At 37.8% G+C, this 144,179-nt stretch overlaps 1 protein-coding gene across 1 annotated transcript; it reads left to right on the plus strand.

Annotated features, from left to right (window-relative positions):
- The first annotated feature begins 23,160 nt into the window (after nucleotides 1-23,160).
- Nucleotides 23,161-103,843, plus strand: WDR44 (WD repeat domain 44). The gene is made up of 20 exons (XM_007178371.3): nucleotides 23,161-23,641; nucleotides 46,723-46,756; nucleotides 51,860-51,934; nucleotides 56,038-56,677; nucleotides 57,169-57,299; nucleotides 58,921-59,016; nucleotides 60,296-60,432; nucleotides 61,546-61,629; nucleotides 67,658-67,764; nucleotides 68,521-68,672; nucleotides 71,447-71,585; nucleotides 72,872-72,936; nucleotides 83,557-83,670; nucleotides 91,677-91,799; nucleotides 94,381-94,572; nucleotides 94,779-94,880; nucleotides 95,097-95,212; nucleotides 96,095-96,222; nucleotides 100,268-100,402; nucleotides 103,613-103,843. Exons 1-20 carry the CDS (start codon nucleotides 23,565-23,567, stop codon nucleotides 103,705-103,707), a joined length of 2,742 nt encoding a protein of 913 aa, XP_007178433.2. The 5' UTR covers nucleotides 23,161-23,564; the 3' UTR covers nucleotides 103,708-103,843.
- The last annotated feature ends 40,336 nt before the right edge of the window (nucleotides 103,844-144,179 follow it).

Raw genomic sequence — 144,179 nt, forward strand, 5'->3', positions numbered from 1 at the left:
TGGCTTCTCTTGTTGCAGAGCTCGGGCTCTAGGCGCGTGGGCTTCAGTAGTTGTGGCACGCAGGCTCTAGAGCACAGGCTCAGTAGTTGTGGCACACGGGCTTAGTTGCTCCGCGGCATGTGGGATCTTCCCGGACCAGGGCTCGAACCCGTGTCCCCTGCATTGGCAGGCGGATCCTTAACCACTGTGCCACCAGGGAAGTCCTAGAATCTCATCTTGTCCTACTCTCTCCTCAATCAAACCGGCCTCCTTTCTGTTCCTCAAACATGCCAAGCTTCTCCTGCCTTCGGGTCATTATATCTGCTGTTCTCCTTGCCTAGAATATTCATCTCCCAGCATTTCATATGGCTTGCCTCCTCCTTGTCATTCATACCTTACCTTAGATGTCTCCTCTGCAGAGAGCAAACTTCCCTGACCTACCAATCCAAATAAAAGCCACTCATTCTCTATCATATGACTTTATTTAATATTCTGCACAGCACTTCTCACTACCTCACGTTGTTTTGTTAGTCCGTTTTCACCAACAAAACTACTAGAATCCATGATCCAAGAGAGAAAGGACTTTGTCAATCCTGTTTGCACTGTTTCCTTAGTGCCTAGACTAGTGCCTGGCACTTAATACAGGCTCTCAATAAAATTTTGCTGAATGAAGGAATCACCATTACCAATACTGCCAGTGTTGTTGCCAATACCAAAGCTGTTAACCCTTTGTGCTCTTACTATCCTACTGAGTTTTAGAGGACACCATTATTTTAGCTTTTACTCTTTTGCAGCTCCTTAGACCTAGTCTCAAGTATGGCAATCCAGGTATGACCACAGGTATGACTCCCTGGGGGCTGAACCCAGGGGCAACTTGATTGATAGAAACATGCTGCACCCAGAACCACTCTTCCCCTGCTGCATTGGTCAGTATTCTTGACTCAACCCTGTGTATCTCTAGGCTCTCATCCTCTGGAGCTGCAGTTCTTGATTTTGGCTGCACAAAGAATTACCTGAGGAAGTTTGATGCCTGGCCAGGTCCCACCCTCAGAGGTTCTGATTAATTGGTCTGAGATGCATCAAGGGCATTGGGATTTTTTTTTAAGCTCCCCAGGTGATTCTGATGTGATAACTGCTGCTTTGGAATAAATTCTTTCATAGGGGCCTCCTTGATTCCTCGTATAAATTAGATTCCTGGTAGGTCAATTTCAAATCCTCTTGAATCTCCCAGAATTAAGACGAATGACAACTTTAGGCTCAATCTGACACCCCTGAGGCCCTTGCTGCATGGATGTGCTGCCACATACTGATATTGAAATAGTAATACAATAATATTTTGACCAAATCAGGGTTCTGAAGATACATTTCATGATCACATTAACTGAGTTGAGGCACTTTTGAGAAATGTAGTATGTGCTTGTTGTCACTAGAGGGCTGTCAGGTAAGGTAAGCAAAAGAACAAAAGAGGAAGAAACAAAATTGTCAAACTTCAGAGAATCCATTTACTCCCACAGTTCCTATCATTTTGATGAGTACAAAGCTAAGCTTTCTATCACTTGCCCTGATCACTTTTCAAATGTCCAGTCCTGTATATTCAAGTGGATCCTAGCGATTTCTTCCTGATTGTCCACCACCTCACATTTAACTAAACACTGAAATCAAACACATGCCTCCCCAAACTGACTTTTCTTTCTGACTTCTGTTTCTGTGCATGACGTTTTTATTTTCCCAGGCACCTAACAAGAAACTCCACAGTCCCATGCTTCCTTTTCCCATATGTCCCCTCCCTCCAGGCTCTACACTGATTTGCCTCCTAAATATTTCTCACATCCATTTCTTCCACTTTATCCCTATTGCCATGGCCTTAGTCCAGACCCGTAGGACTTCTCACTTGGATTTTTGTAATAACCTCCGAACGGGTATCTCTGACCCAGTTTGGGATTGTCTACTCCTTCCTTAACACTGCCACCAGAATGAGCTTTCAAAACCAAAAAGCTGACCGTGATCATGGCAGTCCCCTGCTTAAAACCCTTCAGTGGCTCTATACATAATAAAGTACAAATATCTCTTTAGGGCTCTTTAAGATCTGGCTCCTGCCTACTTCTCCAAACATATGTTTCACAGCCCCTTCTCTTGCATGCTAAGATCTGATGTCTACAAATTTGCAGTTCCCCCATCTGTGCCTTTGCAAGTGTTATTTCCTCTGTCTACAATGCCCTTCCTCCTCTTTTTAACCTTTTTAAGCTACTCATCTCTCAAAATTCAGCTATGGAGTTTCCTTCTTTTTCCAGGCAAAGGTAGCCATTCTGGTGCTGCCTTGGCATCAGGATTTTTCAAAGCTCTCCAGGTGATTCTGATGTGTACCAAGGTTGAGAACCACTGCTGCCATATATCTCTAAAACTACAATGTATTTCAACTAGTTTTAGGCATATCTGTCCTCCTTTCGAAACTCTAAGGTCTTTGAGGGAACAAACTATGTCTTATTCAATTTTACAGTCCTAGTACCTGGGGAGAAGAAATGAATGAACGAGTGAATAAACCCTCCCAATGATATAAAAAATACAAGTTTCCACTAATATTTTTGTCATATCATAACCACATGTTAAGTCTCTTCTGTAAAAATATGATGGAGCATTACCTTAGAGGAACATAAGGATTGTCTTGCTGATTTAGACTAAATATTGTCACCAATAGTGTAAAAGAACATGATTGTCCTCATTGACAACTACCTTAACCTGCTCAAAGATACACCTATAATAATTTTAGCTTCCTGAAATAATTTATTATAAAACCATTTAGAAGTTGTTTATAATTTTAGCTAGTCCTATTTTGTGGGGATAAATTTACTATTGGCATGCAGCAGCATTCCAGGGCCTGGTAGGAGACACAGAGTACAATGAAGCCACCTAAAATTTTCTTTTTTAGATAGAACTCGATCCTATGCCCAAGGACAATTTATCCCCACAGCAGCTTCCCGAGATGTCTCCATTACACCATCACATTCTTATCAACAGCTGCTTAGCTAAAAAGTCCTGCCCAGCCCAAAAGACTTGAAGATATTTCTAGGATTAGAAGAGAGATAGTTGAGAGACCATGGAAATAGAGGACAGCTGCTGTTGTCATTCCACAACAAAGAAGACACCAGACAACTTGGGCCTTCGTCCTAGGTAGGAGTGCCTAACCACAGTTTGGAGGTTTCCGGCCCATGAGGAAATATGAAGGCCTAACCTGAGTTAGGTCTGGGACATGCATTCTTCTAACCTGCACCCTGCTTTGGCAGGGGTGTCCTGTCAAAGACTCTCTCAACTCCTTTCACGTCATTTATCTAGACACACACAGGGTATTTATTTATTTATTTATTTATTTATTTTTAAATTCTTTTTTTTTTTTTTAATTATTTATTTATTTATTTATGGCTGTATTGGGTCTTCGTTTCTGTGCGAGGGCTTTCTCTAGTTGCGGCAAGTGGGGGCCACTCTTCATCGCGGTGCGCGGGCCTCTCATTATCACGGCCTCTCATTGCAGAGCACAGACTGCAGACACGCAGGCTCAGTAATTGTGGCTCACGGGCCCAGCCGCTCCACGGCATGTGGGATCTTCCCAGACCAGGGCTCGAACCCGTGTCCCCTGCATTGGCAGGCAGATTCTCAACCACTGCGCCACCAGGGAAGCCCCACACAGGGTATTTAAGGGCCGGAACCATTACTCTTATCCAGAAGAACAGGGACCTGAACAGGCCATGGAGTGGCAGCAAGAAAGTACCTTGGTACATAGGTAGTCAGATCAAGAAAACCAGGGTTCGAAATTAGTTGGAGCACGTATTAACAAACTCTCATTTAGGAGCATAGTCTAAAGCTACAGGCAGTCAGGAGGCTGGTTGTCGCCTCAGCTCTAGTCTAAGGAGGACTGTTCAACGATAAAAATGGCAAACATTCTTCCTATTTTCAGGACTTAAAGGGTGAGCATCTTGTTCTTTAACTGAAAGCTCGATTAGCATTGCAGATGGGATGCAATGGACCTGGACACCCTCTAGCTGGGCTCCTCGTTTTTTCGCTACTGACCAGCTCCCTTGGTCTATTCCAGACACGAGTAAACTTAAAGCGCTGAGGGGAAAATTTGGAGAAAAGCTATTTACATTTGTGGTAATGGCAAAGTATTGCTCAACTTCGCAAAGGTTGAAACACTAAGTAGGTCCTTGCAGTATTCACTGCTAATATTCCCTAAAATACAGAGGAGTGGCAACAGTCACTAGACCCCGACCTTGAAGTCTATTTTTTCTAATTAGTTTTCCCTACTTTCACCTTCCAGACCCAGATTACAATAGAAGCTTTAATTTCCTTTTTGGTCTTTAGAGGGATAAAGTCCTTTGTTATCTGGCCTTCAACAGACATGGGTTTTGGCTTCAGCTTGAAACGGCATTAACTTCCTGACCACCTCTCATCACCCACTTGGTTAGTTTCCCTCTGGCGGCTCCCAGGATGTCCTGTTTCTATCTCTTCCTCCCTGCTTGCAACAGAGGCCCTGCTCCCACGCTGTTCCTGGTCCCTGCCCCCAGGATTATAGCATCCTGAGTGGTCTGCCATTTGTCCCTATTGCCTCTCTCCAGACTCTCCCTGGCTGCTGCACTTTCCGGCTTCCGTCATATATTACATACCCAGTGCTCTTGAGCTTCTTTCCGCCCCTGACTCTGGTCATCCCACGTTTTCTGTCTCTTCTCTTTTTTTCCAAAAAAACACTTTCGGATTTTGGATTTCTTTTTCACAAGTTTACCCCTAGGAATCACCCACCCACTATGTAGGGCTCCATTTCCTTACCTCCCTGTAGTTCAATCTTTCCCCCATTCAGGCTTGAACAATACACATCTTCAAAAGTACCCCCCAACACACACACACACTAATTGCCATTAAACATTTACATATACTTAAGATTCTTACATTTACATTTTAATAGTCCCACTTTTAGACCTCCCCTCCCCAATTTCACAGTCACTTTGAAGAAGGAAGGCATTTTTTTCTATAGATGTCTCTGAGTATTTATGGCTGGAATCCTCAATCTGATGGCCAAATGGCAGCATGAAAATATAATGTGAAACTCCCTCAAGTAAACCTTGCTTAAAGTGTTATATAAGGACCACCTGCATCACAGTCACTTGGGGGAAGCTTCTCAAAATGCTAATTTTAGGGGCTTCCCAGAAATAAGAATTCAATAGGTCTAGTGTGAAGTTCTAGAATCTGTATTTTAACCGGCTCCCTAGAAGAGTGTATAGTTTGAAAATCACTGCAGTAAGACATGCTGCTTACATAGCTTTCCTAACTTTAGGTGTTAGGATCTTGACTGTGGTCATCAGATTATACATCCAAAACAGTATGTGGAGAGTTCTTTAACTTGGGACTTTATGAAGACAGCAAAAATATCTGTTGAGAATAACTGAACCTGAACTGAACACTAATAACAAGAACCATATACCAACTCATATACACACACACACACACACACACACACACACACACACACTGCTTGTTTACCTACTGCATATATTTAGATAAAACCAACTATAAGGGTCTAAGGTGGGTTAGACCCACCATATCCTCCATATCCTCCTTTCTAAGGAAGTGATCTGTGTACATTTTCCTTCCAGGATCTGAGGATCACTATCTGTCTGCCAAGTTGTTATTATCCCGTGCTGACTGAGCTGGGAGATCCAATTCCTGCTTCAGAGTGTTTATTAGGAATCCCATGCACTTGCTCTAAGTATCGAGAATTAAATGATTTCTATGTTAAGCTTTACATCCTTCCAATATGTTCTGCAAACAGCTGACTACCTATTGTACTAGTTAATTGGAATTGTTCCAAAAGAGAGCCAGCGGGGAGGGAAGAGAATATATGAAAATCAACTGAGGAGCTTTTTCAAGTGACATGTGCCCTCTGTCCAGGATGCCTGAGATTTTGGTAAGATTCATGCTTGTGGATGGGGTAGGAAATTCAGGTTGAGAATTACGCTCGGACCAGCATTCTGCATCTATGTTCTCTGGAACAGTTGGAGTCTCCTATTTTTTTTAAATCAGCATTTTTCAAGGTGAGACAATGGGAAGTGCATTTTAAATACATTTTGCTGGGAAAAGCAACTCGTGGTTTTGAACCTAAGTTGAAAACAAATTCTCCTGTTTCTCTCACTACACAAGTCCATAACACAACTCTTCCTCTATAACACCATAAACATCCTCCACAACCATCCCAACCCTTACTCCTGGGGCAGCATCAGCTCAGGGTATTACAACCTAATCACTTCTTGCCTTCTATCCATTGATCTACAGAATGACTTTTAGATTTACAATGGGCATCCCCAGAGATTGAAAGTATCTACAGTCTTTCCCAGGGCTGGTATGAGATACGGCTTAGATTTTGAGTTTCCCACATATGGTATATGACTAGAGGGAAAGTGTTTCTGTCACTAGCTTCATTGACCTTCATCCCTCAAACAAAATGATGGACATCGAATAGCTGTCCACTAACCAATGTATATCCAAAGGAGGAAGACTTAGATTCCACACAAAAAAATCACTGACCCCTTCTTAGACAAAAAGGTTATGGCTCCTCAGTAAGAAAGTAGCTCAGTTTCAAATAAATTGAATCTCCACATGTCCTAGGCAGACCAGATATCTTTATGCTATTGTGGAAAGAAAGGATTCTCACCTTCTACCCAACCAGTGCTTAATTTACTTTCTGCAATTCTCTAGGCCAGAAAGTGTCTGCTTCAGGACCTGCTGCTGGTAGAAGTAGTTATATCACACTACCTGATCCAGGACCTCAAACATCCTTAGTTTTTCAAAGACATGATAAATCTGGTAAAACATATCCACCACAACAACTATGCAATGGCCTAATCAATATAAACCTAAAGGCAGAGCTTCTGTATAATCAGTTTCACTTTTTGCCAAAAAGACTGCCGCCATAATAACTGTACACATCTTAATCCACCTAGCCAAACATCTTTCTGTGGAATAGAAGTGAATTGAGGGACATTCACAGAAAGACAGACAAGATGAAAAGGCAGAAGGCTATGTACCAGATGAAGGAACAAGATAAAACCCCAGAAAAACAACTAAATGAACTGGAGATAGGCAACTTTCCAGAAAAAGAATTCAGAATAATGATAGTGAAGATGATCCAGGACCTCGGAAAAAGAATGGAGGCAAAGAACAAGAAGAAGCAAGAAATGTTTAACAAAGACCTAGAAGAATTAAAGAACAAACAAACAGAGATGAACAATACAATAACTGAAATTAAAAAATTCACTGGAAGGAATCAATAGCAGAATAACTGAGGCAGAAGAACGGATAAGTGACCTGGAAGACACAAAGGTGGAATTCACTGCTGAGGAACAGAATAAACAAAAAAGAATGTAAACGAATGAAGACAGCCTAAGAGACCTCTGGGACAACATTAAATGCAACAACATTCTCATTATAGGGATCCCAGAAGGAGAAGAGAGAGAGAAAGGAAGAGAAACTATTTGAAGAGATTATAGTCGAAAACATCCCTAACATGGGAAAGGAAATAGCCACCCAAGTCCAGGAAGCGCAGAGAGTCCCATACAGGATAAAGCCAAGGAGAAACACACCAAGACACATCGTAATCAAATTGGCAAAAATTAAAGACAAAGAAAAATTATTGAAAGCAGCAAGGGGAAAACGACAAATAACATACAAGGGAACTCTCATAAGGTTAACAGCTGATTTCTCAGCAGAAACTCTACAAGCCAGAAGTGGGTGGCATGACATATTTAAAGTGATGAAAGGGAAGAACCTACAACCAAGATTACTCTACCCGGCAAGGATCTCATTCAGATTCGATGGAGAAATCAAAAGCTTTATAGACAAGCAAAAGCTAACACAATTCAGCACCACCAAACCAGCTCTACAACAAATGCTAAAGGAACTTCTCTAACTGGGAAACTCAAGAGAAGAAAAAGACCTACAAAAACAAACCCACAATTAAGAAAATGGTAATAAGAACATACATATCGATAATCACCTTAAACGTGAATGGATTAAATGCTCCAACCAAAAGACACAGGCTCGCTGAATGCATACAGAAACAAGACCCATATATATGCTGTCTACAAGAGACCCACTTCAGACCTAGGGACACATACAGACTGACAGTGAGGGGATGGAAAAAGATATTCCATGCAAATGGAAATCAAAAGAAAGCTGGAGTAGCAATTCTCATATCAGACGAAATAGACTTTAAAACAAATACTATTACAAGAGAAAAAGAAGGACATTACATAATGATCAAGGGATCAATCCAAGAAGAAGATATAACAATTATAAATATATATGCACCCAACATAGGAGTACCTCAATATATAAGCCAACTACTAACAGCTATAAAAGAGGAAATCAACAGTAACACAATAATAGTGGGGGACTGTAACACCTCACTTACAACAATGGACAGATCATCAAAACAGAAAATTAATAAGGAAACACAATTTTTAAATGAACAACAGACCAGATAGATTTAATTGATATTTATAGGACATTCCATCCAAAAACAGGATATTACACTTTCTTCTCAAGTGCGCATGGAACATTCTCCAGGATATATCACATCTTGGGTCACAAATCAAGCCTCAGTAAATTTAAGAAAATTGAAATCAAATCAAGCATCTTTTCTGACCACAACGCTATGAGATTAGAAATCAATTACAGGCAAAAAAAACGTAAAAACACAAACACATTGAGGCTAAACAACACGTTACTAAATAACCAAGAGATAACTGAAGAAATCAAAGAGAAAATCAAAAAATACCTAGAGACAAATTACAATGAAAACACGACGACCCAAAACCTATGGGATGCAGCAAAAGCAGTTCTAAGAGGGAAGTTTATAGCTATACAAGCCTACCTAAAGAAACAAGAAATATCTCAAATAAACAATCTAACCTTACACCTAAACGAACTAGAGAAAGAAGAACAGACAAAACCCAAAGTTAGTAGAAGGAAAGAAATCATAAAGATCAGAGCAGAAATAAATGAAACAGAAACAAAGAAAACAATAGCAAAGATCAATAAAACTAAAAGCTGGTTCTTTGAGAAGATAAACAAAATTGATAAACCATTAGCCAGACTCATCAAGAAAAAGAGGGAGAGGACTCAAATCAATAAAATTAGAAATGAAAAAGGAGAAGTTACAACAGACACCGCAGAAATAAAAAGCATCCTAAGAGACTACTACAAGCAACTCTATGCCAATAAAATGGACAACCTGGAAGAAATGGACAAATTCTTAGAAAAGTATAACCTTCCCAGACTGAACCAGGAAGAAGTAGAAAACATGAACAGACCAATCACAAGCACTGAAATTGAGACTGTGATTAAAAATCTGCCAACAAACAAAAGTCCAGGACCAGATGGCTTCACAGGTGAATTCTATCAAACATAAAGAGACGAGCTAACACCCATCCTTCTCAAACTCTTCCACAAAGTTGCAGAGGAAGGAACACTCCCAAACTCCTTCTATGAGTCCAACATCACCCTGATACCAAAACCAGACAAAGATACTACAAAAAAAGAAAATTACAGACCAATATCACTGATGAATATAGATGCAAAAATCCTCAACAAACTACTAGCAAACAGAATACAACAACACATTAAAAGGATCATACACCATGATCAAGAGGGATTTATCCCAGGATGCAAGGATTCTTCAATATACGCAAATCAATCAATGTGATACACCATATTAACAAATTGAAGAAGAAAAACCATATGATCATCTCAAAAGATGCAGAAAAAGCTTTTGACAAAATTCAACACCCAATTATGATAAAAACTCTCCAGAAAGTGGGCATAGAGGGAACCTACCTCAACATAATAAAGGCCATATATGACAAACCCACAGCAAACATCATTTTCAGTGGTGAAAAACTGAAAGCATTTCCTCTAAGATCAGGAACAAGAAAAGGATGTCCACTCTCGCCACTATTATTCCACATAGTTTTGGAAGTCCTAGCTACGGCAATCAGAGAAGAAAAAGAAATAAAAGGAATACAAATTGGAAAAGAAAAAGTAAAACTGTCACTGTTTGCAGATGACATGATACTATACATAGAGGATCCTAAAGATGCCATCAGAAAACTACTAGAGCTAATCAATGAATCTGGTAAAGTTGCAGGATACAAAATTAATGCACAGAAATCTCTTGCATTCCTATACACTAATGATAAAACATCTGAAAGAGAAATTAAGGAAACACTCCCATTTACCATTGCAACAAAAAGAATAAAATACCTAGGAATAAACCTACGTAAGGAGACAAAAGACCTATATGCAGAAAACTATGAGACACTGATGAAAGAAATTAAAGATGATACAAATGGATGGAGAGATATACCATGTTGTTGGATTGGAAGAATCAATATTGTAAAAATGACTATACTACCCAAAGCAATCTACAGATTCAATGCAATCCCTATCACATTACCAATGGCATTTTTTACAAAACTAGAACAAAAAACACAAAAGACCCCAAATAGCCAAAGCAATCTTGAGAGAGAAAACGGAGCTGGAGGAGTCAGGCTCCCTGACTTCAGACTACACTACAAAGTTACAGTAATCAAGACAGTATGGTACTGGAACAAAAACAGAAATATAGATCAATGGAACAGGATACACAGCCCAGAGATAAACCCTCGCATATATGGTCACCTTATCTTTGATAAAGGAGGCAAGAATATACAATGGAGAAAAGACAGCTTCTTCAATAAGTGGTACTGGGAAAACTGGACACCTACATGTAAAAGAATGAAATTAGAACACTCCCTAACACCATACACAAAAATAAACTCAAAATGGATTAAAGACCTAAGTGTAAGGCCAGACACTATAAAATTCTTAGAGGAAAACATAAGCAGAACACTCTATGACATAAATCACAGCAAGATCCTTTTTGACCCACCTCCTAGAGTAATGGAAATAAATACAAAAATAAACAAATGGGACCTAATGAAACTTAAAAGCTCTTGCACAGCAAAGGAAACCATAAACAAGATGAAAAGACAACCCTCAGAATGGGAGAAAATATTTGCAAACGAATCAACAGGCAAAGGATTAATCTCCAAAATATACAAACAGCTCATGCAGCTCAATATTAAAGAAACAAACAACCCAATCCAAAAATGGGCAGAAGACCTAAATAGACATTTCTCTAAAGAAGACATACAGATGCCCAAGAAGCACATGAAAAGCTGCTCACCATCACTAATTATTAGAGAAATGCAAATCAAAACTACAATGAGGTATCACCTCACACCAGTTAGAATGGGCATCATCAGAAAATCTACAAACAACAAATGCTGGAGAGGGTGTGGAGAAAAGGGAACCCTCTTGCACTGTTGGTGCGAATGTAAATTGATACAGCCACTATGGAGAAAAGTATGCAGGTTCCTTAAAAAACTAAAAATAGAATTACCATACGACCCAGCAATCCCACTACTGGGCATATACCCAGAGAAAACCATAATTCAAAAAGACACATGCACTCCAATGTCATTGCAGCACTATTTACAATAGCCAGGTTATGGAAGCACCCTAAATGCCCATCGACAGACGAATGGATAAAGAAGGTGTGGTAGGGCTTCCCTGGTGGCGCAGTGGTTGAGAATCTGCCTGCTAATGCAGGAGACACGGGTTCGAGCCCTGGTCTGGGAAGATCCCACATGCCACGGAGCAGCTGGGCCCGTGAGCCACAGCTGCTGAGCCTGCGCGTCTGGAGCCTGTGCCCCGCAACGGGAGGGGCCGCGATGGAGAAAGGCCCGCGCACCACGATGAAGAGCGGTCCCCGCACCGCGATGAAGAGTGGCCCCCACTTGCCGCAACTAGAGAAAGCCCTCGCACGAACTGAAGACCCAGCACAGCCAAAAATAAATAAATAAATAAATAAATAAAAAGAAGGTGTGGTACATATATACAATGGAATATTACTCAGCCATAAAAAGGAACAAAATTGGGTCATTTGTTGAGACGTGGATGGATCTAGAGACTGTCATACATAGTGAAGTAAGTCAGAAAGAGAAAAACAAATATCACATATTAACACATATATGTGGAACGTAGAAAAATGGTACAGATGAACTGGTTTGCAGGACAGAAATTGAGACACAGATGTAGAGAACAAACGTATGGACACCAAGGGGGGAATGAGGCGGGGGGGGGGTGGGATGAATCGGGAGACTGGGATTGACATGTATACACTAATATGTATAAAATGGAAAACTAGTAAGAACCTGCTGTATAAAAAAATAAATAAAATTCAAAAATTCAAAAAAAATTAAAAGAAATAAAAAGTAGATTAAAATTTTTAGAAAAAAGAATTGAATTGAGGAAATATGGCAGAAGAGATAGCCAAAGAAATACCTCCAGTTTAGTACATCTTAAAATGATAGGTAGATAGATAGATATGATAGATAGGTATGATAGATAGAATATATCCTTTTAAATGCAGGGCTGATAGTTGAGATAGTGGGAAAATAAGAGCCAGTAAGGACATGTCAGCAGTAATCCAGAATAAAGAGGAAGCTCTGGAGGTGGCAACTACCTTTGGATAGCTACTGGTTCCCAATAACCCTAGAGTTAAAAAAACCTAGTAGTTTAAATGGGGTAGTCGAATGCAAGGGACAAAAAAGACAAATCCTGGGGCCCAGGCAAGGTTAGAAGTTAGATCAGGCACACACCATCCCTTTCTTTCTCTGCTTCAAGTCAGACCCCCAAAGGGTGATGCTCTTCATGGATGAATGGGGGCAAAACTACCACCCAGAGGCAGATAGTAGAGATAGGTGCTTGTCCTGGTTTTGGCTCTGGGTAGGAGACAGAGAGAGAGAGAGAGAGAGAGAGAGAGAGAGAGAGAGAAATTTCCTTTAGACATCATAACCCCAGGCAGGTCTGGGTCCAGAAATCACATTACCTCTATGGCCAAAACACCTCATACCAGAAATTTAGCTTAAAATAGTTCTGGATTGGCAGTATTCCCAGGTGGCTAGTAGGAGCAAGTGTAACTCTCCTCTAGAAGTATTCACTTTAAACCCAGGTTTCAATCTCCAAAGAGAAAGTTCCAATGAATGTGTGCTCACAAATAAATACCAAAATACACACGAGGGAAAATATGAAAGACAGGTGAAGACATATGGAGGATATAATGAGAAGGATCAACATGCATCTAGTGGAAGTTCTAGAAGGAAATATTAAGGAGAATAAGAGAGAATGGCTATGAATTTTCCACAGTTAGCGAAATACAAATCCTCAGATTCAGGCCACATTTAGCGAGCTTGCTCACTTTGTCTACTAAACTTATTAGGCGAATATCAACCTTTCATTTGCCCACATGAGAATCCTGGATTGACCACAATCAGGGTGTCCATTCATGTCACCTTCAAAAGGAGCAAAGGGCAATGAGCACAGTTGCTTGAATAAGCCTTATGGTTTTTTCAGAATACTAGAAATGCGATTCTGTATAATCAACACAGACATTTCCTTCAGAGTCTGAAGTGGTATCTGGTAGGTGAGCTCTATTAATTCTAACTCCTAGCTTGACCATTCTGCAATCTCCAAAAGGAAAAACAGAGAGAAAAGTATGCATTTTGATGCAGTATACTGGGAAAAGTGTGCATTTAAGGGCCAGGTACACCTAAGTTCAAATTCTGACCCTGCTACTGTGCTTCAGGTCCCTACGTATAAAAATTTTTTAATAAACACAGTGGGGGAAGGTTTGAGAACTGAATGACTGAGATAACATGTAAAAAGCCAGCCAGATCACTGGTACAGCAAGTGATTACTCCCTTTTCATCCCCCCATCCCTCTTCTTAGGTCATGACTTTCAGACTTTTGTCCAAGACTGAGGTCAGATCCCTGATTAGTTTTTAAACAAATTGTCTACTTTTGACAAAATGGCCATTTTAGGTATAAAACTTTGTTAAAATTTTGAAAAACTAAAACTATGTCTACTGTTTCTCAACTTCAAGATGTATATGGTCAAGCTGGGTCTAAAGATTGAAGAGATACTGACCAACGAGAATGGCCAGCCAGTGTGACCCAGATGGATAGGATGACTGAAGTAGGAGAAGATATTTGGCATGACAAGCTAGATTTCAAGTCCATAACTTGCACTAGCCAGGAAACATTGGAAGACTGTGGTCAAGGCAGGCTGGAGAAGGCTGGTGACCAGAAGTTTAGGCTTCAAAGATGAGGAACATAGGCAAAAGCCATAAATGAAAAGCTAGGCATTTAGTTATTCAGGGACTGGGCAATGACTACTGGGAGCCCAATTTCCAGATGATCTGGATTACATGTGTCAGATTCCAGGCACAGAGTACTGAAGCTACAAGTCAGAGCTCAAATTAAGAGTTTAGGTAACAGGGATGAAAAGCCCAGCCCAGAAGGACTAAGTTATACCACTGTTAACCCACTACTAGTACAATGCCTAGCATATAGCAAGCCCTCTGTTGAATGAATGAAAGAAAGAATGAATGATCAAGCAACCACCGAGAAGCCATATAATAGTACTGGAAGGTCAGTAGTAAGATTAACATTGAAACTAAGTCTAAATTCTAAAGGCAGGCAGGTTCACTCAATGGTTAAAGACCTCAGAAGCAAGGGAACCAGAGAGTTCCTAACATCACACAGGTAGCAGGATTGCTGCAGTTCTGGAGAATATTTTGCAAACGGGGTTGAATTTTGGGTGTACTGTGTGTGAGTGTATGTGAAGCAAGATACTTCTTTCATATTTTAAATGCACGTTAGGTAATTTTTTCTGATCTCACTGTTTTTTCTTCTGTTATATTACACCTTAATGTTCACTCCCAGTGTTACATTTATTCCCAAGTGCACTCAAGGACTTCAGAAAGCAAACAGCACCTGCTGATGTATTACACTTGTTTTGCCATGACCTACCTAGATTCATGTTTCTTAACTAGCAGAGGGAAGATAAGGATATGTACCTCTGGAGTAGTTTTCTATTGTTTCATAACAAATTACCAATTTGTTAGTGGCCTAAAAAAGTGGCCTAAAAAAATACAAATTTGTTAGCTCACAGTTCTGTAAATCAGAAGGCTGGGTCGTGTGGCTGAGCTCTCTGCTCAGGGTCTAACAAGGCTGAAATCAAGATGTCAGCTAGGCTGCTTTCTCGTATGGAGCTTGGGATCCTCTTCCCACCCCATTCAGGTTGTCGGCAGAACTCAGATCCCTGCAGCCAGAAGACTGAGGTCCCCCTTTCCTTACAATCAGCAGGGAGCTACTCTTGATTCCTAGAGGCCACATTCCACACCTCTTGGCCGCCAAAGGCAGTATACAGCATAGATGTTTGCTTTCTTCTTTTTAGATGTTTGCTTTCTTTTTTTTTTAGATGTTTGCTTTCTTCTTTTTAGATGTTTGCTTTCTTTTTTTTTTAGATGTTTGCTTTCTTCCAAGCCTGCCAGAGTGTATTTCTCTGACTTCCTTTTCCCACCAGTCAGAGAAAATTCTGCTTTTAAAGGGCTCATGTGATTAGGTCAGATCCACAGGTATAATCTCCCTATCTTAAAGTCAACTGATTTGGGACTTTAATTACATCTGTAAAATTCCTTCATAGCAGCACCTGGATTAGCATTGAATTGAATAACTGGGAGAAGATGCGTGTATAGAAGAAGCTAGGAAATCTTAAGGGTCTATCTTAAAATTCTGCTTACCATAAACGCCAATGTTGAGATGTTCCTATTTAGATAAATACCATAAAAAGTGGGAAAAACAGAAATATCAACCAATTGCTTTAATTTTTTTGTTGTAATATTATTATTTCAGACACTTCACTCATTAATATGGCTCATTTGCTATAAGTTAGTCAAACTAGAGGAAACTCTGGGAAGATAACAAAAATTAAATAAAATAAAATAAGTGTGACCTTGGGCTTAAATCTTGACCACTAAATGCTAGCTGTGAAACTCTGGGTAAGTTACTTAACTCTTCTAAACTTCAGTTTCCCTACCTATAAAATGGGGATAATAGTAGTATATTCCTCATATAGTGCATGATGGATTAAGTGAAATAATATGTGCAAAGTACTTAATACAGTATCTAGCACTAATTTAATGATAGCAATTATTATTTTATCATTGAATGACATAAGACACGTAAAACTGTCTCAGAAAGCATAAAGAATGATTCTGATGTAACATATTATCACTAGGTACACATAGAGGGCACACCATTAGACAGGTATCCTGTACATAAGGTGAATATGTTCAGTATGTACACATATTATCACATACTTATTTAATGTACCACTTTAATTGTGCAGTTGAAATTCCCACTTATCTTTGTCTCTGAACACATTCAGCATAAACAAATCAGCATACAGTTGACCCTTGAACAACACGGATTTGAACTGTGCAGGTCCACTTATATGTGGATCTTTTTCAATACATACGTACTACAGTACTACATGAACCGAGGTTGGCTGAATCCAAAGATGCGTAACCACAGATACGGAGGGCCAACTGTAAAGTTGTAAGTGGATTTTTTGACCTCTAACCCCCACATTGTTCAAGGGTCAACTGTATGCTCCCAAGATGAAGAACATAAAGAGGACTGATAATCATCTTTAAATAGATTAAAGGTTTTGTATGGATTTAGTAGCCAGAATTATAACCAGTGGAAGGAAAATACAGAAATGCAGATTTGGGCTAAATACAATGAAGAGATTCGTTAACATTTATCAAAAAATGGATTGGGTAAATAGTAAGTTCCATGTCCCTGAGTGACCACTTATCGGGGAAATTTGTAAAAAGAATTCATGCATTAGATATGAGGCTTACACCAGTGACCTTTAAAGTCCCTTCCAATTGTAACTGCGCGCACACATGCATTAGCCTGATTGATATTTCTATATGTTTGCCACTAGATTGTTTCACCAATTAAAAAATACATATGTATATGTGTATATATATGTATGTATGTATATATTCCTTTTCTCCCCTGAAAGAAAAATAAAAGATCTCTTCCTCAGATTTTGACCTGGAGTGAAATTTTGAAGCATAAATTTCATATGTCTTAGTTTTTCTCTCTTTAGATCAGGCCATATATACTGCTTATTGTTTTGAAAAACAAAATTATTCTTAGTCCATATTATTTACAAGTGAACCTCTAATATTATACTTTGCTTCCAGAAGCTCCACATCAGTGCATCATTTCACAGTTGCTTTGGAAATTACCATTACCATTCTCTTTGTGTGTCAGGCCTGCAGTGCAGAAAATATGACTTCTTACCAGTAGACTAATTACATTCCAGGATTTTCTTTGTGGGTATTTTTTCCTAGTTCATTTTCTCAGTGGCCCTTATTAAATAGTTCCAGAAGCTAAGTGTGACACCTGTAATAGGCCCAGGACTCACAGTCATGCACTATATTGGGAATGAATCTCAGATCTTCATTTTGTGTGTAAGTCTACCTTGTATATGATTGCTTATATATTTTCTTTTAACATTTTTCCCTTGTTTACAAAGTAATATATATTCACCGTAGAAAACTGAGTCATTATATAAAGGTACAAATAACCAAAACTTTCATTATTATTTTAATCAGCAACCAAAGACAATCACCATCAAGCATTTATGAATATTCTTCCAGAATTCCCTATGCTTATATACACATATAGATACACAGATAAATAATCTTATATAAATGGGATTATTCCTCATGCAGTTATTTCATAACATCTGTTTTCATTTAATGCATCATGAGCTCCTGTCATGTCAATGAATATAGAGACTTACCCCTTAACAGCTGGTGGTTAGCACATTGTTCCTGTCTGCTAGTAACCCTTTCTTGAAAAAAACATCCATTGCATACTCCATGTGGTCCTAGTGAGGAAGATGATCACAGTAGTCTCTCCCCACATGGTGTGTGGCAGGGAATCAGTTGACCCAGAGAGGTTTCTTAAGACCAATCAACATAGACCCTGAGATTTAATATATCAACACCAAGAGAAAGTTTTACTTCCTTTGGGATTGAGAATTATTAAGACATTATAAACTGAAGTTGCTTGCAGCCATCTTTGCTGAGTACAAAAAGGAAGCTGTCTGTGATAGGAAAATTGAAGCCAAAGCACAAAAAGAAGCAGAGATAAGCAAAGAAGAGAGGCAGACAGAAAGAGAAAGTTTTGATATATCTTAGACCCTGGATCCAGCCAAGCCTAAAGCTACTTCATCTGGACTATAGTCTGTGCTGTTATAAGACAACATATGGGGACTTCCCTGGTGGCACAGTGGTTAAGAATCCGTCTGCCAATGCGGGGGACACGGGTTCGAGCCCTGGTCAGGAAGCTCCCACACGCCACGGAGCAACTAAGCCCGTGCGCCACAACTACTAAGCCCGCATGCCACAACTACTGAAGCCCGCATGCCTAGAGCCCGTGCTCCGCAACAAGAAAAGCCACGGCAATGAGAAGCCTGCGCACCGCAACAAAGAGTAGCCCCGCCCGCTGCAACTAGAGAAAGCCCGCGTGCAGCAACGAAGATCCAATGCAGCCAAAAATCAATTAATTAATTAATTAATTAATTTTTTAAAAAGACAGCATATGCTTTTCCACAAAATTATTGCACTATGCAAAGTTGTTCAATAAAAACCACAGGGCTTATGGGGGAAATGGGGCTATGAGTGCAACATTCAAAAACTTTGTCAGTGACACATACACAAAAAGATACAAACATAATGAAAATGGTAGCAGTTTTACACGTTAAATGGTTAAGAAATACATAAATACTACAATAAATATGGTGCTTTATTTTGAAAAAGAACTAAAGTTTGCTTGTGGAAATGGGTTATCAGAAGGGTTGCAACTTGTGAATTATTGTGAAGTGCTGGAAGGAGGGTTATCTGAAATCAGATGGAAAGCTGTAACACTCGATGTGGATGGGTATGACTCAAAACACACAATGAAGTGAGGTAACTGGTAGACGTTTGAGGTCTGTGTGCGTGTATTTTGTGTATTCCTACGCAACTTGATTCATCTGGGTGTAGTTTTCTGTTTTCACCTGTTTCTGGCTGACAAAATTGCACATAAGCAAATGCAAAATTCACCTTCTGCTTAAATTGTCTCTAATATATTAGTCACAAAGGAATAGACAAGTGTTAGAGCAGTCTGTACTTGACTATGTTAGCGAATAAATTCCCTTTTTTTGTTTAAGATAATTCCAGTTAGCTTTCTTCCAGGGTCCTGAATAGTAATACATGGCTACAAAATATTCCATTGCACAATACTAACACATTTTAAGTGTCAGGCTGGCTTTTCTGTGTCTCTTGACACATTTCTAGACTACCATTCTCTACTTTCAGTTCTTGTGTGCTCAGAGATTGAAAATTCATTTTAATATGGACATAAACCATCATTAAGAAGGTGGAGGAGACCTGAAAAAGATATAAAAATTCCAAAGCCAAATAGATTTTTTGAACTTGTACTATTATAATCTGTAACACAACTGACTTTTCAAACAGATAATTGAAAGTTGATGATTACAGAATTTAGTCTTGGCCCTGACAAACTGTGGCCAGTTTCAGAATGATCTTTTTCATGGATTCTGATACTTCAAAATCCAAAAAAACTCTCACAGAGATTACAACATTAAATCTTTTCATGTCAATATTGTATCTCAAATCACCTAACCCTGTACATAAAAAGTTTTCCCCTGAGTTATCATGTTAGCTCTTGTTTATAACAAAAGCCTACATGCATTACAGTTTTGTTACTGATGTTTTGAGTGATTATCCTTGGGGTTGGAGCAAAATTGGCTCCAAGGATACCGCCATTTTGTATTATTCTTGACAAGAGGAGACAGCGAGCATCCCACAGACAAGCTGTTCTATACACTGGCTGTGACCCCAGCCTTTGAAACTCCTAAGTAGAGTTTATGCTGTGCAGATAAGGAGGTATAAAAAGTTTCCTTAAACCCACCTTAGCCTTAGACCTGTGCCGTTTTTATAGTCATTGGAAATGAGCCAGGTGGGAAAATGTTTTATTCTCATTTTTATCTATACGTATAATTTTGTGCCGTTATACAATTCTGTTGTGAAACTAATTCAAACAACCATTTAATTTGAGTGTAATTTCAGTTCTCAGTTACCCTAGAAAATAGTATCCTCTGGATCAGGGGTTGGCAAAATTTTTCTGCAAAGAGCCTGAGGGTAGATATTTTAGGCTTTGAGGGCCATAGAGTCTCTGTCCCCACTACTCAACTCTGCTCTGAAAGCAAACATATACAATATCTAAACAAATAGGGCTGGTTGTGTTCCAATAAAACTTTATTTACAAAAACAGACAGCAGGACAGATTTGTCCAGTGTACCAGTACCATAATTTGCCAACCCCTGCTTTGGACCAATAGCTTTCTTTCTTTTTTTTTTTTTTTTTTTTTTGACGGAGCCTTGCAGCAGTCTCTTGAGACTCAAGGAAGGCCAAGCAGGCAGGAACCTGAACTATCCCTGCTTCAACTAAAATAGTTTTTATTTTTATGATATGTGGACTTTTGCATGAAATTAGGTTTGATTAAAGGGTTCCATTTCTAATAAGGAGAAAGGCTGCAAAACCACTGCCTTGGACTAAGCCTAAAACCTGCTGCTTTAAAACTCAAGAACAGATGTTTCAGGCAAAACAAACACATCTTCTGACGTCTTTAAAAATGATCATAGGTGGTACACATGTGTTTTGATGTTCCCAGAAATTCACTTTCTCATAAAATTGATAAAAGCATTTACATAGATAATTTTAACAGCTCTAAAAATGTTATCAGCTTAATCTTTCCTATTTCATTTTAACTTTTTCCTAAGTATAATGTTTAAGGTACCTTAAAAGGTCCAAGAGAGGTGGTATGGTATAGTGAAAAAAAGCACCAAATTAGGACTCTGTGTTTTCCTCCATTGCTAGATTGTGAGCTTCTGGAAGAGAGGAACTAAGTTGTCTTTTTCATCTTTGAATTATCCTCAGCACCTAGAATAATACATGACACCAAACTTTAATTTTTAAGGCAAATGTAAATTCACTATCACAAAACTAGGAAGAAAATAAATTCAGGTAGTTTATTTACTTGTATCTCTCCATAATCTATAAGGAAAATAGCATATCTCTCCTAGTGAGCAACAAAATAAAGTTAGTACTTTGAGATATATTTTTATACCTAGGAAATTAACATGTTTAAAACACATAAAAGCTAGGGACTTCCCTGGTGGTCCAGTGGCTAAGACTCTGTGCTCCCAATGTAGGGGGCCTGGGTTCGATCCCTGGTCAGGGAACTAGATCCCGCATGCCGCAACGAAGAGTTCACATGCCACAACTAAAAGATCCCCCGTGCCACAACTAAGACCCGATGCAGCCAAATAAATAATTTTTTTTTAATAAATGTATTTATTTTATTTATTTATTTTTATTTTTGGCTGCGTTGTGTCTTCGTTGCTGTGCCTGGGCTTTCTCTAGTTGTGGCGAGCGGGGGCTACTCTTGGTTGCCGTGTGCGGGCTTCTCATTGCGGTGGCTTCTCTTGTTGCGGAGCACGGGCTTCAGTAGCTGTGGCTCGCAAGCTCTAGAGCGCAGGCTCAGTAGTTGTGGCGCACGGGCTTAGCTGCTCCGTGGCATGTGGGATCTTCCCGGACCAGGTCTCAAACCCGTGTCCCCTGCGTTGGCAGGCAGATTCTTAACCACTGCGCCACCAGGGAAGCCCTAAATAAATATTTTTAAACAAAAAACAAAGCTAATAATTATTGGACAGTGCCAAAAGTCATGTCCTCACAAGGATCCACAAATCCCTTATGTGCAATTCTTAAATCCCAAAAGCTCTGGAAACCAAACATTTTTGTTTTGTACTTTTAGTAACTTATTGACAGTCAAATTACTCTAACCTAAACTTACTTGACAGTAGTAGCTGATCTGAACCGAAGGAGGCTATTTACTAGTATTTATTTACCACGTATGAATAATCATATGGTTTACTGCAAAAAATATTACCCTATTTCATTATGCAGCGTTTTCCCTGAACTTCTAGGGTGTTAAAGAATACACAATATATGGCATTTGGCTTTACACAACTCCAGATCTTTTCCTGGTTGCTTTCCGGAGGAATCTAGAGCCCCATTCCAGCCTGAGGCCATGCCCCTGGTCCCACTTGTCTTTTCTGCGACCATCTTGAGCAACAATTGAGGCTGCAAACGGATCAGAGCGCCTTCCTGTCATGGCAGTGGGAAAAGTAAATGTGCTTCCCAATCACACAGAAAGTCAGTATTATCACTTTGATGGTCCATGATGCGTTAAGAAAGAACATCTTGGTCTTTTAAAAAGCACCTTTCTATTTTCATCACTGGACATTGGGCAGTCGAGGATCAGAATTAAGTTACTAGCTCTTAGCCTTGCAACGGAATCTGCTCAATATATATTTACCATTTGACTGACACACATCTTGGCCAGTATGTAAGAATTTCTCTCGCATTAAGTGTGGGCAAAAATGCATATTTGTAGGGAGAAAGTAACCGGAGGCCCTCAGTGGCTCAGCTCCAGCAACAAATCCATCATTACTCCACGCAACTGGCACGCTCCCCACGTATCTCTCTTGGACCCCACCCTCTGGCCGGCAGGGTCGTATCTAGGGATCTCAATTAGAGAGCTTGTAGTAAATAGGACGGGTTATGCCCGTAACGCTAGAGGAGGTGGACCTGCCTACTCCCTAGGGTGGGATATTCCGCGCTTGGATAAATTAAAACGACGTAAATTCAAACCACAATGCAAACTTTTCCCGACAGCATTTCCTTGTGAGAAAAAAAGCAGACCCCAAATCACCCCTCTATAAATGCCTCTTTGGAACTGCAGAGTTAGTGGGTAGGACACTCTGCCGGACCCCACCTACGTCGGGTGCGCTCTCACAAGGCCGGGTCACCTCGCCGCTCCTGCGCGGGTTCTAGACTCCTCCCCTCAGGACGCTCAACCCCACCCTTCCCCGCTACTTCCGGCCCTCTCCGAACGCCCTCAACGCGCTTGCGCAGTTTTGATAGGCTTCTCGAGTACAAGAAATCTGAGCGCTGCTTCCCAGGAACCGCCCCCGCCTCCTCTTCGCCCCGCCCACGCCTTACTGGTACCTCCTGAAATCTCGCGAGGGTTGGTGAGCGTCCGTATTTTGCGGGCAACTAGCTTTCCCAGCTGCTGTAATTGCAGCTGCGGGAGAAATTGGAGCTGCTGTCGTCGGCGCGCCCCCCCCTCCCCCACTGAGGAGAGCCACCGCCTCTTCTCTCGCTCTCCTCATACACCTATCGCCGGGAGCGGCGGCAGCAACAGTCCCTGAACCCACCGGCGCCTCCTCAGGCGGCCGCACTGCTGGTCATTCCCTCAGTCCGGCAGCTGCCGGCGGCCCCCTGCCACTGTCCGGCTCCTCACTTCAGATTGTCTGCTCCCTCCTCATCCTCCCCCGGGACCCACCTCCCCACGGCCTCGCCGGGGTGGAGGACGACGAGGAGGAGACGAGAGTCACCCTCCCTCCAGGCGGCGCCGGCTCCCTCACCCGCGGGTGTGTCCTATAAATGGCGTCGGAAAGCGACACCGAGGAATTCTTTGATGCCCCTGAAGATGTGCACCTAGGGGGCGGCTACCCTGTAGGGTAAGTAACCGGAGCCATGGCCCACAAGCCGGGCGTCCCTGTCCCCCGGCTTCCCCTGTGCCTTCCCCCGTGCCTTCCCCCCTACACCCCTCCCAGGGCCCGCTGTATCCGCCACCGCTGCTCCTCTCCGCCTCCCTCGGGCACTTAAGAGAGAGTCGGGGGAGGGCGATCGGCCACTTCGGGCAAACCCTCCTCTTTTCCCTGGTGAACGGCCCCAGGGGTTCCTTTCTCGTCTTGTCCAGCTTTCTGCGAGGTGGGACGGTTTACGAACCTGAGAGCCGGAGATTTGTATTTGTGGGGTTCAGAGCTTACTTTTGAAACATCCGTTTTAGCCTTGGGGGCCATAGTTTAAAGGAGCAGCAACAGGAGAAATTGCAGTGCCCAGGTTTTTTTTCTTTTGCCGCTAACTTACCTATTCGTTTCAGAGGTGGCTGTACCTCTCCCTATTTGCCTTCTTCTTTGCACAGAAAGAAAAGGAGCGGAGCGCGGGGTGGGGGGGAAGATTGGGTGTTTACTTAGGAAAGTCCTCTAGCTGATGTACTCTAGATCCACAGTGTTTTATTAAAATAGCACCTTGCCGTGAGGCAAAGGAAATCGAAGACAAGGTCCTTTGCCGTTAGGGAGAATGCGGTCTTAAAAGGGTAGCCGGACATAAATGTGCACAACCGACTACAGAGATACAAACAAGTGCTGAGTAATCTGTGGTTAGAAGGAGAGCCACAGCTTTGTGCTTTTTATCTAATTCTGCAAGATGTTTTAGTGGTGATTAATACGGGAGATTCTGAGTAGGAAGTAGGGTAGTTGGAATGCTTCGCTTGCCTGGGACTTCTACTTACCCACTCCTCCACTTTTCAAAGTTGGGATATGTTTAAAGCGATTTCACCGAACTCTTCTACTGGGCTTGTGTGGAACTAGAGGCAGTGAAATACATTTTCATGCTATAAGAACTTGAAAATCGGTAAAATTTGTATGTTAATGTAAGTCACTAATATGGTTCCAGGAGTCAGCTGCCTTCAGTTTGCAAGCTTACCCGTGGAAGAAATATCTTAATACAAATAATGTTATCTGTATATTCTAGAAGTCGTTCTAAAACCTAATATGTATTATATATAATATATACCCCAAAAGTTACAGCAACAAAATCAGAGAGAAATTTCTACATTGGTAGATCGCTGATGAGTGTTTCCACCAACCTTCAAATCACTGTTATGGGATTTGGGGGCTGCAATGGCCAGTCTTGAAATGGCATTGAATCTCCTTCAAGTTCAGTATATGAAACAAGTTCATAGCTAGATGTTAGAGGATAGAAAATTCACTTGGATTTCCAAGTACATTGGAGCCCCCTGAAATTAAATTTTGTCTTTGTGGTATTCCCTTTAAAGTAATGAACTGTCAATTCAGGTTAAATAAGAGACCTAATCCTTTTGTTGTTGTTGTTGTTGTGTGTGTGTGTGTGTGTGTGTGTGTGTGTGTGTGTGTGTGGAGGGAGAAGGGAAATAACCGTCGACATATATGATTTAATCAATTTAGAGCTATGTGAATATGGTTCCTTTTCAATGAATATAACAAATTTAACTTTGAAGGACAGCTACATCAGGACCTGTGTAAACTGCCTAGTAGTCCAGTACCTGGCACAGAGAAAGAACTGCAGTGTTCATTCCCTTCTCCTTCCTTTCTTGGAATTAGCAAATTTAACTTCATACAGTGCTTACTTTGGGAGGAAGTATGCAGAACTTGGGGTTATTTAACGTATCCAAACCGAATGAGTCATTTTGATAGAATTGATAGAGTCACTTCTTCCCTCGTGGGATAATATAGTTTCTCAAGCACTTTGATCCTTTGATATGCTAGGTAAAAAGTAAAAACATCTCTTGGGACCCAGCCTTCTGATTTTAACTCTAACCTGCCCATATATTGAGAGTGTTGAGCTCTGTGGATAAAACTACTGTTAGTCTGTGAATTTTACAGCTCCATCCTGCGTTAGTGAGGGGATTTGGAAGAGAATTAGACTCATCTGGAGAATTGCATCTGAAAAGAACTAGCAGTACTGGGAGGACTGCACAAGGTTGGCATCATTAGCATTTCCTCTGTCCTTTGTGACAGTTTTTGTCATTTTGCATAAGGTACTGTGAGACTTGGCTGGGTAACTAACAACCTAGAAATGCAGTGAGAAATCTTGATTTGTGGAAACACGTGGTATCACTAGATATCTGGTCATTAGAAATATCCTCTCTCCCTTGAGATATACTTGGAGTAGCGCACACCATACAAACTCTAAGAGGTTAACAGACTGAGTTTGGGCACTTTAAGAAATGTTCCTTGCATTGCGCGTTCTAGAGTACACAGACCATTTCACCAAATTGTAGTAAACTGAGTAGACTGTTGAGAGTTATCTCATGTTTTGTTAATCAGCAGAATCCAGATAAACAATCCATTTCCTAAAACTGATTTATTTCTTCTTTTCTCCCGCCAGTGGTGTGTTCAGCTTTGTTATTCTACTCTTTGAAAGCAAATTTAATAAGTTAAAAATAAGCCCAGTTGTTTATAGAAAGGCTTGATTCGAATGCACCCTACTATAACACAGTGGCAGATCATCTCCACTTGTACAGCTTTGCAGTGTACATCAATTATAATGCTTTATTTTGATTGGTGTTTTAAGTCAGGTTTCCTTATTCTTAACTCCGTTTTAATGAGGAACCTTAGGCTCAGAGAGATTAATGAATTGGCCTAGGAGACACAGCTTATAAGTGACAGCTGGGATTTGAAACCAGTTCTTCGGACTCCTACTCCAGTATTTTTTCTAGTACATCATAGCTGCCCCATACTGAGTGTGTGCTGTGTGTGTGTGCTGTGTGTGTGTGTGTTTATACAGGGTAACCCCCTCCTCCAAGAGATGCTGGAGTAAAATGCTTTAGGACCGACTTGCTAAATTGAACTGATGCATATATTTAAAACTAGCAGCACAAACTTTTCAGTTCTCTTGGCTAGAAATTCCCACTTTCTCTTTCAAGAATGTGTATCTTGTTTTGTCAGATAGGAATGTTATAAGATCATAGCATGTTACAGTTGGAAGGGACGTCTAGTTAAACTCCTTCATGTAAAATGTTGTGAAAGCCAAAACCTGGAAAAAGGCAAGTGACTTGTCCAAAATGCCACAGCAAACTAATGGCAAAGTTAGGACTATAATCCGATCAGTTTCACAGTCTAGAGTTCTTTTCTGCTATAGTGCTGTCTTTTGATAAAGCAGGAAAGGGAGGAGGAAGTTTGGTATAGTAGAAAAAAGCCCTGGACTATGAGTCATTTCATTTCCTCATCTTTAATTCGAGGAGAGTTTAACAGACTGGATGGTATTTGGTACATGATTCAAGACCTGTAGATTTGAAATTAAATATTTACTGGGTAAATTATATATGAAATGAATGTTCCTGCTAATTTGTGTGGATTATACATACACATACTAAAGGCTGGCACTGAGAACATGTTATAAAATTAAATGTGACATTTTGAGCATTCTTTATTTTTGTGTTGGCAACCAAAATATTTGTAAAGCCTTGGAAGGAAGGATAGAATGGTAACATTTTTAGAGTAGGAAGGGACAGGAGATTATTTAGCCCAGCCCTTCCATTTAACTGAAAGAGAAACCTAGGCTCAGACAGGGGAAGTGACACATCGCTGATTAGTGGCAAACTCAGAACTAGAACCCAGGTCTCCTGATTCTTCATTTATACCGTGATGCCTTGTCTGCAGAAGGAGGGAAAGTGTTGCCAGGTATCCCTGCTGTAGGTTTCTGGCACTTACCCTGTTAGCGGGACTCCTAAGATGGTCAACTGCTATCTACCATGATTCTGTTTCTTTCATGCCTTGCTGTCAGAGAACATGGACTGTTCTAGGATCCTAACTTTTGTCCACTAATTTTCTCCAGGTCAGGATGAAAAACGGTGACAGAATAGCTAATCTAAGAACAGGGATGGTTATTTGTTTTGCTTTGTTAGTGTCAGTCACAGTATATTATTTATTTATTTATTTTAACATCTTTATTGGAGTATAATTGCTTTACAATGGTGTGTTAGTTTCTGCTGTATAACAAAGTGAATCAGCTATACATATACGTATATCCCCATATCTCTTCCCTCTTGCGTCTCCCTCCCTCCCACCCTCCCTATCCCACCCCTCTAGGTGATCACAAAGCACCGAGCTGATCTCCCTGGAGTCACAGTATATTATTTTAGATTGGAGTAATGACAAAATCTTGATTTTTAAGTTATGAGAACTGAGATCATACTGCCCCAAAGAATTGTTTGGTCTGAAAAATAAAAACTTGCATAGCTGCCTTTGTTGAAAACTCAGCTTCTCACTTAGGCATCAGAAACATTTCTCTCTGAATTGAAAATTGATACAAGTTTCAATTAAAAAGGTATTTGTGTGCTATGGGTTACTTAAGGAAAGAGTCCTTAAAAATGGCTGTTCATGGGTTGGCATTTAAGCATAAATTGTATTTAATCATGGATTATATTTGATTGCTATTGGCTTTGTGGATGATAGAAATATATTTACATATGCTGTTTTATCACACCCATGTAGCATCATGTAGAAGTGGGGGAAAAACCTTCTGCATATTAATTAGTAAATTCAAGCTCTAAATTTAGTGGCCTCAAACTGTCAGTTTGGTGACCCACTGAGGTGGGACAGTCCAAACCAGTACTGCAATTTGGGGGCTCAATTTGAATCTGTACAAACTCCTGTAAACTGAAAACTTTATTCTGTTCTTATGATAACCTACTTCATAAAATAGGGTAGATAAAATTTGATCTTTAAAAATGTTAAAAACCTAGATAGTTTTAGGATGTTGACCATTCAGTGGTGATCCTACAGAACAAAAAATAACTTCTAATTGTTGATATTTGAGACTTGTGTAACCTTTACATTACATGACAATCCATGTGTTCTCTTTGGTTCATTGTTTTGATTTTGACAAAGTCAGGTGAATTTGCCGGGCAAGCACCTTGAAGAGGCTGTTTGTTTCTTCCTCACACTCTGCCTGCAATTCTGGTAATTACTTCCTGGGGTATGGAGGAAAGGAGTGGTGGTGGTGGTGGTGGAGGAGGTGATGGAGATGGAGTAGGTGGTGAAGGTAGCCCCAGCAGCCAAGATAGAGAGACCAGGTTCTAAGGCTGCTTCTGGGGCATGGGTAACTGAGACCAGACAAATCATACTATTTAGCATTGTTTTAGGTACATGCCTACACAGTGAGTTAAACAACCCTTTCTGTAAGAGGTTAATAGTCTGTAAGAATTACCTCAAACAAAATTTAAAGTAATAAAAATTGTAGGTATTTAACCTGAATTGATAATTAACCTACATTTGTTTTCTACCCAGAGCTAAGCTAATTTCTACAAACTTTCACAAGGTTTATTCCGCCCTAGCGGTCAGATATTATTCTGCTAACAAGCTAAACCTTTAATTGGGTGCTTTCCTTACTCTTCGGAGCAGAACCTTATCTATTCTCTTATTTCAAACTGAGCAGTCTTTGTGTTAGTCTGTCATCTCGTGATTCAAGATTGTGGAAAAAGCACATAAGACATAATGTGGGCCTCATACCTGATGGCAACCCCAATGTTTTTCCCCAGTCAGTATACAAATTTATCTTGGTTACTATAGCAACCAACCTATCAGTTATTCTTCTAGCTCTTTTGCCTTCTCAGATACTAGGATTACCATATAATCAGGTTCTGCTCAAGCTCTTCAGGTCTTAGCATTTTATTACCAGCCGCAGCTGTCTGGCAGTTTACAGCTTGGCATTCCATTAGTGTCAGTCGGTTTTAAGTCCACAAAACCTTTTTGTCTCCAAACATTTTAAGCATACAGAATTTAACAGGAACACGTTTAGGCAACATTTTTCTCATACTAATTTTCTCAGTTCCATTGTTAGTCATTGTCTTGAAGATTGAATGCATTACATCACTGGCATCCAGTGGCCATCCATTTGTCATATCAGCTAGAATAAACTTCAAGATCAAGAGTGACCATTTAAGAAATATATGCAAATGTGAAGTGACTTAAAAGTACCTTGATTCATCAGCAACTACCAAATAAATAATCTGGCCTCTAACAAAAATGATTTCTGTAGGTTGTAGAAAGAATGTTTGGACCTTTCATTCTAATTTGAGAAAACAGTTTAGAAATTTAATAGGAAAGGTTATCTTTCTTTTGCAGCCTTTGAATAAACGGGAAAAGAAAGGTACAGACTGCATAGTTGTATGGGTCTTTATTATGTCCTATTTTTTTCTCTCTTAAAAACCTCAGAATTCAAACAACTAAAATAGTTTTAATTTATAAATATGTTTGTTTTGCTAAAAATAAGGGTGTTGAAGAAATATTTAGGATATATAAACTGGTAGTTAGTGTTAATGTTTGTTTTTGGTGCTCGTGCTTGTTAATATTGTATGGTATAGTAATAACTTCTAAATATGCATAATTAATCTCTCAGTTTAACTGAGGTGGTTAATCTTTTAGTGATCTAGCCAATATTGGTATCCGTTCTGTACACAACTATAACATAAGTAATTGTTACAGCTACTGCTTTGGGCAGCACAGATCTAGAATGTTCTATCACCACAGGACATTCTCTTGGGGAGTGCTGCTGATGCCTCCTGGTGGGGGCGGCTGGAGAGATGCGTGTTGGGCTATGTTGGCTATCCTAGTCTAAAAGGCAGGCAAGAAGATATTGGAACCGCTCTCTGCATTTTATGCCATGTTTCCCCAGGAACTCAGTCTGTTTTGTTTTACCAAACCTCGAGCTGGAGCACATGGTTCGGGCAAGGATAGTTCTTACATATTTGTAAATTGATTTATAGAAGTCTTAAAAGACATAAAAAATGAAACCACGTTTGGTTAAGCATTTAAAAAATAATAAATATCAAAGTAGAATTCTCTTAAGATATTGTGTGTACTTTTCAAAAAGTGTTTGTCTTTCTGAATTAGAATATTATGTAGTAAGCTTGTAAGTTTGTGAAATGATTAAATTAAAATTTCCTGGCTTGAATTTTTATTTAAATCATATTCGAATGGTTTCATTTTAATGTTAGTTTATCCTATTCAGAACTCTGGTTACCAAATTCTGATGATGCCCCAAGGAGAACTTTATTTTCATTGCATAAATAGGCTTAAGAGCAGAAAAGGTTTTACTTTATCCACAGGATCCTAATCCTTAAAATTTTTAAAAAGAAGGGGGAGGGGAGGATAAAATGTTTTTCAAAAAGGGCCAAGGATGAAGCATAAAAGTTTTGGAAACTACTGACAGAAAACTTTAACAATGTTTTCCAGTAGGCAGCCTGTACAGAGCAAGCCATACTTGTTTAAAACCTACTTGACCACTCACTACTAATTGTGATAGACTATTCCAGTACAGACTCATTGAACCATGGGCATTCTTATGAACCACAGGTCAAGCTCTCTAGAGGACCAATAAATAGAATATAGAGCTGTATTCAAACCCACTTTCTCAGAAGCAGGCATCCTGGTTACTAAGTAGGCTCAAGAGAAGAGGTAGGAGTGTTCTTTCTGGCATTGCTCTCGAACTGGAAAGACTAGCCATGGATGAACTTAATATCCATAGTCCTCTTTTAAATTTGTTCCTGCAAGTCTTTATTTAAATTGGGAGACTGAGGAAATTATCTTTCTAGTTATTAGCAGTACTATTAACAATTTGTGTGGTTTTTAAAAAAATCATTATTTTAAAATATACCTATCTACCCAAATGGCAGGTGGTTTGAAGGTTTCCTTCCGACCCCAATTCCACCCCATTCACCCCCAGCTTTCTCCTTCCTAGCTTACCTCAAGGACATTAGTACAGAGATTCCCCAGCATAATAACTTGCTGTTCCTTACAACTGAGAAGAAACAGTGATGGATGAAATATAATGAATGGGTGGGTCTTTGGGAAGGAATAAAGGAAAGATTGGTTAAATTGGATATCAAGGATGCATTGGTAAGTGGGAGGTTAAATTGGATATAGCGGATGCATTGGTAAGTGGGATTGGTTAGTGTCACAGGTGGGGTAGGTCACTGGATTAGCAGAAGATAGGTGAGCGGAATGAATAGGTAGTTTGATAAAACTAGTACCTTTGTGAGTGAAAGTGAGTGGGTTTGTCAATATTTTGCAATTGGTATTTTATCTTTATTGGATTGGCTTTAGAGATTAAGGCTAATGACTGAGATCAGTCTTTTTTCCTTTAAGTGAACTTTACTATGCCTATTTTTATCCCAGGTCATAGCTCCTGGTTGTTGACTTTTAACCTTTGCCTTACTTCCCAGCGTAGAGAGGAGATGTCTGCAGTTGATGTGTAGCAGCTACAAAAGGTTTAGGTGGCGATAGGATGCTCTGTGGTGTTCCACTTCTCTTCACAATTTCTTCTACTTTTGAACTTCCTGGTTCTCTCAAATCTTCACTCCCTTCCCCCATCCCTATACAGTTCCTGTAAGATTGAAGGGAAGAAATGGAGGGGGCTGAGGCAAGGACAGTGGTTTGGATTTATGGGACCTTTATAACTTGGGGACATCCTGTACTCAGTAAATATTAACAGTGAAGCCTTGGGAGGTGTTGCCAGTTATCCTGCAATCTTATCAATTCCTTGTTACCAACTTTCTTTTTTCCAGGAATGAATGTATTCCCAATAAGAAAGAAATATTATAGTACTGCATGTTGTTAAACATGCAAAGAATGGTAATGCCATACTCTCAATTAATGTTGGGCATTCATTTTCAAAGTACTTTTATTTACATTATCTCTTCTGATTTATCCTGCAAGTCTGTAAGATAGGACAATTTTTGTGAGCTGCGTAAGGCAGTTATTATGCTAATTTTGCAAATAAAAAAACAGCTCAGCATAAATGGGGGTCAGCCAGCAAAAGTGGAATTTCACTAATTTGTGGTAATTAGGTGATGGTTTTGAATGGAGATGTAAAACGTTAGGTTCCTCCCACTTTACTTTTCTAAACTATAAACATTTTTCGATGTTATATTTTAAATGTGAATTATTAGAATGATGAGGCTGACTCTCCTGCCATTTGGGTATGTATAATTCACTGTTGAAAACAACAAAAAGCAGTATTTTTTATGCTTTTCTTTTTAAGCTTTGACAGAATTGATTATGGTACGGTAGCTAGGTCAGAAAATGACCTTGCTACTGAAAGAGCTGGAATCCCAGACACTGCTAACTGCATTTCAAAGGGTATGTTCTTTGTTCCTAAGGGAAAACCCCTCAAGATGTGAGACACTGCTGATTTGGGCTTCTGTGCCTCATCAAAAAGTCTTGAGCACAGATTTTTTTTTTCTGTAATTGTTTTGTGGATTGTTGTCAGTTGTTTAGTTACGCCACATTTTTTTTCCTTTTTTTTTTTTTGCTGTATAACTCTGATTCATATTTTTGGCTACAAGCCACTAATTGGAAACACAATGTTTCTTTATTTTTTTTCCCTTCCGCTTCAAAGGTATTTTCTAGCAGTCACAATGAATGCATGTGGTAGTTTTTAATATTTTCCAGCTAATCAGACCTCTTTTGGCTATCAAATTAATGGGAAAAATACATTCCTAGTAGCTAATTAGAAAAATTACATTCTCAGTAATTACTATTTAAGATGTAAATAAGGATGAATAATCTCTTTAATAATAAACTTGGGCTACAGATTGTTTTATGTAGGTAAGCATTCTGGGTAATTTAAGATTTTTCTAGAATATTTATGAAGTTTTTAATACATGTTAAAGAATGCAGAAGTAGAAATTCAGATACATAAAGCATAGAAGTAGAATTTATAACCTAAAGTGCTTAATTACTGAAATATGTCCAATTTTCTATTATTCATGATATTGAGGGAGAACATGAATAATTAAATGTTACCAGTTACACCAAAACCTCAGTTCAGTCATTAGTTTACAACTTCCTTTCCCATCAAACCTTTTATCAGAGATAACAGTAATTTTTTTTCTGTAATTTAAAAAACCAAATAAATGGTTTAGTTTGAATTTTTGTTCCTCTGCCCATCTTTGGTGATAAGTAGTGAACTCAAAAGGAGAAAAGCAAAGAATCTCAAAGTCTGAATATCAGTTCATTGATAATAGAATTGATTTATTTAAATTTTTTAAAAGGGGGAGTTGTGACAGGTTCTTCCTTGGTGGCGCAGTGGTTAAGAACCTACCTGCCTACGCATGGGACACGGGTTCAATCCCTGGTCGGGAAAGATCCCACATGCCGTGGAGCAGCTAAGCCCGTGCACCACAACTACTGAGCCTGCACTCTAGAGCCCCTGAGTCACAACTACTGAAGCCGGCGCAGGCGTCACAACTACTGAAGCCAGCGCAGGCGCCACAACTACTGAGCCCACACGCTGCGACTGCTGAATCCTGCACGCTCTAGGGCCCGTGTGCTGCAGCTACTGAAGCCCGCGTGCCTAGAGCCCGTGCTCCACATCAAGAGAAGCCACCGCAATGAGAAGCCCGCGCACCACAACGAAGAGTAGCCCCCGCTCGCCACAACTAGAGAGAGTCCACAGGCAGCAACAAAGATCCAACGCAGCCAAAAATAAATAAATAAAATTAAAAAAAAAAAAAAAAGATTAGTACACCATTGGATGTTTTAGGTAACTTACAAAATCATATTAGCACATTAACTTGATAAAGCTTCTGTAAAGTGGCCTGTAGCCCAGCATCTTGTTTACTTTTTAAAAAGTAAGTTACAAAGTGATTTAGCATAATTGCATTAGTATTGACTTTTCCAGACAGTCATAAATTTAGTTATCTGTTTCTGTTGCGATTTTACTAGAAATTATTTTAAATCATTAATAGATGTGACTTTCATCTAACCCACTTTGACAAATTGAGACATTTTGATATAGCTGCCCTACCCTGGAGTTATTGCTTGAATGTGGGTATTTATTGAATGGTTGTAAACGTGCAGGGTAGAATGTTTTTAGTTTAGAATTCTTGAGTAGGCCCAGGGAGCTGATATATTTTTCTGTTTATTTTGTCAATAAATAGATTATCAAGCTATTCTTTCAGGAATATGGCGTAAAACTACATGAATTACATAAATCAGCTTTGAAAAATCAGCTTGTCATTTTAGACAAGATAAAGCTGCTTAAGTTCTACTTTAAATTTGTAATTTCTATATGACTAGAATTATATTTCATTATAAAGTTTCCTTTGATTTCATTATAGATCACTTAAACATGTTGCCACAAAACCTATATTCAGAAAACATAGAACCATTGTGCCAAATTTTCTCTCCATCTATTTCTATTAATATCAATGGTAAAATAGTCATTAGGTATTTTAGACATATTCTGCTTCTTGGCTTTCATAGTATTTAAAACCTAAAATGGTCTTTCAAAGGATAATAAAAGTAGTAATTCACATGTTGAGGATTCAGTTAATTCCCTATTAGATAACTGTCATAACTATATTCTCCATTTTTTGTTAATCTTGTTAATAAACCAGTATTGCCATGTATCAAGGGAAACCCCCTTCTATGGGGGGTTTTATGCTTAGCATGTAATCTAGTAAAACTTGCCATAACAATGTAACTAATTAATAAATACATTCATTAATGATGTATACGCATCAGTATATACATTTTAATTCCAATGAACAATGCTGCATACCAAATTTTTAAAAATTATGCACTTGGAGCAAGATTTAAAAAATAAAACGGTATCTTATTCTCTAAATTTGAACTGTTCTTAATTTTTCTTCAACCTGAGGTTTGGTTCTGTTTTTGATTTTTGCTTTGTTTTTGTTGTTTTCCTGCCTGGCCTAAGTGGGGGAAGAAATCTTCATGTCAGTGTTTTGTGAGCACGAGAACCTTTCTGATTACTAGTTTAGACTTAGCAGTTTTGTGTTGGTCTTAGTTTGCCATCAGATCTTCCTATTTCAGTTTGCTGGGCTTTAGAAATCAACACTCTTTAATTACCTGCTTATTTTAATGACTAGCTAAGGCCTTATCTGCGCTCGCCTCCTGTTCACCTCAAGGACCTTAGAATCCCAAACCTTTGTACAGGCAAGCTGTTCTTTGCTCTGCTTGATTCAGTTCGTTGATGTACTGCTTAAGCTTATCTTACTTTTATAGTTTCCTGATGGCAAAGGCAAAAAGAGGTGGATAAAAACAAAATCAAGCTATAGGACAATTCTCTGTTAAGCCCTTGGTAGTCACCTTCTATAAGAAAGATGATTGCCAAGCCACCAGCTTTATTCCAGCTGACTCACTCTATACTTCCTCCTTCCATGTCATTACTCTTTTTTACCTCCTTAGGAGCCTGTCAGGAATTTTGCAACCTGACAAGAGGCTTCTTCAGAGCCAACCACCTTTTTTTCCTCAGAACCTAAAATAAAAAGTGAGTCCTCTTACTGACAAAAAAAGAAGACCTTGTTAGTCCATTTTTCTGTGTATTGCCCAATTGTTTTGGTATATTCTTTTCACCCAGTATAATGAGTAGTCTGGAAATGGAAATGTTAAATGTGAGATCACTGTTATATTTTGTGTAGTGGGTCTTTGAGTTCCTAGTTGTTTAGTTGACTATGAAGCAGGTGGCAAATGTAGGTTTAGTCTGCACATTCCTTCCGCCCTGTTCTCAGAAGGCTTACAGGTTGTGTTTGTTTGTTTGTTTGTTTTTCAGATAACCCTCAGGTAAGAGGTAAGAGAAACACCAAACCCAAAGGACAGAAGGATCTGTCTATAGCTAAAGGGTGAGAAACTAGAGGTAGGATGGCTTATGGGCTCTGACTCTTTGAAACTACAGAAATTCAGTGTTCTTTTTTAAAGTAGACTTAAGCACTGATTACCCTAAAGCCATAGTGCATGAGTGATGAAGATGGAAAAGGTGATTCAATGATTGCCTGGAGAGAAACCACTCGCTGAAGCTCTGAAAAACCAAGTTAGACTATTATAGTAGTCAGCCGTGTTTATACCTGATTTCAAAATGTGGGTTTTGCAGTAAGACAGGCAAGGGAATGCAACTGGCTTCTATTTGGGGAATCTAATCTGTACGGGTTCTTAATACACACTTGTATTGACTGCCATTCAAATTGAGCAGCCATTAGTGCTTCAGGTTGTGGGAGGATGTTGAGACAATTGAAAAGCAAGTTCTACCTCATATTGTAGAAAGCTCATCAGTTTTTTGATTGAAAAAGAAATAACATATCTGAAATATTTCTGATATCCCTTTTATAAAGTGAAGTGTCCTAAAATGACTTTGTAAATACAGTAACCGAATCCATTTTTAATGACAACATAATTTTAATTGATATTTATCCAGAAAGTTGGCTATTGATCTTTATTTGACCTATATAGGTTAACTTCATTTTTAACATGAAGACAAATGATATAAATATCTTTATAAATAATGGTTATAAGTCAGTTTACATATCTAGAGATTTATCAGTTTGTTACAGTAGCCATCTTGGTTTTGTTTTTTTGAGGGGTTCAATCTAAGCCAAAATAATGAAGCTGTTAATAGACCTTACTACTCTGTTTCACTGAGTGTTTTTGAAAAATGTACATAATAGCATATATACAGTATTTGCATTTGGGCATATCCACTGAATGCATTGTCTGGAAAAGCTTTGACTAAATTCACACATGTGCAATTTTTTTCCCCAGTCGGTGAATGCTGTTGAATACTTAGATTAATATTTATACAATGACATTGGCCATACAATTCCTCCCACTTTGTCCCTTTATCACACACGAACAGATCATAGAATTAGTTGTCCACCTAATTATTTTAGGGGTAGGGTAGAGTTGCCAGATAAAATACAGGACTCCCAGTTAAATCCCAATTTCAGATAAACATACTAAAAATAGATTGTTGTTTATCTGAAATTGGAATTTAACTGAGCAGCCTATATTTATCATTGCTAAATCTGGCAACCCTAGGTGGGGGAGAAGCAAAGGACTAGTAGATATGGGCACAGTTGTGAGACTTAAATACAACTGAGTATGCAGTGACAAGGGTCGCCTTTACACTGACGGGAATACCGAGATTTTTGAGTGTAATGTTAATTTTAAGAGTCCAACTCTTTTTTTCTTTGTAAGTGCATTCCTGAAAACAAAGCTCAGAAATAACAAAACTTAACAATATATTGTTTAGAGATACATGGCATTTTAAAAATAAAGTAAGGGAACAATAAGTCAAATCTGGGCTAGTGGTTCCCTCTAAGGCAAAGGCAGCAGAATAGGGCAGACAGTAGCTGCCCTGGTCTTGATGCTGTTCTCATTCTCAGGTGACCTAGTGAGTCACAGTTCATTTTATTCGTTGTGCTTCATAATTACATGTCTATGCTACATTATACTCTTGCACATATCAAATATAGAATAACAGTTTAAAAGTTAAATTAAAACATAGGCTTCAGTAAGAATATTAGCCTATATGCAAAGTTTCACTGCTTGGACTTTCCAAAATAAATCCAAAATCCAAAAGGTAAAGAGGCATTCATTTCTCTCCTCTCTGGGTTAGCCATCCTTAGTTCTTTATATCATTCTACTCAGTTTCTGGAACATTCACTAAATTGGTTTCTGTCTTTTGGATATGTTCTGTTTTTTCAGTGTTTCTTTTAAAATGTGATATCCCAATGATACACGATATTCTAAAGCGTGCGCTTATCTATCAGTGGGAAGTAGCGTAGAATTTACCACTCCCCTTGCCCTGGACATAATAGTTCTGTTAATTCAGCCTAAGATCACAGTAGCTCTTTCAGTAGTCATATCACAGCCTTTACTCTGTCTGAGCAATCAACAAAAATACCTAAATGTTTTCACATGATTTGTTGTTAAGTCATATCTCCCCAATCATGCATTTTACATTTATCCCTATTACATTACATTCTGTTAAGATTTGGCCCATCCTTCTAACGTGTTGAAATATTTTTGGAGACTGTCAGCCAGTATATTCCCTATCCCTCCAACTTTGTGCCAACTGTAAATTTGGTAGATATACCATCAGTTTCCTCATTCAAGACATTCGAATGTCAAGTGGGACAGAACACCAAGTAGGATAGAGTACAATAAAAATTATTTAATATTTCCTTATGGTTTTTCATTGATCCGTTAATCACACCTTGAGTAATGTTCAGCCAGTTACAAACCCACCTAAGTGTATTCTAGCCTACATCTCTTTGTTGTCTAAAAGGATATCATGAGAGAATTATAAAATTTAGTGCTTAAATCCAGATTTTTTGTGTGTGTACAGTATTCCCTTTATATTCTAGGCCAGTAACCCTATCAAAAAAGGAAATTAGGTTAATCTTGCATGTTTGGCTTTTTGTGAGTGCTTACTGACTCTTAAATGAGTATCTTTTCCCCACGCCTAGGGCCCTTAAACCATTTCACAATGTGTTTAAGAATTTTGCTTGACATTGACATCAAGTGAATCTGTTTATAGTTTGTAGCATCTACCTACTTTCCAGTGTTGACTACCAGAGTTTTCCTTAACATCCTCTTCCATCTCTCTGATTCTTCAGAGGTTTTAGAGATTGAACTCTATAAATTCTCAGAGTATGCTGGGATATAATTTGGGACAGGAGAACTGAAATCATTTACAGTAGCTAGGTACTTTTATCTCCTTGAATGCTCTGGGATTCAATTTCCTCATTCTATAATTTGTTTTTCCCTTTCTGGTAATCTTAATCAGTAATCAGTAATCTTAATTGGAAAAAAAAAGAATTGATGCAGGCTTTTACTTTATATTATTCATCCACATATAGGCAGACTGCAGTTTCTTTTTGTTGTTCTGAATATAAATTAAAATAATGAAAAACTCTGTCTCTGGTATTTTTTTAAATCCTCACACATTTTTAGCACCTGTCTTTCTGATACTGTTCTTATAGGTTTTTATACTTTTCCTTGGACGTGTGCCCATTCCATCCCTCCAATCTCTTCTGCATGTTCTCCTTTAAAATACTTCTTTTGACATGTCACCGTGGAGATGCAATCAACAAAATTCAGACAATGAGAAATTCTAAGGGATGAACAACCTAGTATCTTTGTTTAAGACTTTTTTTTAAGAGCAGTTTTAGGTTCACAGCAAAATTGAGAGGAAGGTACAGAGATTTCCCATATACCCCTTCCCCACACACATGTATAGCCTCCCACATTATCAACGTCCCCCACCAGAGTGATACATTTGTTACAATTGATGAACCTACATTGACACATCCATAATCACCCAAAGTCCATAGTTTACCTTAGGGTTCACTTTTGGTGTTGTAGAGTCTATGGTTTTGGACAACTGCCTCATGGCATGTATCCATCATTATAGTATCATACACAATAGTTTCACTGCCCTAAAAAATCCTCTTCAGAATGAACAGCCTAGTTCCTCAATACATGAACTGCAAGAAATAAAAAAAATGAAAGGAAACCTACTGATTGAAAGAGACATATCAACTGATTATAGCACATGGACCTTATTTGGATATTGATTGAAATGGACCAACTGTAAAAAAAAAAAAAATTGAGACAATCTGGGAAATATGAATGTTGACTGTGTATAATAGGGAATTGTTAAATTTGATAATAGTGTTGTGGTTATGTTTTAGATATGTACTGAAATTTTTATGGGTAAAAATGAAATAGTTCCTGAGATTCGCTTCAAAATAATCTGGCAGGGGAGTGGAGGGAGGGATGCTGATATTGATCACTATTGACCATGGTCAACATGTTGTGCATGTGGGTTCATAATATTATTCTCCCAATTTTGTACATGTTTGAAATAGCCATAATTAAAAGTTGGAAAAACTCCCCCAAAATATTTTTTATGGTCACATACATTGTTACTAGCAGATTCAGAACTAAAACTCAGGTCTCCTGATTCCAGCTCATGTTCTTTTACTATGTAGCTAAACTTACAGCCCTTCTACTTCGAGATTGGTGTCGTGGTGCCCTTTCAGTCTTTGGGACCCCCTCCCCAGGCCTTCCCTGGGGAATTTGTGGTGGCATTCCTAGATAAGTAAGGCTTTAATAAATGGCCAGTTTCATTTGACCGGCTACCTACCCATGTGAAACCAGGAAAGAATATTAGACTTATTAGGGTAAATTGACAGGCTGCATGTGTTGTTAGAATCAGCAAAGAGACTTGGGTCCTAGGCCTAATTATTAGGCCCTTGATCTTCGCATAAGCTCTAGGCGATCAGGGCCCATGTCTGCTTTGTTCACTACTTTACACCCAGTGCCTAGCACTGTGCTGGTATGAGGTAAGCAGTAGGTAAATGTTGAATGAATGGATTAATTTAACCTTCTTTGGCCTTATTTTCCTCACATGTAAAATGAGATAGTTGGTCTAAATGATTCTTACTTCCTTCAAACACGAAAAATATATATATTCTTCCCTTCCTACTGATTTTTTAAAAATCCTTTTAGGACTTTGTAAAGAATTAGCTGTAAATTTCTTTTTAACACTAGGTAACATCATTAGGTAGTATGCTCACTTCTAACACCTGTGACAGAAAACCCACAGTTATGTTGAATCAAAATCTCTTAAAAATAGCCTACTGCTATGCATCTTCTGTTGGATTGATTTTATTTCTATTAAGTAAATGAATACTGTTCTCAATATTACTAAATTAGAGAGTCAGGTTTAGCAAGTTCCAAAATCAAGCTAAGAGGGTTATTAATAAAATGTTGCATCGCTTGCATATTTTTACCTTTCACTGAAATTGTATTGAATGCAGTATTATTATGTCAGAGTTTATAAAGGATTTGACATTTTGCTTCCTACGGAAACTTAGTGAGCAACTTTTGGATAAGTTGTAATAATTGTCATCAGATCCAAATCCCAGTGATTAGCACCTACCTTTGGAAGTAATGACCTTATTATTCTAATGAAATTTTACCTTAGGTGTCTGAAAGTTATCACTGGGTCAGGTCAGAGTTTATAAAAGAAAAAATAATTCCTATACTGCCCTGCAAAGTGACCAGAGCAATGTTTTGATGCCATGTAACATTTTAAAAATAATGAATGTTGTGTAGATACTAAAGCACATTGGTACTGAACACAAATACCCTAGATGCAAAAGGAAAACTACTATAATTAAAATGCTAAATGGACAGGGACCGGAGAAAGCTTCAGTCACACATTATTTTATACTCAAACATGAGGTTCGTTAGTATAAACTCAACATAGCGAGTGCATGAAAATAACTTTCTTACAGAAAACAGGATATAATGAATTAAAATATTCTATCTGTATAAGTTGCTGAAATACTAACCTTAAAATCGCTTTTATATTCAAAACCTGAGTGCAAGCCACACTAAAAATAAGTATTTGATCTATAAGCCATGTGGGTTTTTGTTTGTTTGTTTGTTTTTTAGTAGAATACCAATACTTGTTTAACTTAGACTTTATTTTGGAACTGTTTCAGAAATTGTTTTTCATGTTTAAGTTTAATAATACCATTGATAGACATTGTCTTCAATTTCAGAAACTATGCTGCAAAATCAAAGATTTACTGCATTTTTAATTAGTATGAATATGTTGAAGGTTTTTTTTTTATGCTATTAGGTGATGAAGGAAGTTTCTCCCATTAAAGTTATATTTTTGTTCAGCTTTGTAAGAAGCACATTTCTTATTTCAATGAAGCTTTGTTAATCATATTTAAATGTGTCAAAAATATTTGATTAAAAATATCCTATAATAAAAACTTTTGAAATGAAAATTGAACTTTTGAAGTTCTCATTTTGGTTTGTAAAGGTTTTGTTAAAGTGAGATAAACTACCAATACTTAAATATATCTACCTGTTAACTTCAGTTTTGTTAAAGATCTCTCACTTGTGTGGGGTGTAATAAAAGTTATTTTATGTGCTTTTTATGGGAAAAATTGGGGCTTTTTATGGGAAAAATTACTGACTTTAACCTTTGAACAGGAGGAATCTAATATTTAGTATCTACAGAAAATTTTGAAAGAATATTTTTCTAGTAAACTAGATGTATCAGAGTATTACCGGACATTTCTGGATGTGTGTGTGTGCGCTGGATTATGTCCATGTTTCCTATAATATATCTCAAATTTAAGGGAAGTCAGAGGTATAAAGTTTAGATCATTAATCATGGTATAAAAATTACATCTTCACTCCCAAACTAATGAAGTGTCTTAAAATAAACTTTCCTAAAATTAAAGAAACTCTGAAAACCCTTGCTTAAAGGTCTTGCAGCTAGTTGGTTGGGAAAGCCAAGAGTAGAACTTAATTTTCTTGACCTAGTCCCCTATTTCTCCTGTCCCCAAACTCCAACATGAATAGCTATTTTCTTTAGGCACATAATCACTCTGAAATAGTATAATGTTATTATCTCTACTTTGAAGTTAGAGACTGAGTTACGGAGAAGAGTTGAGTGGTTGTCTGGGGAGACCCTCAGAAGCTCTGGATTCTTCCTTTACCATACAATTCCATTTTTAAAGACCGGGTTTCCCAGCTCGATGCAGACTAGAAGCAAAAATTAGAAGAGAAGGGGGAAGAAAGCTTTTAAAGGGAGGCACATGGCCAACTGTAAGAAGTGACCACTTCTATTGAGGAGGGAGATGCAAAACTTTAAAACACAGACATTCCAAGCATAGTAGCCCAGGGTCCTGTAGTGTGAAGGCAAATAAATCCCCTGTACCTTAGGGTCCGTGGAGGGGATTACTGTATTAAAATATAGTGTAGTATTTGAGCATGATAATTACTCTGAGTCTGTAAGAAAGGGAAAATTGTATATCCTTTGTTTAAGAAGGTATTTTCAAGGGAAAGATTACTGAAACGGCAAGGCTTAGCCTATAATGTACTTATTTACAAGCTGCTTTTGAAATTTGAAATTCAAAAGTACTTAAAACACTTTCAGAAGTTTGGCACTCAAAGAGAAGCTTCATCTCTCTGGCAGTTTTATATATGGAACATTTCATTATTTTATTTCCTAGCAGTGCCAAATCAATTAGGCATTAATTGTAGTTGTTAAAGGCAGATCAGGATTCAAGGCTTTGACTTAATTAGTTTAGTACAACCCAAAAAGCAGCGCTAATTACCTTTACTTTGGTGTTCATTCATAGCACCGCTTAGAATATTCTCATAACCGTCATCTTTTAAGACCTTACACAGAAAAGAGGCAGTATTGCAATGTAGTTGAGAGAGTAGACCCTAGAGCCAGACTGCCTAGGGTCACATTCTGGCCCAGTTATTTACTAGCAGTGCAATTTGAATTACCTCATCTGACCCAAGCCTCAAGTTTTTTTGTTGTGTAAAATAGGGAAGGTAATATAACTACCTCATTGGAAAGTTGTGAGGACTAAAGAAGCAAAAGCAAGTCAAGTCTTAGCACATTTTTGGCACATGCTTATTAATAAATGATGGCCATTGTATAATTATTATTACAAGGCCCCTATTAAGAACGTTTCCTGTGGGAATACTAAATAATGATTTACTGTTTATTATGGTGAAATGAATTGTTGTTTTCTCATTTTGGCACATGATACAAGTCATTTTAGCCAACTTTGCAAATTATAAATATGCTTTCACTTTTTACTAGATGCTAATGTTCTATAAATGGATGAAAAAATGTATCACAAAAAATTCCAGTCTTACAGACTACCCTGTTAAAGACAATTTTAGGCTTAATCAGACTTGAGGAAGCTATGAAATGTTTTACTACCTACCAAGACCTTAACAACTTTGTAACATTTAAATTATGTTTTGAACATGAGTGGCTTTTGTTATTAGTTTTTTGTTTAATGACATCACAAAATGCAAGCAGGATCCCATTTTAATCACCAGCTCAGTATAATCTGGTGTTTTTCATGTTCCCTGTTGTTAAATAGCCTGGAGCTTTATGGGCTGTAGGGTATCTTTTCTGTATCCAGGAATTGGTCTCAGGCTTCCCACTACTGACAAAGTTCCTTGGAGAAACTTGGTGCACTCATTATTTGTGAGTTTCAATGGAGCAATTCAAAGCTGCTGAGGAAACTACAGCTTATTGTGTGTGCCCCATGTGCTCTCTCACTTAATCCTTATAGTAGTCCTATGAAGTGTAGATGTTTTTACCCTTTTTCCAAAGGAGGAGATTGAGGCTTGGATAAATTAAATGAATTGATCAAGATCACACATAGGGTAAATGGCAGAACCGGTATTCAAACAAGGTCTATCTGCACATGTTCTTTTCACTGCATTCCCTTGGCTCTCAAAAGGAAGTAATAAATTACTCTTTATAGTTTGTACACAGCTATATGTAAAGCCCCACCAGAACCAATCTGGACTATTTCCATGTGTGTCAACAGTTGGTCTATAACTTAGATCCTGTGAATAATCAGCTCTTTATGAAACCAGTTACATACAAGAGATAAATGTGGCGCCCTATTCTGTTTTTTGGACAGCTAAAAAACCTGATCAGATTTCTCAAAGTGGGAGTCATGGGGAAGGCAGATTTTCTTTTTCTTGCCTTCTCTACCTCATATGGGGCTTAAGTTTTTTGAAAAAAATCTTATTTCCTCTTGTCGCTACACCTCTGTGGCAGGTGATTTTTTTTTCTTGATTGACATTCAGAATATGTGCCACATGGAAATTTGAGCCTCTTCAAGGTTTTTTGTTTTTGTTTTTAAAATTTTTGTTATTGTTTTGATTGTACTTGTATTGTTTTACACATCCTTTTTGTGAAATATTTATTCCTTTTTTTAAAATTGGAATAACCTTGGTCCTAATCACCTCCGGATAAACAGGATTTTGTTACAGAGCAGTATATGTTTGCCAGGGAAACCAAGTAATTGGGGATATAAAAATTTTCATTCCTGGAAATTGTCCTTTATTAACATGAAATTATATCATCCAGGCACTGCAATTAAGTGGGCAGGCACTATTTTATACAGCTACCTTTTTTGTTTTTTAAACAAGCTTTAAAAAACCCCTAAACTGGGATTGTGTCTTAATCATCTTCCTATGTCTAGTCCCTGGTACATAGTAGATGTTCCATAAATGTTTGCTGAATAAAGGGGTTGATTTTCTGTTGAATGGCAAAAGTAATTTTTTTATCACACTGTTCTGATTAGAGGTCAAGGATTACTGAATTTGGCACATGAAGAGCATGGTAGTAGGACTCGATGCTTCTCTTGGTTCTGCCCCCAACTTAATTTGTGACTTCGGGGAAAGTCACTTAATCTCTCAGCACCTTGGTTTCTTTATCTGTAAAAAGAGGCTCTATGACTAGATGATCTTGAAGGCTCCTTTCAACACAAAGTTGTATCATCTGTGATCACTGCATTTAAAAAATTTAGGAATGGCATATGAATCATTTAAAGGCTTCTTACTGCATAACCCTGATAAGCGGCTGTAAGGGTATGTCTCTCCTTTGTGCTTTGAAGCAGATATCAAATTGTTCCTATTTGAAGAAAAATGTAAGGGGGGGTGTGAAAATAATTGGTGAAAAGTTACTTTTTAAAATTATTGTATCTAGAGCACTCTGTATTTTAGAGTTTTGCTCCAGTTAAAAAAAAAAAAAGAGCTGCAAACAAAAATAGGTTATCTCTCTTTAAAAGTAACGTAAATGTCTAATGCACATGAAACTTTTCATCCATACTGTAAATCAAAGAAGCACAAATTAAGACAGCAATAAGATATATTTTGCCTATCAAATTTGTAAACATTTAAAAATAACACTCATTTTTGGCAAGGGTATTAAGAAACAGGGACTCAGAGCAATGGGAGTGTATTTAAATTGGTACAACTGTTCTGGAGGGCAATTTGAGAGTTTCTCAAAATGCTGAAAAGTGTGTATACTTTTGACCTGCAATTCCACTTCTAGAGAAATTTATTTTAAAGCAATTTATCATGGAAGAGTACAAAATTTTATTCACATTAATGCTAATTATAGTGTTATATATCTAGGAAGACAAAAGATACAAACTCAAATCTCTTGGTTGTAAGACTATGGGTCACTTTAATTTTCTTCTTTACTTCTTTATGGTTTCTATATCTTCTGTAAATGTTTTTTAAAATATGGGCTTGTCTTTAATGAGTATGTAGAAGTATTTCCCTTCTCATTTCCAGTATTCAACACTTTTCTTGCTTTTATTTCTGAACAGGTCTCCAGGAAAGGTTGTGATTTCAACATTAAAGGTGAGTTGTGCTTTCTGAAAGTGATAAGTATATTTCTACAAATTGTATACACTTTTCATTCATTTTTCTCTTTTATGTAATTCTTCGTTTTCTGCTTTTGCTTGCTATTACTTATTTTTTGCTAAGTACTATTATCATTGTGTCTTACTCTAGGTGTGATTAGGTACTTTAGAAATACCTAATTAAATATTGTACTGTAAGGAAGGGACTATAAGTATTTTTTAGATTTCTGCTAATTTTTATTTGGTTTATAATTTTTAGAATAAAAGAACACTATAAAATACTTGTATTTGTGTGTGTGTGTTTTTAATTGAAAAAGTAATACTTGCATGACAGAAATATGGAGTAACCAAAACACTTGTATACTTCTTATGGGCACATGTATTGGTATCATAATTATATATAAAAATCAATCTTAGCCTTATATTCAAGCAAAGAAGTTTGATATTGAGACATTATGCCAATGAGAACCATTTTAAATACAAAAATATCACCAAACAGAACTATTTACATCAAATAGAATATATACTATATGTGTATGTTTGTGTATGGTTGTGTTTGTGTGTACGTCAGTACATATGTATGTATAATCTCAAACATGCTGTATTTTTTTTTCAGTTTCAGTGTCCCTACCTTCTGTTTATACACATTGGATATTGATCTGTTTGATAAATTGTGGTGTGTTCATATGGAATATTCTGTACCAGTGGCTATGAATGAATTAGTTATACACAATAACATGGATGAATTTCAGCACCATGGTGTTGAGTGGGGGAAATAAAACTAGTCACAGGAAAATACATGTAGTAAGATTCCATTTATATTAAGTCCAAAAGCATGCAAAACTAGAGAATATATTGTTCAGAGACACAAGCATAGTAAAACTATAAAGAACAGCAAGGGAATGATAAACACAAAGTTTAGGATATCAGTCATCTCTGAGGGGGAAAGAATGTAATGGAAATGGAGAAGGACATACAAGAGACTTGAAAGCTAATAGTAATACTGTTCTTTTTCTTAAACTGAGTACTTAAGAAAGGTTATATCATAATTCTTTATTCCTTATATTTTATAAAAATTCTTTTATATTAACTATTTAATAAAACCATTTTAAAAAACAACTCATGGACATGGTTAAAATTCACTCAGTGTGAAAAGAAGATGGTTGAAAATGTAGCTTCCCTCCCATTCTTCACCTTCCACTTCCCAGTCCTCCTATCCAGAGACTATTGCTGTTTATGCTTGTAGATTTTAAAAGCCACTTAGATCTTAAGATATTTTTAGGTTATAACAAATAGGTTTGGGGAATTTATTTTATCTCAGTAATTATAGATTGTCCTTAACTTGAATAAAATTAGATGCAAAATGTACATATTTAGTAAATAAATATGAAGTTGGATATAGTTCTTTTTTACTTTTTATTTTGAAATAATTATAGAGTCACAGAAAGCTGCAAAGATAGTACAGAGAAGTCCTGTTATCCTTCACCCACTTTCCCCAGTGGTTATGTCTTTAAATTATAGTACAATATCAAAACCAAGAATTTGACGGTGGTACAGTGTGAGTGTATAGTTCTGTGTCATTTTATTACATGTGTATATTTGTATAACCACCACCACAATCCAGATGAGATCTAGTTTATCACCACAGAGAGCTTCCTTTATAAAGCCACACCCACCACCTCCCCACATCATCCCTAACCCCAGGCAGCCAGCCACTAATCTGTTTTCCATCTCAATAATTTTGTCATTTGAGAATGTCCTATAAATGGAATCATATAGTGTGTGGCCTTTTGAGGTTGGCTCAAATGATTGAGATCCATCCAAGTTGTTGCATGTGTCAATGGTTTATCCCTTTTTGTCGTTAAGTAATATTCTATGATGTGGATGTACATGGGTTATTGAGTGTTTATTGTGTATAACAGTGTATCTACTGATACCTTAAGCAATCCAAAGAAAAGTTTGATATAGTTCCTATTTTTGATGACTTTACAACCTCACAGAAAAGATACATATATATAAGAAGGGATGATACACGAGGTATTGATGTTTGTAGACTAGAATAGACCTTAAGTACTACAGGGAGTTTGGAGGAGGAAGGGGGGACATAGAGCAATCGTGAGAGCACTGTTGCCTGGAATAGGAGAGAAGATTTTTTGGGAGGAAGTAGAACTTGTGTTAGGCTTTGAAAATTGGGAGAGATTTGCATAGGTGGATAGAGAAAAATTGGGAAAGCATTGTATGTTAGGTAATAGTATGAACTAATTAATATCCAAAGGCAGAGAATTTGCTGGGCGCATTGAAAGACTGGTGTGACTAATGTAAACATTTCAGGGGTGGAATGTTGGTAAAGTAAATTGGGGCCAGATTTCCATGAGCCTTGAATGTCAGGTTAAGAAATCTGGGCTTTAAAATTTTGAAGCAAGATATTTAAAGTCAATTTTTATATGTCTTACAAGATTTTTTGCTGGGGAATTAACAAAAGATAAGTGGTAGAAGGCTGGAAGAAAGTTTGGGGGAAAGAGACTAAGTGCAGAGAGAGCTATTAAGAGGTTAGAATGTCAAGACATGAGACTCCAACAGAGGGATGGTGTTGATAGGAATGGATGGATGCGTATGACAACTATTTAAGAGTTGTTTCCTGGTTTTTGTTTCTTGGTTTTTTTTCTCTACTCGGCAAAAAAGAGTGGCGGTCACATCTCAAACATTTTTTAAAATTTCACTTTAGTCACAGTTAATTACTCATTACTGATTACACAGTTACTTCCTCATTACTAAAAACCAGAAGTGACCTGAATTTTTTAGTAACTAACATTTTTAGCTTAATGTTCTTTAGTAGATAATAATGAAGATTTCTTTGAGTGTAGATCACTTTTGTTCAAATGATTTGTGAAACTGGGTCTTTTGTTGGATGTGCTTATTAAAATTAAAAAGCTCAATTCTTATAACTGAATACTATGAGGAGGGTACAAGCGGCTCTCTAATATCCAATACAGATGGAGGGAAACAGTGGTGTGAATTGCTAGAAATTGAATGCTCTATCATACCTTTTAAGAAAGCATGTATTTGAGGTTGTGATAGGTAGGAGTTAGAGAAATGGCCTAATGGTGGGAAGCTGGGATTTAGTAGGTACTGTGCTACAGTAATGGGGCAGCCCATCTCCAGAAAAAGGTAATAATTGAGGACTGTCTCAAGTCTAGCTAAGTTGGCATTGGTTGTCTGTAGGCACATGCTTGGCTTCCATTGCTTTGTCCTCAAAGCCTGATCGAGGTGCTAGGGGAAGGACCTGGACCTTAAAGCTCACTAAGGAGAGAATCATAGATGACTATATATACTAAATCAGGTTTTACTAAGAAATCTTCCAATTAACCTCTCTAGAGATCAGATCCTCTGGTAGGTGCCATATCATTCCTGAAAACTAGGACTTAACAGCAGTTTACCTTATAGGAGTTGATATCTTTCAAAAGTTCAAAGTCTAAGAGAGTTTTGTTAAAGTCAAATAAAATAGAAGCCTAATCATTGCTTGGCAGTTTTGGTCTGTGATCTTTGTAAGTATTAAAACAAATTAAATTGAGGTACAGGAATTATTAGTATGTATTTTTCTTAGGTTAACTTAGGGAAAATATCCATGGAATTAAGGTTGTACAGTGCTTCTGATTTCCCTACTAATGAACAGTTATTGGAGGGTAATTGGGTAAATACAGTTAATTTGTAGGACAGTTGAAGGTGTTTCTCCAATATGCATTAACCGTTCTTAATTATCATCAGCTTTCAAGAATTCTCTCTCATCTTGTCAAGATGGCTGTTTCAGGTGGTCAGGGAAGGCTTTTCTGATGTAATAATGCCTGAGCTATGACCCTAAAGATGGTAAGGAACCATCCAGTTGGCCAAAGTATAATTGTGTGGTTGTGATGGGAGAGGGAGGTGAGAAATATAGATGTCAAAGATGTAGGCAGGAGCCATATCATGTTAGGTGCTCATGGGCTGTGGTAGAGTTTAGATTTTATCTAATACTTCAAATTCCATGAAACAACTTTTCTCTAGAAGAATCTATATAAGAATTGGTAGTATTTCCCAAATGCTGGGAGGAATTCAATGAAACAACTTTTCAGCTTGAAGATATTGGAAGTCCTACAGAAATTTCTCTAGCACATTAAATCTTTAGCATTATAATAATCTCTGGAGTAGAGAGATTATTGGAGCCTATCCTGATACTTGTATAATTGCTACCTTAATACATACATACATCCTTATGTATCTTAGGTCACTTATCTGTCAAAAATGGTTATAGTGACTTTCTGACAAGCTCTGTGATGTACACCAAGAATTATGAAAAGTTTTTTTCTCAGTATTAGTAGTACATTCAAATTGCTGTACTTCTATAAATGTAAAGAAAACTTAAGATGGAAAAGAATATTGTGTTAAGATTTGCAAATGTATGATTATCTTACTTTACCCGAATTTTTTTTCCAACAGAAATGCAGCATCCATTTTACCTTCTCTAACCTCCCAAATATATATATATATGTACGTATGTGTATATGAATGTATACGTAGATATATATGTATTTTTGGTGGGTTTAATTTTTTTCATCTGTTACTGTTTTGGAGACTTCATTTAATACCGGTTAAATCTTGATTCCTTTTATCTAAAGCGTATAGAGTTTTTAAGAAAATGATTCTCTGAATATGGTCTTCCTCATTATGTACTTTTGTGTTTATTCATATTTATGAAGTGATACTTTGGAAAAAATAACAATTCTAATTCAACCCTTTGCTTAAGTCCTTAATCTTTTTAAGCTACAAAGGTACTTAGTAGTTCTTATCTTCCTGCACAGTTTTTTAATGTTAAAAAGTTGGGTACATGTAAAGGAAAATATCCTATTACAATAGAAAAATCGAAAATTGCTGATTGGTAACCTTCCTATGCAAATTAAATTGTCCCAATTGGCATAAAAATCTCTGGGCATCTATCAGTATACAAACATCTAAGCTCTTTATGGGCCTTTGATTTATTAATGCTATAATTTCTAATTTATACCCATTTTAAACAAAGTTTTAAAGAAAAGATATTTGGTCTTTGTTTCTTTTCTTTTTAAAATAGGAAGCAGAGAACTCTGCATACAAAGTTGGAAATGAGTCCCCTGTACAAGAATTGAAGCAAGATGTGTCTAAAAAGGTTTGTAAGATAAAATGTCAATATTAGTTTAGCAGATGTCATATTTTTATGGTATATTTAAAGTGGAAAATTTTTTATATTAGTATAGTGCCCTGTACGTGGTGGATGTTCAGTAAACGTTCCTGAATCTGTTGAATTTGTGATTGAAGGCGCATCAGGCTTTTTAGAAGGCATTTTGTAATCGAACTAATTGGTAATTTATCCTTGAATCAGTATTTTGAAAAATGTTTTGTAATGTGTTTTTATTTTTTATACTTGTATTTTTATTAGAGTAAGCTATAGCTACTCTTGAGGTTAGTACCAAGAGGTAAAGGTACTGAAAAACTCAGTGCAGCAAATTCTAATGTCTTGAGGAGTTAGAGGTTACAAGAAGTCATTACTCTTCTAGTACCTTTGATAACTTTTAAGGAATTGATCATATGAAGCTTCAGGGTTTGGTTTACTGGAAGAGACTGAGCATAAGATAAAAATGTTGGCAATGGGTTGTTCACAGTATCAGGATAAAACCCAAGGAGAAAGAATGGTGTGTGTCTTTTCATTTATACCAGTTTTGAGTGTTTTCTGTGCCCCAGGCACTGGTCTAGTGAGTGGATTTCCAGAGACCAATGCGACAACACATCCTCTATCTCAGAGTTTCTCAACAGCAACACCTTTGGGGTGAATAATTCTTTGTTGTGGGGGGAAGGAGAGATTGTTCTGTATATTGTAGACTGTTTAGCAGCATTCCTGGCTTTGACTCACTAGATGTCAACGTCCGCCCCCCCCACCCCCCCACCAACCCCTACCCCATCTTGACAACCAAAAATGTCTCCAGACATCACTGAATGTCTGAGGGAATGATACCGGGCAAAATCACCACCAATGTAGATTCATTGTTCTCCCCTTATGGAATTTAGAAATTAATGGACTACATATTTTAATATTGATCATACTTTTTTCCTTTAAAAAGAAAAATTTCCTTTTTGGGAAAAATGGTTTTGTGTATCAGCATGAATGAGCTAACAAGAGTGGTACCCTTTTTTTTTTTTAATCAGAAATTTCCCACAATTCTACACAAACAAACAGCTGTCTTGATTTTTTGGCATTCCCTTCTGGTTCTCACTCATTTGCTTTTTTTTTTTTTGGCCTATTTGTAGTGTAGATAGAATTTTGTTGGTGATGGTGTTGTTTTGTTTCTGACAGAATTTTATATTCTACCTTTTCCTCTTAACATTTTTTGATTTTCATCATATTTCTACATGATTTTAATACTCAGTTTTCATTTGGTCTATTAGCTTCCATCAAGCAAATGGATTATTATGTATCTAGCCATTTTTATTGTTGAAAACTTGAAAAGTTTCTGTTTTTCCACTAGAGCTTTTCTTTCCCTTTTTAAGAATTTTTTCTTGGGATAAATTACAAACAGGTAAGTATAGTTAGTAGCCCAAAAAAAGTGATTTTTAAGGAGAGTTTAGAAGCTGAAAAAATAGTAAACACTATGGAGCCATAGAGTGAGTCTTAAGACTCTAGGTATTACTTTTTAAGTTCTAGCCTTTTCTAGTGAATTAAGTATCCAACATTAATGATAAAGGCTGTGGGGTTCTACCCTGGATCAGGACACAATCCCTGTTCCCAGTAACTTACATTTTAGTAGAGAAAATTGGATAAACACAAAACTGAGTGTAATAAGTGTTCAGATAAATTTGCAAACTTTATAAGAACACAAAGGGAGGCTTTACTTTCTCCTTGAGGATAGGAATGGGGAAGGAGGACGTAGCATCTGAACTGGTTCTTGATGAATGGATAAGATTTGGGCAGGCAGAGATGGAAGAGGAAAGGCATAACCAAAGGCGTGGAGATGAGGAATGTGCAGAATGTTTGACGATGAGTCTAGAGACCAAAGTTAGGGCCAGATTATGGGAAGGCCTCTGATGTCATACTAAAACATCTGGTTTTTATTTTACAGTCGCTGTGAAAGCAATGATTTTTTTGAAGCAGGGAGGTGATAGGAAACAAACAGTTCCTTTAGCATGATCCTTTCTATGTTAGTCTTGATTCTCACTGTTCTCTTGTTCTTTCCCCATCTGCTACCTCCTGAAACCCGGCAGGGAACGGGGTTGGGGAAACAGGGCTAGGTACTGTAAATAGGTGCTATGGGGGCATATCAAGAGGTAGAAAACATGGGCCTTGTTTTCCAGGTGTGGAGAAAATATTTATATAGAGCTAGCTCATGTACTACTCTGTATTTATATTCTAGTTCATATTATAATGAACAGTAAGAGTGATAGGAATTCAGAAGAGGAAGAGATTGTCCTCAGGTAAGGGATTAGAGAAGGTTTAAGATTTTCAACCTTGTTTTAAGCCCTCTGATGGCATAGGCCTTTTCACTCTGCATAGTGATTATTTGAAACCTTTACATTCACCTCATGCTCACTGTGCCCACCTGCATCTGCTTACTTTCATCAGATAACCTTGCTTCCCACTGCATGTAGGTGTTAGAGGCTAAGAAGCCTGAATTCAGTCCTTTTCATCATCTCTCACTTCCCTCACCTGCAAACTTGTTTTCATCTTTTACCTCTTTTTCATGCCATTCCTGAGAATTTAGTATTCTTTTTTTTTCCTGTCCAAAGTAGAATGATATAATATAAAGAACACTGGATTCTTTGGAGAAAAACCCGGATTTCAGTTTTGACTTTGTAGCTTACTAGCTGTGGGACCTTGGGCGAAATACTTAATGCCTTTACCTCAGATTCCTGCTTTTGTAGAAGGGAGATAATCTAGCTCCCTCACAAGGCCTGTGTAAAGATTAACTGGCAAATGTGTGTACTGGGTCTAATACACAGCAGACCCTCTTTCCTTTCTTCTCCAGAAGTTGTTATCTTCCTTTCCATTGGCTCCTTCCCCTCTGCTTATAAAAATGCTGGATCATTTTCTTGCACCCTCTTCCATGTATAGCCAAGCTTTTTGAGAACATAGAGTGTGCTGGCTGTCCCTATGTCTTCACCTCTTATTCATTCGTAAATGTACTGTAATCTGGCTTCTGTTATTGCTAAAGTACTCAGAGCTCAGTAACTACCTAGTTGACAAATTAGGTGGACTCTAGTTAATATTTCTCTGGTAAAAGTAAGGTAGGTCTAGGATAAAAATTTGAAGATTGAGAAAAATTAATATGTAGAATATGCTGGGAAATCAGGGATGAATATTATTGAACGGCTTAATATCCAGTTCAACTTGGCATGAATTTGTAGTAGACCACATCAAGATAGTTCCATAACACATTCTGTTAACTTTCTGGAGCCAAAGAATTGAGAAAGCAGAAGTCATCCATGTCTCCGTGGTGGAAAGATAAGTGAGTGGGCTGGGAGATTTATTGTGTTAATAATAACAGGACTGGGTAGAAAATATATTTTCTTCTAAATGTTGGTAGGAGACGCAGAAAGCCTGCCTGTAGTTTTCAACTGTAGATAAGAAATAAAAGGGAAAAAAGGCAAGATGAGCTGGGTATTTGAACTCTTTTCATGGTCCTGCCATCTCTCTGCAGAGCAGGGGATTAGATGTAGCCTGTTTAAGAACATTAATCTCCCTGCATCTGCTGGCTTTCCATGTCAGGCTTGAGTTCAGAGCTGAACAACTTGAAATCTTGTACAAGGTGGTTTTTATTCTCATAGTTTTGTTAACTAGGCTCAAACCAGCAGGCAACTAACTTGGCATAAATATGTAAATGAACTATGACATGAAGCATCTGAATGTAAATTTAGGTTTAAACTTTCTTTTACAGGGTTGATTGAATTTTTGTGATTACACGTACTAACACAGATTCCCTATATAATGGTTAAGAGTACAGTGTCTGGAACCAAACTCCCTACTTTTATGCCAGCTTCGTCACTTACTAGCTTTGTGACCTTGGACAAATCACTTGGTCCCTCTGTGCCTTAGTTCCCTCATTTGTATAATGATGATAGTAAGAGTGCTATCTTACAAGGTTGTTGTAAAGATTAAAATACGTAAAGTGTTAAGAACATTGCCTGGCACATAGTAAGTACTATATAAATGATTAGCTGTTATTTTGTTCTTATAAATAGCTTCACTGTTTTTTTTTCAACTGCTTTTTAACCTTTCATCAGATTATTGAAAGTATTATTGAGGAGAGTCAGAAAGTACTACAGCTTGAAGATGACTCTTTGGATTCCAAAGGAAAAGGACAGTCTGATCAGGCTACTGCCAGTCCTATCATGGCTGGAACAGATCTTAGCAATATACCTGGATTGTTAGCCGTAGATCAAGTACTGCAGGAAGATTCCCAAAAGGCAGAGAATCAGGATGTATCTGAAGAAACTGAATTAGAATCAAAAAAATGTTTTCCTTCTGATGACACATGTGACAAGCCAGTAGATGAAACCACTAAGTTAACTGAAATAAGTTCAACTGAACAACAGCTTAATGTGCCTGAAACTGAAACAGAAGTGTTGAACAAGGAAGCAGTGGAAGTCAAAGAAAGTGATGTTCTAGAACCTGCGTCCTCACACTCCTTATCTACTAAAGATTTTGCTGTTGTGGAAGAAGTTGCTCCTGCCAAACCACCAAGACAGCTTACTCCAGAACCTGATATAGTAGCTAGTACAAAGAAGCCTGTTCCAGCACGCCCACCTCCTCCAACTAATTTCCCGCCTCCTAGACCCCCACCTCCATCTCGACCTGCTCCACCACCAAGAAAAAAGAAAAGCGAATTGGAGTTTGAGGCTCTTAAGACACCTGATCTAGATGGCAAGTATTCATTGAGAAATAGCTATTTTTGTGGGGAGTTTTTGGAGTTGAAACTTGAACTTTCTGATTTTTTTTTTCAGTTTTTGCTGTATATAACCACATTGATGACCAAGTTATAAAACTTATTTTAGTAATAGAAAGTCAAAATGTTTACATTGGTGTTGTTATATTACTGTAATTAAACATTTCAGCAGACTTTCAAATCTGTTACCATTGGAGAGCCAGTGTGGCATAGTGAAAAGAGCATAGGATTTGGACACTTACGATTTGAATTCAAGTCCTAGTTCTCTTCATGTGTAAGTTGTGTAGCCTTGAGGAATTTAACATATTTGAACCCTGGTTTCCCCATATATAAAACGAGAGTAATAAAACCACTTTTCTCAGAGGATTGTTCTAAGCATCAGCCAGATAAAGGTTAAAGCACTTTTCAAGCTATGTATAAGGTCTTATATAAATATTAGTTGTTGTTGTTGTTGTTATTATTATTGCAGTTCCCAAAGAGAATATTACATCTGATACTCTCCTAACTACAAACATGGCTTCAGAGAGTACAGTCAAAGATTCTCAGCCTTCTCTTGATTTGGCAAGTGCTACCAGTGGAGATAAAATAGTTACTGCCCAGGTTGGTGAATTTGTGTTATATTTGATACAGGCTTTCTCAACTTTCTGCAACTGGCTGGTTTGTTGATGGTTTTGGTTTTGGTTTTGGTTTTGGTTTTGGTTTGTTGATTGTTGAACCTTCTTTTCTTCTCCAGGCCAAATATTTCCTTGTCCCCAAAACCTGGCTACCTTACATCCCTTGTCTAGCTCTGCTACTTAAGTAGCTGGCTGATTCTGGCAAGCTATTTAACATCTGAGTCTGAGATGGCTCATTGATGAAATGAGGGGAAAACCTTCCTTGAAGGTTTCTTGCAAGGTTGAAATGAGCTAGGGTATGCCAAGTACCTGGCATGTAGTAGGTATTCAAAAAGTGACAGATGCTGCTATATGTAATATTTATTAATAAATACCAACTATAATCTTCATTTATCTGACCTATAGTGGTCAAAATTGGGGACTTTTATTTTTTATAATTTCCTTTTCCTAATCATGAAAATAAAACTTCATACACTAGGCTATATATCCATATATGAGGCAATAGAAAGGACTTGATAACATGAATTTCTACCACCGCCAAATTCTGGGATTCAAGGGGGTTACTTATGTGGTAGCTGTGGTTAGAGCAGGTTAGCCGACTGGGAGATACTATCATACTAAGCGAAGTAAGTCAGACAGAGAAAGACAAATACCATATGATATCGGAATCTAAAAAAAAAATGATACAAATGAACTTATTTACAAAACAGAAACATACAGACTTGGAAAACAAACTTATGGTTACCAAAGGGGAAAGGTGGGGGGAGGGATAAATTAGGAGTTTGGGATTAACGTATACACACTACTATATATAAAATAGATAATCAACAAGGACCTACTGTACAGCACAGGGAACTCTGCTCAATATTCTGTAATAACCTAAAAGGGAAAAGAACTTGGAAAAGAATAGATACATGTATATGTATAACTGAATCACTTTGCTGTACACCTGAAACTAACACAACATTGTTAATCAACTATACTTCAATATAAAATAAAATTTTTTTAAAAAATCAAGGATTCTGTGGCCACTGGAACTTGGAATAAAATTCAAAGCACATACACACATAAAAAGACACTATAGTCTTTTCAGAGCCTTAGAGCAGAGGTCAACAGTGGCCTGATTTTGTAGGGTCCCCAAGCTAAAAATGGTCTTTATATTTTTAAAGGGTTGTTTTTTAAAAAAGAATATGCAACAGACACTATATATGAAGCAAAAAGCTTAAAATATTTACTATCTGGCTCTACAGAAAAAGTTTGCCAACCCCTACCCTCAAGATAGCCATGTGTATAGCTCTGATTAATGGCAGTATTAGTGCTGGCATTTTACTGGTAGAGAACTGCTTTTGGGCCAGGTTCAAATAGAACATTTATTTGCTTTCAAGACTACTCAGACATTATTTCATGAGCAGCAACACTTTTGGTACCTAATGTTTTTCAGCATGCTGGGAATAATAAAAGACTGAAATGGAGTGCTCCATTTAAATTTTTAGTAGGCTCCATTATCTGTATTATGGAATTCTTTAGAACTGTGTGTGGTAATGAATAATTGAATATTTATAGAAATTGATTCAGTCTACTTTCTGTTTATAAAATTATAATTTCAGGAAAATGGAAAAGCACCTGATGGGCAGACAATAGCAGGTGAAGTGATGGGCCCTCAGAGACCTAGATCCAACTCTGGGAGAGAGCTTACTGATGAGGTATAATTAGATTTTTTTGTTCTTGAAAACATAAAATATAAAGGTCATGATGAGAAGATGAAAAAATTCTAGAGATGAATGGTGATGATGGTTGCACAACAATGTAAACGTACTTGATGCCGCTGAACTATACAATTAAAAGTGGTTAAAATGGTAAATTTTGTATTATATATATTTTACCATGATTTTAAAAAATTAGCTTTATTGCTGTTAGGCAAAAAAATCATAATGTAGAGGAAAAAATGAAAATTGAAGATTGTCTTAGTTTTTTTTTTTTTTTAATATGCTGGAGTTTGAACTCTGACTTAAACTTGCCCTTTCACATAATTATATGGTGGAATAAGTGTATTGAAAGCAAGGCCTATGTTTTATAGAAAATGGGCTTAAAAAAAACTTGATATTATAGGTATATGTTTTTATACATATTAGATTATGTACAGTGTATACAGACTCAATGTTTAATTCTTACCTTAAAATTTAGTATACATCTATTGGCCGATTTATTCAGAATGAAGTTTTGAAGCAAAATCTTAATTTTTGTTTCTTTTAAACAGTACATTTAAAAAAATTATTGTACTTTGGAAAACAGTTTGGTAATTCCTCAAAATATTAAGCATCGAGTTACCATGACCCAGCAATACCAATCCTATGTATACACCAAAGAGAAAGGAAAACATACATCCACACAAAAAATATACATAGGTGTTCATATTAGCGAAAGTGTGGAAACGACACAAATGTCCAACACTGATGAATGGATAAATAAAATGTAGTATATCCATCCATGTGGACTATTTTTTCGCAATTAAAAGGAAAGAGATACATGCTGCAATATGGATGAACCTTGACAGCATGATGCTAAGTGAAAGAAGCCAGTCACAGAAGACTACATACTATATGATTTAATTTATATGAAATGTCCAGAATAGGCAAATCCATAGAGGAAAAAAGTAGATTCGTGATTGCCAGGGACTGGGAGGAGAGGGGAATACGGCATGACAGCTAATGGGTATATGGTTTCTTTTGGGGGAGGTAGAAGTGTTCTAAACTTAGATAATGGTGATAATTGCACAACTCTGTGAATGTACTCAGAACCATTGAATTATACGCTTTAAATGAGTGCATTTTGTGGTGTGGAAATTGTATCTCACTAAAAATGTTTAAATTGTACATAGTACTGAATGTATCTAGAAAGTTCTTAGCTTGAATTTTTGAGGATTTTGTAGATTCAAAAAGAAAATTAAATTATAGGTACTCTCGGTGTTATTTTTTACTTCAGGAAATTTTAGCCAGTGTAATGATTAAGAATCTGGATACTGGAGAAGAAATACCTTTGAGTCTTGCAGAAGAGAAACTGCCAACAGGTATTAATCCTCTCACTCTACACATCATGAGGAGGACTAAGGAATATGTAAGGTATGGCCTAATGTTATTATTTATCATTTGTAGTATTTCATTCAGAATGGTGAAAAGTTCTCTGTTTATGAACTATGAGAGTCCCTAATTTGGTTTCATTCAGTCTTCTAATTTTAAAGTTAGAATTAAAATTAGAGTTAGTTAATGTATGTATTCTTAAACTTTTTTCTCTCTCTTTTTTAAAATGAGCTTTTTTTTTAAGATTCCACATATAAGTGATATCATAAAGTATTTGTCTTTCTCTGTCTGATTTATTTCATTTAGCTTAATGCTCCCAAGGTCCATCCATGTTGTCACAAATGGCTGGATTTCCTTCCTTTTTATGGCTGAATAATATTCTTCTGTGAGAGTGTGTGTGTGTGTGTCACATTTTCTTTATCCAGCTTTGTTCTCAAGGTTGTACAATTACTTGGGGAAAAATATATATATATCTTAAATCTCATAGTATTTGGTTTGTCTTCTTTTAAAATGATTTATATTGGATTGGCCAAAAAGTTTGTTCGGGTTTTGCTATAACATCTTACAGAAAACCCGAACAAACTTTTCGGCCAACCCAATATTATACTAGAGACAATATTAGAACACATGAAGCTAAAAAGCCATGTGGGATAAACTCCTGGTCTTCTGAAACCTTGCTTTAAGGATCAGAAATGTTATAAATAATTGTATTGTCTTTTTAGGGTCAGAAAGTGTCTTTAGAGTGAGGTGATTGACTTTACTGTGAGATGTATGTAGAACTAAGAAATAATATCTGTGAAAGCAAAGCTTTCACATGATGTGCCTGGTAAGTAAGGAGGGAGATATTTATAAGTTAATGTGTCATTTCTGTGCAGCATGTTTTGCCCAGCAAAAAGCCTTGTTTGTGTTAGGTTTTTCTTAAATTCCTAAATTGCATTCATTTGCATTTTGTACATTGCACCTTGCTTAAAGATTCTACTCTATGATCTTTCAGGTCTTTAAATTCTCAGGGTCATCATTTAAATTAAACTTATATAAAGCATGTTAACATTTTTTTCTTACACTGATTAGCTAATTGTATACTAAGTATACATAGAGATTTTTGAGAAGTATTGGGGAAATGGCTTCTTATAAAATGACTACTTCTTCTTGTAGTAATGACGCAGCACAGTCAGATGATGAAGAGAAGTTACAGTCTCAACAAACAGATACTGATGGTGGAAGGTTAAAACAGAAAACGTGAGTTACAGTACATCCCTTTTCTTCATTTCAGGCTTTTATTTAAAAGAAAAAAATATATATATATATATATGAGAGCTGCCATATTTTAAATCTATACTCTGTCCAGTTTATATGTCCATCCACCACTACCACTCCCTGCCCTCAGGCAATGGATTATGAGTTCCTTGAGGCTGTCTTGGTCATTTTTATAGCATCTGACATACAGTAAATGATCAATACATTTTGCATCATGCTTGTATTTTTCTGATGGTAGGTGCCAGAAGTGTAGGTAGAAGAACATGATTGTCCTTGAAGTTGCTTTTTCCATTTCTCATCTCTCCAAATCCTATTTCTTTCTAAACCCAACTACGTGAGATTCTTCCTGACTACTCCAGTTCATAGTAAAGTTTTTCCTGTTCTCAATTTCAATGACACCTATTGTCTACATAACTTACATTTGCTGTTTATATTTTATATTATCTTAAACTGTTTTCTGACTTTAAAAAATAAGATAAATACATGTTAAACAACTAGACCATATGTTGCAAAAGGATTTTGATCACACCATTCTTCTTTTTCCCCTATAAAAATCTAGCACAGTGCTGGACATGTAGGTTTTGCTTGATTATACACAAGTCACTTAATTGGCAATAATTCAGTCTAAGGCCTAAAATGAGTTCTCCACTCAAGTCTGATCTTTTCCTAGTGTGGCAAGTATAGCAAAGAAAGCATTGAGATTTTTTACAGCAGGTATGCCCACAGTGGAGGTATATGATAACATCTCAGCTATCTGGACCTTGGCCTTCTAGCAATGGCAACTATCAGGAACCAGAGAATTAGAATTATTCAGGAGACATATAGACATCCAGGGAAGATGTCACTTGCTCCATGCACTAAAGCTCATTATTTTTTAAAAGAAAAGCTCCTCAGGTTTATTCAAAGCCTTTATACTTACTTCTTACATAATTTCTAAAAATCTGGTCATCTGGTATCTGATCTCAGAGCAAAATAGAAGCAGCAAACTGACATGTAAATCAGCACATAGGAATGTCAGATAATACTCTGATTGCAAGAGAGGAATCAGGAAAATGATAGAAAAGGACTCACACATTGCACAACCATTTCACATGGCAGTGCTTTCAACTTCTTCTCATGTTGTGACATACAGAACATGATATTATTTGCACTGAACCCTGGGGTAAACTGATGAGGCAGCTGATGGCCAAAAGAGACTGGCCCAGGGTTCTGGTTTCTCTGGGCCCTACCCTGTTGCCTTGAAGGCTGAGAGGGGAACCAATATTATGGCTCACTTGCAATCCATTTGAAAAGCCTTGAATGTATTAAAGAATAGTAAAGATGGTAACTGACCCTATTTATTAAAGAAAGAAACTTATCGAGCATTAAGTGCCATTGAAGAGGGCACAAAAGTATGTATTTTAGAAATGTTCTCATCCAAAATGATTAAAATATCTGTTTTCTTGCTTAAAGTAGTACTAAACCTATAGTTAACCAGAAAATATAACTTCAGAGTTATAGGTAGCAGAGACCTTATTGTGATTTTAAAAATGGTTTATCTGTTTTTAATCTCTATATCTGTATTTAATCTCTGTAGCACAGATATAGAGAACAAATTAGTGGTTACCAGTGGGGAGAGGGAAGGGGGGAGAGGCAAGATAGGGGTAAGGAATTAAGAGGTACAAACTACTATGTGTAAAATAAATAAGCTACAAGGATATATTGTACAGCATGGTGAATATAGCCACTATTTTACAATAACTTTAATTTTTATTTTATATTGGAGTATAGTTGATTTACAATAGCATGTTAGTTTTACAGGTGTACAGCAAAGTGATTCAGTTATACATATATCCATTCTTTTTCAGATTCTTTTCCCATATAGGTTATTACTCAATATTGAGTAGACTTCCCTGTGCTATACAGTAGGTCCTTGTTGATAATCTATTTTATATATAGTAGTGTGTATATGATAATCCCAAACTCCTAATTTATCCCTCCCCCCCCACCTTTCCCCTTTGGTAACCGTAAGTTTGTTTTCGAAGTCTGTGAGTATATTTCTCTTTTGTAAATAAGTTCATTTGTATCCTTGTTTTTAGATTCCACATGTAAGTGATATCGTGTGATATTTGTCTTTCCCTGTCTGACTTACTTCACTTAGTATGATAACCTCTAGGTCCGTCCATGTTGCTGCAAATGGCAGTATTTCATTCTTTTTTTATGACTGAGTAATATTCCATTGTATATATGTACCACATCTTCTTTATCCATTCCTCTGTTGATGGACATTTAGGTTGCTTCTGTGTCTTGGCTATTGTGAGTAGTGCTGGTATGAACATTGGGGTGCGTGTATCTTTTCAAAGTATGTTTTTCTCCAGATATATGCCCAGAGAAGTGGGATTGCTGGATCATATGGTAGTTCTTTTAGTTTTTTAAGGAACCTCCATACTGTTCTCCATAGTGGCTGTACCAATTTACATTCCTACCAACAGTGCAAGAGGGTTCCCTTTTCTCCACACCCTTTCCAGCATTTATTGTTTGTAGACTTTCTGATGATGGCCATTCTGACCAGTGTGAGGTGATACCTCATTGTAGTTTTGATTTGCATTTCTCTAATAATTAGTGATGTTGAGCATCTTTTCGTGTGCTTTTTGGCCATCTGTATGTCTTCTTTGGAGAAATGTCTATTTAGATCATCTGCCCATTTTTTGATTGGGTTGTTTGGTTTTTTTTGATATTGAGCTGCATGAGCTGTTTTGTATATTTTGGAAATGAATCCCTTGTCTGTCACTTCGTTTGCAAATATTTTCTCCCATTCTGTGGGCTTTCTTTGTTTATGGTTTCCTTTGCTGTGCAAAAGCTTTTAAGTTTAATTGGGTCCCATTTGTTTATTTTTGTTTTTATTTTCATTACTCTAGGAGGTGGATCCAAAAAGATCTTGCTGCGATTTATGTCAGAGTGTTCTGCCTATGTTTTCCTCTAAGAGTTTTGTAGTATCTGGTCTTACATTGAGGTCTTTAATCCATTTTGAGTTTATTTTTGTGTATGGTGTTAGAAAATGTTCTAATTTCATTCTTTTACATGTACCTGTCCAATTTTCCCAGCACCACTTATTGAAGAGACTGTCGTTTCTCCAATGTATATTCTTGCCTCCTTTGTCATAGATTAATTGACCATAGGTGGAGTATAATCTATAAAAAGTTTGAATCACTACATTATACACCTGAAACTAATATAATATTATAAATCAACTATACCTCAGAAAAAAAGGTTTACCTGGGAATTCCCTGGTGGTCCAGTGGTTAGCACTCCGCACTTTCACTGCCGAGGGCCCGGGTTCGATCCCTGATCAGGGAACTAAGATCCCACAAGCCGTGTGGTGTGGCCAAAAAAAAAAGGTTTATCATCTGTGTTTTATGATTATCAAAAGTAATACAGAAATGGGTAAAAAAGAAAATGAAAGTCTCTCATACTCGCACCCCCAGAAATAATCTTTAGGTATGTTCACCATAGAATTTTTTTTTTAATTTATTTATTTTTGGCTGCATTGGGTCTTCATTGCTGTGCGCGGGCTTTCTCTAGTTGCGGCGAGCGGGGGCTACTCTTCTTTGCCGGGTGTGGGCTTCTCATTGCAGTGGCTTCTCTTGTTGTGGAGCACAGGCTCTAGGCGCGTGGGCTTCACTAGTTGTGGCACGCAGGCTCAGTAGTTGTGGCTCGTGGGCTCTAGAGCGCAGGCTCAGTAGTTGTGGCACACGGGCTTAGTTGCTCCACGGCATGTGGGATCTTCCCAGACCAGGGATCGAACCTGTGTCCCCTGCATTGGCACGTGGATTCTTAACCACTGTGCCACCAGGGAAGTCCCCACCATAGAATTTTTTTTCTCACAAAAGTGAAGTTATACTGTGTCTATAGTTTATTGACTTTTTAAAAAAAATACCTATTATGTAATGGACATCTCTTCATATCAGTACCAATTGTAACATATTGTAGTCTTTCTGTCAGTTAGACATGGGAGTTTGGTGCTGCAGATAAAATCGTTAGGAAGACAATCGTAGTCTCTACCCTCATAGAGCTTCCAGTTAAATAAGAGAAACAGACACTAAACATGTAATTACACAGATAAATCTAACTATGTTTGTAGTAATTACTATCAAAGAATATATGGGGTGCTATGGGAGTGTATAACAGGAAAATCTGTTCTAAAGAGTCACGGAGGGCTTTTTTAAAAGAGAGCTATTTGTTCTGAGACCTAAAAGATGAGTAGAAATTAGCCAAGGGAGAAGTGTTCCAGGCAGAAATAACTACCCATCCAAAGGCCTTGAGGTGACTAAAAGCTTGGTACATTTCAAGAACTGAGGTTAGGGCTTCCCTGGTGGCACAGTGGTTAAGAATCCACCTGCCAATGCAGGGGACACGGGTTCAAGCCCTGGTCTGGGAAGATCCTACATGCCGCGGAGCAACTAAGCCCGTGTGCCACAACGACTGAGCCTGTGCTCTAGAGCCCGTGAGCCACAACTACTGAGCCCACGTGCCACAACTACTGAAACCCACACGCCTAGAACCCGTGCTCCACAACAAGAGAAGCCACCGCAATGAGAAGCCTGTGCACCGCAACAAAGAGTAGACCCCGCTCGCCGCAACTAGAGAAAGCCGTGCACAGCAACGAAGAACCAAAGCAGCCAAAAATAAATAAATTAATTAATTAATTAATTTTTTAAAAAAAAGAACTGAGGTTAGTCTCATTTATTTTATTGCATTCCATTGTAAGGATATACCATAACTTATTTATCCATTCCTCTGTTAATGAAAATTCAGTTTATCTCTACTTTTTATCTATTCTAAACAATATTGCAGTGAACATCTTTGTATATATGCTTGGCACCTTTTTCAAATACTATCCTAAATTTCATGAGCTCCCGTGAATTGGTAAAAATTTACCCCTGGTCTGTAAATTTTGTTCGGTTTTAAATATCATGTATGGTGCTTTGTTTTTTATAATTTTAATATATGAAATTTGAGACTTAGATAATTGAAAAAGCAATAAATAAGTCCTATTTATGCAAGCCTGAGATGCATATTTGCATTACATTGTGTTTGGGAATACCTACTGGGAAAGCTCAGCCTAACTATGTTGCATGCTAATACCCAAATGGAAAGAGAAGGGACAAGGGGCATCTTAGGCTACCAAAGCATTTTATTTTATAAGTAAATACCTCTTTACAGTTTCTTTGTATTGGTAAAATATGTTCTTAAGGATGACTCCCTAGGGCTTCCCTGGTGGCGCAGTGGTTGAGAGTCTGCCTGCCAATGCAGGGGACACGGGTTCGAGCCCTGGTCTGGGAAGATCCCACATGCCGCGGAGCGGCTAGGCCCGTGAGCCACGACTGCTGAGCCTGCACGTCTGGAGCCCGTGCTCCACAACAAGAGAGGCCGCGACAGTGAGAGGCCCGCGCACCGCAATGAAGAGTGGATCCCGCTCGCTGGAACTGGAGAAGGCCCTCGCACAGAAACGAAGACCCAACACACCCAAAAATAAATAAATAAATAAATTAGAATTTAAACTTTCTTTAAAAAAAAAGGATGACTCCCTAGAGCAGTCTTCTCAAAGCAATTCTCTTGCAGATTCATGGCCTCACCCCCAGACCCTCTAAATCACATGTTCCGGGGATGGGGCCCAGGTATCTGCACTTTAAAACACTCCCCTCCCACTCCGTTCCCACCAAGTGATTATTATCCACCACTGAAAACTAGTGCTCTAGAGGATATGATATTGTACACTGCGGGGAACTGCCTATATTTCCTTTGTAGCCATATTGATTTGAGTATATTTATTCCATAGAACAAGGGATTTGGGAACTCAAAGACCTACTATGTATATACAAAAGGAGTTATTTCAAAATGATACACTTTACCAGTCACAGCTCATGAGATTTTCTGTGAATTGTTGAACTTTTACAGTTAGTTGAGTTAATAAGAAGTAATTTGGGTTGGGTTTTTTGTTTTTGTTTTGTTTTTTGGTATTTTTGTTAAGGACTCAACTAAAGAAGTTCCTAGGAAAATCAGTAAAGAGAGCAAAGCACCTTGCTGAGGAATACGGCGAACGTGCTGTAAATAAAGTTAAAAGTGTTAGAGACGAAGGTAAGTGAAATAGAACATTTCAACTGAATACTTAATTGATTTGTAATCATTTAAATTTAGCCTGTAGTTTGTAAGAAGCATTCTATTTTATTGAAAGTAATAAACCTTAATAGCTAATATCTTAGCATTTCAATAAATCATGTTACTCTCACTATCAATTTTATGAGTGGGAAGAAAAATGAATTTATGCATCTTAAACATGAATTTGTACATACTTTGTGACTAGCAACCTGGAAGAGTTGAGTGTTCAGTAATCAGTTGTAAATTCGTTTTGTAAGGCTCTTTAGTGTTTATAAATATTCTCAAAATTAGGTAAATTTTCTGAATTTCCACACCTTAACTTCCTATGCCTTTGTTATAATTGTGCTCATTTGTTTTATTTAATAAACACCTACATAGTATTTATTCTGTGCCAGACACTGTTCCAAACACTTTCACCTGTGTTAACTCATTTAATCCTCTTAAAAACTCTATGAGGTAAGTACCATTATTATCCCCATTTTATAGATGAGAAAACTGAGGCACAGAAAGGTCAAATACCTTGCCCATAGTCACACAGATAATAAATGGCAGAGCTGGATTTGGACCCAGGCAATCTGGTACCAGATTCCATGCTGCTAACCAATATGCTATTTAGTAATAGACAGATTTTGCTTTTCCAATTAATGAATTTTCTTGGTAAGCAGTACTTATGAAAATATGACAGTAGCAACATCTACATTAGCTAGTGATGATTTCTCTTGCTTTTCTATTCAGTGTTTCATACTGATCAAGATGATCCTTCATCAAGTGATGATGAAGGAATGCCATACACAAGACCAGTTAAATTCAAAGCAGCACATGGCTTCAAAGGACCTTATGATTTTGATCAGATCAAAGTGGTACAAGATCTTAGTGGTGAACATATGGTAAGCAACCTTTTTATTTTTCAGGATTGATTCTGTTTTCATTGAGAGAAATACTTTGGTTTCTATAAAGCTGATGTCTTATGTATGTAATTTTGCTAGCCTGAGCCATGAAGAGTGAATTGATAATAATATGATTTAATGAATAGGTAATGCAAAGTCTGTCTCTGAATCATTGTTCAAGAAGTGACTTATTGAATAAGTAAACTCTAGGCCTGTATTATTAAGAAAGCTATGCAAACTTTCTTTTACCAGAGAAAGGTACCAAACTTTAAAGCAGTTAAGGGTGATCTGTCACTTTGAACAATGTTTAAAATGCTCCCTGGTATATTTTAAATAATTTATACAAATATTTCAGAAGCTCAATATATTTTGTAAAGTGACAGAACAAGGAGAGAGGTAGAGGTACAAGTTGTCTATCAGAGTTAAAATGTACCAAAGTAGATATAAAGTTCACAAATACATTACAGTTACCCCCTGAAAATGCTAGGAACACAGGGAAGGCAGTAATAAACTCAGAACTGGGTAAGTGATACTGTTGGTCTTTGATCAGGGAATCTACTTATCTATTTAGATTTTAAATCTAAAAGTTAGCTTACACCTATCAGTTGGCAGCCAGATTTGACTTTACTTTGGTGCTTATAATCTACACATAAAGCGTTTGAGTTGTATAGCACAGGGAACTATATTCAATATCCTGTGATAAACTATAATGGGAAAGAATATGAAAAAGAATGTATATGTATAACTGAATCACTGTGCTGTACAGCAGAAATTAACACAACATTGTAAATCAACTATACTTCAATAAAATAAATTTTTTAAAAAGTTTCAATTGATTATAGTAACTTCCTTAAGGAATCTGATGAATTTCCTTGTACTGTATTGATTCTCTTTCATTATTTCCAGTTTTAAGTAAATCTCATTGCAGTAGGCTCCAAATGACAAATTTCTTAACATACTTGAATTTTGTGGAAATGAATGTTATTCCAGTAAATAAACTGTTACCTCTAACTTGGATGATCTTTTTGACCTGCATAGATGTGTGTTATAATAGTGGTTATAACAATATTTGTTGTAATAGGATTTGGCCTTTCCAATTTAAGCGTTCACATTCTTTACTGTGCCCGCCCCCACACACACACATACTTCCGCACTGTTTTTAGTACTGTCTGTCTGGGAATTTTAGCCATATGCTGCAAAACCTTTTTTCTGGGGAGAAAAATAGAATGAGACCACACCATTCCAACACTTCTAAATGACCAGTGCTGTGAGGGTCACTGCTAAGCTGGGCCTTATTCTTCCCTCAGCCCTGGTCAGGAGTTGTTATTGCTATTCTGAGATCTGTGCCCCCTCCTATCCCACTCGCCCTCATATTCAGCTAGGAGACTGAGGACCCCAGACTAGGATTTGTTCTTTTGCAATGAAGGTTTCTGGCCACCTCAGATCTCCCATTTCCATTAATATGTGGACAAGGTTTTGGGTCTTGAAGTTGTTAGTTTATTTTTATTTTTTAATAAATTTATTTATTTTATTTTTTTAATTTTTGGCTGCGTTCAGCCTTCGCTGCTGCGCGTGGGCCCTCTCCAGTTGCAGCGAGCAGGGACTACTCTTCGTTGAGTGCACGGGCTTCTCATTGCGGTGGCTTCTCCTGTTGCGGTGCCCGGGCTCTAGGCACACAGGCTTCAGTAGTTGTGGCTCACCAGCTCTAGAGCGCAGGCTCAGTAGTTGTGGTGCACGGGCTTAGCTGCTCCGCGGCATGCGGGGTCCTCCTGGACCAGGGCTCGAACCCGTGTCCCTTGCATTGGCAGGCAGATTCCTAACCACTGCGCCACCAGGGAAGCCTGAAGTTGTTAGTTTAGATTATGCAAACTGCAACTATCTTTTCCCTCTCTTCTAAAAGTCCCTTTTTGTGGTATTATAGCATCATTGGGCTATTGGCCTTAAGTGGTGTTAGTTATGTGAGCATTATCTTAGTGTATAGTAAGTCCCCTACATACGACCCTTGAAGTTGCGAACTCTCAAAGATGAGAACATGCGTTCACATGTCCAGTCACGTAAGTTAGTTCACGTGTCTGGCGTACATTGTCACGTGTGTGCATCCTCTACAAGTGGTTGTGTTTTTGTGTACTTTACTGTACGGTACTGTATAGAGTACAGTAGTACAGTATCTTTATTTCAAGCCCATGATGTCCGGAAACAGGCGTAAAAGCAGCGGTGATGCAAGGAGATCAGCTCGGTGCTTTGTGACCACCTAGAGGGGTGGGATGGGGAGGGTGGGAGGGAGGGAGATGCAAGGGGGAAGAGATATGGGAACATACGTATATGTAGAACTGATTCACTTTGTTATAAAGCAGAAACTAACACACCATTGTAAAGCAATTATACTTCAATAAAGATGTTTAAAAAAAAATTTAAAAAAATAAGTGCAAGAGAGACCAAAAAAAAAAGCAGCGGTGATGTAGCTGGTACTGTACTGTGCTTTTCAAGGTGTACTGTACTGTAAGATTTTAAATGTTTTCTTTATTTTTTGTGTGTGTTGTTTATGTATTATTTGTGTGAAAAGTATTATAAACCTATTACAGTAGAGTACTGTATGGTTGATTGTGTTAGTTGGGTACCTAGGCTGACATTTTACGAATGCACTCTCGGAATGGAACTTGTTCATATGTAGGGGATTTACTGTATGTGTAATTTGGCATAATTTTTTTCTTTGGCTTAAAAACAATGTCTCAACTTTTAAAGTAGTAACTCTGAACCTTCCTTTGTTTTCACAGGGAGCTGTTTGGACCATGAAATTTTCTCACTGTGGCAGATTACTTGCCTCAGCTGGACAAGACAATGTAGTAAGAATATGGGCTTTAAAAAATGCTTTCGACTATTTCAACAATATGCGGATGAAATACAATACTGAAGGTATTTTTCATTTATTGGTGGGTTTTAAAAAACCTGGAGACATCTGGCATTTTTACATTTTAGGTATAATGATACCCTCTTATCTGGCAATCATTTGCAGCAACCACGACTTTCCATAAAAGCCACAAATTTAAAACAGAAGTCAACAGCAAAAAGCATCTAAACCCAGTGAAAAAAGCTACCACAAAGTTTTTGACATTATCTCTTTTTAGGTGTACTGCAGAGTTAAATTCATCAACTACTGAGAACAAAGTTATGTGGTTTCCCCTGGTAACTTTCAGTTCTATCTTAGGTTAAAATGAAATATCTGATTAATCTAGAAAAAGAATGAGAATATTGTATACATCCAGTAAGTAAAGAATGATTAAGGAAACATAGCCATGGAAAGTAAATGTGATTTGTCAGTACATCAAAGGGTATATGAAACTAGGTTAAATGGAAAAGTGAAACCCCAGAACTTGATGTGTATACACAACGATTACAACTATGTAAAGTATTTCTGTATCATGTTATCAGCAAAGTGTGTAAAATTGATGTAAATAGGAGCTTTAAGTTTATGGGATTCTTTTCTTGTAATTATTGTCATTATTTAACTGCAGTACATTTTCTCCACAAACCCCTCACCACCCAGTCATCCAAGGCTGAACACAAGAAGTTAAGGGATGGGAGAAATGAGAATAGAGGTAGTATGGGCAGGAGTATAGAGTGGAGTTGAAGCAGCAGTTTGAGGAACACAGAGATCTAGGGAGAGCCACTAAACTGGCCAGCAAGGCCCATATACTTTAGTAGCCCCATGGGGTTGTTTGCAATATGTTATAGTACATAATTCAAGATGATGATGACTTGACAAAAAGTAAAACTATGTTTATTATACATTTATTGCCCTGCCTGGAGCAGAAAGACTATTTTCAGTGGCCATTGAGACTTACCCCAGCCCAGACCCTTCCTGCCCCTGTATTCATCTTCCTGTTACGATTGGCAAGAATGTCTTCACGATGAATAATGAGGACTTAACAGTATTTTTTTAAATTGGGGAAATGGTTAAGCCATTTTATAAATATTTTATATAAAAATGATAAAAACAAATATTTTGGTGCCTAAGAGTTAACAGTTAACGCTTCGCTTATTTAGAAAAATATATTTTTCCAGAATGATGTGTTCTATGACTTTTAATTAGGTGTCACTGTATTATTATTTCTGATTGATGTTGTGTGTGTGTGTGTGTGTGTGTGTGTATGCACACTTGTATATATACGTGCCTTTTTACAATTATTATGTTGTTTTAGGACGTGTGTCCCCATCACCTTCTCAGGAAAGTCTAAATTCATCAAAATCTGATACAGATACGGGGGTATGTTTATTATTTTATGGTTACTATTGTTACATACTATGATTTTTTACCATAAAGTACCTTATTGTTTATCAGATATTACAGGTACATGAAAGCATTTAAAATTGAGATGCATTCGAAATGAGAGTTTTTTTCTATTAGAATTGGTAAGTGAAAAATTGTGATGTTTAAAGATTGTCAGACAGTAGAAAGCATTTAAAATTGAGATGCATTAGGAATGAGAGTTTTTTTCTATTAGAATTGGTAAATGAAAAATTGTGATGTTTAAAGATTGTCAGACAGTAACTAATATTTCTCAAGCTACTATACTAATGTAAACTTAAATAAAAAAATTCCCTCCCTCAAATCCATGTTAGATATTTTAAAAATAATAATAGTAACAGACACCTGAATTAAAGGTAATTAAGGAAAGAAAAAAGATATTGAAATATTTTCATTTTTCCATCTTCTTGGTTTAATAAATGTTTTATCCCAGTGTCAGGTAGTTTAAGATATCTTAATGATTTTCATTTGGTTTCAGAGCTGGAAGGTTAAATATAACTAGTTTTAAACCTAAAAAGCGGAATGCAAAATATTATTCTAAGCTGTCCCTGTGCTTCTTGTATATTCAGCAAGGCAAGGGCAATGTAAACAAAGAGAACCTAAAATGTCCACCTGCTCAACAGTACTTTCCTGGGATTTCATTGGCTCTCTAGCATTTGACACTAATTTTTCCCTACTCTAAACATAGTCCTCTCAGCTTTCCATGCTTCTGTTTTTCCTTGTTCTCTTCCTATATCCCTGCTGTCTCTCCCTCTTCCACCCCCTAAAATGTTGCTGTTTCTCTGGGTTTTGTCCTTTGGCTATTCTCAGTTGACATATTCACTCGCTACCTCCAATCCTGAACTGGCTTTAGCTCCATAATTCTTGTTTCCTTTCAATAGCTTTATGTTTTTTAAACAACAGTGAAATCTTATTGTGCATGCTGCCCTTTTCACATAATAGTATATATAGGCTCTCTCCACCTACGCGTTCTTTAAGCACATCAATTAATAGGTCTGAAACTAAACTCCCTCAACAAATGTTTTTTGAGTGCCTGTTACATGTGCCAGACACTGCTAGATTCTGCAAAATCAAATGAGACTTATTTTCTGGCCTCAGGAACCTTGCTAACTAGTGAAATAGATATATCTGCAATTATAGTATTGGGTGGTAATACTCTGTAGATGATACTACACAAGTATACAAGTTAGCCTTATGAATCAGGGTGTCAGGAAAAGCTCCCTGGAGGCTTTGAACGAGGAATCAACTATGTGAGGGAAGGAAGGGGCGTATCAGAGCAAATAGCAAGTGCAAAGGCATGGAGGCTGAAACGACATGGCATGTTAAAGGTACAACCTGGCTGGAGCAAAGGGTGCATGTGTGAGAGTTGTAGGAAAGGTAGGCAGGATTGGTATTTTCAGTGGCTTTTTGTGTTAAACCAAAACATATGAACTTTATCCTCAAGGCACTAGGGGAAGATGGGCTTTGAGGGGTTTGGGTCAGAAGCTGAATTAAAATGTTCAGATTTTTGTTTTGGAATGAGCATTCTCGTAGCAGTGTAAAAGATAGATTGGATGGGGGCTCCTGGCTAGAGACAGGGAGACCACTTAAGAGGCTCTCAACCCCAGAGAGAAATGAGTACTTCGATTATGGTAGATTATGATAGCAGTGAGTCTAGAAACCATAAAGAGGAGCTGAATTTGAGAAATATAAAAGAAGGACTTAATGACTGACTACCTGGGGTAGTAAGTGAGTAGCCTAGGATGATTCCCAGGTGTCCAGCTTGAGCAACTGGCTAGATATTAATGGTCATTCGCGGAAATAGTTTTATTATTATCTACCCACAACCCTGCTTCTCCTGTTTTGAGCCTTCTTTAATGGCATCAACATCCATAAGTTACCTTTTTAACTCAGAAACACTCTATTACTTTTTCTTCCTTACCCACATACTAAATTAGTTAAAAATTCTATCCACTCTACCTCCTCCTACAAATGCTCATGGAATCTGACCCCTCATTACTCACCTCGTCTAGGTCCTTGACTCTCATTTAAATGCTTGCTGTAGCCTCCTAGTTGGTTTTTCTGTCGCTGGTCTCTACTGCCACCAGCTTTTTTTTTTTGGCCACACCACGTGGCATGCGGGATCAAACCTGTGCCCCCTGCAGTGAAAGCATGGAGTCCTAACCACTGGACCTCCAGGAGATTCCCTTTTTTTTTTTTTTTGTCAAAATACAGATCTGTGCCATTTTGTGATTTAAAGTCTTCTGGTGGCTCCTTGTCACCATTCTTCCTGATATTACCTCATCTTACCTTTTTAACTCAGTTCTAATTCCCTAGTACCTGTGCATCCTACTTGCCATGCCAGATATAGGTCTGTATCCTAAACACTCTTTCACTTTCATGTCTTTGTTCATGTTGTTTGCTTTGCCAGGAATTCCCTCCCTGTCCCCTTTCCTTACAGGGCAAAGCCCTACTCATCCTTCAAGATTCAGCTCAAATATCTTATCTTCTCTTATTATTTTCCCTGAATCAAGCAGACAAAATTGTTCCTCACTTGTGTTCTGACAGTACATCATATGTACTTTGACACTGATATTATTTACCATGCCTTCCTTGGCAGTTTGTCCCTCTGGCTAGGCTCAGGGCTGATTTAAGGCAAAGAACTGTACTTCACAGATCTTAGTATCCTTGGAACCTAACCCCATGCCTGACTGTGGTAGGCCTAAATCAGTGTTGAATTCCTGCTTCCGTGCCTTTCATTCATTCCTATTCCCCTTATCTGGATGCCTGCGGTCTCCCTTTTTTCTACTTAAAACTTGCCCATTCTTCAAGGCCCACTTCTTCCATAAAGCCTTCACTGACGAATGTAGCAGTGAAAATTTTAACCACTTTGCTTTAGGGGAAAAGGATTTGCTTTTATTAGTTTAATTTACCATAAAGTTTCCAGGCCTTGATTACTATTAAAAACAGAGACTATTTGTACTATCTTATATTATGCTTATTTTAACAATCCTACTTACAGATTCTTAACTACTTCCATCCCCGCCCCCCCCCCCCAAAAAATACCCCTAAGTAACTCCCAATCTTGTTTGAATAGAACACCTTTTAAATGAGGAGCATAGGGACTTCCCTGGAGTTGCAGTGGGTTGGGGACTCCGCGCTTCCAACTCAGGGGGCATGGGTTCTATCCCTGGTCGGGCAACTAATATACCACATGCCTCGTGGTGTGGCCAAAAAAAAAAAATGAGCGTAGTAGTTCTTTGACCCAAAAAGTACTGAGCCCCTGGAGTACTGAGCCTTTTTTCTGGAGTAGTTGAGTATCATTTATATCTATTGTTTTCAGGAAAAGATACTTTGGGGTTCCTTTCACTTCTGTCATTCTGTATGGGGACAGTTAAAAGAAGCCTCTGTTTCATATGCTTTTGTCTTTAACCTAGTACTCGCTGCAGTGAGGCACAGTAAGCACAGCGGAGTTTATTTCCCTGATATGTGTGTTCTTTTTTTCTTTTTTCTCATGATAGTGATATCTTATATTTATCTCTTTTGATACGTTTTTACTCTTGCCTTCTTAGCATCCATGTAAAATAGAATACATAAAAGTACCTATTGTACAGTTGGGCATACAAAGTGATGCACCCAAGATCACTCACCTACTCGTTGGTCATGCCAAGCCTAGAATTCTGGCTCTTATGCTCTCTGTTTCTATTGATTTCCAAAAGTAGCTCAGTAAATGTAAGGAAGAGCGGCGTATTTAGTTTGCTCCATTATGCTACAGACTTGTAACATTTCTTCTTGACACTAGAAGTTGTAAATATGCTATCTACCTAAAAATTAATGTTTTTCTTGGATAAATCTGTTTGGTGCACTTGATTAGTGGAATATCAATATGGGTGTTACAGCATTTAACTTCTGCTTAGAATTTTTGAGAGTAGATTGTAGGGGAGGAAAAAATTTCCTCTACCCTCTTAGGTTCTGTGGCTGGGAACTACGAAATAACCTAACAAAAGACAGGTTAAGAGGAGAAACGGTTTATTACGTATGCATATGGAGGCCTTCCTAGAAGAATAGTGAAGACCCAAAGAAGCTGTTAGACCTAGGCGCTTATATATCATTTTAACAAAGAGCAAGAAATTTGTGGAAAAGTGACAAGATAAAGAAAAAGAAGTTTAGGCTTTTAGGGGCGGTAAATTGTGGGAAGGTAAATCTACTGGGGGAAACTAATGGAAGATAAGGGTAATTTAGTAAGGTTCTGTTTAGGCAGATAAGATTGATTCTCCTCTTCCTGGTAAGGGAGAGGTGAGGGGGAGACACCTTCACAAAGGGCATTTTATGCTCTGCTTTCAGGTAGAAAGGGGGAGGGCAGAGACTTTTTCTTGTGTCTGTTTCCTCTTAGTTGCCTTCAGCTCAAAATAATCCTTAGGCAAAGGGGCATATTTGGGGGTGACATATTCTGATCCCCTTCAAAATCATTAGAGTCTAAAATGGATGAAAGGGCTTAACTGTAAGGGAATGAGAGGGAATTTTTATGAAATTGTACATATGTGGTATTTATTAAAAATATGCACTGATTTAGATTTGGTTCAATCAACAAGCAATTTTTAAACGTCGACAGTGTGTTAGGCACTGAAAATATAAAGATGCAATGGATAATTCATACCAACGAGCAATGCATGGGAGAAGACAGACATCAACAATGATATTGCATTGGCCAAAAAGTGCCTTCAGTTTTTAAGTAAAAATAAAAGACACATTTTTCATTTTCACCAAGGACTTTATTGAACAACGTATTCACCCTTTTGTTCCACTACCCTCTGCCATTTTTCAGGCAACTTCATAATTCCGTCTTCCCAAAACTTTTTATCTTTTTGAGCAAAGAACTGTTCCAGGTGCCTTTTACAGTCTTCCAGGGAATTGAAATTTTTTCCTTTAACAGAATTTTGTAAAGACCTAAATAAATGGAAATCCAAAGGCACAATGTCTGGTGAATATGGTGGATGAATCAGAACTTCCCAGCCAAGCCGTAACAGTTTTTGCCTGGTCATCAAAGAAACATACAGTCTTGCGTTATCCTGATGGAAGATTATGCATTTTCTGTTGACTAATTCTGGACGCTTTTCGTCGAGTGCTGCTTTCAGTTGGTCTGATTGAGAGCAGTACTTGTTGGAATTAATCGTTTGGTTTTCTGGAAGGAGTTCATAATAGAGGACTCCCTTCCAATCCCACCATATACATAACATCACCTTGTTTGGATTAAGACCGGCCTTTGGTGTGGTTGGTGGTGGTTCATTTCGCTTGCCCCACGATCGCTTCCATTCCACATTATTGTACAGTATTCACTTTTCATCTCCTGTCACAATTTGTTTTAAAAACAGAACGTTTTCATTACGTTTAAGTAGAGAATTGCATGCAGAAATACTGTCAAGAAGTTTTTTTTCCGCTTAACTTACGTGGAACCCAAACATCAAAGCGGTGAACATAATCAAACTGGTGCAAATGATTTTCAACGCTTGATTTGGATATTTTGAGTATGTCAGCTATCTCCCGCGTGGTATAACGTTGATTGTTCTCAATAAATGTCTCAATTTCATCGCTATCAACTTCAACTGGTCTAGCCGACCTTGGAGCATCGACCAGCGAGAAATCTCTAGCACAAAACTTCGCAAACCACTCTTGACACGTTCGATCAGTCACAGCACCTTCTCCATATACTGCACAAATCCTTTTTTGTGTTTCGGTTGTGTTTTCACCTTTCTTGAAATAATAAAACATAATATGCCAAAAACGTTGCTTTTTTTCTTCCATCTTCAATATTAAAATGGCTACACAAAAATTCACCAATTTTGATAAGTCTTTTTTTAAATGCACACTGATATGACAGCTGTCACATACAATCTAATAAAATTGTTTCAAATGAAGTTAAAGACAACTAAGTGCTACTAGAGCCATCTTATGGGGAAAACCAAATGAACCTTCTGGCCAACCCGATAATATATGCCCAAAACAGAATTAAGTATCATTTTCCTGAGAAAACCACTCCTTTGATGGTATGCATACTTGATATCAGTTCATTATTTAACACCCATACCATCTCCTGAGTTAGAAACTGTGATCACTTTTCACTCTCTCCTCTCCCTTCAGTGTCTGCTCATTTACCAGATCCTGCCCGCTTGGTCTCAGAAATGTCTTTGGAATCTGGCCATTTCTTTCATTTCCACTGTTAACAATCCAGGCCTTTATCTCTTACTTGGACCACTATAGCTGTTCTCCCAGATTCCAGTCTTTTATCCACAGAATTATGGATAAAATTATGCCAGCAGAATTACTTTCCTGTAAAACAAGTCTCATCATGTTACTCTCCTGTTTTAAGCACTCCTTTTGGCTCTCTTTTTTCCTATAGAATTAAGTCTAAATTCCTTAGATGACTCAGTCTTTCAGAGATCAGCCTGACCTCAGCTCTCATTGAGTAATTTATTCATATGCTCCCTCACTGTTCCCATGGTACTTTGCCCATAGTTCTGTTAAAAGCACTTACTGTATACTATATCAATTTATGTAACAACAGCTAACATTTTATGACCCTTACTATGTGCCATGTACTTTGCTAAGTACATTTTATGTCTTACTTCACCTCACAACAACCCTGGTAGTGTTGTGAAGTACTATTAAGAACCCTATTTTACAGATGAAGAAAATGCTTAGAGATATTGAGTAACACACCAGTTTCACACAGTTGGTAGATACAGCAACAGAATTAGAACCCAGCTCTGATCTGTCTTTAGAGCTTATGCTCTTAACCATTATGCTCCACTAGTTGGCATCTGAAGGTCTGGCACTATGTCTTCATTTAGTCCACAAATATTTATTGAGTGTCTACTGTGTATTTATCATTGTTCTAAGAGTTGGGGATATAGTAGTGAACAGAAGAAACAAAAAAAATCTATTGTTATGAAGCTTATTCTAGTGGTGGGAGACAGAAACAAAACAAGTAAATTTTGTAATATATTAGAAGGTGATAAATTTCGTGGAGAAAAATAAAGCAGATAAAGCGGGGTGACAGGAGGTAAATATGGTGGACAAGCAAAGCTTCACTGAGAAGTTGTCATTTGAGGAGAATCTGAAGGAGGTGAGAGAGGGATCATCTGGTTATCTGGAGGAGAAGAACATTCCAGGTGGAGGCGAGTGAAACTGTGATAAGGCAGGAGTCCTGGTATGTTCAGGAAATAGCACTGAGGCCTGGGTAGCTGGAGCCAGTGAGCAAGGAGATGAGTAGTAGAAAATGAAGTCACGGAGGTGTAGATGGGCCAGTCATAAAGTGTAGGCCACTGCAAGGACTTTGGCTTTTGCTCTGAGAAAGAAGCCAATGGAGGGTTTTTGAACAGAGAATGATAATCTGACATATTTTATTCTGGCTTTTAAATACTGAGAATAGATTATAAGCAGATAAGAAATATTTATTTTGGTATTTCAAGTAACATACCACATCTGGTATATAGTAAGTGTGAATAAATATCAAAAGGCTTACAAGTTTTCAAAGCAATCCAACTCTAAGTGACATTTTTAGATTATTTGGATATGGATTTGATATTTGATGATACAGATGGTATTTTTTTAGGTATGATAATGTAATGGTAGTTAAATTTAAAAGATTACTAGTTAGAGATACATATAGAATATTTACAGATAAAATGAATGATGTTTAGATTTTGCTTTAACTGCTCCAGCAAAAATAAGCAAATAGATAAAAGTGGGAGGATTGAAAAAACAAGGTGAATAAAATGTTGATAATCATTAAAACAGGTGATGGATGCATGGGGTTCATTATACTGTCTACTTCTATGTATATTTGAAATGTTCATAATAAAGTTTTATATATACATTATATTTACATAGAGATATAAATACCTCTCTACATATAGATATCTATTCAGAGAGATATAGATATAGATAAAATATATAACATTTCACTTGGTAATTCTCCCTTTAAAAATCTATCATAAAGAAATGATCATGTATGCCCGAAGATGTAAGAGGATTTTCATATTAATGTTCTCACAGTAGCTAAAATTTAAACAAACTGAATTTTTAATAGTTGGAAAATAAAAACTATGGTATAATCCATACAGTATAATACTATGCAGTCCTTAAATTCTTTTCAAAGACTACCTGATGACATTTAAAATATTCTAAATAAATTGTAAAGTGAAAATAGAATGAAAAAATAGATATAATATCCTAATCTTGACTAAAGATATCTATAAATATTTATAGATTTTAAAATTTTAAAGAAATACACTAAATTATAACTAGTAGTTATCACTAGCTGGTAGGGTTTTACCTCATTTTTTTATTTGATTCTTTATACTTCTCTGTATTTCTAAAATTTTCTTTAATAAACTTACCTGATTTTATTAAGACAAACAACAGAGGATACTATAAAAGTCTATGGTTTAAGCCTTTTGACCCTTCTATTAGGATAAACAAATAATAAAATAGGGATAAAGGTTCATGCTCCAGGATGTTTGTTGAATTGCTATTTAGCGAAAAATTGGAAATGTCTAAATTACCAACAAATTGGAAATGATTAAATTATGGTGCATCCATATGCAGCTAGTAAATGTTTCCAAAGAGTGAAATACAGAAAGTGCTCATGTAAAATAAAAAGGAAGATACTGAATCATGTGTACAATGTGATTTCAATTATGTTTTTAAAAAATGAAAGATTGAAGATGGCCAAAATTTTAGCAGATTATAGGTGGTTTTAATTTTAGTTTTTCTACTTTCTGTGTTTTCTGAATTGTCTATACTGAGCATGTATATTACTTTATAATCAAAAATACATTATTTAAGTATTTTGAAAATATGTAGAGTACAATGAAAAGAAAATGGATGATTAAGGAGGAAAAAAAAGATCTGGGATCACAGCTAGGGGAAATATGCTGAGGAGTTAATGAAATGAAAATGTTTATTAAACAAAAAGTTGAATTTTATGTAACAGGGCAAGAAGCCTGTTTAGTTTTGTCTTCCAGCAGTGCTCACTAATCTAGCAGTAAAATTAGGGGAAGTACCTGTAATCGTCTAGGATTAGGAGTGTTTGGCAAAGGGTCAGGGCATCTGTGTTGCTGGTCTACCTCCACAGTGAATGTGAAGATGTTTTTATAAACCGTAAAGTTGTTAACAGATAGCAGTGGTAGTTTTTATCTATCCCCATGGCCACTGTCCTATTTAAGCCCTCGTTATTCTTACTTAAACTTACTGACTGCTTTTCCTGCCCCGACTCTCTTTCCAAACCATCTTTTACATTATTGCCCAGCATTCTCTTTCTAAAGCCCCAGTCAGACTGTGTTATTTTTCCTTTTCAGAAACCTGTGTTGGCTCTCCATCACCTTAGAATGTCTGAATTTTTAAGCCACAAATCCAAGGCTCTTTATGATCTGGTCTCAAAGTACCTTTCTACCCTAATCCCCTGCTTTATCTCCATATACGTTTTTCTCCATCCTCATCATCCTACCTACCCTTCCCTAAATATGCAAGGCTTAGCTAACATTCCGTATTTTTGCTCAAGTGACATCCTCTAAAACATTTGAGGAACAACCTCTGGACTTACAGTTAGATGACTTGTACCTTTGCTTTGGTTCTGCTGTTCACAGGTGGCTGCGTGACTTTTAATATGTTATTTTGACCTCTTTGATTCTCAGTTTTTTTTCTTAATTTCTTCATCCTCATAATGGTAATACCTACCTCACAGAGTCGTTAGGATTCATTCAGGTAATGAATACAAAAGCATGTTGTAAACTAAATGCACGGCACACATGTATGGCATTATTTTCTACCTACCTCTACCTGTCAGGATGCTTTTGACTTCAAATAACAGAAATCCAACTGAAAATGGCTTAACAATGAGGAAGCCAGTCTGGAGGTAAGGCGGCTCTAGGGTTGGTTAATTCAGCAGCTCAGTAGTGTCATCAGGAACACGAGGTCCTTCCATCCTCTTGCTTTGCTGTTCTTTATCTATTGTTCTCCTGGGCTTGGTCCCCTCATGGTAGTAAGATGACTACTACTGTCTTAGGTGTCACATGCAGACAACAATGTTCAGAGGCAGGAAAGAGGAAGGTCCCTTTAGTATACCCCCTTTTAAGAGTGAGGAAATCTTTCTAGAAGCCTCCCCTATCACCTCATCCCCCAGATGGACTTGCCTTCATGTCTATTTGATGAAAATTATAGCATATGCCCATGCCTAAGCCAGTCATCACTGGAAAGGGGAGTGAGCTCATCTTAATTAGCTTAGACCAGTCGTGATCACCCCCTGGTGCTGGCTCCCACCTCTCCTAAAGGAAGAGATGCTCAAAAAAGGACAAAGTGGGGTCTCTGTTAGGGAGGGAAAGATTGTGATAGCACGATGTCTTCAGGGATGATCCTGGTTTATTAGGACAAGGAGGTGAGGAAGTAATAAGTAGTAGATTCAACATAAAGGGGAGTCAGCTTTTAGTGGATCAAGATTTCAATCAGGCATCATATAAAATGATGAGAGAACAGATGGGGTGGGAAGAGTATGAAGCTTTTGTTTTTCTAGTTTTAACATTTGTTTTCATGTCTAAATAGGTATGCAGTGGAGCTGATGAAGACCCAGATGATAAAAATGCACCATTTCGACAACGGCCGTTTTGCAAATATAAAGGACATACTGCTGATCTCCTTGATCTTTCATGGTCTAAAGTAAGAAATTCTTTTTTTTTGGCTGCGTTGGGTCTTTGTTTCTGTGCACGGGCTTTCTCTAGTTGCGGCGAGCAGGGGCCACTCTTCGTTGCGGTGCATGGGCCTCTCTTGTTGCGGAGCACAGGCTCTAGGCGCAGAGGCTTCAGTAGTTGCAGCATGTGGGCTTAGTAGTTTTGGCACACGGGCTTAGTTGCTCCGCGGCATGTGGGATCTTCCCGGACCAGGGATCGAACACATGTCCCCTGCATTGGCAGGTGGATTCTTAACCACTGCGCCACCATAGAAGTCCTAAAGTAAGAAATTCTTATTTGAATTTTGTATTCTATGTAACTATTTTAGGATAAAAACAAATGTTTTATTTGTATGATTGTCACAGTCAGGTGTTTGAATGTTTGTATATACTTTGTGGGAGTTACAAATTAATCAAAGTTAAAAAAGAGAAACGTCAGATTAGGCTAATAAGAAAATGTTTATATTACTTAACAGCTTCTATCTGGATCTGTCTATATACTCGTATTTGCTTCTTTTATAAAATAGTTTTACAAAGTAACTATCCTCAGCAAAATGGATATGACTTCAGCTACAAAGGTGAAGTCTGCCCTATCTAATCAAGACTGTTTTGGGGATAATCTGCTACATTCATGAAATTATTAATTTAGGTTTAATAATTATATTCTGCAGATCAATGGTAAGTCTTCATTTTGTAATTTTTTTTTCCTTAGAGCAAAATTTAAAAGTAGAGGGGCTATTTTGCCACCAATCAAATATCTTAGAAGTTTGCAAAATTTTTAAGAGATATTTTAAATTTTATTTAAGGTTTTTGAAGCATGAAGCAGTTTTTGGAATTTTTGCATGATTCCTTACACTTTCTTTGTATTAAAATTTGTCAGTAATCAAAATCTAAAATATATTAAGAATTTGTGGGGGAAAGTAATATTTAAAAGCTTTAAATTGAGAAAAGTCATCTGAGTTAGCAAAATACTAGCAAGGATACCGGTGATGCCCATATATTTTAACTATATCACGAAGATATCACTGGTATATATTGGCAAGTCAGCCTTTCCCTGAGCTCCAGCTTTGAATCACTCCATTTATGAATTATGTTCCTATCATATTTGTTTAGATGTTATGGGTGCATTTCATAACGTTTTTCTCTAACCTCCTGGAACAAGCTTGGGCCTCACCTGGTAGTCTGGTTTTGAATTGAGCCCCAGTTGTATCTTTGTACTCTCTCCCCACCCTGTGTGAAATCTGAGTTGTCGGAAGATGGAAATTTAAAGTGTCCTTAATCTGATAATCGTATTCATCTAGAATAAGAAGTACAAAGCACCTAATTGGGAACCCTGCACTCATTTTACTTTGTTAAAGCAAACCAATATTTTTTGTGAAATGTAACACCAACTGAAGATATTAATTCTCCATCGATCACTGTATCAGTCAGTGTTCTCCAGAGTAACAGAACCAAGAGGAAATACGTACATAGGAGGTTTATTTTAAGGAATTGGCTCACACAGTTGTTGGGGCAGGCAAATTTGAAATTTGTAAGGCAGGCATTGAAAACTCAGCCGGAGTCACACTGAAGTTTTTTGGGGTTTTTTTCCCAGCTTTATCGAGATGTAATTAAAACACTGTGTAAGTTTAAGGTGTACACAGTGATGATTTGATATACTTACATATTGGGAAATGATTACTACAATAAGCGTAATTAACACATTCATCACCATAAATAGTTACCTTTTTTTTGTGGTGAGAACATTTAAGATCTACTCTCTTAGCGACTTGCAAGTATATAATGCAGCGTTGTTAACTCTAGTCACCTTGTTGTACATTCATGCTGGAGTCTTAAGGCAGAATTTCTTCTCCAGGAAACCTCAGTTTTTGTTCTTAAGGCCTTCATCTGTCTGTGTGCTCTTTTCTTAAACTTTCTTTTTTACTTAACTGTTTATCTATGTACATTTCTATGTCTTATTGGCAACAAGATTCTAAGCACCTCAAGAGTAGGGATCAGCTCTTACTTCACTGTTGTTTCTCTTCAGTATCTAGCACAGTTGATGTTTATAGTGGGTTTTCAGTTTGTTGAAGACTTATTTTGTGCCACGTAATAAGAATTACCTTGTTAATACTGAAAATAACAGTGCTGTGAGGTAGCTGATATTCCATACTGTGGATTAGAGACTGGGCCTCTGACCCATCCAAGATCACAAAACTAGTTATGGGTAGAACTTAGATCTGAATCTAATTTTTTTGACTTGTAAGATCATGCTTGGTTCAAGAAAGCTATTTAATTTCATTTATTTAATAAGTATGTATTTTTGGATTGGGTTGCTTGTTTTTTTAATATTGAGCTGCATGAACTGTTTATATATTTTGGAGATTAATCCTTTGTCCGTTGATTCGTTTGCAAATATTTTCTCCCATTCTGAGGGTTGTCTATTCGTCTTGCTTATACTTTCCTTTGATATGCAAAATCTTTTAAGTTTCATTAGGTCCCATTTGTTTAGTTTTGTTTTTATTTTCATTTCTCTAGGAGGTGGATCAAAAAAGATCGTGCTGTGATTTCTGTCAAAGAGGGTTCTTCCTATGTTTTCCTCTAAGAGTTTTATAGTGTCTGGCCTTACATTTAGGTCTTTAATCCATTTTGAGTTTATTTTTGTGTATGGTGTTAGGAAGTGTTCTAATTTCATTCTTTTACATGTAGCTGTCCAGTTTTCCCAGCACCACTTATTGAAGAGGCTGTCTTTTCTCCATTGTATATTTTTGCCTCCTTTATCAAAAGTAAGGTGACCATATGTGCGTGGGTTTCTCTCTGGGCTTTCTATCCTGTTCCATTGATCTATGTTTCTTTTTTTGTGCCAGTACCATACTGTCTTGATGACTGTAGCTTTGTAGTATAGTCTGAAGTCAGGGAGCCTGATTCCTCCAGCTCCATTTTCTTTCTCAAGATTGCTTTGGCTATTTGGGGTCTTTTGTGTTTCCACACAAATGGTGAAATTTTTTGTTCTAGTTCTGTGAAAAATGCCATTGGTAGTTTGATAGGGATTGCACTGAATCTGTAGATTGCTTTGGGTAGTATAGTCATTTTCACAATATTGATTCTTCCAATGCAAGAACATGGTATATCTCTCCATCTGTTGGTAACATCTTTAATTTCTTTCATCAGTGTCTTACAGTTTTCTTCATACAGGTCTTTTGTCTCCCTAGGTAGGTTTATTCCTAGGTATTTTATTCTTTTTGTTGCAGTGGTAAATGGGAGTGTTTCCTTAATTTCTCTTTCAGATTTTTCATCATTAGTGTATAGGAATGCAAGAGATTTCTGTGCGTTAATTTTGTATCCTGCTACTTTACCAAATTCATTGATTAGCTCTAGTAGTTTTCTGGTAGCATCTTTAGGATTCTCTATGTATAGTATCATGTCATCTGCAAACAGTGACAGTTTTACTTCTTCTTTTCCAATTTGTATTCCTTTTATTTCTTTTTCTTCTCTGACTGCCGTGGCTAGAACTTCCAAAACTATGTTGAATAATAGTGGTGAGAGTGGACATCCTTGTCTTGTTCCCGATCTTAGAGGAAATGCTTTCAGTTTTTCACCATTGAGAATGATGTTTCCTGTGTGTTTATCGTATATGGCCATTATTATGTTGAGGTAGGTTCCCTCTATGCCCACTTTCTGCAGAGTTTTTATCATAAATGGGTGTTGAATTTTGTCAAAAGCTTTTTCTGCATCTATTGAGATGATCATATGGTTTTTCTTCTTCAGTTTGTTAATATGGTGTATCACATTGATTGGTTTGCGTATATTGAAGAATGCTTGCATCCCTGGGATAAATCCCACTTGGTCATGGTGTATGATCCTTTTAATGTGCTGTTGGATTCTGTTTGCTAGTATTTTGTTGAGGATTTTTGCATCTATATTCATCAGTGATATTGGTCTGTAATTTTCTTTTTTTGTAGTATCTTTGTCTGGTTTTGGTATCAGGGTGATGGTGGCCTCATAGAATGAGTTTGGGAGTGTTCCTTCCTCTGCAACTTTTTGGAAGAGTTTGAGAAGCATGGGTGTTAGCTCTTCTCTAAATGTTTGATAGAATTCACCTATGAAGCCATCTGGTCCTGGACTTTTGTTTGTTGGAAGAGTTTTAATCACAGTTTCAATTTCATTACTTGTGATTGGTCTGTTCATATTTTCTATTTCTTCCTGGTTCAGTCTTGGAAGGTTATACCTTTCTAAGAATTTGTCCATTTCTTCCAGGTTGTCCATTTTATTGGCATAGAGTTGCTTGTAGTAGTCTCTTAGGATGCTTTGTATTTCTGCCATGTCTGTTGTAACTTCTCCTTTTTCATTTCTAATTTTAATGATTTGAGTCCTCTCCCTCTTTTTCTTGATGAGTCTGGCTAATGGTTTATCAATTTTGTTTATCTTCTCAAAGAACCAGCTTCTCTTTTTATTGATCTTTGCTATTGTTTTCTTCGTTTCTATTTCATCTATTTCTGCTCTGATCTTTATGATTTCTTTCCTTCTACTAACTTTGGGTTTTGTCTGTTCTTCTTTCTCTAGTTCGTTTCGGTGTAAGGTTAGATTGTTTATTTGAGATGTTTGTTGTTTCTTGAGGTAGGATTGTATTGCTATAAACTTCCCTCTTAGAACTGCTTTTGCTGCATCCCATAGGTTTTGGGTCGTCGTGTTTTCATTGTCATTTGTCTCTAGGTATTTTTTGATTTCCTCTTTGATTTCTTCAGTGATCTCTTGGTTATTTAGTAATGTGTTGTTTAGCCTCCATGTGTTTGTCTTTTTTACGCTTTTTTCCCTGTAATTGATTTCTAGTCTCATATCATTGTGGTCAGAAAAGATGCTTGATATGATTCCAGTTTTCTTAAATTTAGTGAGGCTTGATTTGTGACCCACGATGTGATCAATCCTAGAGAATGTTCTGTGCACACTTGAGAAGAAAGTGTAATCTGCTGTTTTTGGATGGAATGTTTGAATGATCTGTCCATTGGTTTAAGTGAGGTGTTAAAGTCCCCCACTATTATTGTGTTACTGTCGATTTCCTCTTTTATAGCTGTTAGCAGTTGCCTTATGTGTTGAGGTGCTCCTATGTTGGGTGCATGTATATTTATAATTGTTATACCCTCTTCTTGGATTGATCCCCTGATCATTATGTAGTGTCCTTCCTTGTCTTTTGTAACATTCTTTATTTTAAAGTCTATTTTATCTGATGTGAGTATTGCTACTCCAGCTTTCTTTTGATTTCCATTTGCATGGAATATCTTTTTCCATCCCCTCACTTTCAGTCTGTATGTGTCCCTAGGTCTGAAGTGGGTCTCTTGTAGACAGCATATATATGGGTCTTGTTTTTGTATCCATTCAGCGAGCCTGTGTCTTTTGGTTGGAGCATTTAATCCATTCACGTTTAAGGTGATTATCGATATGTATGTTCCTATGACCATGTTCTTAATTGTTTTGGGTTTGTTTTTGTAGGGCCTTTTCTTCTCTTGTGTTTCCCACTTAGAGAAGTTCCTTTAGCATTTGTTGTAGAGCTGATTTGGTGGTGCTGAATTCTCTTAGCTTTTGCTTATCTGTAAAGCTTTTGATTTCTCCATCGAGTCTGAATGAGATCCTTGCCGGGTAGAGTAATCTTGGTTGTAGGTTCTTCCCTTTCATCACTTTAAGTATATCATGCCACTCCCTTCTGGCTTGTAGAGTTTCTGCTGAGAAATCAGCTGTTAACCTTATGGGAGTTCCCTTGTATGTTATTTGTCATTTTTCCCTTGCTGCTTTCAATAATTTTTCTTTGTCTTTAATTTTTGCCAAGTTGATTACTATGTGTCTTGGCGTGTTTCTCTTTGGGTTTATCCTGTATGGGACTTTCTGCGCTTCCTGGACCTGGGTGGCTATTTCCTTTCCCATGTTAGGGAAGTTTTTGACTATAATCTCTTCAAATATTTTCTCTGGTCCTTTCTCTCTCTCTTCTCCTTCTGGGACCCCTATAATGCAAATGTTGTTGTGTTTAATGTTGTCCCAGAGGTCTCTTAGGCTGTCTTCATATCTTTTCATTCTTTTTTCTTTGTTCTTTTCCACAGCAGTGAATTCCACCATTCTGTCTTCCAGGTCACTTATCCGTTCTTCTGCCTCAGTTATTCTGCTATTGATTCCTTCTAGTGTATTTTTTATTTCAGTTATTGTATTGTTCATCTCTGTTTGTTTGTTCTTTAATTTTTCTAGGTCTTTGTTAAACATTTCTTGCATCTTCTCGATCTTTGCCTCCATTCTTTTTCTGAGGTCCTGGATCATCTTCACTATCATTATTCTGAATTCTTTTTCTGGAAGGTTGCCTGTCTCCAGTTCATTTAGTTGTTTTTCTGGGGTTTTATCTTGTTCCTTCATCTGGTATATAGCCCTCTGCCTTTTCATCTTGTCTACTTTCTGTGAATGTGGTTTTTGTTCCACAGGCTGCAGGATTGTAGTTCTTCTTGCTTCTGCTGTCTGCCCTCTGGTGGATGAGGTTATCTGAGAGGCTTGTGCAAGTTTCCTGATGGGAGGGACTGGTGGTGGGTAGAGCTGGCTGTTGCTCTGGTGGGCAGAAGCTCAGTAAAACTTTTATCCACTTGTCTGCTGAAGGGTGGGGCTGGGTTCCCTCCCTGTTGGTTGTTTGGCCTGAGGCGACCCAACACTGGAGCCTACCCGGGGTCTTTGGTGGGGCTAATGGCAGACTCTGGGAGGGCTCACGCCAAGGAGGACTTCCCAGAACTTCTGCTGCCAGTGTCCTTGTCCTCACGGTGAGACACAGCCACCCCCTGCCTTTTCAGGTGACCCTCCAACACTAGCAGGTAGGTCTGGTTCAGTCTCCTATGGGGTCACTGCTCCTTCCCCTGGGTCCTGATGTGCACAGTATTTTGTGTGTGCCCTCCAAGAGTGGAGTCTCTGTTTGTCCCAGTCCTGTCAAAGTCCTGCAATCAAATCCCGCTAGCTTTCAAAGTCTGATTCTCTAGGAAATCCTCCTCCCATTGCTGGACCCCCAGGTTTGGAAGCCTGACGTGGGGCTCAGAACCTTCACTCCAGTGGGTGGACTTCTGTGGTATAAGAGTTCTCCAGTTTGTGAGTCACCCACCCAGCAGTTATGGGATTTGATTTTATTGTGATTGCACCCCTCCTACCGTCTCACTGTGGCTTCTCCTTTGTCTTTGGATGTTGGGTATCTTTTTTGGTGAGTTCCAGCGTCTTCCTGTCGATGATTGTTCAGCAGTTAGTTGTGATTCCGGTGTTCTTGCAAGAGGGAGTGACCTACAAAATCTGGTCTCGCGCCCCAGCGCCCGGCAGGGCCGAGCACCTGGGAATCCTATCCCCTTATGTATCCAGCTGGAAATTTTTGACAGATAGATGTTTGGTTTCTGGGTGATGGGCCATCATAATGCCTAAATCAGTTACACTACCCTCTTCTAGCTTTGAAAATTCTATGATCTATTCTGAGACATTTGACAATTTCTATTCTCTAATTTTCTTGCCTAAGGTGTGACTGGTGCACAATAACTTTTCATTTCCATGCTGCGTTATAGGATAATCTTTTTGAAGGCATTTTAAGTGACAGGGAATTCATGTGAGTTAAAATTCACCAGTGTTATCAATGTGAAAATAACTGAAGTGACGATCAAATGAATAGATGCCTTACATTCATAGCTAACTTATAGTATATGCAGGCTCCAACAGCCAAGGCACACCTTAGTCCTCTGTTGGCATCTGGCAGATTTCTTTCAACAGAAGTCATAAGATTCATCCTCATTTCAGAATAGGTAATGTGAAAAAGTCTTAGAATCAAAGAAATATGGCATTTAACTATTTGGAAAAAAATGGAATTGTCCAAGTGAATTGGATATCTTTGTGCTTTCTGATGCTGCGTATAACAATAGTAATGACAAAACTATTGAGATACCTAAAAGTAAAAGTTCACTTTTATGGTGTAAGTATTTTTTTTCATATGGTGATAAAATAATCAATGTCAATTTCTCCATAGAACTACTTTCTGCTTTCTTCTTCAATGGATAAAACAGTCAGGTTATGGCACATTTCCAGAAGAGAATGCCTTTGCTGTTTTCAGCATATAGATTTTGTCACTGCCATAGCTTTCCATCCAAGAGTAAGTATTTACATGTTTTTTGTTATACTACGAGGAAGGTGAGGGAACCAGGTTTCTCTGGAGGGTAATTGGACTACAGGAAAAAAATTATTAGTATCCACATAGTTAAGAGCAACTTAATTTAGTGTTTCATTCTGCTTTAAAAGTAAGAAAGGAAATAAATATTGTGCTAATCTTCATTAGAAGAGCTGGAAATATTATAGTCTAAATATGACAGTGAAAAGTCATCCCAAATCTTTAATAAGACCTGCAGGGCATAAATAAAGAAATAAACTATCCTATTAAAGAGGAGAGAGACGGCAGGTAAATAAATGAGAAAGGGAAGCATATAGGCAGGAATAGTTGTAGGAGGGTCAGGAAGGGAAGAGACAAAGAGGAAAAGGTTGAAAGAGGCAAAGACCAAAATTCATTACAAATTAGACTGAATTCCTATTTCGGGTCTGAAAACATTGTTAATCTTGAGATCCCTTCATACTCATTTTCAATGTAGAAAATCCTTTAATATCTTTCCTCTAGAAAGAATTTCATATGATTTCAACTAAAGGAGAAAAATCTACTGTAATGGACTCCAGACCTATCTTATGCCCTTATAGGATAGAGCCACCAAATGCATGAGGCTAGAGTAGTTTTACTTCTTTGCAGCTGTAAGCACAAGGGATGTCATGTGTTGGAGCTGCTTCACTAGCTAGGTTGAAATAAGTGGAGGGCTTGAGCTGACCCTCCTTGACTTTCCCTCCACTACATTTGTGTATGATTACATTTCCAATCATGTCCTCATCTCTATGTGTTTAGTACCCATTGTCTTTTTAATGCAACCTTTCAATTATATTGACATTTCTTTCTCTCCTTCCCCAAATTAAGAGAGAAGAATGACTTTTTTCTCTCAATATAATTTCCCTCCCTGGGCAGGCTTATAACATAGGCAGTAATAATTCTGAACCCTTAGAGAAGATTTTATTAAGAACTTTTGAAAATTAAAAATGCTTAATCTATGTTAATACTGTATCAGTTTTGACCATCAAGATTTCGAGGCTTCTTTCTAAATAATACCCCCATCCTGTCACCTAAGGGTGCAACAAAAGGATAGATTTTACCCCTGTCAGCACCTGTGAGCAAAATCCCCCCACCTCTATTTTAACTATAATGTATCAAGATGGAAAGAGAGGGGTATTAGGTGGTAATAGTTATCTATGTAGTACTTTATTATTAAGGTTTCTGTTTAGTCAATAATTTTCCTATACTTTTATTTCATTTTATTTTGGAAACTGAAAAGCCTTATTTCTAAAAATTCTACTGACCTGGAGAATTTATGAGAGGGGCTAGGGAAGAATGGGGTGGTGTTGACATTTTCCTAGGAAATATGACTCTATCAAATAATGTTACCTAGAAGAAAGGAAGCAGAGTTATAAAAGAAATAGCAAAATGAAGATACACACACATATATACACGTGTATATATGTATGTAAATAAAATTCTGAATTGTAAGACCAAGATGAAGTATTTTTATTTGTTCAGCACTTCTGCTGGTAGACATTGAGTTGAGCCTACTGTACCATAGCCATAAAAATGCCTATTCTATGAAGGTTATCCTTGACGGGCTTGAGAAGTGGGTAAGAATAATAATCTTGAGTGGAGAAGAAAATCTGTTTCTTGTTTTGGCATTCCAATTATTTTATTTTCTTTTTAATTCTTATGTTACCAAAAATTAGAGCAGCTTCATGGTAGGCCTGGTTTAGTTTAGAACAGGGTTTCTAAACCTTGGCACTAATGGCATTTGGGGTTGGATAATTCTTTTTCGTAGAGAGAGGAAAGGCTGTCCTGTGCATTGTAGGCTGTTCAGCAGCATTCCTGGCCTCTACCCACTAGATGTCAGTAGCGCCCCACCCTCTAAATTGTGACAATCAAAACTGTCTCCAGACATTGCTAGATGTCTCCTGTGGGGCCAGGTTGCCCCCAGCTGAGAACCCCTGGTTTGAGATTGAGAATTTAAATAGTGAAGCAATTCTCTGCTGACAGGGTGTCAGAGTTCCAAAAATTGACTGGTTCTGTGGGCTAACTGGCATTAGTTACTCTTTTATCCATCTGTTACATGTATCCTAAGGAGGGTATGGGCAAATGTACCATTATAGGATAGTGTTTCCCAAAGTATGTTCCTTGAATTGCTAGCCCTGCTAGATGTCCCTACCTGACCCCAAAAAAAGTCACCCGTTAAAGATTCAGAGTGCGTGTTAACTGAGAATCCTGTTTAACTTTCTGTAACTAAGAATTTCTCAAACTTATTTGACCACAGAACCCTTCTCCTGCACAATATATACTCAAACACATTATCTATTAACATCTATACCTTGGGAAAAGCAGTTTAAGGATATGATAAAGTGATTAGAATGTCATTTCTCCAAAATGAATACTGAGGTTTCTAATTGTTGTTATTTTTAGTGACTGAAATAATGCTTACTTTAATACTTTTAAAATGAAATCTATATATGTTAACATTATTTCTAATAGACTTAATGTATTGATTTGCTAATGAGTTTTTCTTCATATGATAAAATGAAAGCTTCCTCTTTCGTCACATTTTTAGGATGACAGGTATTTTCTAAGTGGGTCATTGGATGGAAAGCTCCGCCTTTGGAACATACCTGACAAAAAAGTGGCTTTGTGGAATGAAGTAGATGGTCAAACAAAATTGATCACAGCTGCAAATTTCTGTCAGAATGGCAAATATGCAGTGATTGGGACATATGATGGCAGGTGTATTTTCTATGATACAGAGGTAAATGACTGTCTTGTATAAATTACATACTTGAATACTTAGATACTTTTGTGGTTTGGAATAAGTTGGTGTATCCTCTCTGGGCTTTAACTGCCTTATCTGTAAATTGGGACAAATAATACCATGTTTGTCTGTGAGTTGCCTCAGATGATCTTTGAGTTTCTTTCTAATTCTGATCTTTTTAAATTGTGATTTTTTTTTTTTAGCATTTGAAATACCACACACAGATACATGTCCGATCTACCAGAGGGCGCAACAAGGTTGGAAGAAAAATTACTGGCATTGAGCCTTTACCTGGAGAAAATAAGGTACTAGGTATTCAAAACCATCTGTCTCCACACTATATATAGACTCCTGAAAGTAAGTTCTTCATATCTTAGCTAAGAATATATTTCCTTTCCTATGGCATATTGCTTTTTCTAGTTTTGAGATATATTCTGTATGTGTCTAACACCCTTTTTTGGTTGTACCTTAGCACAGATTAAAAGATGGTATTTTTAACTTTTCCTTTGATTTGTTTTTAGATACTGGTAACTTCAAATGACTCCAGAATCAGACTATATGATCTTAGAGATTTGTCACTGTCCATGAAGTATAAGGGTTATGTGAACAGCAGCAGCCAGATCAAAGCAAGTTTCAGGTAAATTGGCAATGAGGAATTCCCAAGAGATCAGAACATTTCTCCCCTACTCCCATTTTTCCATTGATCTATGGCTTATGTTTATATGGTGTTGTTAGTTACTTTGCAGTTTTACAACTGGTGTCTCATATTATCTGTCATACTTACGTTATCCAGGTGTTTGGTAGAGTTTGAATTGCCCCTGCTCTGCAGATGAAGAAACCAACACCCAGAAAATTAAGTAATTTGCCTAAAGTCACACTGGTAGTTGCAGAACCAGGATTAGAAGACCCAGCTCCAGAATTTGTGCTTTTGTACTTTCATGTATGCTTTCTAAGAGGAGATTTACCCCACCACCGCCCACCCCACCCCACCCCACCCCACCCCACCCCACCCATGGTCTTGATCCTTTTAGGTACAGAAGCTAATAAAGCATTTCAAGACCCTAAAGTACAGTGTCCTGTACTTACACCTTTGCATATCATTATTATTTGAACTGTTAATTTGGGATCTGCAGGCTCTCCTGAAATACCTACCTTTTCTTCCTTTATAGCCCTCCTTATTTCAGCTCTTTTCTTACCAGTTCTCCTTTCTTCTTGAATTACCCAGTAATTTAATTGGTAAAGTATTCTGCTTCTCTCTTTTATCTCTTAAGTAGGCACTCATCCCAGTGTGGGTTAACCCAGCAGGAGTTACCTAGAGCTTCAGTGAAAATACTAATGCCCTGGCCACCCATGTCAAACCTACACGTTCAGAACCTCTTGAGTGAGACTAGGAGTCTGTATTTCAACAAGTTCTCTTGGCTATTTTCTTAGGTGTCTCAAACTGGGAAGATCTGGTAGAGGGAAACCTAAAAAAAACCCACAACTTTGATTTTTTTTTTTCCTTCTTCCCTAAATGTAGCCATGATTTTAGTTACCTCGTTAGTGGCTCAGAAGATAAGTATGTTTATATCTGGAGTACTTACCATGACTTAAGCAAGTTTACTTCAGTGAGGAGAGATCGTAATGACTTTTGGGAAGGTATTAAAGGTAAGTAAATGCCTACTTTTATGTGTCTTATAAGTGAATAAAGTTAAAATGGAGATGTATTATAAGTAAATTTGTATAGGCATTATTTCAGAGAGACAGTTTAGCAGTTTTAACTGCTTTCGCGTTGTATTGGCTTTGTTTGATTTTTCTATACCAAGGAAGAACTTATACTTGTCTAAAATTTGAGAAGTCATGCAATCTCAGAACTTGTATGTGGTTTTGTTTTTCTTGTTTTTTTTTTAACATCTTTATTGGAGTATAATTGCTTTACAATGGTGTGTTAGTTTCTGCTTTATAACAAAGTGAATCAGTTATACATATACATATATCCCCATATCTCTTCCCTCTTGCGTCTCCCTCCCACCCTCCCTATCCCACCCCTCTAGGTGGTCACAGAGCACCAAGCTGATCTCCCTGTGCTATGCGGCTGCTTCCCACTAGCTATCTGTTTTACATTTGGTAGAGTATATATGTCCATGCCACTCTCTCACTTCGTCCCAGCTTACCCTTCCCCCTCCCCATGTCCTCAAGTCCATTCTCTACATCTGCATCTTGATTCCTGTCCTTCCCCTAGGTTCTTCAGAACCATTTTTTTTATTATTTTTAGATTCCATATATATGTGTTAGCATACGGTATTTGTTTTTCTCTTTCTGACTTATTTCACTCTGTATGACAGACTCAGGGTCCATCCACCTCACTACAAATAACTCAATTTCATTCCTTTCTATGGCTGAGTAATATTCCATTGTATATATGTGCCACATCTTCTTTATCCGTTCATCTGTCGATGGACACTTAGGTTGCTTCCATGTCCTGGCTATTGTAAATAGAGCTGCAATGAACATTGTGGTACATGACACTTTTTGCATTATGGTTTTCTCAGGGTGTATGCCCAGTAGTGGGATTGCTGGGTCATATGGTAGTTCTATTTTTAGTTTTTTAAGGAACCTCCATACTGTTCTCCATAGTGGCTGTATCAATTTACATTCCCATCAACAGTGAAAGAGGGTTCCCTTTTCTTCACACCCTCTCCAGCATTTATTGTTTGTAGATTTTTTGATGATGGCCATTCTGACTGGTGTGAGGTGATACCTCACTGTAGTTTGGATTTGCATTTCTCTAATGATTAGTGATGTTGAGCATCCTTTCATGTGTTTGTTGGCAATCTGTATATCTTCTTTGGAGAAATGCCTATTTAGGTCTTCTGCCCATTTTTGGATTGGGTTGTTTGTTTTTTTGATATTGAGCTACATGAGCTGCTTGTGAATTTTGGAGATTAGTCCTTTGTCAGTTTCTTCATTTGCAAATATTTTCTCCCATTCTGAGGGTTGTCTTTTGGTCTTGGTTATGGTTTCCTTTGCTGTGCAAAAGCTTTTAAGCTTCATTAGGTCCCATTTGTTTATTTTTGTTTTTATTTCCATTTCTCTAGGAGGTGGGTCAAAAAGGATCTTGCTGTGATTTATGTCATAAAGTGTTCTGCCTGTGTTATCCTCTAAGAGTTTGATAGTGTCTGGCCTTACATTTAGGTCTTTAATCCATTTTGAGTTTATATTTGTGTATGGTGTTAGGGAGTGTTCTAATTTCGTTCTTTTACATGTAGCTGTCCAGTTTTCCCAGCACCACTTATTGAAGAGGCTGTCTTTTCTCCATTGTATATTTTTGCCTCCTTTATCAAAAGTAAGGTGACCATATGTGCGTGGGTTTATCTCTAGGCTTTCTATCCTGTTCCATTGATCTATATTTCTGTTTTTGTGCCAGTACCATACTGTCTTGATGACTGTAGTTTTGTAGTATAGTCTGAAGTCCGGGAGCCTGATTCCTCCAGCTCCGTTTTTCTTTCTCAAGATTGCTTTGGCTATTCGGGGTCTTTTGTGTTTCCATACAAATTGTGACATTTTTTGTTCTAGTTCTGTGAAAAATGCCACTGGTAGTTTGATAGGGATTGCGCTGAATCTGTAGATTGCTTTGGGTAGTATAGTCATTTTCACAATGTTGATTCTTCCAACCAAGAACATGGTATATCTCTCCATCTGTTTTGTATCATCTTTAATTTCTTTCATCAGTGTCTTATAGTTTTCTGCATACAGGTCTTTTGTCTCCTTAGGTAGGTTTATTCTGATTAGCTCTAGTAGTTTTCTGGTAGAGTCTTTAGGATTCTCTATGTATAGTATCATGTCATCTGCAGACAGTGACAGCTTTACTTCTTCTTTTCCAATTTGGATTCCTTTTCTTTCTTTTTCTTCTCTGATTGCTGTGGCTAAAACTTCCAAAACTATGTTGAATAATAGTGGTGAGAGTGGACATCCTTGTCTTGTTCCTGAACTTAGAGGAAATGGTTTCAGTTTTTCACCATTGAGAGCGATGTTGCCTGTGGGTTTGTCACATATGGCCTTTATTGTGTTGAGGTAAGTTCCCTCTATGCCTACTTTCTGGAGGGTTTTTGTCATAAATGGGTGTTGAATTTTGTCGAAAGCTTTCTCTGCATCTATTGAGATGATCATATGGTTTTTCTCCTTCAGTTTGTTAATGTGGTGTATCACATTGATTGATTTGTGTATATTGAAGAATCCTTGCATTCCTGGGATAAACCCCACTTGATCATGTTGTATGATCCTTTTAATGTGCTGTTGGATTCTGTTTGCTAGTATTTTGTTGAGGATTTTTGCATCTATGTTCATCAGTGATATTGACCTGTAGTTTTCTTTCTTTTTGTCGTCTTTGTCTGGTTTTGGTATTAGGGTGATGGTGGCCTCGTAGAATGAGTTTGAGAGTGTTCCTCCCTCTGCTATATTTTGGAAGAGTTTGAGAAGGTTATGTGTTAGCTCTTCTTTAAATGTTTGATAGAATTCGCCTGTGAAGCCATCTGGTTCTGGGCTTTTGTTTGTTGGAAGATTTTTAATCACAGTTTGAATTTCAGTGCTTGTGATTGGTCTGTTTATATTTTCTATTTCTTCCTGGTTCAGTCTCGGAAGGTTGTGCTTTTCTAAGAATTTGTCCATTTCTTCCAGGTTGTCCATTTTATTGGCATAGAGTTGCTTGTAGTAATCTCTCATGATCGTTTGTATTTCTGCAGTGTCAGTTGTTACTTCTCCTCTTTCATTTCTAATTCTGTTGATTTGAGTCTTCTCCCTTTCTTTCTTGATGAGTCTGGCTTAGGGTTTATCAGTTTTGTTTGTCTTCTCAAAGAACCAGCTTTTAGTTTTATTGATCTTTGCTTTTGTTTCCTTCATTTATTTTCATTTATTTCTGCTCTGATCTTTATGATTTCTTTCCTTCTGCTAACTTTGGGGGTTTTTTTGTTCTTCTTTCTCTAATCGCTTTAGGTGTAAGGTTAGGTTGTTTATTTGAGAAGTTTCTTGTTTCTTTTGGTAGGATTGTATTTCTATAAACGTCCCTCTTAGAACTGCTTTTGCTGCATCCCACAGGTTTTGGGTCGTCGTGTTTTCATTGTCATTTGTTTCTAGGTATTTTTTGATTTCCTCTTTGGTTTCTTCAGTGACCTCTTGGTTATTTAGTAGTGTATTGTTTAGGTTCCATGTGTTTGTATTTTTTACAGATTTTTTCCTGTAATTGATATCTAGTCTCATAGCGTTGTGGTCGGAAAAGATACTTGATACGATTTCAATTTTCTTAAATTTACCAAGGTTTGATTTGTGACCCAAGATATGGTCTATCCTGGAAAATGTTCCATGAGCACTTGAGAAGAAAGTGTATTCTGTTGTTTTTGGATGGAATGTCCTATAAATATCAATCAAGTCCATCTTGTTTAATGTATCATTTAAAGCTGTGTTTCCTTATTTATTTTCATTTTGGATGATTTGTCCATTGGTGAAAGTGGAGTGTTAATGTCCCCTACTATGATGGATTTGATTTTTTTTAAGAAAATATTTTTGGGTTTTAAATAGTTCTTAGTTACTTATATGTTAGTTTTTAAAGGTACTTGCATATAACATACACTATTATGTTTTTTGCAGTATTATACATTTTGTCTTGATGTTTAGAATGAAGTTTATTAGTTGTCTTGAAGTAAATTTTTTTTCCTAGCACATAATGCAGTTGTTACATCAGCCATCTTTGCTCCAAACCCAAGTTTGATGTTGTCTTTGGATGTGCAGTCTGAAAAATCAGAAGGGAACGAAAAAGGTGAAGATGCTGAAGTTTTGGATAACATGCCCTCTGGTAGGTATTCATATTTTATTTGTCCTTCATTTTCTCTAGTCAGCCTTTAGTAGCCTCATTGACTTGTGGGTATTATGAGGTCTTCATGAGTATGAAGAATATTTCTGTTATGCAACATAATGGTTGTCAGATGTTCATTTCTGAACATTTTGGTAACATAGTTCTTGCCAGTTTTACTTCTTTTAAATTCACCTGGTAATTAAAACTGAAAATTTTGAAAGTTTGTAATTTTTTTATGGAAAACTATATTCTCTTTTGAGAAATGCAAACCAGACATAAATATATACAAGTTAAATTATCTGTCTCTACTGCACTATAATCTCTGAGGGCAAAGATTTTATGTGTTTTATTTATTGTTGTAGGGCCAGTGCCTAGCACAGTGCTTGCCTGAATGTAGTAGGTGCTTAATAAACATTTACTGAATAAGTGAATTAAACCAAAGTGAAAGCAGTGTTCTTTTCTAATTGCCACAAATGTACAGCTCCTCATAGATAGCTATTTACAAGCCAGTGATTCTTGCCCTTTGCAGCAAATACTTTGAGAATGAATAGTACTTTCAATTATATAAAATGCTCAGATTAGGAAGTGAAAAGAAACCGTCAAGTAGTATTTAGTGCCGATTATATAAAAATGGTCCTTGTTAATTCTGAAGAGTAAGGTAAAACCATGTAAACTTGGACCAGTTGTTAATGAAAACAAGTTTGTATTGTTAAAATCTATTGCAGAATATTTTATTAAATGTGTTTTCTCACTTTAGAGACTATACCCAGGCCTTGTAGAGAGTTATAAAGTCACAGCAATAGATACAATGTAGTAAGAGTGCTTCTAAAAGTATTTGAATACTAAAAAGTTCTCAAGCATTTTTATCTCATTTAATATCAAGTCATTTCCCTTGCGGTATTATTTGCACTATACACTATACTAAATACACTATTTCTTCTGTCTGTGAAGAAAAATTTTGATAGCAAATATGAACTTCAGTCTAGCACTTCTTTCTTTTTTTTCATTTAAATATTTATTTATTTATTTATTTGGTTGTGCTGGGTCTTACTTGTGGCAGGCAGGCTCTTTAGTTGTGGCATGTGGGATCTAGTTCCCTGACCAGGGATCGAACCCAGACCCCCTGCATTGGGAGCATGGAGTCTTATCCACTGTGCCACCAGGGAAGTCCCTAGCACTTCTTTCAATTACCAGATTTAAAAATCAACCAACACAGAATTATTACACCTTTACTAAATGCCTGTTTGGAAATATTTCTTTTCATTTTCTTTTTCTTTTTTTCTCACAGTCAAATCCTACTTCTCTCTTCTAAATTAAGTCATTTGGTTGGGGTTTTTTTCTTTTCTTTTTCCCCAATACCTTTTTACACTCTGCACATTTCCCCTACACATTGAACAGAAAATTCTAGCTTTTTAAACCATTTGAGGAAAAATGAAAAGTACCTTTTTTAAACTTCTCAAAACTGCACCATATTAACATGGTTCAGTTATTACTTCACTGGGTCCTTTTTAAAGAGGCACAACTTTGGATCATACTCAGATTTGTGTTTGCTGTTCTGTACCCGTGTAGGTATACTCTAAGAATAAACTCTTAAACTCGGGGTATGAGATCATAAAATATATCTGATTGCCCTCCTCTTTATTCTGACGTATTTGGCAACTTAAGCTTCAGTTTTCCTCATGTTTAAAATGGTGATAATACCTCGTTTATAAGGTTGTGATATGGGCAGAAGACCTAAATAGACATTTCTCCAAAGAAGACCTACAGATGGCCAGCAGGCACATGAAAAGATGCTCCACATCGCTAATTATCAAAGAAACACAAATCAAAACTACAGTACACACACACACACACACACACACATACATACACACTGGAATATTACTCAGCCATAAAAAAGAATGAAATAATGTCATTTGCAGCAATGTGGATGGACCTAGTGATTATCATATTAAGTGAAGTAAGTCAGAGAAAGACAAATATGATATCCCTTATATGTGGAATCTAAAAAATAGTGCACATAAACTTATTTACAAAACAGAAACAGACTCACAGACATAGAAAACAAACTTGTGGCTACCAAAGAGGAAGGGGGGAGGGATAAATTAGGAGTATCTCCGAATCACTTTGCTGTACACCTGAAATTAACACAGTATTTTAAATCAACTATACTTCAATTTAAAAAAAAAAGATACAGCTGAAAACTGAAAAAAAAAAGGGTTGTGAGAAGAATTAAAGATAACACATGTAAGGTGTCTAGCAAAATGCCTGGCATGTAATAGACATTATCATCTTCATTATATTGTATCTTATAAAGCATTTCTATATATATATATGATGAATTATTTTCTTCTCTAGCCTTTCTGATATCCCTCAGTTGTTTGCTGCTGCTTCTGCTGCATAGCACTACTTTGAGATATACCAAAAGTGTGGTTAGGAATGTTCAGCAGCTTAGGATATGTTTTTAACAAATCTAAGTGAAACCATTTTGTCTAACTCATCCTGTACACAACTCCCCAGTTACAGTTTGGATTATTTTCTTCCTTACTAATCAGTCCTTCTTAAATCTACAATGTTTGCCTATGCATAATAGTTAACACTGAATTTTGTTCGTTAAATGTTTTTACCAGCAAATGTTAAATGGTAAGCGTTTTTGCCATTCAGCGTAGTAGCTACATGGTTCTTCAGTATGGACTGGAAAGGCAAAAGGTGCTCTCAGCATTCACAGAGTGATCGTGTGTACTTCATTTCATGGCAGTTCCAGTATGTCTGCTGTACAGTAAACCTTACTGTCAACCTCATTAGTGAACCCTGTTGGCAAAAGACTTGCCCAGCTGATCCCATCCTGCCAACATTCCAGTCCTGGGGCTGAATAACACGCTAGCCTCTTGCCATGAAATGAAGAATCAGACAACTTAGAGGCCTTGGCTGCCTGGGAGTAAATCCAGGCATCCTGGCCCCAAGGGACCATAATCTCTCCTTAGCTGCCAGGAAAAGAGCAGCTAAGACAAGGTAAGTGGAAGTGAGCCTCAGAGAGGAGAGGTACAGGAGGATGAAAGGATCACAGGAGCAAGCCAGAAAAGAGAGACTGAAAAGGCTGGGAGAGGTTCTTCTGCCCCAGAGGTAGAGGATCATGGGCATGTGACAATTGTGGCAGCAGGCTTCATATTCCTTTAAAATCAACTAAAAACTTTCTTTTATGCTTTTAAGGTATTATGAAGACAGATAACACAGAAGTTCTTCTCTCTGCTGACTTCACTGGAGCAATCAAAGTGTTTATTAACAAAAGGAAAAATGTATCTTAATTTGAAATGACATTTAAAATAAACATATCAGTAAGTTTCTATATGTATCAGAACTGAAAAAAAGTTATAGTGTTTCAGGCCAACATCCTTTTTTTAATTTTTATTGGAAGCTGTTCAAATATAATATATTTTTTGAGAGGCAACGTTAATGATCTAGTAAACCCGGGACTGATAGACTAGAAAGGAATGTAGCTAGAATAACATTGCCAAACATTAGGCTTTACGTTTTGTTATGTTTGTGTTTTTGTTATATAATTGTGAACATGCACAGGTTTCTGCATGAAAATATATTAATATATTAATCACATGTGTGTGCCTTTTGGTTACATGCACTAAATCTAACAGAGTTAAATTATTTCAGTGGCTCTTTTGGCCTCTTACTGAGGGGGAGTGTCTTGTTTCTAGCTTAAATAATTTCTTTTGCACAAAATTTCATTTTTAAGAGAAGTGGTATCTTTTGACTGAGTTACTATTTTTAAAATGTTATATAGGTTTTCAATAGGTCAACAACCATGTGTAAATGGTTTTTATAAATTTCTCAATTTGGGGACTTTTTTTGTGTGTGGTCTAAATTGTGGACTTAAGATTCTTTTCTTTGTATGTGTGTGTGTGTGTATATATATATATATATATTTTTTTTTTTTTTTGCCACACTGGAGCACAATGTTTCCTATGTAAAGAATTCTTTTCATTCTTTATCCATGAGCACCAGGCTTTGCTCACTTAAAAAAATTAAGCCACATTACGGAGTGAGTCTTCTTTTTTACAATAATGTAAAAATGGACAGTTTACATTTTTTTAAAGCATTGTAGTTTTAAAAATTAAGCTGTTTTGTTTTGTGTTGTTGAATTTGAAAGCCTTTGTAAATATTGATATAATGTACCAATGAAATAACATCTGGGGTGATGGAACCCTGATAATGTTGTTGATGGTTAGCATATGTTTCTGAAAATTAAATATGTATTATTAAAAGTTGGTGGCCAAAACTTGTTAAACATATGACTTTATTTTCAGATGACTTCGGTAAATTGAGAAATGTGAAAAAAACAAAATCTTGTTTTATAATTTGATTTTTAGCAAGCAGAGATCAAATTTTGGACCCCTAAATTATAATGCATTAGCTACATACCTTTAAGAAAAAAAGTTTTTAATTCTAGTTCTAAAATGAACACTGCTAACAGTTCATCTGTATGCTTATATGTTCTTCACTGCATTTGTTTTCAGTATATAGGTGAGAAGCTGGGGAGCTGAGATCACATCCTTATTAATCAGCATGGTCTTTTTTTTTTTATTTATTTTATTTATTTATTTTTGGCTGCATTGGGTCTTTGTTACTGCATGTGGGCTTTCTCTAGTTGCGGTGAGTGGGAGCTACTCTTCGCTGCAGTGTGTGGGCTTCTCGTTGGCGGTGGCTTCTCTTGTTGCAGAGCACAGGCTCTAGGTGCACGGGCTTCAGTAGTTGTGGCTCGCAGGCTCTAGAGCACAGGCTCAGTAGTTGTGGCGCACAGGCTTAGTTGCTCCGCGGCCTGTGGGATCTTCCCGGACCAGGGCTCGAACCCGTGTCCCCTGCATTGGCAAGCGGATTCTTAACCACTGAGCCACCAGGGAAGCCCATCAGCATGGTCTTGCGGTGTCCTGGATTTTCTAGTTCATTGCATATTATTTGCCTTGGTTTTACCCCTATGCTGCTTTCTTCCTCTTGCCAGTGCTATGCTTTCTCCTTCCCCTCCTCTCACCTCCCTCACACTTCTCTCCCCACCTCTGCTCACTTTTCTGTACTCTACCTGACAGACCAAGTTGTTATGCCATTGGCTTTTTAACCAGTCACTTTCGTAGTCTCAGGGTCTGGATGGCAGTGTGATTGGTCTAGTGTCTCAAAGAATTCAGTGTCTTCAACCCTCTTGGCTTTCACTGACTTCTGCCTGAGGCCTTGTAGTCTGCTGTGGTGCTGGATGTTTCAACTGCAGATAATCAGGGTGTTGCCATATGAATATTTCCTGATAGGTTTTATGTGGTTTCTCGAACAAAAAGGCAAAAAATAGTTGGGATGCAAGCTTAAGAGAACAATACTGACACTTCTAAATTTAGTTTTAAAAATTGTTGGCTATCACTATATAAATACACTGCGAAGTTACAAGTCAGAAAGTGAGTTTGAAAAGGTAGCATGAAGATGTATACAAAGAAAAATTGAACAATATTTTTCCCTAAAGTGAATATTAGAAACTCACTGTAATAAGTTGTGTCATTATAGGAAGGAGCACAGATTCTAGAATTAGATAAGCTTAGATTTGGTTTCCTCTGTTAGCACCTTCCTTGAGCAAGTTATTCTGTATTAATTTCCATGTCCTTATCTGTAATATGAGAATATCTAATGGAAATTGTAAAGATTTACTGAGAAATCATGTATGTATAAAGCTTGGTACCTAGCCAATAGGTGTACTCAACAAACACACATTTCTCACTTCCTCTCCCGAATCCCTGAGTACCCTCCTAGACCAAAAAAAAAAAAAAAAAAAAGATGTGGAAGTGCTTTCTAGATATTGAGATTTCATGGACAAATAGTATTTTAGGGATTGACATAGGGCACCAGCCTTTTTCTGCCAACTCAACACTTTTAAAAACTGCCACCGTCTACTATCACCTCATCATAAAAGAGAGAACATTTTAATACTAAAAAAGTCACTAAGAAAAGTCAAGCACAATCTTATCTTAGAGCAACAAACAGTCTAAAGTGAATAAACCTAGCTTTTGAAAAAAGTAACCATATTACCTTATTTTCCCTTTTTCCTTTGGTGAAAATTTCATCACAGACTTGGTGTGGCTGCCTGAACAAGTTTAAAACCACATTTCATTAAAAACTATTTGAAGAGTCATATTGAGCCTTCCCCTGCCTCCATCTTGTTTACCTTAATTGGAATTAAAATATGAATGACTCAACATATTTAGCATGCCATTTTCTCTGGTCTTCAAATTATACAGCTGGGCAGTTGCTTTTTATTCTTTGAAATATATGTTTAACATTAATATATCCATCCCCAGAATTCCAGTTTCAGTTGTATAATTTTGAGAGCCAGCTCTCCTCACTGATACGAAAAAATCAAATTATCAGAATGTTTTCAAGTTATTTAATTATTATGGGGATTCAAGATAAAGTTTTCAAAAGAAAATCATTCCCAGTTTCACTGGTTTCTAGCTTCCTGCCTTACTTCTCCATTAAGCAGATGTTTATTGAACACCTACTATGTACAGACCACTGCTGGGACTAGAAAAGAATAAGGCAGCAGCCATGTGCCAGAAGAGCTCACAGTCTGATGGAGAAGATGGCCACAGAAACAAGTAAGAGACTTGGAACTATCTTGTGGCTGTGGCCCTAGAGATGCCCCTTCTCATCCTATCCCCTGTCTGTTCTACTCTTCCTAGTAACTCATGGCAGCCACTTGATTCTCAGGCCCATCTTATTTCATCTAATATTACAAGTAGCAAGGATAATATGGGTAAAAGACCTTATGAGTAGGCCATAGGTAAGGTGGAGAAAATGGAGTACCCACCATGCCAACATCTTCGCTGGTCTCTGGCCCCCTCCTCCCAGACTAAAATCATTGTCTATTTCCTCTAAATTCTTACCTGTCTTCTGTTATGAGCTAACTCCTTTTTAACAGACCCCCCTTCCCTGCAACTGCTCTCCTGTTCCCTTCAGTTCTGAAGCTTGGTCCATTTTGTTTTCTTTCATTCTCTAGATTTGAGTCATCTAGTCTTGGGGAAGCCAGGTTCCCCCTGTTAGCCACAACCACTTGGCTGGTGTAGACCCATGCACATGAAGTAAATGCAGGTTGATACAGCAGGGCCAGCATGAAGGGTGGTGTGGAAATGAGGGGAGAGATCCACTGCAGAGTCCGCAGCAAATCAAATGTCATCATGTAGGTAATCTACGGTGGTCCAGGCAGATGGAGTTTGCCTGTACGTCCAGCTACCCTGCGTTACATTTTTAAATTTTTATTTTGGAATAACTTTAGATTTACAGAAAAGTTGCAAAGAAAATACGGAGTTCCCATATACTCCTTACCCAGTTTCCCTTAATGTTAATATCTTACGTTACCATGGCACAGTGATCAAAACTAAAACCCACACTGGTACAATACTGTTAAGTAATCTCCAGACTTTATTCACATTGCACCAGTTTTCCACTAGTGTCCTTTTTCAGTTCCAAGATCCAGTCCAGAATACCTTATTGCATTTAGGCATATTGTGCTTTCTTAATTTAAATAAACTTTTTATTTTAGAATAGTTTTAGATTTTTCAGAAAAGTTTGCAAAGAGTTCACATATCCCCTGCACCAATTTCTCCTATTGTTAACATCTTACATTACAATGGCACATTTTTCACATTAAGGAACCAACATTTGTACATTACTGTTAACTAAACTCCACACTTTATTCAGATTTCACTAGTTTTTACCTAATGTCCTTTTTCTGTTCCGGATTCCCGTCCAGAATGTGACATTACACGTGGTCGTCAGGTCTCCTTAGGCTCTTCTTAGCCACAACGTTTTCTCATGCTTTCCATGACCTCAGCAGTTTTGAGGAGTACTGGTTAAGTATTTTGTTGAATGTCCCTCAGTTTGGGTTTGTCTGGTATTTTTCTCATGATTCAACAGGCTATGAACTTTGGAGAGGAAGACCACAGAGGTGAATTACTTTTTTCATTACATCACATCAAGGATATACACTATGGAGAACAGTATGGAGATTCCTTAAAAAACTAAAAATTGAACTCTTATATGACCCAGCAATCCCACTACTGTGCATATAGCCAGAGAAAACCATAATTCAAAAAGATACATGTACCACAATGTTCACTGCAGCACTATTTACAGTAGCCAGGACATGGAAGCAACCTAAGTGTCCATCAACAGACGAATGGGTAAAGAAGATGTGGCACATATATGCAATGGAATATTACTCAGCCATAAAAAGGAACAAAATTGAGTTATTTGTAGTGATGTGGATGGACCTAGAGTCTGTCATACAGAGTTAAGTAAGTCAGAAAGAGAAAAATGAATACCATATGCTAATGCATATATATGGAATCCAGAAAAATGGTACTGATGAATCCAGTGGTAGGGCACAAATAAAGATGCAAATGTTGAGAACGGACTTGAGGACATGGGGAGGGTGAAGGGTAAGCTGGGACAAAGTGAGAGAGTGGCATGGACATATATACACTACCAAACATAAAACAGATAACTAGTGGGAAGCAGCCACATAGCACAGGGAGATCAGCTCGGTGCTTTTTGTCCACCTAGAGGGGTGGGATAGGGAGGGTGGGAGGGAGGGAGACGCAAGAGGGAAGACATATGGGAACATATGTATATGTATAACTGATTCACTTTGTTATAAAGCAGAAACTAACACACCATTGTAAAGCAATTATATTCCAATAAAGATGTATTTTTAAAAAAAGGATACGTACTACCAACATGACATCACCTGGCTGAGGAATGTTTGTCAGGTTTCTCTATTATAAAGTTACTTTTTTCTCACTTTCCATAAATCTTCTCTTTGGAAGTGAATCACTAAGCACAGCCCAAACTCAAGGGGTAGGGAGGAGTTAAGGCCCACCTCCTTGAGGAGCAAGTATCTGTATAACTTAATTTGGAATTGCTCAGTACAGGAGATAGGTCCCATCTCCCTTATTTATTTATTTATTTATTCAACCATTTGTTTATATCAGCATGGACTTTACAGGTATTTATTTTATACTTTGAGTTATAGAGCAATACTACATTATTTTGTTGTTCTACTTGTTCCAGCCTTAGCCATTGAGAGTTCTTTCAAGTTGGCTTCTGTGTCCCTTTGACTTTTTTTTTTTTTTTTGAGCACTTCCTTACTTTCTGCCACTCCCAACATGCTCCAGGTTCATTTTGTATGTTTCCTGCTCCAGCCCTATAATCAACCATTTATCCAAGTTCCTTTTATTGGAGACTGGTATTAGAAACTAAGATTTGGGTGATAGGTGTGCTCATTGCTACTGGGGCATTGTTTCTCTTAGGCCCTCTCAGCTGACCGAGCAAAGAAATATATGCATGTATGCTAATCTCCACACATCTATAAAAATTTCTATGTAACCATCTCTATATTAAATTAGATGTGAATCCTTGCTGATGTCTCTGAGTAATCCATTAACACATGGATTATTCTAGTTTCCTCCTCTTGCTTATGGATAACCTCCTTCTCCAACAGTGAGACACCTGGTTTCCACCATTTACTTCCCATTTACTTATTTGTTCAATCACAACATAACATATTCAGCAGTTTCAGAATTGCTAACCCATACCCCCATGAGAAATACCTTTACCAACTAGAATGCAGTCATTTGTCTTTTATGCAGTCATTTACATACAGTCATTTGTCTTTTATGTCGTAATTTCTGGATACAACACCGTTTCTCGAAGTTACTAAGGTCAGCGCCTTTTTTCTCCACTCACATCACCTTTTTAAATATTAGATTCATTTACATTATCTGTTCCTCTAATAAAATCTATTGGGGACTTCCCTGGTATCAGAGTGGTTAAGAATCCACCTGCCAATGTGGGGGACACAGGTTCAAGCCCTGGTCAGGGAGGATCCCACATGCTGCGGAGCAACTAAGCCCGTCCACCACAACTACTGAGCCTGCGCTCTAGAGCCCACAAGCCACAACTACTGAGCCCGCGTGCCACAACTACTGAAGCCCGCGCACCTAGAGCCTGTGCTCCGCAGCAAGAGAAGCCACCGCAAAGAGAAGCCCGTGCACCACAGTGAAGAGTAGCCCCCGCTCGCCACAGCTAGAGAAAGCCCACGCACAGCAATGAAGACCCAACACAGCCAAAAAATAATTAATTTAAAATTTTTTAAAAATTAAAAATCTATTGGGATTTGATGATGTACATAGACTAACTTATTTAGTAAGTAAGCAGTGGCATTCTTTTGTACACAACTTCCTGCCTTGCTTTCAAATGCTTAACATTATCCCAAAGCAGTTTTATAGTCTGTCCTGTTGCTGCACTGGGGTTGCACTTATTCAGCAAACATCAAGCGCTTAGTCTGTGTCAAGACCTTGAGGGAGTCCAGTAGAAGAAACAGACAAGAATGATGATTCCATCCAGACTCTTAGCATGATTAAAGGGTAGTCTTATCTGATTTTCCTACTTCTCAATGCCAAGCCATTTACTGATATATATATATATATATATATATATATATATATATATATATATATACACATGTATGTATGTATATACATATGATGTTGGGTTAAGTCAAAACCCAGTTCTCTGATTTACCGTGCAAGCAGGTATTGATTCCCCCTTGCTTATATAAGATTGTTTATATAAGTACTGCTTATAAGTATAAACAGTACTCTCAGTTATCAAAAAGCAAACTTATTCGAGCATATACAAAATTTGGTGATTATCTTAAGGAATTAGTAATTCATTAGAATATATGAAGTCCATTCTCAAAAGACATTTCTAATTTAGTTGTGAATACCTTAACTCTCTCTCCTGATGAAAAGATACGGAGGTAGAGCCGTTCTGATGGATACTCTAAAAGTTGAGTACATTGGTCATTTGGATTCATGCTGTGGATCTTTATAGAAGCTAACCTGACAGCCCCATAACTTGTTTGCAGTGAGTCTGCCTATATTAGTTTGCTAGGGCTGCCATAAGAAAATACCACAGACTGAGTGGCTTAAACAAGAGGTTTGATTTCTTCTCAGGACTCTCTCCTACGCTTTGAAGATGGCCACCGTCTTGCCTCTTCACAGGGTCATCCCTCTGTGCACATGTGCCCTGGTGTCTCTGTATGTCCTAATCTCCTCTTTTCATAAGGACACCAGTCAGATTGGATTCAGTCCCACCTTAAGGCCTCATTTACACTTATTGCCTCTTTAAAGGCCTTATCTCCAAATATAGTCACATTCTGAGGTACTGGAGGGTTAGGGCTTCAACATATGAATTTGGGGGCAACACAATTCACTCCATTAACACTGCCCCCAACAGTCATTTTATTTAAAATAAATCTAAAAAGTGATAAAACTGTAGTAACAGCAGGAAATAGGGAAATTGGAAATACTCAAATTAATTACTCAGCCTGTGGCTATGCTTTTTCAGGCCCTGCATTTAAGGTTATACATGAAATGCATCTAAACTAGACAAGCTCAAAGATGAAATATACCAATACCAAATTGTCTTGATTACTGCACCTGTGTAATAACTTTTGAGATTGGGAACTGTGAGTCCTCCATCTTTTCAAAATTGTTTTAGCTATTCTCAGTCGCTTGCATTTCCATATGAATTTTAGGATCAGCTTGTCAATTTCTGCAAAAACTGTTGGAATTTGATAGGAAAATTAACCCTAATTTCTCCAGTAAAAAAAGATATTTTTGATGTATGGCTGAAGAGCTCACCAGAATTTGAAAAGTCTCTAAGAACCAAGTTTGAAGCAGCTGGCTGAGACTAAACAACATAGGAAAAATTTCAAAGCAAATGCTTTTCAGATAATCACCTACATTGCCTTGAGCCATTTGTAATATGCTTTGGATCTCAGAAATTCATGAAGGAGTTACAATTACGATTTCAATCATTTTATTGCATATTTTCTGAGTTCCTACTCTATGAGGTACTGTAAAGAATAAAAGATTATAAGGTATGGCCCTTTCCTTCAAAGGTCACAATCAGAACACCTTTCGTTAGTAGAAACCTTTTTCCACTATTAGAACTTGTTAATACAGCATCTTCAGATTAGTACAAGGGCATAAATAACAGGAGGATCTGTTACACATCTATTCAATTTCCAATTTTGTGGGAAACCTAAATCTTAGGAGGATTTGGCAAAAAGCAGTGGAGAAACCATGACTTAAGGATTATTTACATGTAAAATACTACCCTTGGAGAAGCATTTGTGGGAGCAGAGTTGGGTTATATACGCTGATTGCTGGCTGGGGCTAGTAGCAAGGCTTAGGTAGAAGAGAGAATTCGGTTGCTGCATACCTGATCTATAAACTGACACAAATTCATAAGAAATCCTTTCTAATTTAAAATATTATTCTACTTTAATATTTACACAGTGTAGAAAACTTGACTTATACCAAAAATTATAAGAAATAATCACCCATAATACTGTAATTCAGAGATAACTGATATTAATATTTTAGAATATTTAACTCTATTTTTATGCATATATATTTTTAAGAGCTTGTATAATTAAACAAGATAATTTGAATACTATTCATACTACACATCATGGGCAGTTTCCATGTTTTTTCATGGTGCATAAATGTTCCATCATATGGACACAATTTAAGCAATGTGTGGAACACTCAGGGTCTACCCGTATTTTATTACCATGAATAACAATGGAAGATATAGAGGCAAATATCTTTGTCAGAATTTCTAATTACTGACTTAAGATGACAAATCCTTAAAATGAAAGTATAAGGCATGGACTCCTAAGGGTAAGCAGTATCATAGATTGTAAAAATCTTCTGCACAGGAATTGGGAGCCCCAGTTTCTAGTCCTGGTTCTGGTGGCCTTGTGACTTCAGGAAAGTTAAGGAATTCTCTGAGAGCCTAACAAAATGAGGTATTTAGATTAAGAGCCCTTCTAACTCAAGTGGTCCATGTGCCTGGTCAGCATTCCTTCAGAGGCAGTATAGCTAAGAATTTACTCACTTTCCTGTTTGTTCAGCAGATATCTAGAGGACATGTGATATGCAAGTCACTCGCAGTTTATGTCACCTGCAAAGTCATAGCCATGTGAAGTCTGTTGAAGTCAACTTGGGGAGCTCACTTCCAGAGATGGAATTCCTGGTGATAGAATTGACTGGCAGGAGAAGGGAGGGTGGGTAACAGAGCTGGCTCGCCTTTCCCCACATCTCTACAAGGCTAGCCACCACATCTGGGTATATCAACTCCTCTGCCTTTATTATACTTCCATAGCTTCATTTGTTTGGGTCTTGAAGGTTTTTCACCCCGGGAAGGAATAACTAGTTACGCTGGTATCAGTTAATTTTCCTTATCAGTTGGCATAAACTAATAGTTGAGTATAAAGAAAAATAGTGCACTGGAAAAATGTTGCAAGGTACCAGGAAGGAAGAAAGGGAAACATATGGGAGATAAGAAGACTGCAACACAAACTCTATGGACCTCACATTTTTGTCTAAGATATCCCAAACTACGTCACTGTTAGAGGCCATACCAAGGTTACTTACCTCTGGCATATGGAATGTTACACCAGGTTGATGACAATAAATTGATGGCTCACAGCCCAATCCCAACAATAACCAAAACTACCAGAGGGGGCACTAGTGGTCCCAAGTCAGAGCATCCCTGAGATCTCCACTGCAGTAAATTCAACTGCTCCTGGAGCTCGCTGTATTGGGTGCATGGCAACTAGGAACCCCAATGAAGCCAAGCCCATCACCTGTCTCACCCAACTGCCAGGACAGGTCAGGCTTTGTGTTGTTAATATGTTTATGTTCATGCTGACATTATAACTTCTGACCTGTGGCACCAGAATGGCCCAGTCTGACTGAATTCTACACCTAGAATTTCTAATTACAACTAACCATGCCCCAAATCAGTATATTGAGAAGCATTTTCCCTAATGTTTTTTCCCCAAACACATTCATCAGCTGGATCCGTAAATATTGTCTCCTCTAGCTGGTACTCAACATTTAAAATATTGCGGTGCATATTATTCATTATCTGGATAAGGAGACCAAAAGCATAACTTAAAATTGCTAGGAGAACAAAAGGCCTTAGATTTTTCCCTGTCCCTAGCTGGGGAGAGTGGGGAGGAGTATTGGAGCAGACGGCAGATGGCAGTATTTTGCCTCTCCTGGGACCAGACCAAACAGAGGGAACCAAAAAGCAAAAATGAACTGTATCAATCTGCTGAACCCCCAAACAAATTTCACATACACTTCAGTGAACCATGAAACTAACCTAAGTTATTTACAAAACAAAGTGTTTGGTAAAGCAGGGCAAACCAGAAGTGAACCTATTTTCTAAAAAATTTGAGTATGTGTAAAACTTAACAAAATGGCCAAAGAGAACTTAAATTGAATCTTGCTTTGGTAAATCAGAGTCCATAATCAGGAGCATCTTCTAAAAGGTGAGTTTGGCATAAGGCAAAAAAGAAAGATCTTCATGCAACTCTGTGTGTGGCAAGAGTATACCCCTAAGTATGTGGGAGCGGGGGGAAGGTGCAGACAGACTGCAGAGGCAGCAAAGGCTGGAATAGACACCAGTGGCAATGGGAGTGGAAGGTGATGGAAAGCCTTAAAACCTCCTGAGAATCAAGTTGAAACAGATGCAGAAGACAGAAGAGAATGATTCCACTTCATGGTTGATTATTATGAATTGACCCACAGAATGTACGTGAAAGTTGATCACAGGGCCTTGCAAGTATGAGATGCTCAACAAATGTTCAATCGGAATTGAGTCTGCTGCAGTGCAGAGTACAATGTGAAAAAGGCTAGAGTAACAGAAGAGAGATTGGGAATTATGTGTGACTTCATTGGCTCTATTTTTGCCTTGACATGGGCATTTGCTAAATCAAAGGAATAAACCATTAGAGGCTGGATTCGGTCAGCCAAGCATTTGTGCATCTCCATTAGGGAGAGGATTTATTTTAAGCTTATAAATATAAACAAATACATGAAAGCATTTCACTCTCATGCATTAATGTCGAGAACAGAACATTTTGTTTCTCCTTCTTCAAGGCCCTCTCCCTTCAGTCTAGAGCCTGAGCTAAGAAAATAAGGGTAAGTGTATATGCTGCAGCCCACAGGCAAAAAATCTCCTCTGCGTCTTATATTCTAGCCCAGGATTTCTTGAGCGTCAGGCACAGACAACCTGCATCAGATGAGGGGAGGGGAGGAGGTGTGCTTAGAATGCAGAGTCCAGGGTGCCCCAAACCTCCTGAATCAGGATCAAAGGGAGCCAGGCCCTGGAATTTGAATATTTACAAACTCACCAAGCAATTCTGATAAGCACTAACATTTTAGAAGCCCTGGGTTGGAGCAGCTGTTGTTAAAGATAAGTACACATAGGGACTTCCCTGGCGGTCCAGTGGTTAGGAGTCCGCGCTTCCACTGCAGGGGGCCAGGGTTTGATCCCTGGTCGGGGAACTAAGATCCCACAAATGCGCAGTGAGACCAACAACAACAACAAAAAGATATGTACACATACCGCTGAGGATACATGAAGATTTTCCAAGGCATATATAGGCACAGATAGTCTTAAAGGAATCAATTTCCAGATCCTCCATTTTCATATGTCCTCAGAGTTCCTAAAATCCATCTGCCTAAGAGGCAACCAGCAGAATCTCCTTTCCTGCCTCGCCTTTCATGATCACCTGTATCTCCCTTGACAGACCAAAAAAAAAAAAAAATCATACTTATCTATCCTAAAACTTATGTAGGGAATGGCCCCAGGGTGTAAAAACCGCCATAGAGACAAACAGAGGGACAATTCAAAATACTGGTATCGGGGCTGAGAACATGTGTGACTACAACAATGGGGTAGCATATCTTCTTGCCAGTTAAGTGGTTTCCGATTCTTTGCTTTCAACAAAATTGAATGAGAACCTAATTGTCAGATAACCATTAAAAAATAACTTTGGTAATAGCTCACTGCTATTTTTTTATATACTTGGAAAGGTTCAAAGAATTGAGTGGCATTGCTATAACAAAATTCTCATCTACTTAAATTTGTGAATAAGGTTCCTCAATGCTTATGTCTATAGATGGAAAAGAAAATAGGAACAAAATTGAAGCTGAACGCTGTGTCCTTTTAGCAGTAAGAACTAGTCAGCCACAGAAATATGAACTAATTGAAAATGGCCCCATACACCACATTTAGAGTTGTATTTCCAATAAAAATGTACTCCTCATGTTTAATAATTGACTAAAATTGTTACATTTATTTTGATCAAGCCTTACAGCAATATAACTGTAAGGCTAACTCAAATCAGAAGAAAAGTGTTAACATTTACAGCACTGTGGTCACAGGAAATGAAAAATATAAGTTTAACATGTGTATCTGTATATTTTCTGCAAAGAAGTATGACAGGGTGATAAATATAAACATTTTCAAGAATGAAAATATATTACATTAGGATAAAAATCTGGGAGAAGAGGAATGGAACTATACGTTCAAGGAGAAAAGGGAATAATAGATAGTTTTCAACTGTTAAAGAGCTTGTCTATATGTTTTTGAAAGGAATGATGGCAGCTGTCGAATTGTTATGGTTGAATATTATGGCTTATAAAATATATCTTTAAAAAGCTGTTATTAAAAAAAAAGAAAATTGGGAATGGGGTGGGGTGCATGTATGGAATAACCACTGATTTCCCTCACATTCCTAAAAATGAAGTTCTGAAAAATATATATTTGATGGCAAAGTATTATAAAATTTAAGTAAACTCCTCTGCATTCAAATGGGCTGGGTTTTTTTTTTTCAAATGGGCTGTTTTTAATAGAAAGTTGTCAAGGATTTCTTTGAAATGATGGTGCGTTCCAGGAGCAGCATGTGTCCTGGCTCTGTCATTAGCTTTATGACTTTGGGCAAGTAGCTTCCCCCCTTCCCTGGGCTTCATTATCCCTATCTGCAAAATAAGGGATTGAATACAAAGATATTTCAAGTCCTTCCTGCTCTAACTGGTGATCTCGTCTATTTCACCTAGTTGGTTTTTATTTTTCCTTTAGCAATCTGTTTGTAAGCCATTGTGTAATTTCAGTTCACCTCCACTAGAGGGTAGCCAGAGAAAGGAGATGAAGCTCAAAACGCTTGTATTCTTTGCAGTCAGTCTGGACCCCACCCCCCCAAAACAAAAGTCAGCGGAAAAAATTGATGTTACATGGACAAAAATGAAATTGCAATTTCTGCTGATTTCATTTCTCTTAGCAATTGTGCTCCTATATTACACGAAGAAATTATGAGAGACGTGTTTTATACAATTTTCTTTTTATTCAATATAAGGAAATCAAGTTGCCTTGTCCATACTGTCTATCCCCAGCTAAGAAATTCAATCTTTACTATATCAATCTTCAAGCCCACCCCTTTCCCATTCTTTTTTTTAATAAATTTATTTTATTTACTTATTTTTGGCTGCGTTGGGTCTTCGTTGCTGCGTGCAGGCTTTCTCTAGTTGCGGCCAGCGGGCTTCTCAATGCGGTGGCTTCTCTTGTTGCGGAGCATGGGCTCTAGGCACGCGGGCTTCAGTAGTTGTGGCGCGTGGGCTCAGCAGTTGTGGCTCATGGGCTCTAGCGCTCAGGCTCAGCAGTTTGGCGCACAGGCCTAGCTGCTCCACGGCATGTGGGATCTTCCCAGACCAGGGCTCGAACCCATGTCCCCTGCATTGGCAGGCAGACTCTTAACCACTGCGCCACCAGGGAAGCCCTCCCATTCTTTTTACTGGGATTTCCAATCAAGAATTTTGATTAGGAACTTCATTGATTTCCATTTGCTTACCACAAAAAATTCTATACTCCGGACAAATTTCTGATAAGCTTTGTTTCCCATCACTCCCCAAAAATCATCCTGTACCCCAGAGGTGCACCTCTCCATAAAAATCCCCCAAGTATAGGCTTGGTCTTTGCAGGGCTGAACTCTCTGTGGTGTGACAGAAAGAGCCCCAAGCTCGAGTCAAAAGATTTTATTGCACAGAATTCCTTGGAGAAACAGCTGATTTCAGGGCTAGGCAAGGTAGGAACAAGATGACTCTGGAACATATTGTTATGCCAGAAATTAAGGAAGTGCTCAAAATAAATGATGGGGGTATGTCACAAGAACAAGAACCAGCTTGAAAGGGACATAGGCCAAATATGTGACAAATTGAGAACCCAAATAAGTACAGTAATGAAATATGAAACATTGAAAAAACAGAAAGCCATGAGTCCATAACAATAATAGATAGATAATAGTTAGATAGATGTAAACACGTACATACCTACATAAATGGAGGAAAAGGGAGGGATCTTGTTTACTGTAAAGTACAACTGGTGAAGGCAAAAGAAGTACTTGAGTTGGAAAATCGACATCATGTTAAATATTGGTCAGACAAGAATCATCAATGGCTTTTGATTAGGAGTAGGATATTTGCATGGTCTTAAAGTATTACCCCACAAATTGCTTGTTAATTGCATAGTAAAAAAATAACTATACAGTGAAGAAATTGGATAACATCTTGACCAAGTGATCAAATTAACATCACCAGGGAGGCACAAATGGACAGTGTGTGCCTCCAAGATGTGAGACCCTGAGACGGACCCAGCATCGCCTCTGTAGTATTTCAGTTGAGAAAGCATCACCTGAATGTCAGACAAACCTCAAATAAAGAATGTCCTACTGGAAAAATAAGGAGGAGGGTGAGGACTGTATTGCTTGAAAATGTCAATGTCATAAAAGACAACGTCTATGAAAATGTTTCGAGTTTAAAGAGACACGACAATTAAATATATACCTGATCCTAGACTGGATCCTGTATGGGAGGGAGGATCATGCTATAAAGGACATTATTGGATCAGTTGACAAAATTGGAATATGATGGTAGATCACATAAAATTGTGTCAATATTAAATTTACTGAAGTTGATAACTGTACTGTGGTCATGTAAAAGAATATCCCTATTCTTATGAAATACATGCTGAAATATTTAGGGGTAATGGGTCATAAATTATGTAACTTATTCTCAAATGGTTCAGAAAAAATAAATATGTATACAGAGAGAGAGAGCATGTACTATAACAGCAGTCAGAGGTATTCTCTGTACCATTCTTATTCTTTCAGCTTTTCTGTAATTTTGAAGTTATTTCTAAATTTACAAGCTTAAAAAATGTGGTTGCAAATCCTGATCACGCCCCTTAGATCTCTACAACCACAGGCAATATGTATGACTTCCCGGCAGAGGCAGCTACCAATCACTGACGCTTACTATGGGTCCATGTGGGAGGCACTGTGCCTGCATCATCTCAGTCCTCAAAACAATACTTCAGGGGAGGTTTTACCCTGTTTGTATAGATGGGGAAACTGAGGCTCAGAGAAGTTAAGTAACTTGCCCAAAATCACCTAGTTATTAATTGGTCGGGTTGCGATTTGAACACAGGTCTGATACTAATACCCCATTTCCAAAGAAGATAATAGTACCTAGTCATATTTATTTTTTCTTTTTACATAGTAATTATGATACTCTAAAACATTATTTAATTAATTTATTTAACATTGTAATAGCTTCTTTTCTGTCTTCCGCCACTGCCTACAAGGGCAAGGATTGTTGTCTATTTTGTTTTATTATGTCCACAAGCATCTGGAATAATGTCTGGCACATAGCAGGTGCTCAGTAATGCTTTCAATGAAGACTTAAGCCTTACGAGTGTTGGGAGGGTTAAATAGGATGATGTAAATAGCACTTTTGGTATCCTTTGCTTGCGGGATCTTAGTTCCCCAACCAGGGATAGAACCCATGCCACCTGCAGTGGACGCATGAGTCCCAACCACTGGACGCCAGGGAATCCCCCCTTTGCTGTAAGTTTTAAATGAGTTTGTCACTTTTGAACAGGCGCCCTATCAGTTCTATCAAAGCTTTGTGATTGACAAATCTCTCCTCACAGAGCTAAGGTAGGGAGGCCTCTACCTTGCGTGCTTGTAGATAGAAAACAGCCAGGCCGTAAGGCATACTCTGCTTACATGTATAAAACACCTTAAAGGCACTAAATTACTGGAAAGTTTTTCATAACTTAAGACAGAATTTTAAAATGAGTAGTTTCCAATCTTTTTCAACTCCTGGACACTGACAAGGAAACCCTTCTTTTCCCAAGGGAGACAGATTTTCCACGTCATTGAAAATAAAAATGTGATGGTAGCATCTCCATTCTAGGAGCCTGAGAAAAGCTAAAAAATGTTGGGGGGTTGGCGGAAGGCAGAAACTCAAGACCGGAACAAATAACATTGAGGTTTCAGGCATATTTTTAGTATATTTTGCTGGCCCCACTTTAAGGAGGAAATAAAAAATAATGAGAGGGGCTTCCCTGTGGCACAGTGGTTAAGAATCCACCTGCCAATGCAGGGGACACGGGTTCAAGCCCTGGTCCGGGAAGATCCCACATGCCGTGGAGCAACTAAGCCCGTGAGCGACAGCTACTGAACCTGCGCTCTAGAGCCCATGCTCCACAGCAAGAGAAGCCACCGCAAGGAGAAGCCCACGCACCGCAACGAAGAGTAGCCCCCGCTCGCCGCAACTAGAGAAAGCCTGCGTGCATCAACGAAGACCCAATGCAGCCATAAATGAATAAATTTATTTTTTTAAAAAAAATAATGAGAAAAAAATATGTCAGCCAAACAAAAAAGGTAGTCTGTGATTTTCATGAGAACAGTGTCTGGGTTTGTTAACCACTTAATCCCAACCCCTGGCCCAGGGCCTAGCATATAGGAGGTACTCAGGTAAATACCTATAAGCTGATGAACTGTCAGCTTTTGCTGCAGTAATGACCCCTCAAATTCCAGATACAACAACAAACCTTTATCTCTTGCTCATGGTTCTGTGGGCTGGCTGTGGGTCTCCTGGGATTGGCTAGCCTGGCCTCTTAGGCTTGGGTTCAGGTCTGCTCATCCATTCAGGACCCATGCCAAAGAGGAGCAGCTACCTGTATATGGTCTTCTTTTAGTGGACGGCAGGAGGACAAGATGGAAGCAAAAATACAAAATGCGTCTTAAAGCCTCTGCTCAGAACTGATACACTATCACTTTGGCCCACAAATATGGGCCAAATGAAACCCTTGGTCAAAGTAGGTCACATGCTCAAACCCAAAGTAGATAGAAGGAAGAAATATACTCCACTTACTCCACTGGGTGGGATGTACTACAAAGTTGCATTGCAAAGGGTGCAGATGTATAATTCTATTACAGGGAGGAGGAAGAGATGAGAATAATTAGCCAATATTCTAGACATTCTTGTCCACACACCAGAGCAGAGTCGAGGTGGCTGCAAAGGCCTGTTTATTTATTCTTATGATAATTATCCATGTATTTGTGCTTATTTAATTAAGACCTATCTCTTGCACTGGACGAGAGCTCCTTGAGGGCCGGGATGGTGTCAAGTTAGGCTCACCATTGAAACCCCAGCATCTAGAACAGTGCCTAGTATGTAGTAGATGCTTCATAAATGTCATTGAAATAATGGATGAATAAGTGGATCTCTGTGTGTTCCATTAGGGTCTTTACCTGACCCATTTCTCTTTCTAGAATATCAGAGTGTTTCACAGTTCAGTCCAAAATGCCCTGCAATCCCTTCAGAGAACAGAGGTCACTGTTAAGACTTGGAAGAAAATATGACAAAAGGACAAAGGTTTGTTTAAGAGATTCTAGAAGAGGAACCTACAAGCTGGACTTTAGGGCTGACTCTGCAATGACAGAATGTATCTGGAAAGCCTTGATAAGGAATGCCCCTCTGAGGACACTTGATTTCTGACACATATTGAATAAAGTTGAACAGAGATAACACGTTAGCCGGTCTTGCATAAAAACTCCAGGGCATAAACCAAGTAGGCAAAGGAGAAAAGCTCCTTACACAAGCGTTGACGGGGGAAAAAAGAAATCATTACCGCCCATTTATTTAGTCATGTTGAAGAGATCTGGAGTTGTTAAATAAAATGGGCCTTATTCTCAGTTAAACCCTTCCTGAGGGCTCCGTGCACAGACAGAGATGTTCTGAGCAGAGGCGCGTATACATGCTGTAAGCATACAATTTCATTGAAATCTTGGGTTTGACTTTAAAAATCCATGCATTTTTGCTTTTTACTCCATAATATCCCCAAGTTTGTTGTCATAGAAAAGTACTATCTATTCTTTTTTATAAATTTATTTATTTTTTATTTATTTAATTTTGGTTGCATTGGGTCTCCGTTGCTGCACGCAGGCTTGCTCTAGTCGCGCGAGCGGGGGCTACTCTTCGTTGCGGTGCACGAGCTTCTCATTGCGGTGGCTTCTCTTGTTGTGGAGCATGGGCTCTAGGCGGGCAGGCTTCAGTAGTTGTGGCATGCAGGCTCAGTAGTTGTGGCTCACGGGCTCTAGAGCACAGGCTCAGTAGTTGTGGTTCGTGGGCTTAGTTGCTCCGTGGCATGTGGGATTTTCCTGGACCAGGGCTCGAACCTGTGTCCCCTGCATTGGCAGGCGGATTCTTAACCACTGCGCCACCAGGGAAGTCCCCATTTTACCCATTTTTAAGTGTACAGTTCAGTGGCATTAAGTAATACACATTGTTGTGCAACCATCACCACCAACCATCTCCAGGACTTTTTCATCTTCCCAAACTGAAACTCTGTGCCTATTAAACACTAAATCTCTACTCCCCCCTCCCTCCAGCCCCTGGCAAACACTCTTCTACCTTCTGTCTCTATAAATCTGCTTCCTCTAGGAACCTTGTATAAGTGGACTTAAACAGTATTTGTCCTTTTGTGACTGGCTGATTTCACTCAGGGATATGCACATTTTTAAGGTCCTTGATACATACTGTCTGTCAGTCAGGTTTCTTAGTTGCAAACAACACAAGCTGACTCTGGAAGATTAAGCAGAAAATGAGTTTATTAAAGGATACTGAGTCTTTCACAGAATTGTTGGGAGGACTGGATAATCAAGGCTAAACTGCCAGAAACGATGCCCCAAACCAGGTCACAGTACAAGCTTGATGAAAAAGATATCATAATCTAAGTGAATAGCACATCTTAGAGTTGTACAGATGTGGTGGCCTTGAACCTCACTATAAAAAACCTCACTGCCCTACACTGTCGTCAGCACCCAAAAAAAAGCAGAACCCCGCTTTTCATCACCCATGTCAGCAAAAATGGAAGCTCCATGTAGAGCCTGATTTAATTATCATCCTTACTGTGGAGTCAAAGTCTCCTGAAAGCAAAGCTGAGGTCACATGCTTGCAGGCTAACTGCAAGGGACACTGAGAATCTGAGACGGACCTTATAAACTTGGAATTTCCACAAGCATAGAAAGTAAGGTTGCCAGATAAAATACAAGATGCCTGGTTAAGTTCAAATTTCAGATAAACAACAAATAATTTTTAATATAAATATATCCCAAACATTTATGGGATATATTTGTACTTAAAAATTATTTGTTGTTTATCTGAAATTCAGACTTAACCAGGCGTCCTATGTTTTTATTTGCTAAATTTGGCAACCCTAACAGAAATGCTGTTCAAAGCTGATGGGCAGCCATGAGTGAATATTTCCAACACCCACCACGCATTGCTTTAGCAAACAGAAGCACCAACAATGAACAGGAAGTTCTCACCCACCAATAGTCTCACTTCAAAAAAAGTTTGCCAATTTGATAGGCAAGAACTGATATGTAACGATTGTTTTAATTTGCCTTTCTTTGACTTTTAGTGAGGCTGAACAAGTTTTCAATCCTCCATTATTTTTATCTCCCACTTTGTGAACTGATCAATCTTGTGCTGCTCTTTCTGTGTTCCTTATCAAAGACAGCATCGGCTCTTCATACAATAAATACATTATCCCTGTGCCTAGTTTACTGTTGATCTTTTAAGCCATGATCCTTTTATTTACAGAGGTTTTACATAATCAGGTCTCTTGCTTTCACCCTCATACATAGAACAATTTCCCCTATCTAGATATCAGATATTCACTTATTTTCTTCTAGTTTTTTATGGTTTGATTTTATTTTTAACTTTTCAATGTGCATGGAGTGGGGTGGTTATAGACTTTTTCTAAATAGTTAACCAATGATCCTACTAGGATTTGTTGAAAAATACAAGGGGTTTCTTTTTCAAAACACTTGTCAGTGTAGTCAGTTTCTCTCTTCCATTACCTGACAGCACTGAGCCCTTTCAATGCCCTCCTTTCAGCTTATCCCTGTGACTTAAAACCAGCACCTACCAATAATGATAGGAGTCTCATTTGGACTCTTCTCTTTGCTCATTCTATATATTTGGATTCATAAGTAAAGACATTCAAAAGCTCTCTCTTTACTCCTAAGAACTACACGTGACATTCAGGTAATTCCAATGATGATGGGGTTATGTCTTTGGGATCCAAGTGGCCTCCCTCTATGTAGATGTAGACAGCTGGGTTGGAGTATATGAATAGTTTCTCCCATAATTTTGGTCTGTCTCTAAAATAAACTATTCATTACAATAAAATGTTGTTAATAATGATTTAGGGCTTCCCTGGTGGCGCAGTGGTTGAGAATCTGCCTGCTAATGCAGGAGACACGGGTTCGAGCCCTGGTCTGGGAAGATCCCACATGCCACGGAGCAGCTGGGCCCGTGAGCCACAGCTGCTGAGCCTGCGCGTCTGGAGCCTGTGCCCCGCAACGGGAGGGGCCGCGATAGTGAAAGGCCCGCGCACCGCGATGAAGAGCGGTCCCCGCACCGCGATGAAGAGTGGCCCCCACTTGCCGCAACTAGAGAAAGCCCTCGCACGAACCGAAGACCCAGCACAGCCAAAAATAAATAAATAAAAATAAATAAATAAATTAATTAATTAAAAAAAATGATTTAATCTCTATTTAGAAAGAGGCAATACACAATTTATAGCAAGATTTAAAGAAACACAACACCTAAGTACAATTCAATATCATTTTCATTAATCCTCAAATATCATCAATATCATTACCCTTCCATTCCCTCTTCACTCACGATGCTTAGGGTGCTGTTCACCAAGAATCTTATCTGTAATAGTTTTTACCAATCTCAGAAAACATTAATTTTTTTCTGTACCCCATCAACTGTCTGTAGCTTTTCCCTTCTATGACCCAAAACAGAAAGAAGAAAGAAGAAAGAAAGATCACTGTTGTATTACCACTGTGTACAGGCTCTGCTTTTCTGTGCCTGGATTTTTCCAATCAGGGAAAAATTTTGTTCACTGAATCCCCTTATCCTTCCATTTGAAACTCAGATTGATGTAAAATCCCAATTTGCCTCATACACTCAAGGCTATCTATCTTCTGGAGTCCTCCCAAATTCCCTTTAAGTCTATTCCTTAGTTTTGAAGAGATCAGACTATATCTCCATCTGATTTTTGTTCAATTCAGGCAGCATGATGTTTGTGACTACAAACTCTGGAGCTAAGTCTGCCTGACTTTCAATTCTGCCGCCCTTATCTCCTAAGCTCCGTGTCTCAGCTTACTTATCTGTAAAATTGCCATAAAATGATATCTATGCCATAGAGTTGTTATGAAAATGAAATTTGTTGGGAATTGCCTGGCGGTCCAGTGGTTAGGATTCTGTGCTTCCACTGCAAGGGGGCACGGGTTCGACCCCTGGTCGGGGAACTAAGATCCCACAAGTAGCATGGTCAAAAAAAGAAAAAAAAATTAAATTAAATTTGTTAATACTTGTAAACCACTTAGAAGAGTGGGTGGCCCGTATTCAACTTGATATGTGTTAGTTACTCAATCACATAAGTGATTAGAATTCACAACCAAATGTAACCATGGAAGAGCAATGATCCGTAAAGTTTGGATGAAACTGGTAGACGAAACCATCCCGTTCCTTTTATCCTAGTTTTATAAGTATTATGTGATACAGAACTCAGATCAACTTCTACTCATAATTTAATGTATTGTATTAATCTCTACTGAGAGGCTAACTTCTAGAATGTCCGTATTGGATGCCCAAATAAGTAACCTAGGAAAATACACATTTTAGTCGTCTCTCAGTATTCTTCACTGGTACATATGTGTACACGTGTCCAATACAGGTGGGAACATTGTCTTCTGAATATGGCTTAATACCATATGAAACTTAGCAGGTATCATTACTTGGTACTGATAAGAGGCATGTCTACAGCATGTAAAATATTGGCAACCAATCAGTGAAAAGTATACTTTTGTAGCAAATTTTTGAATTTATTATAAAAAGTTCAGATTTATTAGCAATAGATTATCCATGGATAAATAAAAGTTTAAGAAAAACTAAAATTCTGTTACTATTTTTCCAGTTTTATTGAGATATAATTGACATGTAACACTGTGTAAGTTTATATAATGCTATATGTATATACGTGAAATGATCACCACAAGAAGTTTAAATAACACCCATCACCTCACATAGTTAAGATCTTTTATATCCTTGTGATGAGAACTTTTAAAATCTACTCTCTTAGAAACTTTCAATATACAATACATATTGTTAGCTATAGTCATCATGCTGTAAGTTACATCCCCAGGAATCATTTATCTAATAACTGGGAAGTTTATACCTTTTGACCACCTTTCACCCAGTTGCCTCATCCCCTATCCCCTACCTCTGGCAACCACAGATCTGATCTCTGTTTCTATAAATTTGGTTATTTTATTTTATTTTTTTTAATTTTTTTAAAATTTTTTAAAAACTTATTTATTTAGGCCACGCTGTGTGGCATGTGTGATCTTAGTTCCCTGACCAGGGATTGAACCTGTGCTCCCTGCAGTGGAAGTGCAGGGTCCTAACCACTGGACAGCCAGCGAATTCCCTGGGTTTTTTTTTTTTAGATTCCACATATAAGTGAGATCATGCAGTATTTGTCTTCTGTCTGACTTATCTCACTTAGCATAATGCCAAGATCCATCCATGTTGTTGCAAAGGGTAGGATCTCACTTATATGTGGAATCTAAAAAAGCCAAACTCATAAAAACAGAGAGTACAATGGTAGTTACCAGGGGCTCGGGGTGGATGGGGAAGGAACTGAGGAGATGTTGTTTATGGGTGCAAAGTTGAAACCAGTAGATAAGTAAGTCCTGGAGAGCTAATACATGGCATAGTGACTATAGGCAACAACAATACTGTATTACAAACTTCAAAGTCTCTTAGGAACTTTGAAGTTTATCATACAGTATTGTATTATCCTTACTGTTCTCACCACAAAAAAAAATGATAATTACGTGACATAATAGAGGTGTTAACTTACACTACGGTGGTAATCATATTGTAATATATCAATGTGTCAAATCAACACGTTGTACTTCTTAAAGTTATACAATGTTATACGTCAATTATATCTCAGTAAAAATAAATCAATTTTTAAAAAGAGGTAAATTTAGAAAAATAAAATAAAGTGAGAGAGCATTCCAGGAAGCAAGAAGAAGCAGTACAAAGGCCCTGAGGTAGAAATAAGTGTTGCGTTTTCAGAGGTTCTAGTTAAAAGGAGGCTTTTTGCTTAGAAGAGAGGGAAGACATGCCCCGGGGGATAGGGCAACAATGCCTGGCATGCTACCACTAGCATCTTCTAGGGACTGTGGCCAAAAGGAATGTAGGCTCATACATACACTATTAGGATACTATACTAATTTTTATTATCTACTAACTGTAGATAATACTATATCTACAGTTGTTAAAATCTCACTTAAAAAATTAATATTGACATATTTTCAAATCATTAAAGAAAATATGATTTTTAAATGGCTATTCTATAATAGATTGAATACTTGTATTCAATATAGAGGTTTATTTCCAATTTTTCTAGATAATGTTATTCTACAAAAATTTTATAAATAGTGTTGTGATTGAAGTATTTGTATATCAGTTCTTATGAAGCAACAATGTTTAAATTTTTAAAGAAAGGTTTTTTGAAAAATTAATATACGTGATCTTGATTTTTAAAAATCAAATACAAAAGTTTTTTCCAAATACATATATAGTAGGGTTTTTAAAAATATATATATTTATTTATTTTTTATTTTTAGCTGTGTTGGGTCTTTGTTGTTGCATGCGGGCTTTCTCTAGCTGCGGCGAGCAGGGGCTTCTCATTGCGGTGGCTTCTCTTGTTGTGGAGCACAGGCTCTAGGCGCGGGGCTTCAGTAGTTGCAGCATGTGGGCTCAGTAGTTGTGGCTTGCAGGCTCTAGAGCGCAGGCTCAGTAGTTGTGGCACACGGGCTTAGCTCCTCTGTGGCATCTTCCCGGACCAGGGATCGAACCCGTGTCCCCTGCATTGGCAGGTGGATTCTTAACCACTGCACCACCAAGGAAGCCCTACAGTAGCTTTTCTATAAGTCAAATTTGTAGCTACTGCTTACTTTTTTTAAAAAATAAATTTATTTATTTATTTTTGTCTGCGTTGGGTCTTCGTTGCTGCACGCGGCTTACATTTTTATAGAGGCTTAAAAATATTTTCTCATTGTAAAGGAGTTTCTGCCCTGTCCTTTTCTTCCCTGAGGGAAGATGTAGGGATTGTTGCCACTCTTTCAGCTAAAAGAATTGTAGATCTTCAGTTTGGCACTGTCAACAAAACTCTGATGCTATCTCCTCTTTATATGTTTTCTCCTTTCTTCTAATACCAAGTATTTGATTTCTGAAGGAGAGACTCTGACCAAGCTAACTACTAACATCCCTAGTGGGCAGAGACTATTGCAACAAGCCAACTCAGGTGTTGCCAGCCAGTCTATGGATTGACGTAATTGGTTAAGTGCCCATCTCTGATCCAGTCACGGGCTACCATTAAGGAACAGCCTCAGACCATTTGCTTCAGCAGGGGATTATAGGAACAGATAAGAATAGTAGGCATAGAAAATGCTGAGATTTCCATATCTAATAGAGGGAAAGAGAACCTGCCTTTCCCCATCATTGGGTATACTATGGTAATTCCGTGTAGAGAGGCCAATACATGGAGTCCACAGGCAGGGTTAGAGAATTTCACTTGGCTTTCTCACAAACATCTCAAACTCAGCATATCCAAAATTTAACTTTGATCCCTTCTCCAAAGTCTTCTGCAGTCCCCACTAGTCTTTCCCATATCAATAAATGGCATAACCATTCAGCCATTTTTTTTTTGTCCACGCCTTGCAGCACACGGGTTCTTAGTTCCCTGACCAGGGATGGAACCCGTGCCCCCTGCAATGGAAGCACAGAGTCCTAACCACTGGACTGCCAGGGAATTCCCCAGCCAATTTTTAAAGCCCTAAATCTGGGAGTCATTCTTGGTTCTTTCTTGTCCTGACATCACAGGCCTGACATCCATTCTTCAACATGTCCTGTGAGTGCTATATCCAAATATATATATTTGATATATTTTTGATTTGATATATATAATATGAATATTTGAGATATATAACAATATATATTTATTGAGCTATAAAGATATGTATTTATTTGAGATATATTTATGTATCTCAAACTTGTCTGCATATTTTCACCTTTACTGTTACTACTCTAGTTCAAGCTACCATCATCTCTTACCTGAGCTAATATAATTGTCTCCTAACTGGTCTTCTTGCTTCCATTCTTGGCCCCTACAGTCCATTCTCCACAAAGTAGTCATAGTAATCTTAGAAAAACATTAACGTGGGTTATATTACTCTTCGGCTTAAAACTCTTCAATGGTTTTCCATTGTCTTTAGAAAAATGAAGGGATTGAACTAAAAAATCTACAGTGTCTCCTCTGGATCAAAAATGTTGTGCTCCCTGTGAGGCAAGGCACAGATGTGGGAAAAGGAAAGGCATGTTTGGGGGATAATGAGTAAAATCAGCCCAGCTGAAAAGGAGTTAGAAAATGATGTAAATGATTTGAAAGATATTTGGGAGTCAGGTAAAGGCATTTTGACCTTATTCTCTAGATAATGGGGAGCCTATGAGCATTTTCAAGCCAAAAAACATGATAAAAACAGTCTTTGGGAAAGATGTAATGATGGCAATGTGCAGTCTATTGTTGTCAGCAATGACTATAAAATAGAGTGGTAACCACGGGAATGGAAAAAAAGGAATGGATACTGTACATTTTGTAGAAAGAACCAAATTATTCCAGGGGTGGAAGAAAAGTTCCAACATAGGAAAATCACTTAATGTAAATCACCGTTTTACAGTTTAGTGATCACCACTTAATGGATTAAGGTGAACAAAATATGTGATCACATCAATAGAGCAGTGGGGTGTAGGGGGGAAGCATCTGATAAAATTCATCACTCATTCGTGATAAAATCTTTAGCAAGCTTGGAATAGAAGGAAACATTCTTAAATTGATAAAGGGTATCTACTAAAACTTTTACAGCAAGTATCATCCTTAATGTTCATAATACTTTAAAAGCATTCTTATTAATATAGAAATTGTGCCTGCTAACCAGTATAGTACTGGACAGCTAGCCAATGCAATAAAAAAAGAAACAAAGGAAGTATAAGAATTGGAAAGGAAGAAACAAGGCCATTCTTACTTGCAGATGATCGTCTACTTATTGAAAATCTAAGATAATCCACAAACCATTAGATCGCATATGAGAATTCAGCATGATTGCTGGATACAACATCAATGTTAAAAATTCAGTAGGGTTCTATATGCTAAAAATGACTAATCAAAAAATAAAATAGAAAAAAAAGATCATACAATAGGACAAAAACTATCGAATAGCTTTTTTGTTAAGTAAATTTAACAAATGCTAGGTAAAATTTTTCTGGTAAAAACTACAAGATGACATTACTAAAGAAAGAGGTGTACCATGTTCAGTGGTGGGAAGACTCAATATCATAAAGAGATCAATTTTCCCCCAATTGATCTATAAATTCAATACAATTCCAAAAAAATCCCTGGAGGTTTTTGTGTGTACGTAAAATTTGTAAGTTGATCCTCCAACCTATCATATGGAATAGAAAAGTGCCAATAAGCAACATACTTTGAAGGAGAACAATATGAGAGGATTTTCCTTATGAGATATGATGACATTGTAAGGATATAGCAATGAAGACATTGTGGTATTGGTACAGGGATAGATAAGATGTTCAATGGATTGGAACAGAGAAACCAGAACAGATTCACCCATATATGGAAACTTGATATATGACAGAGGTGACTTGACAAATAAGAGGAAGGAGGATGGACTGTTCACTAAATGGTGCTAGAACAATTAGTTGTCCTAATTGAAAGAGATTGATAATATTAGATCCCTATCACACACCATGCACGAAATTAGATCCCAGGCTAATTAAATACTTAAATATGAAAAGAGAATGTCAATGCTTTTAGAAGAAAGTCTGATAATACCAAATAATCATGAGGATGAGAAGAAAGGGGGATTTTCATAAATTGCTTGTGCAAGACTGTATCACCACTTGGAAGAACAATGTGCTAGTTTACGGAAAAGGTGAGGATAGTCCTGGCTATACAAACTCCAGAGAAACTCTTACATAGGTGTACAAGGAAACATGTACAAGAATGTTCATCCAGTATCATTTGTGATACTGAAAGATTGGAAATAACTTTCAAGTCAATAGGAGAATGGGTAAATAAATTGTAGTATAGTCATACAATGAAATAGTATATATAGCAGTTCAGAGGAATGAACTAGATATAAATGTATTAATATGGATAACACTCTAAATCATTATGTTGAATTACAAAAGCAAGTTGTATGTGCAATATATCATTTATGTAAAAATTTAAAATACACAAAACAATACTATATATTGTTAATGGATAAACGCATAGGTAGTAAAAGTATATAACTTTGCATGGGAAGTTATACATAAAATTTACATAGCTGTTACCTGCAAGGGAGTGGGGAATAGGATTGAGGAAAGGTACAGAGGAGATTCCAAATGTATTAATAATGTCTTATTTATTGAAAAACTTTTACAAAATTTGTAACTATATGAGGAGATAGATAGTAACTAAACTTATTGTGGTAATTATTTCACAATATAGGTGCATCAAGTCATTATGCTGCACACCTTAAACTTATACCAACATATATGTCAATTATATCTCAATAAAGCTGGAAAAAATGTTTAAAAGAAAAAAAAAGGGAAACCTCTGAAGCTCATGTGGTGAAATATTAAGATCTGTCATGTCTGAGCAGTGGTTAAATGTGTGTTTATTCTATGCTCCTTTCTATGTGTTTGAAAGATTTCATAAATTCAGAACAGTTTTAAAAAAAAATCAACAAGGCTGGGTGATTGACAGAGTGTGGGTGTGAAGTCAAGGAAGGAGTAAGAGATGACTCAGGTTTCATGTATGGTGATGCTGTCATTGACAGAAAGATGCTAGAGAAGCAGGCTGTGTGGAAGATAAGGAACTATATATTTCAGATATGTTCAGCTTAAAGAAGCAGCAGAACATACAGCTAGAAATGTATTTAGGATGCGTGAAGCCGGAGGTTGGGACAGGAAACTAACCTGCAAAGAGGGAGTGACAAAGCAGGACATTTTCCCTGAGCCCCACCTTTTCATCATGTCACAGACTCTAGGCCATAAGAGCGTTTAATGAAGAAGACATTCAAGAGGGGATGAAGAACAATGTGGAGTCAGGTAATCAGGACTGAGGGAAGGTTATTGAATATGGTGATGACTTTCAGGTGAGAAGATTGTGTCATGCAGAGATGAGAGTCCAGGTGGCAGGTAGCTAAGAGACAAAGGAAGAAGAAGTGGTGGAAGCCTATTTATTTTAGAAGATGGGCAATGAGGTGGGGGGTACTACATACTGTTTATGGGTAAATATATATACAGCAAAAGTAGAAAAATATGCATGGGAAGTATATACACAACTTTATGTATGTATATACATACATACATATTCACACATATACACGTGTATACGAATGTATGTATATGTATATATGTGTCCTAGTCCGTTTGGGCTGCTATAACAAAATACCACAGACTGGGTAGTTTTTTTTTTAATTTATTTATTTTTGGCTGTGTTGGGTCTTCGTTTCTGTGCGAGGGCTTTCTCTAGTTGTGGCAAGCGGGGGCCACTCTTCATCACGGTGCGCGGGCCTCTCACTATGGCGGCCTCTCTTGTTGCGGAGCACAGGCTCCAGACACGCAGGCTCAGTAGTTGTGGCTCACGGGCCTAGTTGCTCCGCAGCATGTGGGATCTTCCCAGACCAGGGCTCGAACCCATGTCCCCTGCATTAGCAGGCAGATTCTCAACCACTGCGCCACCAGGGAAGCCCCTGGGTAGTTTATAAACAATAGAAATTTATTTCTTACAGTTCTGGAAGCCAGAAGTCCAAGATCAGTGTGCCAGCATGGTCAAGTGAGGAGCCTTTTCCGGGTCACGGACTTCTCATTGCATCCTTACATGGTGGAAGGGGCAAGGGACCTCTGTGAGGTCTCTTTTATAAGTGCACTAATCCCATTCATGAGGGCTCCACCCTCATGATCTAATCACCTCCCAAAGGCCCCATCTTCTAATCATAATCACATTAGGATTTCAACATATGAATTTTGGAAGACAAGCATTCAGACCATGGTGCTCTCTCTCTCTCTCTCTCTCTCTCTCTCTGTATATATATATATATGGAATATATTTTAATCATTCATGATACTAATTAACAGACTATTCAAAATCTGTTATGATGAACAAATATGTAAATACATGCACAAATATGATATATACATAATTATATGTATCTATATTATATATTTGTTCAAATTTTTAGCTTGTGCAAAGAAGGTATGAAGAAAGAATTTAACATTTAGGATGATCCCAGACCCAAAGTTTCAAATGGACTACCAGTCATAATTGCAGAAAAAGAAAATCTCAGAAAACTTTTCACTTGGAGCACTGTGAGGAGAACAAGAAGTCAAAAATACACTGACTCTGTAGACATTTCCAGCCATTTCAAGAGACATATGAAACTAAAGTCAATAGCCATTAAGGATTAGATACAAAAAATAAATTCTCTAAGGGGGAAATTTTGCTCTCTAACTACTAGTGGCAAAGCAAATACAATGGCATAGCACTTGATGTGGAGAGATTCAGGCTCTTATATTCACAAGTCAGAAGAAGAGCAAGTGACCATATGAAGTCACCAAGCTGGAGACAGTCCAGAAAATCAGGTAAAGGACCAAGAAGATGGAGTAGTTTCACACAAGTTAATAGACTAAGCAGCATTTCCCACCTGTATTTAACCAAAATTAAAATGATCATGTTTGGCTGGAACTCCACCAGGAGCTCAAGATATAATGCTCATTTGAATTAAAGTAGACAACCAAACAACAAAAAAGTTTTACTGGTAAATTAATTGCTACAAGAAACGATTACAATTTGATTCACAGGCTTTATACATTTAGTAAGACACATAAATACCTATGATAACACATTCAGAAGATCAAATTATTTTTATTTTATTAAGAACAAAATATATTAATCTCTGATATCTTGTGTTTTCAAGTTTTGTTATAAAATGTGACATATAAAAAGCAATGTTTAAAGATGAGAACAGTGCTTTTGTGTCTTTTTATCTCACACTTTCTTCATATGAACAATTGTGCTGAATAGGAGTTTTACGTCATTCAATCATTTGACAAATATTTACTGAGCACCTGCTATGTGCCAAGCACTATTCTAGGTGCTGTGGATATAAGTGTTGAACAAAAGAGACAAAAAGCTCTTCTCACACAGAGCTGGGGAAAGATCAACACCAAAGAAAATATACAGGTAATAAGCGCTTTGGGAAGAAAATAAAACAGTGAATAGAAAAAAATAGGGAGTCTGGGGGTGGAGGTAGGTTGCAATTTTATTTTATTATTTTTTTAATATTTATTTTTTAATTAATTAATTTGATTGCACTGGGTCTTAGTTACGGCAGACGGGCTCCTTAGTTGTGGCATTCATGTGGGATCTAGTTCCCTGACCAGGGATCGAACCCGGGCCCGCTACATTGGGAGCACAGAGTCTTAACCACTGAGCCACCAGGGAAGCCCCTGGGTTGCAATTTTAGATAGGGTGTTTAGGGAAGGCCTCACTGAGAACCTCATTTGAGCAAAGGTTGGAATGGGGAGAGAGGGAGCCCCAGGGATGTCTGGGGTAACAGCATTCCAGACAGAATGGACAACAAGGGCAAATGCCTGGAGGCTGGAGCCTGCCTGGAGTGTTCAAGAAACAGCAGGGAAGTTGGTAGGTCTGGTGTGAGGGAACCAGGGGGAGAATAGTGAGGAGTGCAGACAGGTCACTGGAGGGCAAGAACCCCTGTCGGGACTTTGGATTTGGTGAGTGAAATGAGGGGTCAGTGGAGTTTTTGAGCAGAGTGCTGTGATCTGACTTTCATTTGAACAGCATCACGCTGGCTGCTGTGTTGTGAACAAACTGAAGGGACCGAGGCTGCGAGCAAGAAGGGCTGATGACAACTTGGGAAGCTGTTGTATCACCTAAGTAAGAGATGATGGCTCTTTGGACCAGAGTATTGGCAGCGGAGGCGGTGAAAAATGATCTTATATTTGGAAGGTAGAGCCAGCAGAATATGTTGATGGACTGGATGTAGGGTGTGAGAGAAAGAGAGGAGTCTAGGTTGGCTCCAAGGTTTGGGGCCTGAACAACTGGAAGAATGGAGTTGCCATTCACTGAGATGTGTAAGCCTCTGGAATAATTCTGGGGGGAGATGAAAAGCTTTGTTTTGGGCAGATTAATTTTGACATGCCTCTACTAAATTCAGGTAGGTTTGGTTGAGTAGACACTTGGATGTACAAGTCTGCGGATCCGGAGAGAGGTCTGAGGTGGAGAAGTAAATCAGGATGTGGGCTGTCTAATATACGTGGCTACTGAGCACGCCAAACATGGCTAGTCTGGATGGAGATGTGCTGTAAGTGTAGAACACCCACAGGTTTTCAAAGACTTAGTACAGGAAAAAGAAAGTGAGATATCTCATGAATATTTATTTCATATTTATCACATGTTGAAATTATAATATTTCAGCTCTATTGGGTTAAAGAAAATATATTAAAATGAATTTCACCTGCTTCTTTTCATGTGGCTACTAGAAGATTTAAAATGATATATGTGGCTCACATTATATTTCTAGTGGATAGCACTAGTACAGATGGTATATAAAGCCATGAACACTGGATCAGATCAGCAAGGGAGCAAGAGGAGTAGCCAGAGAAGAGATCCAAAGATTGAGCCTTGGGACTTCCCTGCTGGTGGTGCAGTGGTTAAGACTTCGTGCTCCCAATGCAGGGGGCCGGGGTTCGATCCCCTGGTCAGGGAACTAGATCGCTCCCTCATGCCGCAACTAAAGATCCTGCATGCTGCAACTAAGACCCGGTGCAGCCAAATAAATAAATAAATTTTTAAAAGATTGAGCCTTCAAGCATGCCAACGTTGACACACACACACACACACACACACACATAAATAGATATGTAAATATTGTATTTATATAAATACATATATATTGTATATAAGTACATATTTATATATTTATATATATACCAACATATTCAACTTTATTGAGCTATAATTGTAAATAATAAAGCGCTCTCTCTATATATATCTATATAGAATGAATGTGTGTTTGTATATTTATATATCGATATATATATAGATATCTAGGTATGTGTGTATATTATATAAATATATATAGTATATAAGTACCTATTTATATATATACAAACACATATTCAACTTTATTGAGCTATAATTGTAAAAATATAGATATATAGAGATGTATGCGTGTGTGTGTATACCCATGTAACCACCACCCCACTACATAGTTGACCTTCAAACGACTCAGGGTTTAGGGACGCTGACCCACACACACACAGTTGAAAATCTGAGTATAACTTTACAGTAGGCCCTCCATATCTGCAGTTCCTCCCTATCCTAAGTTTTCCATCCTCAGGGTCAACAAACCTCGGATCGTGTAGTACTGTAGTATGTATTTATTGACAAAATTTGTGTATAAGTGGACCCACGCACTCCAAATCCATGTTGTTCGAGGGTCAACTGTATTTTGTTTTAATTGCATCTTTTTCTTTTTTTAACATCTTTATTGGAGTATAGTTGATTTACAATGTTGTGTTGGTTGCTGCTGTATAACAAAGTGAATCAGCTATACATATACATATATCCCCATATTACCTCCCTCTTGCGTCTCCCTCCCATCCTCCCCATCCCACCCCTCTAGGTGGTCACAGAGCACCGAGCTGACCTCCCTGTGCTATGCGGCTGCTTCCCACTAGCTAGCTATTTTACAGTTGGTAGTGTATATATGTCCATGCCACTCTCTCACTTCGTCCCAGCTTACCCTTCCCCCTCCCCGTGTCCTCAAGTCCATTCTCTACGTCTGCGTAATTGCATCTTAATATGAAGAAATCATTTGGAATAGATTCACTGGAGCAAAGGGAGGAACACAAATGCCATTTTACCATATTTAGGCATGCTTTAATTCAGCTATTTCAGAAATCATTCCTTCATTCTAGAGAACTCAGCTCCTGAGGTTTTAGAAATCAAAGGCTCTATTTGTTTATATTCACTTGTAATTAGAAATTCTAACTTTGTTAGATGAAGACTCAAGATTACAAGACTCTGGGTTTTGTTTCTTTTGTTTACTTGTTTGTTTATAACTTTTTTCCCAACTAAAATATCCCTGGGGAGTGCAGAGAATGAGTTGGGGCCACTTGCATGCCACTGAACAGATTGTCCCTCCACGTCCCCAGGGGGTGCCACTCACATAGTCTACGATGTGGGTGGTGTTCTCTAGAATTGCTCAGTGTGGCAGCCCTGGTGGTGCATTTGTTTAATACGTCATTCTGAGTGTCACCGAAACTGCAGTCACAGGGGAGGACAATATATTTTAGTATGATGTTTAGTTGGTAAATGCTGCCTATGCATTAATTCCCTGACTATCGTGTTTTCCTTCTCCTAGTGATCATTTATGGACTTTTAGTAGTTGTTGTATTAAATGGCAAACCATTCAATAAGGCAGATTATCACATAATAAGAACAACTATATGAATGTGTTCCCTTAGGCATCATCGTTCCCAACACTTTCTGTCTTCCTTGGCAGTTTTTTTTTTTTTTTTTTTTTTTTGCCACCTTATCCATGCCAAACCAGCAGACACAAGCAGTTGATCAGGGCATGATTAACTTTAGACTTTTAGAGTAAGGCAATTCCTGAAAACAGACAATATGTATTATATAGATACAGTTTGACAAGCACAACTTCTCTCTTGACTTTTCATTATGGAAAATTTTATATACATCATACACAACAGCAGGAAGACCAGTATAATGAATCCTCATGTACCCCTAACCCACGTCAATGATTATTGGCTTTTTGTTAATCTTGTCTCATCTACCACCACTCCCGCATTTTTCTTTTGCTGTAGTATTTTTTTATTGAGCTTAAATTCATACAACATACAGTTAACCATTTTTTATTTAAAAATTACTTGTGATAAAAACCACATAATATAAAATTTACTCTCTTAACCATTTTTAAGTGTACTGATCAGTAGTGTAAACTATATTCATGTTGTTGTGTAACAGATTTCTAGAACTTTTTCATCTACCAAAACTGAAGCTCTATACCCATTGAACAGCTCCCTATTTTCTCCTCTCCCCAGGCCCTGGCAACCATCATTCTATTTCTGTTCCCATAATTTTGAGCACTCTAGATATCTCACGCAAGTGGAATCATACACTATTTGTCCTTTTGTGACTGGCTTATTTCACTTAGCATAACATCCTCAAGGTTCAGCCATGTTGTAGCACGTGACAGGAATTCTTTCTTTTTAAAAGTTGAATAATATTCTAGAGTTAATCATTTAAAGATGTAACCATTCAGTGGCATTCAGTGCATTCAAAATGCTGTGCAACTACCACCTCTCTGTAGTTTTAAAACTTTTTCATCATCCAAGAAGAACACTCTGTATCCATTAAGTAATACTCCCCATTCCCCCTCTGCCAACCCCTGGCAACCACTAATCTGCTTTCTGTCTCTATGGATTTGCCTTTTCTGGGTATTTCATGTAAATAGAATCATACAATGTGTGACTTTTTGTGTCTGGCTTCTTTCACTTAGCATAATGGTTTCAAGGTTCATCCAAGTTGTAACATGTATCAGTACTTCATTCCTTTTTATGGCTGAAGATATTTTACTGTATGCTAGATCACAATTTCTTTACCCATTCATCTACTGATGGACATTTGGGCTGTTTCCATCTTTTGGCTATTATGAATAATGCTGCTATAAACATTCATGTAAACTTTCTGTATGGACATATGCTTTCATTTCTCTTGGATATATACCTAGGATTGGAATTGCTTGATCATATGGTAATTCCATGTTTAACTTTTTGAAGACTCGCCAAAATGTTCTTCTACAGCAGCTGCACCATTTCACATTCCCACCAGCAATGTATGAGGATTCCAATTACTGCACATACTGGCCAATGCTTGCTATTTTCTTCTTTTTTCTCTCTCTCTCCCTTCCATTTATTTATTTATTTGTTTGTTTATCTACATATTTATTCCTGCCTATCTGACTGGAGAGACCAGTTTAACAACTCTTATCAGTCAGGATGCTTTCAGCTGCAAGTAAAGAGTGCCTTCTTAAAAGTGGCTTAAACAATGAGAACATTTATGGTCTTGAACAACCAGAGGTCCAAGGTGCAGGGCTGGTCAATTCAGCAGCTCAGTCTCTTTATTATTATTATTATTATTTATTACAGTCATCCTAGTGGGTGGGAAGTGGTATCTCATTGTGGTTTTAATTTGCATATCTCTAATGACCAATGATGTTGAGCATCTTTTTATGTGTTACTTGGCCATTTTTATGTCTTTGGAGGAATGTCTATTCAAGTCCTTTGCCCATTTTCTTAAGTGGGTTGTTTGCCTTTTTCTTGATGAGTTATAAAAATTCTTTATATATACTGAATATTAAACTTCTATTGGATATATGATTTTCAAATATTTTCCCCATTCTTCACCCTCTTGATAATGTACTTTGATGCACAAAAGTTTTTGATTTTGTTGAAAGTCCCGTTTATCCATCTTTTTCTTTTGGTGCTCGTGGTTTTGGTGTCAAATCTAAGAATCCATTGCCAAATCCAAGGTCATAAAGATAAACCCCTATGTTTTCTTCTAAGAGTTTTACAGTGTTAGTGCTTATAATTAAACTATTGAGCCATTTTGAGTTAATTTTCATATATGGAGTGAGGTAGGGGTCCAACTTCATTCTTTTGCATGTGGAAATCTGATTGTCCCAGAACCATTTGCTTAAGAAACTATGTTTTCCCCATTGAATGGTCTTGGTGCTTTCGGAAGCATTTTTAAGCAAATCCCAGGTCGTGTCATTTCATTTGTAAATACTTCAGTATGCATCTCAAATCTATAAAGACTGGTTTTTAACATAATCATCATGCTATGGTCATATCTAACAAAATTAACAATTATTCCTTAATATCATTTAATACCCAATCCATATTCAAATATTTCCTATTGTCTCAAAATTCTCTTAAAGCTAGTTTGATTGAAACAGGATCCAAACAAGTTTCACACATTCAGACGCAGTTCCTTTCATTCTGATATATCATTTCCACTCCTGGTACTGGCTGTTTTAATTCTTTGTTTTAATGATAGCGTTCCAGTTATCAAATGCTATATAACAGATCACCCAAAAACTTAGTGGCTTAGGAGAACAACACTTATTTTATTATTGTTCATGGTTTCTGTGGGTCAGGAATTTCAGGAAGGGCTCAGCTGGACGGTTCTGGCTCAGAGCCTCACAGGTGATTGTGGTCAGATGGTGACTGAAGCTGGAATTGCAGGGGCATCATAGCAGCAGAAGACTGCTCAGGCATTCTTTTCACTTCATGTAGCCTGACAGCCTCTCCATGTGGCCTCTCCACAGGGGCCAGTCTGGGTTTCCTCCACGCATGGTGGCCTGGAGACAGATAGGTTGCTTATAACGGCAGCTCAGGGCTCCAAACAGGTATCAAAAAAGAACCACATAGACAATGTATCACTTTTTATGATCTTGCCGCAGAAGTCACATTGTGTCATCCTGCCATGGTCACAAGCCCACCTGGATTCCGGGAGAGGCAACACAGACCCCTGGCCTCATGGGTGTGCAACTTGGACAGTCACACAGGGCCTCACCCTCAGAAGGGCTCCACGCTTGGTTTAATGTTCTCCTGTTGTTGGAAACGTAAGTATAAAATTCTGAATACATTTCAAGCAAGGGGCCCTGCATTTGCACTTCACGCCAAGCCCAGAAAATTATGTAGCTGGTCATGTCTTGAAGGCAGAAGCGTCAAAGTCATGTTGTAAAAAGAGCATGTGGGATGGGAGATCCCCCTGTAGCATCTTTGGGAAACACAACATCTGCCACAGACAACTGATGCTTATTTAATAGCTTACTGTGTGCCAGACAATTTATTTCATTAAATTTCCATAAACACGGAAGCCATGTACTAGTTGTTATTCCCATTTTGCCGATGGGGAAAAATGACCTGCTCGTGCTTACTTTGCTAGAGAGTCGGAAACCAGGATTTGAACCCAGTTCAATTAGACTCTTGTGCCCTAGTGCAGGGGTCCCCAACCCCCGGGCCGCAGACCAGTACCGGTCTGTGCCCTGTTAGGAACCAGGCCGCACAGCAGGAGGTGAGCGGTGGGTGAGCGAGGGAAGCTTCATCTGCCGCTCCCCATCCGCCCATCGTTCGCATTACCACCTGAAGCATACCCCACCCCCTCACCTCGCCCCATCCGTGGAAAAACTGTCTTCCACGAACCGGTCCCTGCTGCCAAAAAAGGTTGGGGACCTGCTGCCCTAGTGCACACCCACCATGCTATTCTGCTCGTGTTGATTATACACCTTCTCATAGGCCCTGACCATTTGGGTTGTTGCGCCCCTGTTAATTCTCCAGGGCGGTCAGATCACAGAAGTCATCATGGCACTGGGCACATCGTAGGAGCTCAGTGAACGTTCACTCCTCTCCTTTCCCCTTAGGGTGCCCTCCAGGCTTGGTTGCATTTATATCCACGAGGCCCTCTTTTTGGCATCAGTAGAAGTAAGGTCCTTTTTGTTCAGTAAATGTTGATTGCACACCTACTAGGTGTCAGGCCAGGTGCCTTCTCTGGTCTGTGACATGGCCCCTTCTCCTAAGTGTTTTCTTTTCCTGTGTCTGAGCTAAACCCCATCTTGCCTCCTATACAATGAAGCAGTTTGAACCAGAACCTAGTCACTAGTTGATTTCTAAAGTCTGCTGCAGCTCTAAGTGTCTGCCCTCCCTGTCCGTGTTCCTGCTCTGATTCTACTCCCCACAGTTTTCTGGATACGACCTATCTGCCCCTAAAGGCTGCTGAAAGTCGTCCTTTGCTCTGTTCAACTCTGCTCCAGAGATGGCTTCCACTCAACTTGCCCAGGGCCAAGTTCTCATCTTCCTTCCCCAGCCTGGACCATTTGGTCTCTATGAGTTTCCCATTTAGGAACATGCATTTACAGTACAAAGTAACACCTAGTACTTTCTACAACATTCGAAATACTCAAGACCCCTACATTTGCATTTTCAGAGACATATCATTAGCCTCTGGTAGGGGAAAGGGTTATCCTTAAATCCACGAACAATTTATGGGTAGAGGATTTTTATTACACTCTGTGAAGGAGGTGGATTCGGAAAAAGTAACAAAAGAAGGTGAGGTTTGTGGCTTTGTCTGGGGAATAAGAAACCTCCCATTATTCCAAGTGGTGCAATAGGCTGTTAATGTACACACAGTAAGGTTTATATAATTTAAAATATCTCATACTGTAATAGGGCTCTTAACTTTTTCAGATACTCATATAGTGCATATATTATTGTTTCTAATCGGACACCATCACTATAAATTCATGGATGATGGATCCATAATGAGATAAAGTAAGACGGAGTTCCTCTCAGGGCCATTCAGGTTACTTGACACTATATGGTGTATTGGAAAGAGAACTAGAAGACCTGGGTTCTGTTTCTGGCTCTGCCAAATAACACGTGACTTGGCTTTCTCAGTTTCTTCATCTGTAAAATGGGAAAAATAGTCTTGGCTCTACCTACCTCTCAAGATTGTGTTGAGGATTGCAAGAGCTAATGGATATAAACGTGCTTTGGAGTCTCTACAGCTCTCTGCAATTACAGTTTGCTTGTTACAAAGGCCTCAGCGACCCAGAGAAGTGGGCATGGCATCATGATTGCTTTCGTTTTGCTTTATTTGTCTTCTCCAACTAACCATAAATAATTTCTCTTTGGAAAAGCCTTACACAATAAATTTGGATATTTTAATTAATTATTGAGTGACCCTGATGTGCTGGGCACTGTTCTAGGCCTGCCTTGTCCAACTTAGTAGCCACTAGCCACACGTGGCTAGTGAGCATGCAAAATGGGGATTGTGTGACTGAAGAACTGAATTTGTAATTTTATTTAATTTTAATTAATGCATACTGAAATATAAAAACTGATATGCGATACAGTTATTGGAAAACTTTTAAACAAGTTGGATGTGTGAATCTACTCTTTCAACTAATACTATGAATCTAAATACAGATCATGGATTTCTGATGAAACTTTAGCATCTGAACAATCTAAGGGTGAAGCCTGGATTTTGAAGACTTACTATGAAAAAAAAAAGTAAAAAAGAATCTCATCAATAATTTTTACAGGCATACCTCAGAGATATTGTGGGTTTGGTTCCAGACCACTGCAATAAAGCAAATATTGCAATAAAGCGACTCGCACGAATTTTTCGG

Source organism: Balaenoptera acutorostrata, chromosome X (assembly GCF_949987535.1).
Source record: "Balaenoptera acutorostrata chromosome X, mBalAcu1.1, whole genome shotgun sequence".
In the NCBI taxonomy this organism is placed as follows: domain Eukaryota; kingdom Metazoa; phylum Chordata; class Mammalia; order Artiodactyla; family Balaenopteridae; genus Balaenoptera; species Balaenoptera acutorostrata.

Bases quoted from the DNA above. Each gene is read 5' to 3' on its own strand.
- WDR44 (XM_007178371.3), top strand. From the start codon at position 23,565: ATGGCGTCGGAAAGCGACACCGAGGAATTCTTTGATGCCCCTGAAGAT. The intron at 61,630-67,657 runs GTGAGTTACAGT...ATTTTTGTTAAG, and splicing joins GGAAGGTTAAAACAGAAAAC to GACTCAACTAAAGAAGTTCC. The intron at 94,573-94,778 runs GTAAATGACTGT...TTTTTTTTTTAG, and splicing joins GTATTTTCTATGATACAGAG to CATTTGAAATACCACACACA.